The 144179-nt window shown below is 44.0% G+C and overlaps 1 protein-coding gene across 4 annotated transcripts; it reads left to right on the forward strand.

Annotated features, from left to right (window-relative positions):
* The first annotated feature begins 7540 nt into the window (after positions 1–7540).
* On the forward strand, positions 7541–119768 carry Elovl6 (ELOVL fatty acid elongase 6). 4 transcript variants are annotated; one of them, XM_036190433.1, is made up of 5 exons: positions 7541–7596; positions 7983–8103; positions 86745–86876; positions 109176–109327; positions 114367–119768. In XM_036190433.1, exons 2-5 carry the CDS (start codon positions 8015–8017, stop codon positions 114795–114797), a joined length of 804 nt encoding a protein of 267 aa, XP_036046326.1. In that variant the 5' UTR covers positions 7541–7596; positions 7983–8014; the 3' UTR covers positions 114798–119768. The 4 variants fall into 4 exon arrangements, with proteins under 4 accessions (XP_036046326.1, XP_036046325.1, XP_036046324.1 ...); XM_036190432.1 differs by lacking the exon at positions 7541–7596 and adding an exon at positions 7753–7829; XM_036190431.1 differs by lacking the exon at positions 7541–7596 and having other exon boundaries at positions 7836–8103.
* The last annotated feature ends 24411 nt before the right edge of the window (positions 119769–144179 follow it).

A 144179-nucleotide genomic window follows, 5' to 3' on the forward strand; every position in this document is an offset into this window, starting at 1 on the left:
ATAGAAGAGCTTCTCTGGGGGCTGGAGAGATGGGTTGGCAGTAAAGAGCACTTGGTGTTCCTGCAAATGTCCCAGGTTCGGTTCCCAAAGCAATGTGTCAGCTCACAACCATCCATAACTCTGGTTCCAGGGGTCCAACACCCTCTTATGACCTCCCTGGGCACCAGGCACATATGTGGTGCATGTGCACACATGTGATACATATACACACCTACATGAAAAATGTTCACACTTAAAAATGTTTACTCTCATGAAGATGTTATAAAAAAGGTTTAAATAATATGTTTAAAGTCAATGTATAAGGTATATTATATGAGACATATAATAGATATTTATTATTTCTGTTAACATGTATTTTCTTTATCTACTGATTCTCTCATGTGAGATCCTGATTTAGTTTCTTTTCTCTCATTTGTTGGGAAAATACAAATTTCTTTTTCTTTTTTTCTTTTTCTTTTTTTCTTTCTTTCTTTCTTTCTTTTTTTTTTTTTTTTTTTTTTTTGAGACAGGGTTTCTCTGTGTAGCTTTGTGCCTTTCCTGGAACTCACTTGGTAGCCCAGGCTGGCCTCGAACTCATAGAGATCCACCTGGCTCTGCCTCCTGAGTGCTGGGATTAAAGGCGTGTGCCACCACTGCCTGGCCAGAGTGGCTCTAGACCAGCTTTAAATTATCTGTCCTGCACGTCTTTGCCCAACTGTGGAGGTGCAAAGTGAGTTCTAAGACAGCCAGGGCTACACAAAGAAACCCTGTCTCCAAAAGTAAACAAACAAATAAAAACAAACAAACAATAAATAAGAAAGAAAGGAAAAGAAAAAAAGACCCCCATTAAAAAATGTCCTCTTGCCAGGCGGTGGGGGCACATGCCTGTAATCCCAGCACTCGGGAAGCAGAGGCAGGTGGATCTCTGTGAGTTTGAGGCCAGCCTGGTCTACAAACCTAGTCCAGGATAGGCTCCAAAGCTAGAGAAACCCTGTCTCGAACCCACCCCCCCCCCCCCAAAAGTCCTCTTTACCAATGTCCAGTTGGCCAACGGTCTCTGAGACAACAGGAATTGTTCAATGGTCTGAAGTTAGGGGCATTGCCTCTTTGGGGTTCAGCATGGGTGTTCTCTGAACAGGAGAATGGAGAGGGGAGATATGAGCAGGGAGTGTCTGACTTTACACCTGAAGAGTTGAGGGCTCCTAGTAATGCTCAGTAGCCCTGGGTTTCTCTGTTTCACCTACCAGAACGATACTGGAATCATTTCTATGCAGAAATCATATGAAAGGAAGGCCGCTGGGCAGCTGCAACTGTTGGACTGGGTAGTGTCGCTTTACAGGGCCCTCAGACAGAATGTGGCCTTGTTTAACATAAGAGTCACTGCAGATGTAACTACAGTTAGAATGACAGAGGGACAACACGGAGTAAGGCAAGCACTAACCCAACAAGAACCAAATGACAAGGACAGGAGAAAATGGTGTGCAGAGACGGAGACCCGAAAGACCGGAAGATGAGGACAGATGGGGACAGATGGGGACAGATGGGGACTGTAGGGCAAGGAATGCCAGAATGCGGGCAGTCCTCAAACGTCGGGAGTCAGGAATGGGACAGTTCTCCAGCACAGTCTCCAGAGGGAAACTGCCCTCTGACCCTGGAGCTCAGACTTGAAGGTTCCAGAATTTTTTTTTTACCAGGTTTAGCTGCCAAATGTGTGGTGTGAAAGTGGTAGGGAGCAAAATGGAGTCACTTACGTCAAATTCTAACCAAAGTAAAGGAACAGAAGGCGGGTCATGAAACAAGGGAGCCTTCTCACAAACGTCTGTGAATGAGAACCGTCACTGTATTTACCACCTTGCACAAAGGCCATGGCGACCTGATACAAAAAGTGAAAACATCTGCCCAATAAATGCTTATTCAGCCACAAATTGATGTCTCCTCCTTTACTGAGTCCTGTAATCAAAGACAACAGTTTCAAAACACTGTTTGGTGCTCTCTTCACTGACCTATGGAGCCCTTCACTTTCTGAATATACCCATTAAAAGGGGCCTCAGAGTCAGCACAGGACACACCCAGTTCTCAGCACACAGGACATTTGCTACCCCTAGAGTGACTAGGGTGTGTGCATGGGGGTGGGCTGCATCTGGGTGGGGCAAAGACAGCAGCGGGTGTCTCCACAGGAGTGGATTTAAAGGAGAGAAGCAGAAAGTGTGTGCTAGGGTGAGTTGTTAAGTCCTGACCGGGGCTGTTAGTCAACTTGGCCACGTAACACATTTTGATAGTGGGACCTTTGTGTTTTTGTTAATTGGATCTTGGAGTTTTAGTGAGGCGTGAGGAAGAGACCGAATGAGGGAATGGATGGACCTTGGGGGCTAGCTTTAGGAATGTAATCTAATGGTTAAGTAAGGGAGAGGGGAGAGGAGATGGGAGAGGGGAGGGGAGATGGAAGAGGGGAGGGGAGATGGGAGAGGGGAGGGGAGATGGGAAGGGACAGGGGAGAGGAGATGGGAGAGGGGAGGGGAGATGGGAAGGGAGAGGGGAGGGGAGATGGGAGAGGAGAGGGGAGGGGAGAAGGGAGAGGGCGAGACCGGCCAGTGCCGTGTTTGCTACGCTTGGGCCTGCTCTAGAGCTCTTCACCCATGGTTTCCTTTCATACCTCCCACTCTGCAGGCCCTACTTAGATCCACATTAAATTCAATTAAAATTATCTTTGGCTAATTTCTTCCTTTTTTTTTTTTTTTTTTTTTTTTTCAAGACAGCTTTTCTCTGTGTAGCGTTGCACCTTTCCTGGAACTCACTTGGTAGCCCAGGCTGGCCTGGAACTCACAGAGATCCACCTGCCTCTGCCTCCCGAGTGCTGGGATTAAAGGCGTGCGCCACCACCGCCCGGATTTTCTTTCTTTCTTTCTTTCTTTCTTTCTTTCTTTCTTTCTTTAAGATTTATTTTTATTTATTATGTAAACAGTATTCTTTCTGAAAGTCTGCCGTACCAGAAGAGGGCATCAGATCTCACTATAGGTGGTTGTGAGGCACCATGTGGTTGCTGGGAATTGAACTCAGGACCTCTGGAAGATCAGTGCCCTTAACCTCTGAGCCATCTCTCCAGCCCTCTTCGGCTAGTTTCATTCTGCTGTTGTTTAGCTTGGCCATAGAAAACTGTCGTGGCATCTTTAGAAAATATCCAATCAGAAAGTCATTATCTCTAATGTCCTACATGGGACAGGTGAGCTAAGAGCCGTGACAGCTGGTCTCTGGTAAGGAAGAACCATACCAACAAAGTTTTCAAGAGTTTAGGAGACAAAAGGACAGAAAAGGCATTAAGTAGAGGGTACCTCATAGGAACCCACAAAGTGGACTGAATTTACAGGTAGAAGTGGGAGGCGGAGTTGGGAGGGAAGAGGATTCCAAGCAGAGGCTGCCAGGGAAGAAAAGGCACAAAGGAGGCAAAGCTTTTGATGCTCAGAGATGTCAAGTGTTCCAGCTTGGTTTAAAGAAAACAGTCTAAAAAAAAATTTAAGTCACCGCTAGAGTTTCCCCAGAAACAACGTATGTCCATTAAAATGCATTTGTATGCTAGACAAACTCTGAACTAGCATCAATACCATCCATCTAAGAATCTACGATCTGTTGTTCTATGCATAGGAATGGAAATTAAAGAATCCGTTTAATTTTCTCTAAGGTCAAAAAGCCAGGTCTGTAATCGGGATGACACTAAATTCTAAATCCTCTGTGGAACAGTCGTGTGTGTGTGTGTGTGTGTGTGTGTGTGTGTGTGTGTGTGTGTGTGAGAATCTATCTTTCACAACAAGTCCACAGGCTGTCAAGATGGTTCAATCGGTAAAGGCATTCATTATTCAAGCCGGACCACCCAACTTCAGTTCCTGGAACCCAAGTAAAGGGAGAAGGAACTGAGTCCACAAAGCTGACTTCTGACCTCCACACACCTACCACAACAGCACAGCTATGCCCCCCCCACCCTGAACATATGCTCAACAATAACAGCAAAGTTTAGCAATTTTTGTTTGTTTGTGTTTTTTGTTTTTCAAGACAGGGTTTCTCTGTCCTGGAATTCGCTCTGAAGACCAGTCTGGCCTTAAATGCAGAGATCTGCCTGCCTCTACCTCCTACTGGGATCAAAGGCATGCTATACATTTTTTTTTTTTTTTTTTTTGAGACAGGGTTTCTCTGTGTAGCTTTAATGCGTGTCCTGGATCTCATTCAGTAGACTAGGCTGGCCTTGAACTCATGGAGATCCGTCTGGCTCTGCCTCCCAAGTGCTCAGATTAAAGGTATGTGCCACCACCGCCCAGCTTGTTGTTGTTTTTCCAGACAGAGTTTCTCTATGTAGCTCTGGCTGTCCTGCAACTCTCTATGTAGACCAAACTGGCCTTGACGGTGTGTGTCATCACCACCTGGCTAGGAGGATCATAATTTCAAGGCAAGTTTGGGCACTTGAATTATACCAGTCTAAAAACAAAACTTGAAACAATATCAGATCATTTGTTTTAATGTTCTTTAAATGCTAATCTCCAGCCCTACATTGTAGTAAGAATGAGATCTACATGCCTTAGATTACTTTGGTCCCTAAATTGGGACCTCTCAATTCTCTAGTTGTATTTTCTGTAATATAGTCCTTGTGGATAGGCTGAGACTATGACAGTCTCTCCTCTTCAGTCCTGCAAACTCAAACTCATTGTTTGGTTTGGTTGTGTTTTTTGGAAACCAAGTCTCCTTTGTTTCTTACACTGGCTAGCAACAGCTATGTGCAAACTCTTGACTTCAGGGCTTTTGCACTTGACCTCTGTGAGACTGTAATAAATGGGCAGCTGTAAGTTAGTGAAGTCTCAGCTCCAAGTCCTTTTCTCAAGGAGGCCCTCTGGGTTGACACGGGCACTCCCGGTTCTGCACAGTACGCTGCTTAATCTTTGTACTTCCGCTCTAGAAAACCAAAATGGCAGCAGGCAGCAGCTGGAAGCTGAGTTCACATCATCAAACTCAAGCACAACTCCAAGAGAACTTGAAAGGGCACAGAAATCCTTAAACTCTCTAGTGGCACACTTCCCCATCACCTCCTCAAATTCCCTAAACTGCACCACCAACTGGGGACCAAATTAAGTATTCAAATGGCTAAACCTATGGGGACATTGTTGTTCAAACCACTGCATTATGTAAGCCTTGCCGGTCTGACATTCTCCATGTAGCCCACCCAAGCTGGCTCCAACCAGCAGGGATCTTCTTGCCTCTGCCTCCCTGGGGCTGGGATTACAAGGGAACGTTGCCAAGGCTGGCTCCCATTCCTCTCCCTACCTTTCTGGTCCTATCACTTAATCATTCCACACTTGATTGCTCACAGGCCCAGGCATTATGCTAAAGTCTTTCTTTGATTAGCCACTCCCACCTTTCAGCCTAATTTTGCCAAGTGTTTTGGCTCAGGCCTAACTTTCAAAGTCACTGGGATTGACAAGACATAGCACTCCAGAAGGACAATCCCTATCCGAAGAGACAGGCAAAAATCTATACATGGAATCTTTGGGAGTGTCACTTTACATATTCATGCTAATCTCGAGCTAGTCTAACCCTATGATTGATGTAAAGCTCTACTGGATTTCAACGCTTATTTATTTATTTATTTATTTTTTTGGTGGGGGGAGGATAGGGGTAGGGTCTCATATGGCCCAAAACAGCCTGGAGTTTGCAACTTAGCTGATGACGACCTCGAACTCCTGATTCTCCTTCTTCTACTTTCCAAACGTTGGAATTATAGGCATGCAGGCTTTGTTTATTATTATTTTTTTTAATAAAAAAAGTGTGTGTGTATAGGTATGAGCAGGGGCATGTGGAGGCCAGAGGTTGACTCAAGGATGTCATTCTTCAAGACTTCTCCATCATCCTTTTAGAGACAGGTCTTTTACTGATCTTCAAGCTCCCACTTTAAGCTTGGCTGGCTGGACAAGCAAGCACCAGGATTCTCTCTCAGCTTCCAAGGGTAGCCTTGCAGGTACATGCTACCCTGGTCAGCTTTTTGTAGGATCTGGGAATCTGAACTCAGGTCCTTATGTTGAGCCATTTTCCCAACCCCACCTTGCACATTAAAAAAAAATTCACTCTGTATCCCTGACTGACCTGACCTGGAACTCATTATTAGACCAGGCTAGTCTCAAACTCTCAAAGATCCAGTGCCTGACTCCAGAGAGTGTTGGGGAAGAAGGGTATGCAGCACCACACCTAGCTTTTTCCTCCTCCCTTTTTTTTTTGAGATGGGGGAGGGGTGTCACTAGAAGGCAAGGACTGACCTTGAATTGCACCAATCTTCTGGCCTCAGCCTCCAATGTCATGCTGAGATTACTGGCAAGGAGAGACCAACTCTTTTTGCTGTTGTTTTTGAGACAGAATTTCTCCGTGTAGCCCCGGCTGCCCTGGAACTGCTCTGTAGACCAGGCTCGCCTTGAATCCACAGAGATCCTCCTGCCTCTGCCTCGGGTGCTGGGATTAAAGGCATGCACCACTGCCCAGCCTCCCCCCCCCCCCCCAAAAAAAATACCTTCCTTATTTACAGAGATTTTTCTTCCAGTTCCCTTTCAAAGGCTAGAATTTTCTACATTTGGATGAAGAGCCCTCTCTTCCCAGTAGTTGGTAGGTGAGGAAATGCACATCACAGAAGGTATTAATAAACTGTTAGCTGGGCCATAGTGGCACAAGCTTTTAATCCTTGAACTCCTGAGGCAGAGGCAAGCGGATTTCTGAGTTCAAAGCCAGTCTGGACTACTGAGCAAGTTTCAGGACAGCAGGGCCACAAAGAGAAATCCTGTCTCGAAAAACCAAAAACATTAAAAAATTAAACTAATCACTACCTTTTGTTTATGGTTAGATCCAAATATGATATTATTAGGTACCTCATTGTCTCTCACTTCGTTAAATAAGAGGGGTATATGGGAAAGGTAAGATTAAAATGATGTTTCTGTGATGAGTGTTCAGAGGGATGATGCTCATTCCCTCTCCTATATTAATCTGTTCTTCCTAGGTGCTCAAGAATAAAGCAGAACTAAAGCAAAGCATACAGATAAAGTTTTGGCTTTAGACCAGTAGAATAGGCCTAATTCTGTATGCCAAATTCCTTCCCTCCTTTGTTCGCTAATACCGCCCCCCCCCCCCCACCCCCAGGTACCCAAATCCTCCATCTAACTCTTCTTAGCGCTTCCATTTCTGCCTCCTAGTCACCCTTGACTCCCCAGGTCCTCATCTTCAGCATCCCGTCTGCATGTGACCTAAAGGGGCCGTGGGCCACCCGGTCCAGCGGTCAACATGAGAACACGCCCAAGTTGTCCGGTGAAGGTGGTCTCAAAGGGTGCTGCGGGGTCGGGGAGGCGCGCTCGCCAGGAGTGATCCTCACGTTCATTTGCCAGGAGTTCTCATACGAGAGACCTGGCAGGTTTTACTATTTCCCAATTGTTTACTCGTCAAGCTTTCGGGTCCACGAGTCTCCCAGCTGCGCCCTGCACGCTGAACTTCATTCAAAGGCCAGACAGGGCGGCCCACGAGGTTGCGAATGGGCTAGTGGATGACCTCCAGGCTGCTTCCTCCCTCTCGGCGCCCTTCCTCCACTCCTCCAACCACCTTCTGGTAAACAAAACTGTCCCCCAGGGCGAGGGGAGGTCTTGCTCTTCTGTGCCCTCTCGCGCAAAGGGTTAATTTTCCCGATCGCATGAGGGGGAGGAGATTTCCCTGTAGACGAGTAAAAGGCGTGATGGACAAACGTGCGGGCACTAAGACCGCAAGGCATTCACTTCCTCCTACGGTGGATGCGGACGCCGGGAGGAGAGCCCCTGAGCTTGGAGCTGGGAGCCGAGGCGCAGGCAATGCTCAACCCTGGATGTAGCTGAGAGGCCGGGAGAGAGATCCGCCAAGGAGACTGACGGCGGGGCAATACCTAGGGGGGGGGGGGGGGGAAGCAGACAGGAGAGCACTCAAAATAAAAGGCTCTTTACAGATTTTTTTATTTTGTATAGAGAACACGTAGCGACTCCGAAGATCAGCCCCAATGAACATGTCAGTGTTGACTTTACAAGAATATGAATTCGAAAAGCAGTTCAACGAGAATGAAGCCATCCAGTGGATGCAGGAAAACTGGTAGGTGATGCTTTTCTCGTGATACAGTTCCGGGAGTGCATAAATGTCGGTATTCCCGATGAGAGCGTGAGCGGAGTGGTGGATTGCCGGCAGCAGCCAGCCAGCAGATCGAGGAGTACTCGAGTCTCATGTCTGCGGGAGTCTGAGGCTGCATGAAGCTGCATGAAGCGTGCAGTTTGGGGGTGCCCTGTCTGAGCCGCGGCCACGCGGGCATCTTTGTGTAGATTATATAACGTAGACCATAGAATATGTGTGGCTGGAATGGTGTACGGGAGACAAGAGAGACAGACGCATGCTACCATCCAGATACCCCACCTGTGCTCTCTCCCCCGGCTTTCGCCTAGATTTGGGGGTTTTGCTTGGTCTCCGGTAACTGGAGCGTGCAAGGCAGTGGAGGGAGGACCCGGTCTCTGCTGCTTTTAACCCTCTCCAACCCACCTCTCTGGTCCTCTCCTCATCCCTGGTGTCCTTCCTTTCTCCTTGTAGTTCGCTCACTTCACTGCCCTCCCCTGACTGCCGCCCCCAGCTGTAGATGCCTGGGGTCCAGGACCCCTTCCCCACTCCGATTACTTTCCGGTTTCTTAAAGACATCGGGGAAGAGGGGACAATGAAAACCGCAATAAAAATGAATGAACCCGAGCAAGTGGAGCCACGCCATTATTAAGTTTCTGTGTAAAGGAAACGCCTTTTGGACACACTTCTCAGTGATGAGCGGCCGGAGTTTGGGTACTAGGAAGGTCTTGCCAGGTAGTCTTGGGGGTCCTTTCCCAGAACTTGGAATCTGAGAGAACATCTTGTTTACTGTGTTCCCTGTCTTTTGAAAAAAAAAAAAAAATCCCTGAGTGGGAGGCGATCCAGTGTCACCTTGCAATATTTAACAAGGGAGGTCCCTCCTTCCCCGGCAGACGGTGCCGTGTTGGAGACGTTTCCCTCCCGTTTAGTGCCAGCCCTGCGATCCCCCGCTGCGCAGTGGCTGGCCCTCGGGGGGCTTCCGGGCTCGGGGGAGGTTCCGCTGCCGCGTGCGAGCGCGCTCGGGACCTGTCTTCCCTCCCTCCATTCATCAATGGGGAAACCGGAGACGCTGGCGCGCCCGGGACTGGGGCGGGTAGTGGCAGCAGCCGCCGGGGGTGCGGGCGGCGGAGGCCCGGAGATGGGCTTCCTCCTCCCGGTCCACGGTTCGTGGCTCCCGTCCCTTCGCGCCCACCCTTGGCCTTCAGCCTGCGAGTTGGGCCCTTGGGCGGTTTACGGCGGCGGCCGGGCGGAGCCTGGCTCTGGGGCGCGCGACTTGGGCTGCGGCATGGCGGCTGCCCGCGGGAGGCCCGAGCCCCCGAGCTAGCTTGGTGCTGTCGCTGGCGTCCTCCGGGACGCCGAGGCCTAGGGTGCGGGCCTGGATCTGGAGGGTGATTGCACCCGGGGAGTCTCGATCTCCCCTAAGGAGGCGGCTATAGGGAAGCCAGGGCGCAGCAGGAAGCCCAGCCCCTGCGTGCGGGCGTTCCTGGGTCTTAGGGGTGCACTTCCTCCTCCCGCCAGGGGGTTGGGGGGCGGTGGCCCGAGAACAGCTCTGTAGCCTGGGTCTTCTAGCCTAGAGTTCTCTAAGGCCGTAGGTATGTCACCATCCCTTGCCGTTCTGCTCTAGCCTGCCTGCCTCCTCCAGCAGCCCTCTGGTCGCATTTCCCAACGTGTGTTAGCACTCGCTTGCTGCATCCCACTTGGGCCTGCTTTTCAGAAGTCGGCTTTCCCAGCCTTTGCGGGAGCATGGCACACTGTCCGACCTTTCTTGCACCGCCGTGGTGAATACTGTCTCTATTTGTTGATCCCCCCGCCCCCACCTCCAGGCTACTTCCTGTGCCTGCCCCAGGACCATTTCCCGCCTCTTTCTAAGGACACTCTATAAGTGACAGCCACTCTGTCAGAACCAGACAGGTCCTTAGCCCTCTAGGGATTGAAAATGACCCAAATCACCAATTTCTTTTCTCTTGTAAATCTCTGACTGAGGTTTCTTAGCTCTTGAAAAGTCCCTTTTTGCTGTCTTTTTTCTTTTTTAAAGGTGGATATTTACATATGTGCCCGGGGCTTCTAGATCATGGGCTGATAAGGACAAGGTTCTCTCCCCCTACCCCCCCCCCACCCCTGCCCCATTCTACAAAGCACTCAGCAGTGCGCTTTATTCATGGAAGATGCTTGCAAAGTCCTGTGATTAAAATGCTCATGTTGCCACCAATAGTACCTGCCCATATCCATCCCGCCTGGAGCATGCTTGCCTTTTTGGGTTTTGAACCCTGCTCCAGTCACACTATAGAATGTATGTCCTTCCTGCCTTTTGATCTTTGACTTTATATTCTTGGATTGCATATTACAATGGAAGGATCTACCCTTTCTTTGCTGATCCTCATCACTTTCCCTTTCTACCTCACTACTTTTCCTTCAAAGCCTGATTTTAGAAGGTTTTTTTTTTTTCTGATGTCCTGAGAAGAGGGTGCCGACATAAAGGCTTATAGACCCTCTTGAGCGGAGCGTTGGTGGCTTGAAAATCATTAAGGCTCACCTTAACTCAACCTGATCACTTAGAATGCTTTGAAATAGCTTCTGGAGGAAAAACAGGTAGAGGAGATTCTGTCTTTAGAGAACTGATTTGTAGCGGTTTTTAAAAATCTCTTAGACCTAGTCTAAACAAAGCTGGCTAATTGTGCCCGGTATCTCTACTGAGTGAGCTGCAGGAGCATCAGACGACGGGGGGAGAGAACCAGGGAAGAAGCTAGGTATGATTCCTTGCATTGCAGTAGTCTGAATGTACTAACTAGCATCATTTAGGAGGGATTGGTAAAACTCATCCTAGAATGCCTGCTTACCTCAGCATCCATTCCTAGACCGCGGCCCCAGGTTTAGAGTCGTTTGTGTGTGAACTTGAGGGCTAGCTCATGAAGTCACATTGCTGCTTTGAATGTTTAGTCTGATACTTATTGGTCTAGATACAAAATACTGTAGACTTTATTTTGGGGACAGAAAGTTTCATATATGTAAAATAGATTGGATTGGCAATTTCAGTGCAAAGTAGGAAGTGTGTATTCCCTTGGAAAATCACCTCATGTCTTAACTTGAAACTGCTTCCCAGTTAAAAAATATCCTGGGTAATATTATCTGGTGCCCTTTCAAACATGAGGTAGAGAAAAATGCCTGCTTTTTAGCTCCAAATAACAGTTTTAGACTGAAAGGCCCTTGAGTTAACAGCGTTGACGAGACATTTTGTTCTTTTATGAGACGCCTCACCTTTACGTGTTGTGCTCACTAATAGCTGACTCAGTTGGTAAATGGTGCCGGCTAGGGAGCAGAGTCACCCAGCTGCCGTCGTTGTCGGAAAGGCTGGAGAGGAGACATAAACTTCATTGAGAAGGAAAGCAGGCTCTGCCTTCTCCCCGCCTGCAGCCTGCCAGGTTTGTGCTAATGACCGTGGATTCTAGTTGCTCCGCTTGTAATTGTCTGGCCAATGATGATTATCTTCTGATGTCGGCTGACACGGTGTTCACCAATAGGAAAGCAGGAGGCCTGTGCTGACTGCTGGAACATTATGGATGTGGGCTGATGTCATCAAAGGGCTTGCCTAGAAACTCATGAAACCCTCCCCCTCTCCTGGCATCCTCCGCATGACCAGCTTTGAGTGCTCTGTATGTTTTTCTGACTTTCTCCTCTCCTCCTGTGGTGACTTTTTAAAGGCTTTTATTGTCTTCTTACATTTTCTGTTCTGAATTCTAGGGTTATGAGACGAAGTTTTAGAATGAAATGCTATCCAGCAGAGGAAACATTTTTATTTTTACTGAAGGGGGAAAACTGACTTTGCACCTCTATTTTCTTCTGTATATATAGTATATAAAGTAATGAGGCACAGCATGTCAGGGTCCCAGAATGTTATAAACCTGTACTAGCTGTTTACATTTTTTTTTTCAAATGGATAGCTTTGGGCTGTTTTTTCCTGAAGAGAGAACTACTTTGAATTGTTCTAGAATTTTTTCCATGTGACTTGTATATGTCTTAGGAAAGCGCTGGGAAACCATGAGTGATTATTAACACTACAGGAAGTGTGATTTGGGTTGGCTGCCCAGGAAAATACTGTGTCCATATTGCCTTTGTGTCTCTAGCTGCCTCGTATTTTCGAGAATCATAGCTCATGGTAACTGGGGACTCTTAAGGAACTGATAGCCTTTCCAGTGAACTTCAGTGCTCGGGGTGGGGGTGGGTGAGGGGAGTGGGGGTGTTTAGATGTCATATGATAAGAGGGTAAGGCTCTCACTTTTATAAGAGAACCACGGTTCACGTAACACAGGAAGTAGTAATAAAAGGCTGTGTGGGAACTTTGACCTGAACTTTCAAGTAGTCAGGTCTTTCCTTGTTCAGGGTTTCAGGGATGAAAGCCAGCTTAACACAGATAGATTACTTGGTTATTATTCTCTTATCTACCTGTATGTGTTAGTTAGTATGTGGGGATGAAGGGGTTTTTGTTTGTTTGTTTGTTTGTTTTGTTTATTTTTGCATAAGGCTTCTTGTGCTGTTGGTGTTTTGTTTCTGGAAAATTGCTGGTTGCCTTTTCATTGTTGATTCTAAAGGTGTCATGGTACACACTAGAATTGAACCCCAAAGTCAACCCACTCCGTAGCCCACAGTTGCTTTATGTATTTCCTTGAAAGAAGGGTCAACAGGAGAAAAACTACAGGAGGGAAGGAGACCCTCTATCACTGCAGAAGAAATAACCTCTCCCAGTTAGTTATTAGCCAGCAAAGTAAAATGAAGGTGATCTGTGTCAGTGATCTGGAATATGTTAGGTCCACGTACTTTCTGAAATTAGCTTTCCAAAATAGCTTCCTTGGTGATTTATTTAATCTTTCACATATGGATGGGTGAGCTGTGCTACTTTTTATTGATAGGAGTCAGTCAGCAGTCTGTTAAGCTTGCCTCGGCACTTCCCTTTGCTCATCCATGCATTCAGATCTGCCAGTACCCATTTGTTTTCCAGTATCTTTGTTAGGTGAACTCAGACATGTAGACATGTACATAGACAAATTACCCATACTACTGATCATTTTCTTTTCTTTTCTCGAGATGGGGTTTCTTAGTGTAGTACTGGCTGTCCTCGAGCTAGCTCTGTAGACCAGGCTGGCCTGGAACTCAGAGACATCCACCTGCCTCTGCATCCCAAGCGCTGGGATTAAAGGTGTGTGCCACCACCATCTGGCCACTACTCCTGATGTCTGTGTGTGTGTGTGGGGGGGGGCAACACAGCAATAATTGGGGCCTACTATATTTTTTGCTTGTTTAATGGTTAATAATTGTTAAAATCCTCTTTTCTGTCTGGTCAGCCCAGTTGCTTAGCTTTTGTACAGGGATGTTGAATACATGGGAAAGGCTAACTGGAGTGATGGATGACCAGGTGAAGGGTGGTCAGTGGCACTGGATGCTCTGAAGTTGTGATTTCAGACTCCTGTTTTGGGAGGCTTAATGAAAACGGCAAAGAGCTGATGAAAAGCTTTGTCCCCCAAACTTGTTTTAATTCTATTTTGTGACTTCTGTTGAGGCCACTGAATACCGGTACAGGTACAGGGTGACAGGTAACAGTACAGAGAAACTGGGTTAGCTGTCCTTAAGAGGGTGAGAAGGAAGCTCGATGAAAGTACCTTCCACTTCAACTCTATGTGACTTTTTGGTTATAGAAATTAGGAGGTGGGAACGTAGACTAGGTTTCCTTTGATTATTTGGTGGAAGGGTGTTAATAGTGGTTGCTTACTGATTGCAGCATTTCTTTTAAGATCATTGATTAATCCCTGCACCAACCTTGTACTGCTTCTTTACAGAGAAGAAAACAGGTTCTGAGTGTGTGTCCCTATAGAGACAAGTGAAAAAAATAAGCTTCTGGTCTACCTAAGGCTCAGACTGGGGAAGGTGTCACACAGGCCCAATCATCCTATTGTTTAAATATGAATAAGTGTCCAGTCAGTATGACAAGACACACAAAAATTTAGCTACTCTAAAACATAACTGTGGGTTTGTTTTTTTTTTTAAGCGGTGTGTGTGTGTGTGTGTGTGTGTGTGTGTGTGTGTGTTTGAGACAGGGTTTCTCCGTGTAGTTTTTTGGTGCCTGTCCTGGATCTCGCTCTGTAGACCAGGCTGGCCTGGAACTCACAGCAGCACCTACAGCCCAGAGTTAACTACAGAAAGCCCTTGTTCGCTTTCGTTGGTACAGAGTGAATGTAAAGCCATGTAAATACTTTAACCCCCGAAAGCTTGGCTGTCTGTGAACACTGCTTGTCCCCGAGTTTCAGCACCTTTAATGATACTTGAGTAATAAGATATTGGCAGTTTGATTCAAAACACTGGTACAGAGATTTGGATCATTCCTTAGGCTTCGGCATTAAGAGTGCTCTCTATCTTTTTGTGATGTCCACCTCTTGCTCTTTGAATGCTTCCAGACCCCACAGGTGATGCTGGAGGCCACGCTTTCTGGGGAAGGTTTGAAGTTGCTGGTAACAATCACTGGTCAGCAGGTGCACAGGCTGGATATTGTCCTCAGAGGTCAGCTCCACAGCGAGTGCTTAAAAAAACTTCTTTAATTTTGCTTTTGAAACTTTCCCTGGCTCTAAAGCAACAAAAGTGCTTGTTAGAGGAAACATAAATAAACTTACGAAAAACAGCCAGGGGAAAAGCACTTTTAATTCTTAGGTAACCACTGTTCTTTCCATACTTACCTTCAATTCTCTTTCCAAGGCTTTTCTCTCCATTAAGGCATCTGATGTGTGCGCCAGGCATGGCACTGGGTAGTTGGCATTTTCATACTGTCTCTTCACCCCTTTCTATGTTGCTGGTTTTGTCTTTACAGAATAGATGTTTTGTGTGTGTTACTAAAACTTTGACATTAGTGGTTACTTAGTAATACACTTCTGGGGGGATTAGTATGGCCTCTGCTGCACTAATTACATAGTTGAGCAGATTAGAAACCAGTTTAGTGGCTGGATAGTGGCACACCTTTAATCCCAGCACTTGGAGGCAGAGACAGGTAGAGCTCTGAGTTCAAGGCCAGACTGGTCTACATAGTGAGTGAGTTCTAGAAAAGCCAGAGTAACATAGTAAGACCCTGTCTTTAGAGAAAGAGAGAGAGAGAGAGAGAGAGAGAGAGAGACCGACCAGTATAGTGTATGTAGTAAAGATATATTTTGTATCAAATATGTTGAAACATCTGTGCTTGTGGGTTTGATAACCATTGGGCTAGCTGCTTCAGGAAGGGCATTGGCTTCACCCTGTTATAGACAGGTTGTGTGTTTCTTTGGCTTCCTGCCAATTTTGGACCTCCTTACTGCTGTACTTACTTTTCAGGTTTTCACGGGTATGGTAGTGAGCACTTGCTATGGCAGGATAGTGCAGTGGTGAGCGTACAGGCTGTGGATTCCGGGTGGCTGTGTGGTCTCTGCTTTGCTTCTCTCCTCTCCAAGCTGGAGATGCTCTCTTGCTGTTTCCCTTTGGCTTCCGGTTGGCCAAGGTGATGGGAGGAAGTCATTTGTCTGCAGGCTGTGAGGATTAATGAAATAAGACCAACTATGTTCAGTCTCCAGTGCTGTGCTCAGCACATCCACGGTCCTTCACCATGGTCTCTGGGTTCAGGAGAGAAGAGGGAATCTCTGGAATCATAATGCAGTTTCTGAGGTAACTCCAGATGGCTCCGTGTCAGCCCTGCAAACTGACATGCCCATGGGTAGGTCTCGAGGGATTGGAGGGAGTATGGCTTCATCTCCACCTGGAAGAAATCTATAATCCACTTTGAAAGATCTTGACAGGAACATTGTGAGAGGCTGCTTTTTCTGCCATAACACCTAATGAACAGTCTGAAGGACAGACAGCCTAGCAATGGACACTGGTTGCTGATCTGTTTTCTGTAAAGGACCTGGAATTACCTTAGTAATGCATGCAGTCTTTCTACATGTTATACCAATGATAAAGTTGCTTTACCAGTCAATGAAATGAACATTTGGGAACTGTAAAATGCTTTCATGAAATATTTGGTCATTGTTCAAAGAATCTTTGATTTGGTGGCAGAGGCACAGCTGTTTATTAAAATTTGACAATATCCCATATTAGTTTCTTTTGCTGTAGGGGACAAGGGTGTTTTTTGTTTTGTTTTTGTCTGCTTGTTCAGGCAGGGCTTTGCTAGGTGGGCTGCAGTGGAGGCCTCTGGCTTGCCTTGCGGCTAAAGGGGGGCAGAGGTGTAAAGCATGTGTTATCTAATTCTTAGGTTATCAGTGTTATGAATTTGCACTCCTGGGGGATCCCCAGCTGCCTGGGCCAGGTGTCCTACGAGTGCAGGGAACCATGCTGACTTGCTGGGCAGATGGCGTGGCAGTGGGGGGGGGGGCAGTCATTCAAGACCCAGACACTGCATCGTTGTGGAAATGGTTTTTATAATAGAGAGAGAAGATGGAGAGAAGAGAGAGAAAGAGAGAGGAAGGGGAAAGTATTTTAAAGTATTTAGTATTTTAAATCCTTGGGATTTATGATTTTGATACGCAGTGAAGCAATTCTTCGTTCTTTTTACATACACACACACACACACACACACACACACACACACACACACACACACGCCAGGCAAGTGCTCTGCCCCTAAACTTCATGCCCAGCAATGCTTTATTCTTGACTTGATGGTCCAGGTTCAGAAACGGAAAACTTCCTTAAGGTGCTTTCAGTCCTCTCCTCTCTGGGTGGCTCTCATTCATTGCTTGAGGTTCCCTGCACCTAAGGAGTCTTCTCTATATTGATCCAAGCGCTACCATCTTTTAATAGTCTTTCATGGTTTTCTGACTCTGACTATACTTTATTCTTTTGCAAGGCCACCAGTACATATTTTAAAATGCCTATTCTGATCCCTCTCTAAGCCTTTCTTATGCATTCCTCAAATGCTATTTGTAGTCCCCCTGGTAATCTACACAGATACTTTTAAAAATAAACAATTGGGCATCTTTGGGTTAGAATAATTAAATACTTTTTTATTAGGATACTACTAAGAAATTTATTGAAGATTATGAAAATTTGGCACTGATATATTCCAATGAGGGAGCCTGTATTTAGAGCCTGTACGTAGAGAGCTGGAGATCTTCCCCAAATTCCTACTGTATATGAAATTCTAGAAAGTGTGAGCACCCCTCCACACCAGTGAACCACCAGGGTTGTGTTGAGTTGTAGTTGGTGGGGTTTTGTTTTGTTTTTGTTTTTTGTTTTTTTTCCCTCAAGAGCAGGTTTCTCTGTGTAGCCCTGGCTGTCCTGGAAATCGCTCCATAGACCAGGCTGGCCTCCAATTCAGAGATCCATCTGCCTCTGCTTCCTGAGTGCTGAGACTAAAGGTGTGCGCCACCACTGCCTGGCTTGTGTTCATGTTTTCAAAACTACTATCTGGAGCCTGTATTTTGCTATTCCTTCTTGATGATGTGACGGTGTCTCTTTGTTGGTACCTAGTTGTTCTCTAGGTCCCTAAAATTATTGAGGTGTTTTTGTGCTGATTAGAAAGAAGCATAATTTATATTTTCACTCTTTAGTCAGGTATCTGGGCCTTACTTACCTGCATTCTCCCTTACTCCTGTATGCAAATGCAGGCAAACTCTGTGGAGGGTCTCAGACAGGTGGCAAAGCTCTGCTTCCTGTGCCCTGGGGCCGTCCTGGATTTGTTGTTATGCTCAGTGTTTTTGGTAAAGAAAGAAAGTTTCGGTTTATAAGAAGTCTCCATGTATAAATGTGTATAACATCTAGTGCCAGGTGATAGTATGCTTTTATTTAATTATTTAGGTTTTTTTTGAGATAGGGTTTCTCTGTGTAGCTTTGGAGGCTGTCCTGGAACTCACTTAGTAGCCCAGGCTGGCCTCAAACTCACAGAGATCCACCTGCCTCTGCCTCCCGAGTGCTGGGATTACAGGTGTGCGCCACCGCCGCCCGGTGATAGTATGTTTTTAAGTGAATACATTGTAAAGTGCAGAAGCAGTTTGAGAGGACGATGATTGCAGGCTTAATCCCCTTGGACGTGCTTTCTCGGATTAAGGTTAGGAGTTAGGAGCTAGGGTTATGGTGTAGGGGAAACATAGTTGGCAATAAATTATGTAGTCATTTTATATATTTACTTATTTTAGTAGGAAATGTCCGTATTCTTTCAGAGAGAAGGTTAAAAGACATTAATTAACCTTAATATTTTTATGCACAGGCCCAGGAAGGGTCTAGTGGGGCTAGGACTCCCTACGGATGGAATTATCTAATCTAATATAGAGAAGAAAGAGTATATAAACTTCTCTCGAGAGAAGGCATGAATAGCATAATTGGCTGAGGGACCTTGTGGCACCTGGAAACATGCTGCACATATCCCTGGGATACCTCATTAGCAAATATGTCTCACACTGAAGGGCACTTAGGCTAGGTTTAGGAAGGCTAAAAGGATCTTGTTGCTGAAATTAGGGCTGTTACCGGCCAGTGTGTCCCAGGGTGTGGGTCCAGGGAGATAGTGTGTGTGATGTGGGTGGAACAATGTTGTCAGCCTTCTGTCAGGACTGCTTGGTGTGGAGCAGGTTGTTCTAGGCATTGTTTTGGCATCTATCCACATGTAGAACTCCCTCTTAAGGAGAGGTGGAGTGTAACTTCTGCATGTACAGGAAGCTAGGGTGTTTTTGTTTGGTTTTGTTTTCCATCTTCATTATCTTGTGGTAGGCAAGTGAGCCAGCCAGGCTTTAGGAAGTCAACCCTCCTTTTTCCCTGTCTACTTACTGGCCATGCCAAGAAACAAGGTGGATGGAGAGAGATGTCCTTGAAAGCTGTTCTAATTCATCTGGGTAGAGTTTTTAAAAACCTCTATAACAGTCAGTGATACTCAGGGTTCTTTTTTTTTCTTCTGAATTTAGGTGAAATACCATTATTAAATTATATATAGACTGAGTATTTACTTCTGAATGCAAAAACCAAACTGTAGATTTGAAAAATAGCATGCTATTTCAGTATAGATTTGTTATTGAAAATAAATGCTATGAAGAATCAGTATTAAGGCAAATTAGTAAGCCAATGATTCATACACTGGTTGAATTAAAATGATTAATGATTTAGGCATATTAGACTTGGTTTTTTTGGAACAACATTAAAACACTTTCCTCAGAAGATAATTTAACCTACAGTACTTTAATCACTTAATCTGCTCAACATTATGACTCTTTTGTGTTAGGAAAAAAGACAGGATTCTCTTTCAAGTAATTTTTTTTTTTTTTTTTGAGCTGAGGATTGAACCCAGGGCCTTGCGCTTGCTAGCCAAGCGCTCTACCACTGAGCTAAAAATCCCCAACCCTCAAGTAATTTTTAAGGGAAACTTTTCCTTTTTCTCTTTCTTTCTTTCTTTCTTTCTTTCTTTCTTTCCTTCTTCTCTCTCTCTCTCTCTTTCTTTCTTTTTTGGTTTTTTGAGACAGTTTCTCTGTGTAGCTTTGGAACCTGTTCTGGAACTTGCTCTGTATATCAGGCTAGCCTTGAACTCAAAAAGATTCACCTGTCTCTGCCTCCTGAGTGCTGGTGGGGAAACTTTCTTATTGTAGATTTTTCTTTTGGGTTTTTTGACACAGGGTTTCTGTGAGTATCCCTGACTTTCCTAGCACTCACTTTGTAGACCAGCCTGGCCTCGAACTCACAGGGATCTGCCAGCCTCTGCCTCCCAAGTGCTGAGATTAAAGATGTGAGCCACCACCTCCTGGCAGAAGTTCACTAACAATTAGCTACCCCAGAATAAACCATAAAAATTATTCATCACTCAGAGTCACATTTTTATATTCGTCAGTATTAAAACTAGCACTTATTAAATTACAGTGTTCTGACCAGAGCAGTTTCTAAATCCATAGATACAGCTCCCAGTTGGAAAGAAAAGCTATGTGCTCTCTGCATCATACTCTTTAAAGCTTTTCCATCTATAGACTAGGCTGGTCTCTCTCCATGCTTTCTTTAAAATTCATGACCTCTTTTTTCATTGTTACATACGTGTGTGTGTGTGTGTGTGTGTGTGTGTGTGTGTGTGTGTGTGTGTGTTCCTAAATCCATAGAGACAACCTGCTCGGTCTGTGTAATGTTTCTTGTGGGTTTTCAGCACTGACCCTTTGGTATGGGATAACTGATTGGTACGCTCTTCCCCAGCGAAGACCTTTTTCTTCCGCTCTGAACAACACCTCTTCAGTTGCCTCTGGTTCCTCACGTAAAGTTGAGTCTCCTGGAACTTTATTTACAGTTCCCGTATAGAAAGATTAAGCTTATTCCATTTTAAAAATAAACTTCCATATTAATGCTGGGTAAGATGAGTATTGTAATTAAAAATAAACTTCACTACTGACGAAGCTTGTTCTGAATCCAGCAAGTGTGGACGAGAACCTCCAGTTTGGCCGTTACGGTGTGGGTCCTGTGGTCTGGCATTAGAGTTGGGTGTTATTTCCTATGGCAAGCTTAAGGTTTGTTTTTTTTTTCTTAATTTGCATTGCAAGGATGAAATAACACACCCAGGGTGGAAAGCTACACAGATCAAACAAAAGGCTCCACCATGTTTGTAGAATTACTTTGAATAAGGAGTAGGAAGCCCAGACTCAGACCTATGGGTTTATCATCTGACTAAAGCTTTTGTGCGGAGTAGTTATTCTCCACAAGGGACTAGGCGTATATAAGCACCTTTGGCCCCAGCCCTGCTGAGGTAGAAGGACAGAGTCTCGAATGGTATGAATGTATCTTACTGTGTCTCAGTGAGTACACAAGTAGGTGCAAGGCTGGTCGTGCCTGGGGACTAAGTTCAGGCAGTGGCAAGAGGGAGGCCTCTGGTGCGTTTATAGTTTATTATGTCTGGCTGTGCTGTTGCAGATCTTGTGTTTTCTTTAGGTGGTTAACAGTGGACCAACTCCATATATCTTGTTGATGTGCAGTAACTGGGACATTTGGAGTGCCTCTGTTTTCTGAAACAGAGTTATAAGTTAGGTTTTCATTGGTCGCTGGCCAGACCATCAGTAGCTTGCCAGTGGTCTTCCATAGTTACCTTAAATTACTATTTTTTTCCGTCATGTGAAGACGACATACATTATTTATGTTTTTCTGGGAGTTCAGAGGGCTTTAACCACTCAATACATATATACCCAACTTTCTGAAATAAAAACTGCCAAATTTATATATATGTGTATGTAATACTTCCCCTTGTCGATTACATTTTGTGGGATCTAGAACTATGGAGATGGCCACAGCATTTTCATTTCTGTTTCATTGTAGAGGGTACTAGGTTTTAAATTGGTAGAACAAATTGGTATATTGTCTCAGAAAAAAAAAATTGCATTATTTTATTTTATGTGTTTGAGTGTTTTGCCTTGTATGCACGTCTGTGCACCATGTGTGTGTCTGGTGCCCTCTGGCTAGTGAGATCCCTTGGGACTGAAATTACTGATGGTTGGTTGTGAGCCACCGTGTGGGTGCTGGGAATGGAGACCTGGTCCTCTGCAAGAGCAGCCAGTGCTCTTAACCACTGAGCTATCTCGCTGTACCAATTTTAAAAGGAATAAACTATCATTTAATACTTTTGCTTATTATGAATAATCCGGAACAAGAACTTTAATACACTGGGAAAATATAATTAAGCAAAAGAAAAAATGTTCCCTCCAAAATAGTGCTTATATTTTAACCCAAATATTTTATTTATTTATTTTTTTCTTTGTTTTTTTTTTTAAGACAGGGTTTCTCTGTGTAGCTTTGGAGCCTTTCCTGGAAAACTCACTCTGTAGACCAGGCTGGCCTCGAACACCCAGAGATCCGCCTGCCTCTGCCTCCCTAGTGCTGGGATTAAAGGTGTGCGCCACCGCCAGGCACCAAGTATTTTAAAGACATTCAATCCTTTTGTTTTGAGACAGGGTCTCACTATTTAACCTTGGCTGACCTTGTGTTGATGGCTATCTTACCAGCTGCCTCCCAGGGTTGGGATTAATGGCTTGCACCACCAGACCCTTCTTTGTTTTGAAACAAATGTTATCCCAGTAGTCACTATCTTATCTTCTCTAGAACCTTTGTGTTTGTTTGCCTCAGGGTTAGTCTTTTGAGATCGGCATGCTGCATAGCCCTAGTATGAATGGTATTCACTTCACAGACCAGACTGGCCTCCCATTTATGGTAGCCCTGCCTTAGTCTCCCAAATCCTGGGTGTGCACTACAAGAAAATGGAATGGGTGTTTTTACACCAAACAGTAAATGGAAATATTTCTTTAATCTAGTTGACACATCAAAACTTGTGGATACTACTTGTAATCAGTGTTTGTTTGTTTGTTTTTCCCTCTCTTTGTCTTTCTTTAAACAGACAGGAAAAGAAAGAAAACCAGGAGCTTTAAAAAAAGGAAAGTGGAGATTCTGAATGCTAGCATTTCAGTGGTTCTACCTTTGGTCCAGGGGTGTAATTCAGTACAATTACTGCTTCCTTAGTCTGAACAGAGAGCCCTGGGTTCCATCCCTGGGACTATGTAATCAGGTGGTAGAGGCAGGAGGATCAGAAGTTCATCTTCAGCTACCAGCAACTTCAAGGCTGGGTTGCTGTGTGAGACCAAACAAACAGAACAACATTCCCCCACCCCCACTTTTTTAAAACTCTGATCACTGGAGGACAAAATTTTGTCAACAACAGAGCCAGTTACAGCTCCTTGTTGCTGGTTGTGGAGCTATGGGAGTTTTCTTTCAGGACCTCCACTCAGGTGAAGCCAGGATTCTTGACCTTGACACAGAAAAGACTTGGCCACGTTGTAATGTGCTTTGTCTCACTGTGTAGCCTTGGCTGGCCTGGGACTCAGATATGCCAGTCTTAGCCTCCAGTGATGGGATTAAAGGTGGACCACCAACTACGCCCAGCATATTTCAGGTTTTTTTTTTCTTTTTTCTTTTTTTTTGGTGTGTGTGTGGGGGGTGGAGGAGGGAGGGAGGCTGGTTGAGACAGGGTTTCTCTGTGTAGCCCTGACTGCTCTGGAATTTGCTCACTACGTCAGGCTGGCCTTGAACTCTGATCCACCTGCCTCTTGTCTCCTAAGTACTTTTATTAAAGGTGTGTGCCACCACTTCCTGGGTTCAGTGTCTTAATCATACCTATCCATATGATGTTGGTGGCTTCTGAAATTACATTGTTCAAGGTATTTTTAAGGTGTGTGTGTGTGTGTGTGTGTGTGTGTGTGTAGGACAGAGATTATTGGGGTGTGTGTGTGTATGTGTAGGACAGAGATTATTGGTGTGTGTGTGTACGTGTGTGTAATACCATCTTGCCACCGCTTTTTGAATAAATGAGATCCTAGGCTGGTTTTTGAGGTGCACTGGATAGGATTAGAGTTTGAAAAGATAATAAAGATGAAAACAGTCAGAGTCCTTACTATAAGTCACAAGGAAGTTAAGAACCGATTTGTGACTATAATAAACAAAGTTCCCAGCCAAAGATTTTTCAGGAATTTCCAGTTTGTAGCTAGGGAAAGAGTAAGGCTCAAGTTTGTATACACTGAGGCCTTAAACACGCGTGATTCATAGTTACTTTGACATTTTTATTTGAAATATCTTTGTATAAAAACAGGAGTATTATCTCTGTGTAGGCAATGTTCCTCTAAGTTTTCTTAGCTGTCAAAATGTGTGGCTCTCAGCTGTCTTTAACCAGACACCAGGCATGAGGGTCCCGCCCCCTCCCCAAGTCCTTTAATCTTTCTGACCTCTTTCAGCCTCACAGTATTTTTTTTTCCTGTACTCTGTCCTCCTTGGCGATGATTCTTCAGTTTCTTTCAGAATGCCTTTGCTAATCAACGATTCTCAAGTGCTTTGACTAAAAGTAACTGAATTTAAGGCTCAGAACATTAAGAATGTTAATCATTTTACATACTTATAACCTAATTGTTCACAGGAATATCATGCCAAGTTCTGGTTCTTTCTGAATTGGTGCTGTCCTGTGAACTTTAACCTACAGGCAGTTATTTTCTGGGTAGTTACAAGATGGCTGCTGTAACGTCTTGTCAAGCTTCCTACCAGCTTCCAAACTGAATGGAAAGAGTGAGGAAGTGGTTACTTCTGATCCTCTCCCCTGTCAAGGAGGAACTTCACCCCGGCATCTTTTTGTCACATTTGTTTATTTTGTTGGTGTGTATGTATGCACACATGCATGTGGAGGTCAGAGGGCATCTTGTGGGGGTGATTCTCTTCTACCATGTGGGTCCTGGGGGACCAAACTCAGACCATCAAGCTTGCTTGGTGTCAAGCACTTTGGCTGAGCTGTGTCGCCAGCCCCCTTGCATGTTCATATTCAGTTCTACAAGGCTTTGCTCTTAGAACAGAACTGTTGCTGCCAAGCCCAGGTCACAGGTCTCCCTTCTAGACCGTGCGCTGGCAAAGAGACTGGTTTCTTTCCCACTCTTCACAAAGACATTGGCCTTGAGACACTTCATACCAGGAACGTCTTTGTGTTAGCACAGGGAAGCATGTATAAGACAAACTTGCTAGCCCAGAGCATCCACTCTGAGAGAAAAAAAAAAAGACTCAAATAGGTTCTATTCATCTCTCACTTCTTAAAGAATACACTTAGGAACGTTGAAGCATTGTGTTATTAATGATGTTAAATGGGAATTACTCTTTAATCTCTAAAAATAGAGCTGTAAGTAAGTACTGCTTTCCATAATGGAAGTGGGGGAAAGATGCTGAAATGCTGTGAATTCAACTCTTCTGTACTGCTGAAGCCGGTAACATTTCCGCATTCCAAACAATCCGACATGCGTTCCTTTGAGGAAGAGATCGTAAAGTTGGACTTTGTTTTTAACTCCATTGACCATTGGTGCAGGAATTAGACATGAGAAACTGAACCACTTAGAAAAAGCAATTGAAAGTTGTTTTTTTTTTTTAATCTGGGTAAAAAGGTTTTGAAATCTGGAAATTTCCCCTCCCCTTTTCTTTTGTTTAAAGCCATATCAAATATTTCTATTATAGCGTTATTTAATATGTGAATTGTATTGGTACATAGCAGTGTATGATTTTAAAATAAAATGCAAGCAAATGATTACTGTCAAGTCGGAGATGAGGGGCTCAAGGGGACACTGAGATGGATTTGCGGGGGAATGGAGTTTATTGGAAGAGTTATTCATGCTATGGACAGACAGACAGCAGCATTGTGGTGGGGTCTGTGGGGAGAGAGTCCAGGTCTTGTCATCAGATACAGTGTGTCAGGGTCTCTGAGCCTGAGGGGTCTCTTTTTATACCTTTCAGAAGGTGGTGGTGGCCTTACAGCACAAAGCCTGCTGCCTGGCAGGAGGCTTGGCAGGGTCTGAGGGACAGGATGTGTGGCCACCTGTACCGTTTTGATACAAACTCACTAGGCATCTGAGAGGTCCTGGTACCCAGGGACTCACAGACATCTCAGTGGGGTGCTTGTCTAGACCTGTGAAGGGGGAGGTGTTAGTTATTTAGCGCTCTTACCCCACGAGGAACACGTCCCGAACACCACAAATCCACAGAAGAGCTGTTTATTAATATAAAGGGTGGGCCACGCATGCGTACAGGACCGCATGTGGCTACTCCATGCATGCGCGTAGATACATGGCCGCGCGCTTTACGCAACCATGTAAAGCCACGGAGTCCTAGCCATGCGAGATGTTCTGACCTGGAAATGGCTATTTTGAACCGGAAATAACTAGGTGGTCCGCCGGGAAAGCCCAGCCGTGTGGACTTGTGATTTCCTATCAGGAGGGCCACTACAGGTATTGTGACCTGGGCAGCAGCGCGATTCTAGCGTTGTATTCTTAAAATTATGAAAGAAACTTTGCATGTTACATTGGATGAGATGAGAGCCTTAAAACTTGACCCAACATTGACGAGGCATCATTAGGACAGAGACATCAGAAAGAATCTTTGAGCAGTTTTGCTCAGTACATGATCTTACCCTGTTTTCCAAAGCAGTACCGGGTTAGTATGTTTTACATCACAGACCACAGAAAGAGTAAGACTCCAGGTTACACTGACTTCTGACCCTTGGCCAGGCATGATTGGCTTTAAGGCCTCTGAACCTGTGTCCTCATCTCTAAAATGAAGTCGCCTTGACCCAGTAGGGTTGTTGCGCTGGCCCTGGGAGTTGTTACATGTAAAGCATTCAGTAATGCTACATGTAGGCTGCAATTATGTTAATATTGACTTTTAAATGTTTCAGTATTTAAAAGTTTACCAGTAGCTTCACATTCTCATGGGTTCCCTATTGCTACTGTGCAAAGTTTTTGGAACTTTCACCCTGGCGTCCTTCATAGGGAGCACAATTTCTTTTCTTTTCTTTTCTTTTTTTTTTAAATTTATTTATCTTTATTTTATGTGCTTTGGTGTATGCATGTATGTCTGTGGGAGGGTATCATGTAGTTAGAGTTTTCCTGTCTGGCCCACAGTCAGGACAAATCTCTCTTACCCGCCAGGCCCATAGACGCTCAGAGCCAACCAAGTAAGCACACAGAGACTTACATTGTTCACAAACTGTATGGCTGTAGCAGGCTTCTTGTTATCTACTTTTTCTATCTTAAATTAACCCATTTCTATAAATCTATACTTTGCCACGTGACTCGGCTTACCAGTACCTTACATCCTTCTTGTCATGGCAGCGGCTGGCGGTGGCTCTCCTCCAGCTCTCCACTTCCCAGCATTCTCTTCTCTCTTGTCCCGCCTATACTTCCTGCCTGGCCACAGAGCGATATGCACAGCCACATGCTTGTCATGAGTCTGTGTTGCTGGTTTCTAAAGCTAAGCTTCATGTGTCAGGGAATCCAAGGCCAACGGGAAGGTTGGCGAGTCTGGTCTAATTGAGTAAGACAGAGAAAACTCAGTGAAGCTTCTTTTGTTGATTCATGATCAAATGTAGAATTCATTATGAAAACACATTCAAATTGGTTGAATGGCTTTACATCTCCTTAAGTCTGTTTTAGAATCACGCACAGTAAACAGGTGATGATAGCTTACTCTTTTTTTTGTTTTTGTTTTGTTTTTGTTTTTCGAGACAGGGTCTCTCTGTAGCTTTGCGCCTTTCCTGGAACTTGCTCTGTAGCCCAGGCTGGCCTCGAACTCACAGAGATCCACCTGGCTCTGCCTCCCGAGTGCCGGGTTTACAGGCGTGCGCCACTACTCTTACTTACTTACTTCTTTCACATTTTCATACGTCCCACCATGTAGGCCAGGCTGGTCTCAAACTTGTATCTTCCATCTTTTAACCTCCAAATTCCAGGCTTGTGCCATCACACCCAACTCTTTATTCCCCAGCCTCTAAGCATAAGGACCAGCCTGTTAAGAAAGTTTATTTTTATTTCATATTATTATTACTATATTATTATTTATAGTTCAGGAGTTGTTTTGGCAGAAGGCAGCCAGGGCTGAGTGACATGGACTGTTTAATAACAGGGAGATTATATTTATCCATGCCTGCTGTATATCATGAGATCAGGTCAGGAATTAGTCTCATCCTCAGGTCGAATGAAATTTTCCCTGACAGTCTAGAGTCTTTCAGGGTATACCAAACTGAAAGTCTTAGGGTAAGTGATGTGGCTAGCCCTGAGTATTGGCTGTGGGTGCTAGCTGTGGGTGTTGTCAGGGGTATCAATAGGAGTTGAGACAGTTGTTGCTGCCCCGAGACTCACACTCAAAGAAAATTGGTCTGCACACATCACACGGGCTTGCTTCCTTTTATTGCCTGTCTCACGCCTTCACACCCTGCAGTCTGTTCTGTTAGGTGGAGAAGCAGGCCAGCGATATTATTTCAGTACACAGGTATGCAGGTGGACCTTGATCACAAACGTTTGCTCAGCACAGGAGACAATCAACATGTTCCTCAACACATGCACACCCAAGTGCTGTGGCTCTAAGGTCTACTTTTCCCTAAAAACCCACAGGAAAACCAAGTTGGGGAGACCTGGGAGGTATAGTTGACTTTCCTGTCTTGAGCATGAGACTCATAGGCTCCTGCACTTCGGAGAACATAGATGTCTTTTTATCACACTTGTAACAAGCCTCGAAACATTTTTTTTTACGATTTATTTATTTATGTATTTTATGTGTGAGTGCTCTATCTGCACATACACCTGCATGCCAGACAAGGCCCATATGATCCCATGACAGATGGTTGGAGCCACCACGTGGTTGTTCCAGGACCTCTGGAAGAGCAGCCAGTGCTCTTAACCACTGATCCATCCCTCCAGCCCGACTCAAAACTCTTTAAAGTGTCCACAGTGTAACTAAAAGCACCACACATTTATAAGTACTTGAGGCAAATGTGTGCTTAGTTGTTTTATGTCAAGCATACTCTGATTGCGCTTCTCAAGTGTTAAAGCTCTCTAGGCTCTTCGTTCTGTTCACCTCAGGTGGGTAATCACCATCTGCCCTGGAGCCTTACACACACCTATAGGGGGTATAGATGCACAGTGGGCTACAGTGATGCTGGGAACACAGTGAATGCTGAACCATTGCTCTCACGGAAGATACACAGGTAGTTTCTGCAAGTCTCCGGGCCAAGTACTTTTGACCGACTGATCACATATTTTATTTCATGTGTGCTTCTGGCTAAAGTCACCTCACTGCCAATGTGCCATCAGTTCACTGCCACTGAATCCCTCAGGTTGTAAAGCGGGGCATTTCACTCCTTTATTTCTTTGTGAGGCATATCGCATCCTTGTGCTCAGGGTGTTATACAGCACTTTTGTCGTAGGGTCCATTTTCAGTGAAAGGATTATGGCTAAGGAAACCGAAGGAAAGGTATTTGTTTAACATATAGTCTGAGATTCAAGGAAGGCAGACCATCATCTTGCTTGACCTCAGTGGGTATGTGCCATCAAGTCTCAAGAGTATTTCCTGCCTTGAGAATGACTCAAGCGACCATGAGCTTACAAATGCAAAAGAACTATGAGTTTGGAAAAGAATATCCATCATTTATTCTTTGACAACTTCTTCCATGTATACAATGTCTCTTGACCATACCCACCTAGAGCTATGAGATTTTAAATCTCTTGAAAAGGTAAATTCTCGCTGGGTGGTGGTGGCGCAGGCCTGTAATCCATTTGCTGGTCGGTGAGTCAGGTTTTAAACCCAGTCTGGTGGGGTCCCCAGAGAGCTATGCGCTACCTCTTCTCCCTTTGGCTTCCTACTCAGAACATGGTGGAAACCATCTCTTAAGAGGGTGAGGTGGATTTCATTAAAGAAGACTCAGCTCTGTGAAAATACATGAGATACCAATTTTTGAGAAACTCATCTATTTACCTGTAGTCTGTTAATTCATAGCAGTGAAATACACGCGGCCAAATGTAGCCCAGAATGCTGATCCATTCTTGAAGAATGCCAGTGTTTTTCTTTGAATAATTCTTTTTATGTCACTTAAATTCTGGTTGTACTCATAAAGCCGCACCAAAGCAAAAGTTCTCCAAACACATTAATCATAAAAACCAAACACTCCCTAACTAGCCCTTCCAAGCAGCGAATCTAGAGTACCATCCCTAAAACACAGGGGAAACCTTCCTTAAATGGTCAGATACTTAAAGGCCTCAAGGAGTTTTATACAAACCTTCAGGATAACTTTAGATAGAGACATTGGCTCTTTTCCCTTTATTAAAAAAAAAAAAAAAAAAAAAAATTCTACGTGCTTTAAAAAAATGTCCGGGTTGGGGATTTAGCTCAGTGGTAGAGTGCTTGCCTAGCAAGCGCAAGGCCCTGGGTTTGGTCCTCAGCTCAAAAGAAAAAAAAAAAAAGAAAAGAAAATGTCATGAGAGCTATTTTGCATGTTCTAGACAAAAATCAATCTATAGTAAAATAAATGCTCATGGAACTTTTCCCAGTTCCCAGTCTTTCGGTGGATAGACCCTTATGTAACCATTATAATCTTGCTATTGAAGAATGTATTTTGACAGGAAAAGTACATTATAAAATAGGAAAAAGTCTACAGCGAGTGTAATACAAGGTCAACTTACAGAGCACACACATGCATACAATATAAAAACATAGTATAGGCTTAGGATTTATACAGTGTCTACACTTAAACCATATTCTAACTGCCTCATGAGGAGAGGATGACATTTATATGTAGTTAGGGAAATAAGAGTAAATCTCAGTGCAGCAAGTCTTTTTGCTAGTTCAGAGCTTCGGCCCAGAACAGCTTGTATGCTGTTTGACTGGGCAGCTGCTGACCGCATGATTGGAGTCTCCTGTTACTACAGGAGACAGGCAAGACAGGCTCATCGATTTCAACTTAGTTGAGTTCCTGTCGACCCAGGAAGGAAAAATAAACGTGAGTACAAAATACAGCCGATTGTAAAGCAGCAGATCCTCCGGTGCTGGCATGCAGCAGCTACTGGCCGGGCCGAGAGGATAATGCCTGGGTCCTGGGCTGTGGAGCTGACTAGGAGGCAGGGACTTGAGTTTATGGTTGGATTAACAAAGGAGGTGCTGGTGGGGGTACTTGCATGACAGTAACAATGGAATGCTGCCTGCATTAAAGCGCAGGAAGGCTCACACTAAGGTCGGGTGGCAGTGTGCAGAAATAGAACCACAGAACTGAAGAGCATCCTTGTGACCTAGAAAGAGAAGTGATGTCTAGTGACTGTTGGAGGGAGCACATGCTTGCCTAGGCAGTAAGTTAAGGCCACACCGAGGTATTAAACGAAGACTCAGGGGCAAGTTAGAGAGGAAAATGTCAAAGAACATGCAGTCCAGTGGCTAAATTAATATGGGCTTGAGCAACCTGTTAGAAGTTACAGTGCCTGAGGAACAGATTGTGCTTGCAGTATCTGCTCCTAAGATCAGCCCTGGGCTAGGCTATTTTTATTTTATTTATTTATTTATTTATTTGCTGAGCTGTTGTAGGAGCGCTGGGGCTGTTTACTGGGAATCTGGAGAAGCCTAAATCAGTCATCTTGCTTGGAGAAAATAACCTGGCCTCCCCACTTTCCCTGGTAGACCAGGGGTATAAGCAGAGGGTGTGGTGTTGCCATTTTCATGGGTAAATACTCTGTTGTTCAAAGCAGGTGTTGAACCTGGTGGTTTCCACATACCTTATTTCACAAATCCTGATAATCCTGGCAGGAATGCATTATCATTGTTAGCCTATAATCCAGCAGGTAGAGTTCCGAGGAGGTGATTAGCTCACCCCTGCCCTACATGGCATGGGTGACTGAGATCAGAGCTGCCCAGCTCTGGAGACCAGGGCCTGTGCTTCCTACGCCCACGCAGCACCACATGTGTCAATGAGAATGCAGTTAATGTGCAACCGTCTCACGCCTTTGTGAGCTGGAAGAGCTCATTCGTTCTCATTCTGAATTTTTGCAGCATCATTAAAATGCTGGTTTGATAAGCATCAGCAGCTGAGAGAACCAGCCGGACTTGGCTGAGGCCTAGGGGTGTTTATTGGGGAGGATAAAGTTGGGTACCTGAGTGAGTGTAGGAACAGCAGTTTGGAAAGCAGCCTGAGGAACTGAAGACAGATACAGTAGACAGGAAGGAACAGTAGGAGTCAAGTAGGAACAAGATGGTTGACATGCCTTCATCTTCTACCAACCTAATACAGAGAACGATCTATACAAAATCTCGTTTTGGGGCCTATGAAATGGTGGTTCCACTAAAACAGGTTTCCCGGTATTGTTTTCTGTCCACATTTGCTTTTGTGTGAAGGATGATGCAGCAGAAGCTGCTGTCTTGGCCGCTTGCTGTTGCAAGTTTCAAGTACAGAGGCTGTTTGGCTCGTCTAACTAGTTGAAGCCAATTCTCTGTTTTTAAAAGTAGAGGTCAAACAAACCTGCCTCACAGGCTTGTGCATTCGCCACTTTGGGTGGGTATTCTAAAGACTAAATACACAAAAAGTCACACACAGCAACAGCATCGTGTTTAAGCAATCCTTCTGTACTGCTTGCTCTCACTGAGTCTTGCCAGCATGTACGGTTGATGGGGGAAGCTTGAGTTGTGAGAAGGTGTTCATTCAAGCCATACCTGCAACTTTCCTTTCTAAGATGGCCATGGCCTCCTCTTCCCCGCTGAACTTGTTACCACGGAAGCAGTGAGTTAAAGGTATGGGGCTTATGAGTTCTTAAGCGAATCTGTCTTTGATATTAATAGCTCCATGAACTTAAGCGCATGCTTTTCCATTGAGTAGGCCTTTGCATTTCTAAGAGTGAACACTGAGATAATCAAATGGGGCTGCGGTAAGAATTATACAGGTTAAGGTGTGTCGATGACTTACATAGTATCAGACACTTTATCATTATATATACTATTATTATTATTGTCTATAGACAATAGCTCTGCCAAGAGGAATGTCAAACCCTAGTAGCCCTGCCTTGCTTCCAGCATAGCAGTAGAGTTCCCATCAACAGTGCTTTTTAAATTCTTAGGGTAGAGGAAGGCCACGCTGTCACCTTGCCTACGACTCATTGCTGCCAAATTACTTATCATGGTGACACCAGTTTGCCGTCCTGATAGGAAGGACTCCTCAAGTTCTGTCCCCAACTTTTCAGTCCTTTCAGCCTTGAAAGGCAACGCTTCTCTCCCAGCATGCAGCTGAGGACACTGGCCAGCTCACTGCCAGTATACCACCTGCAATGTCACTCACCTTTCCTTCCTTCACCATACTACCACCCTCACAAAGTCTTTTAAGACCTCTGGTAGTTTGGAGCTTTGTGTCTGAACTCCTTACTCTTCAGTTGATGCTGACCTGTTGGACACTGGTAGCTTTTCTCATAATAATCACTTATGATTAGTACTTCATAGGCTATAGCTGTTGCTATACTCCTGAGAAGACTTGGCCGTCATCTGTCTAGCTGCAAAATCCCACTGACTCAATATGGCAGGTGTTTCTGGAAGCATCCTGTTTGCCAGATGCTGTTCCAGGCCCAAGACCCCTGTTGTCATAGATAAGCATGCCGTGGTGTCAAAGCTGTTAAACATGCAGACCATGAATGCTATGTGATGGCCTCCATAGACTCATCATTGAGAAAACCAAGGCAGTGAGCAGGCTGTGGGAGAGGAGGATCCGGAGGAGACAGCAGGCCAGAGGTTTCCTCTCTCTGAGTCATGGTTAACATCAGCTTTCCGTTCTGTTTTTGTTTGTTTGTTTTTCGAGACAGGGTTTCTCTGTGTAGCTTTGCGCCTTTCCTGGATCTCACTCTGTAGACCAGGCTGGCCTCCGACTCACAAAGGTCCACCTGGCTCTGCCTCCTGAGTGCTGAGATTACAGGCGTGAGCCACCACCGCCTGGCCCGTTCTGTTTTATAGCATTGCTCAGATATTGATTGCATGCATAAGTCAGATTTGGAGTTTGTGTATTCTCAGTATTGGTCAGGGCTATTTCTATCTAAATGATTGGCTGTTCTCACAAGATACTACTTTTCCCTTGCATGTTCTGAGACACAGAACATTTAGTTCAAGTCCTTATTCTCCCATTTACCACCTGGATGTAAGTTACACCCCCCCCCCCCAGACTTCCTGTCTTGAATAAAGATCCTATTGACTACTTGATGGGGAAGTGAGACTCATTAAGTGATGGGTATCATGTGCCTGGCATGTGCTATAAGCTCAAAATACAGTAAAACTCCTCATGTGTTTTGTTGTGTTTGTGTACTTCTGTAGACACAAGGGTCTCCCAAAAGTCCATATGGTAAAAGCTGGGTCCCCAACAAGGCACTACTGAGAGATGGTGGGAACTTCATTTTAATGGGCAGTCCACTGAGGATGTGGGCCAGCATCTGGCTTCAGCACTTCTAGAATTGCTCCTTGGTGTGGATGGCCTTGGTGGTCTTACAGATGTTGATAACACTTCATCTTGCTCAGGGGTCCACACTTGCCCACTGGGACAATGTTGCCCATCTGGATGTTCTGAAGCAGGGGAAAGGTGGTACTCAACCCAGCCTTGGGCACAGCATATGGCAAATGATTGGTACATAGCCTAGCTTTTGGGTTTTTGTTTAAAGACGCCGTATTTTTAATAGGTACTATGGATTCACTAATTTTGAATTTTCATGCCTGGGAAGGCTTATTGCAGGCATGTTTCCTCTTTGAGGCACACCACAGCCTTCTTGTGCTACAGTGCCACAGAACAGCCCTTCTCCCCTAAACCCAGGGACATCTGAAGCGGTAAATATAAACATGAAAAGAAACACAAAATGGAAAGACGTGGCATTAAATACAGGTGTGAGCAGGATCCTTGTTTGCAGTACGGCCACTGAGACCAGAGGCCGAGCACTGCTGTCCCTGTTCCACTGCAGCTGGGAAGCGGGGTGGGGGGGTGAGTGGTGGTGGGGGAAATCATAAAAGTCCAATTTTGACTCAGCATGGCTGATAATCACTGTGACAAAGCTATGCTTATTGGTTTTTGTGGGGACAGTGTTAGTGAGCAGGAAAACTTTGCAAATACACAATCAGTGAATGCTGAGGACGATCAAATGTGTGTCGTTTTTGTTTTTCCCCTTTAAAGAACAGGATCATGCAGGATGTGATGTTCCGCAACACCCTGTCTTTACAGAAGGCTGTGTTTTAATTTTTGTTGTTGTTGTTGTTGTTTTGTTTTTGTTTTTCGAGACAGGGTTTCTCTGTGTAGCTTTGTGCCTTTCCTGGAACTCACTCTGTAGCCCAGGCTGGCCCAAACACACAGAGATCCACCTGCCTCTGCCTCCCGAGTGCTGGGATTAAAGGCGAGTGCTATCACCACCTGGCAAGGCTGTGTTTTAAAGGGATTTGATACACACTCATTTCACTGAGGGTAGGAGATTCTATATTCTATTTTGGTTATGCAGGTATATATTCCATTAGATGGGTAATTCTCAATCATTGCAAATAAGTATATCTATCTACATACATACAGCCGTACAGTACAAATATGTGTATTTATAGATATACATAGGTTGTATTGCACTGGAAACATTAACAGATACTGTCAAGCTGCTCTCCCTAATGACTGCATTATATATGCATTCCTACCATGCCTAGAGGAAGGGGTGGCTTTCTTTCAGTAACAACATACATTGCTAATTGTGTGAATAATGACTCGAATTCTGTTTATTATTCCTTTGACCTATCCTGTCAGAGAAACCAGTGACTACACGACTCACCAAATAGAAAAGCAACAGTTCAAACCCCAGACGCATCAGGGACGGTCTTAGTTTCCTGTTTCCATTCACCTGTGGGAAGCCTTTATCCACCATATTGATGCTGCTCACTCCTTCAACAGCAGTTTGACAATTCTTCTCCTAAGCTTTTAACCGAAAAATGGGATGAGCCAGAAACTGGTGCACATTTTAGCAACACACCTGCAAACCCATTGTTTTTTGGGATTGTTATAATAGCCTGGAGGATAGCTCCCAAGGCTGACTGCAGAAGCTTTAGGGCTGTGAAGCTGATGTTAGCAGAGATTGGCCGAGCCTTGTAGTAGATGACTGATCTTTGGTTTCTTTCTTTCTTTCTTTCTTTCTTTCTTTCTTTCTTTCTTCTTTCTTTCTTTTTTTTTTGTTTTTTTTTTTGTTTTTTTTTCGAGACAGGGTTTCTCTGTGTAGCTTTGTGCCTTTCCTGGAACTCACTCTGTAGCCCAGGCTGGCCTCGAACTCACAAAGATCCGCCTGGCTCTGCCTCCTGAGTGCTGGGATTAAAGGCGTGCGCACCACCGCCCAGCTGATCTTTGGTTTCATGGAGCTTTCATTTCAGTAACAGTGTGACTGTTGGTTCCTGTTAGAGGAAAAAGCTACATGGGGATGGGGGAGGGGTGTTGGGAGGGAGATGTGGTTTCTGGGGACAGTTAATATTTGAGTAAAGACAATGGGTAGACATTGTTAAGGGGCCAAGGAACAGGCTGACGTGGAAGAAGCGCATTTGACAAGCGAGCCGGTTGGTAGGAGCAGATGAGTGAGGGTGAAATGAGAGAAGAGCCAGTAGAATTGCAGGGCCAGTTCACTCAGCACTGGGAAAGATCTCATGCTTAAACACTATCAGTGTGTTGGGAGTGTGGCACACCAGGCAGTCTCCTTGGAGTATTATCTGCCCAACTATGCCTTCCCTTACCTATCTGTCTAGAAAGGCATAGGTGTGAGGCAGTTCTTTGCACCACAGTATATTACAGGTAAATCATTAAAAAAAAAAAAAAAGAGAGAGAGAGAGAGAGAGAACTGACATGGGAGTGTGGCATACCAAGCAATGGAATACTATATAACTGTAAAAAGTGATGTCAAGTGCAAGGTACTGTTAAGGAAAGATCCTCAAGACTCACAGTTAAAGTAGAAAAGTCGAGGCACTTCCTATGTGTTTATGCACTGTGTTTCCTGTATAGATGTGTGTGCATGCAGTGATCAATTCCTCCTTAAATATTTTTTAATGACATCAAACTTTGTTTTTCTGTAAGGTACCTATAATATTAGGAGGCTTTAGGGATCCATAGGAAAAAGATAAGTAACTCCGAAGGCCTGAAAAGGAAGATCACATAAAAGAGAATGTTACTTAGTCTTTTTTTTCTAACAGACATAAAGAAGTGCTCAACTACACTCATAACTGAAGATAAAATTGCTGTTATTGTAGGTTTTTAAGACACTAAAATTTCTGAGCAATCTCTGTTTGAGGAAAATGCTGTTGGTGGAAGTGTGAACTCCTTCACTTTTTTCCAAGTGCTTTTTGGGTTTTCTACTTGTTAAAAATACCAGTCTCAAGTGCTGGTAAGAAAGATTTCAGAACATGTCAGAAATATGCCAAGATTCACAGTGATTTATTATGGTTTTGCATCTGAACATGCATCTATTCATATACCCAAGTAATGTGTGAAATTGGAGGTCCGGGATTGAGACTAAAGAAAGTGAGCCTGGACTTTTTATTTTACACTATTACTTTTGTTTTTAAGATATCCACATGGAGTTTTTGTAGTAAGAAATTTAAACCTCCCAATTAAAACTGGAAAGCAAATTTCTCTACATATGATGAGGCCAAGAAGCAAGTCACCTCATTATTTTTATTGTCCCCTCCAGTGTCCTTGACTGATGATCCCTTTGTATTATCAGTTCTCATACTTGTGTGGCCAGTACTTCACCAACTTAAAGTCCATCGCCCTGGCAGCATGGAAGGAGCTGTCCACTATCCCAGTATTCCTACCGTGCTTGTCATACATGTAATAACTTAATTTTACAACTAAAAGAGAGGAGAGTCTCCATAGATCCCCAAGTACTGCAGAAGGTGGTCAAAGGAGACCAAAGAAAGAAAAGTCATGAAGCATCCGCACCAAGCCCATTTGCTTGCATAACTATAAGACAGGCTAGAAGTGTGAGTCACGATGAGTTGTTTGGCTGGGGAATCACCCCAGCTTCCTCTTTGCTTTTGAAGATGGTTGTGACATTTCCCCTGCTTCTTGACCTTGATGGAGTGCTTCTTCACCAAAGATGTCTTCCTATCTCAATAAACTAGAATGTTTGAAGGAAAGTGTAGCTTGATCCTACACTGGCAAAAATACTTTTAGGGTAATGCTTAGTTATTTTGTTGTGTGTATTCAAAATAGTGCCCATTAAATTACAGACCATGCATTTGATGACCCACTGTGGTTATCTGTTTAACTGTGCTGGTAATATTAGTGCTGTGTCAGTAATAATATGGACTGGCGTGGTGGACTAATCCATGATAGAAAGTAGAACAAGGATATATAATATGATTAACTTTTGTAAGTAGCATATTCTAAATGCTCTCAATTGAATCAAAGTGTAAGAAAATTAGAACGGTTTTTTGTTTGTTTGTTTGTTTTGTTTTGTTTTGTTTGCTGAGATTAAAGGTGTGGGCCACCACTACCTGGCAGATTGTGATACATTTAGACATAGTTAACTCATTGGATACTGTTTTGTTTGTTTTTTTTCCAGTGTACTTAATGACAACCCAGGCAACTTATAAAAGAATACATTTAATTTGGGGCTCACTGTTGCAGAAAGTTGAAAAGATCATGCCCAACTTGGCAGGTGGCAGACAAGCATGGTGCTGGAGCTGAGAGTTTGTGTCATGATCCACAGCACCAGGCAGAGAAAAAGCCAACTGAGCATGTATGGCATGTTCTGGCAGTGACACACCTCTTCCAACAAGGCCACACCTCCTTTCCTTCCCAAACAGTTCCACTAGCTGGGGAGCAAGTATTAAAACATGTGAGTCTATGGGGGCCATCCTCATTCAAATACCCACCACTTTATATCCATCAACTTTGTTTTACCTTTGTGTTTAGTATAAAGTAACTGCACATTTTATAGTTGGACTTCTTTGTTTTGGGCTTCCAACCACCAAATAATGACAGGGAGACTTATTATTAATTATGAAAGCTTGGCCTTTAGCTTAGGCTTGTTCCCAAACTAAGTCCCTTAGCTCTCATAACTTAAAGTCCCGCCTAACCTCTCCTACCTAGCTATTGGCTGGTAACCAGTCAGAATAAAACAGCGACACATTTTTATACAGTGTGACCAAAAATTCCACAACAGTATTTAATTACTATTTAAATGTCATTTTTTTTTTTTTTTTTTTTTTTTGAGCTGAGGATCGAACCCAGGGCCTTGTGCTTACTAGGCAAGTACTCTACCACTGAGCTAAATCCCCAACCCTAAATGTCATTTTTTGGTCCTTCCTGTTCCTAGGAAAAGGTTTTCTCCAGTATACTTCCAACTTCTGAAGTTTTTGTCTCCTGCTTCCATTCTGGTAATGATTTACTTAGTATAACGAAATAAAGTATTTCTTCTGTTTCAACCCGAGTAATTCCCTCTGGTCTTTGCGGTCTGCGTCAGGGACTCTCGGTTCCCTGAAGTGGTTGGTGCTCAAAATGGATATACAGTGGCTCTTGTTTGTTGTGCCTGCTGTTGTAGTTTTGTTTTTGCTTTAAAGCAATGATTGGAAACCTGTGTCTTGGATCTCACTCTATAGACCAGGCTGGCCTCGAACTCACGGAGATCCACCTGGCTCTGCCTCCCGAGTGCTGGGACTAAAGGCGTGCGCCACCAGTATCTGGCCATGTCTTCCTTTTTGAGTGCTTCTCTTTCTCTTAACTCTTCGTGCTTAACATCTCTATTAAAATCTCTTAATTAATTCAACCTCTGCATCATATTGGCTCATTCATTCTCAAGTTCCTTTCTGTACCAACATGGAGAAGCCTGGGTCTGCCTGAGTCTGAAATCACCTGGCTGCTGCAGGTGACGGACAGTGAGGGCTGTGCCTTCATCCCTGCTGCAGTGATACTGCAATGGAAATGATATTTTATAGCAAGAGATTCCCTCCCAGAAACCTAGTGTATGTGGAGGTGGAGCCAGGTGGCACAAGAGAATTGAGTCTCAGCTCAGGAAAAGGTACACCTTAGTTAGATGTCCTTGCTATAGGCAAAGGGACTCGGGCGCTTCCCCTACAGGGATGAAGAACTACAGTAGTTGAGGTCATTCCCTTCTGTAGGTGTCTATTCCAGCTCAGTCCCCCTTCGGCACCTGCCTCCCCTACCACCCCCCCACCTCCCAGATAGAAGACTTAGGTGAATCCGATGGTTGTAGGGCTCAGGAGGCCCTTGTGATGTTAGCTAAGCTACTTAAGGTCTGAGACATAGCGTGAATTTTGCTCTGTCCTGGTGTGGCACAATAGGGTTTGAGGAGAAAGAAGCATCCAGATTAACATTATGAAAGAAGTCAGTTGCTGGAAAGACTGGAAACCCCTCCCCACCTCCATGTAACGAGGTCAGCCCCCTCCCTGTGTGGGAGTGGAGAGGGAGCGAGGCAGGCACTTTGGCAAGAGCTTTTGAATTTCAGGCCTGTCCTGGGCCTCGAACTCACTTTCATCCCCAGAAACTCGTGGTTCTTTCTTCAACTGTGTTTCTATTTCTCTTAGTTTAAAAGAACAAACGAACAAAAAATCCCTGCAAAACATAATATCTTGTTATGTGGCAGAAATCAATTAATTCTAGTTTATTGACCAAGGAAATCCCAAATGATTTTTACTTACAAAAAATTCCCCTTAAATGTAATCTGCTAAGTCCTAAAAAAGAAATCTTTGTTCTCTGCCAACAAGCCCTGATTTTCTGTTCATGTCCATGGATAGATAAGAAGGCAGGCAGATCAATCCAGGCGGTGGTGGCGCACGCCTTTAATCCCAGCACTCGGGAGGCAGAGGCAGGTGGATCTCTGTGAGTTCAAGGCCAGCCTGGTTTACAAAGTGAGTTCCATCTAGTACAGCCTCCAAAGCTACAGAGAGAAACAAACAAACAAACAAACAAAACCAAAAAACAACAACAACAAAATAAAAAGAAGGCAAATCCAGGAGGCCCTTAGACACTCAAGTGTAGACATATCCTTGAGAAAGCCCCAAGCTTTAATTCATCATCATACAGCGGTCCTTTGGGGGAAAATCACATACTAATTGTAGACCATATGTTATCTAATCCTTCGCTTCAAAATCTCCTTCCTGTTCCAGAGACACTTTAACTTCATGGATGTTTAGATTTTACCAACCCTGATAGGGTCATTCCGACTGCCAAGGCCTTGTTTGGTCAGGATGGTCATTCCCAAACCTTGCTATCTTTTGTTTTTTTCTCCCTGCCCTTTTGTTTATGTTTTTAGAGAGATTTTTAGTCTGTCTTTCTTGCCTTTGAATAGGCATTCAAAGCAAAGCAGTCATATTTGGAGTTCTGCCTGCTAAGGAACGGTTTTAAGTGAGTGTTCATAAAGTCTTGTACATATTTATTTGTGCACTCCCCCATGTATGTGTGGAGGCCAGAGGACAGCTTGCTGGAGTCAGTTCTCTCTTTTCATCATGGGACTAAACTCAGGTCCACAGGCTTCGGCAGTCTGCATCTTTACCCACTGAGCCATCTTACCAGCCATACAACCTTTGAATGCTAGGTGCTTTATTATTCCTGTGCTCTCTGTGCAGCAACCATCATTTAGGATAGGGGCTCTTCACATGACTTGTGTTTCTCACCTGTAAACTTCCTGGAAGGTTCCCCAGGCACCAAGACCAAAGTCAAGCTCCTAGGGTATGATGAGAACCAGTTATTAAAGAAAATAATAGAAATGAAGGACCTGTTTATCTGCGTATACATTTAAGTGATTGCTTTAAATGTTCTTGCAGTGTGTAGCTGTTCTGGCGTGGCATAGTGAGCTCTCTGTGGATCAGGCTGTGGATATATGAGTCAGATCATTTGGGACTCTAATATCTGGAAAGAACAGAATTATGTTAGAGTAAAAACACAAGCATTGCAACTAAAGTCATTAACATAATTAAACGCTGATATTTGTGATACAAATTGCTAAACTTTAATCTTGTAGCAGACTCAACTTGCAATAGGATAGAGTTGCATTTTGGTAGACTGGGGAGAAAAAAAAACAGCTTTTCTTACTTATACACGATTTAGTATTTGGCTGTAGACTAGGTGAGTTACCATGTTCCCAGCCTCTCGCACTCACTATTCACTGTGGCTCATATAACCTGTAAACCCAACTGTGTGATCCAGTGTGGGAGGGTGCTGAAAGTCTTGGCTAGGATTTCATTCTTAAAAAAAACAAAACAAAACAAAACAAACTTAATAACTGCTTAATAACCTGAAAGTTTTAAGTGAAAGGGAGTTTTGTTTCATTTTTTTCTGTGTAAACATAGTCAGTGTATGCTTCACAATTATATTTTCATGGAATTTTCACATATATTACCAGTTGTAATATTTGCTAAAAAAATTATGTTGGCGTTAAGCAAGAATATGTTAAGGACTTAACATATACTTTAAATATACTAACGTAGTAAATTCAAAGTAATGGTTCAAGAAAGGGATGGTTTCATGGAAAATGGGGGCCTTAGTCACAGGGCTGCCTCTGGGAAGCTTTTCTTATGCTTTCTGTTGCCTCCATGTTTTTGTTTGGCTTTACAGCCAGTGTAGTGTTTCTTTTCTGTGAATGAATGTAAAAGGCATGGAGTCTCCTGCAGGAACGGATGCACCAGACTAGCTTTGTGTCCTAGGAGGAAGCATGTATTTTGGCTTACAGTCGAAGAAGGGAGATGGCAACGGGATCCTGAGAGCTGCTCATGTTGCATCTGCAGTCAGGAAGCAAACAGTGGACAGGAAGTGGGGCGGGCCAGGCTAAGAAGCTTCAAGGCCCACCTCCAGTGGTCCACTTCCGGTAGTGAGGCTTCACCTCCAACCCTGTAAAACAGCCCTTCCAGTGGGAGGGAGTCTGCGGGAGAGCCCCGCGTGCCCAGGTCGCAACGCTTGCGCTGCCCTTTCTGGGAGGACCAGGCTTCTCAGCCTCAGTGGGACACTTGTGACAGGAGTTGACGCAGTTTGAATTTGATGAGAGGTATTTGAGAGCTAGATGTGGGGCGAAAGTTAAATGACCTGTTAAAGTTGGCGTTAAGAAATTACTAGTGATCAACCACAGGCTGGTGCTTTTGGAAATTCCCTGACGTCACAGAATGGAAGAGGATTTGCGTTTTATTGATTTGAGTTAGCCTCATTGTGTAGCCCAGGCTGACCTCACCCGTCATCCCCCTGCCTCAGCTTGCCAAGGGCTGGAATTGCAGGAGTTATTTTTATTAGACAAGAGCTGGGCTTTGGTGGAAAAGTGTGGAGGAAACTCCCATTTCTTTCCCTTGGGGATAAGGTCAAGAACGCTGTTAGGTCAGTGAGGGCAGCTGAGCTTGTGGAAGCCGCTTACATTTGCAGTGAGAAGTTCCACAGTAAGAAAAGCCCATTATTTATCCCATCTGGGAGTTATTTCAGGAATGACATGGAAGGCCTTGGAGAACCTTGCTTTCAACAAAGATCTGTAAACCCTACTTAGCTCTGTGAACCCAGATTTAAATCATAAAAAATGTAAGTTCACAACACTCTAAGTATTAACATTTTTTTAAAAAACATAACTTATTAAATTAAAACTTAAAACTTTTTTAAAGATTATAATAATGTAATTCCTGGGGTTTTTTGTTTGTTTGTTTTTTATTATGTGTTTTAATTTTATACATCAGCCATGGGCTCCCCTGCCCTCCCCCATCCCACCCCTACCCCCACCTTCCCCCCAGCCCCTCCCCTCCATTCCCATGTCCTCCAGGACCAAGACACCCCTGGGGATTCATTTAAATCATTTGAATCTGTAGATTGCTTTTGGTACGATTGCCATTTTTACTATGTTAATCCTGCCTATCCATGAGCATGGGAGATCTTTCCATTTTCTGACATCTTCTTCAATTTCTTATTTCAGGGACTTAAAGTTCTTGTCATAGGTCCTTCACATGCTTAGTTAGAGTAACCCCAAGTTATTTTATAACATTTTTGGCTATTGTAAATGTTGATGTTTCTCTGATTTCCTTCTCAGCCTGTTTGTCAGTTGTATATAGAAGGGCTACTGATTTTTTTGAGTTGATCTTGTATCCTGCTATGTTGCTGAAGGTTTTTATTAGCTGTGTCAGTTCCTTGGTTGAATTTTTGGGGTCACTCATGTATACTATCATATCATCTGCAAATAGGGAAAGCTTGACTTCTTCCTTTCCAATTTGTATCCCCTTAATCTCCTTATGTTGTCTTATAGCTCTGGCTAGAACTTCAAGTACTATATTGAATAAGTATGGGGAGAGGGGACAGCCTTGCCTTGTTCCTGATTTTAGTGGTATTGCTTTGAGTTTCTCTACATTTAATTTGATGTTGGCTGTTGGCTTGCTGTAGATTGCCTTTATTATGTTTAGGTATGTTCCCTGTATTCCTGATCGCTCCAAGACCTTTATCATGAAGGGGTGTTGGAGTTTGTCAAATGCCTTTTCTGTATCTAGTGAGATGATCATGTGGTTTTTTTCTTTGAGTTTGTTTATATGGTGTATTACATTGACTGACTTTTCGTATGTTGAACCACCTTTACATCCCTGGGATGAAGCCTTCTTGATCATGGTGGATAATTGTTTTGATGTGTTCTTGGAGTCTGTTTGCCAGAATTTTATTGAGTATTTTTGCATCAATGTTCATGAGGGAGATCGGTCTGTAGTTCTCTTTCTTTGGTTTAGGAATCAGGCTAATTGTAGCCTCATAGAAGGAGTTTGGTAATATACTTTGTGCTTCTATTGTGTGGAACAATTTAAAGAGTATTGGTGTTAAGTCTTCTTTGAAGATCTGGTAGAATTCTGCAGTGAAACCATCTGGTCCAGGGCTTTTTTTTGGTTGGGAGACTTTTAATGACTGATTCTATTTCCTTAGGGCTTATTGGACTATTTAAATGGTTTATCTGGTCTTGATTTAACTTAGGTATGTGGTACCTATCCAGAAAATTATCCATTTCTTTTAGATTTTCCAGTTTTGTGGAGTAGAGGTTTTTGAAGTATGACCTGATGATTCTCTGGATTTCCTCATTGTCTGTTGTTATGTCCCCCTTTTCATTTCTGATTTTGTTAATTTGGATGCTCTCTCTCTGTCTTTTGGTGTTTTAGATAAGGGCTTGTCTATCTTGTTGATCTTCTCAAAGAACCAACTCTTTGTTTCATTAATCCTTTGTATTCTCTTTATTTCTATTTTATTAATTTCAGCTCTCAATTTGATAATTTCCTGGTGTCTGTTCCTCCTGGGAGACTTTGCTTCTTCTTGTTCAAGGGCTTTCAGGTGTGCTGTCAATTCACTAGCACGAGATTTCTCTAGGTTCTTTATGTGGGCATTCAGTGCTATGAATTTCCCTCTTAGCACTGCTTTCATAGTATCCCATAAGTTTGGGTATGTGGTGTATTCATTTTCATTGATTTCTAGGAAGTCTTTAGTTTCTTTCTTTATTTCTTCCTTAATCCATTGGTGATTCAGTTGAGCATTATTCAGTTTCTATGAGATTGTAGAATTTCTGTAGTTTTTTCTGTTGTTGAAATCTAGCTTTAAACTAAACCATGGTGGTCTGATAGAACACAGGAGGTTATTCCAATTGTTTTGTATCTGTTGAGATTTGCTTTGTGGTCAAGTATGTGGTCGATTTTAGAGAAGGTTCCATGGGGTGCTGAGAAGAAGGTATATTCTTTTTTGTTTGGGTGGAATGTTCTGTAGATATCGATTAAGTCCATTTGAGCCATAACATCAGTTAAGTCCATTATGTCTCTGTTAAGTTTCAATTTGGCCGATCTGTCCAGAGGTGAAAGTGGGGTGTTGAAGTCTCCCACTATTAATGTGTGGGGTTTTATATGTGATTTGAGCTTTAGTAATGTTCCTTTTACATATGTGGGTGCCCTAGTGTTTGGGGCATAAATGTTGAGAATTGAGACTTCATTTTGGTTGATCTTTCCTGCGATGAGTATGGTAATGTCCTTCATCATCTCTTTTGATTGATTTTAGTTTGAAGTCTATTTTGCTGGGTATTAGGATGGCTACACCAGCTTGTTCCTTAAGAAGACCATTTGATTGGAAAGTCTTTTCCCAGCCTTTTATTCTTAGGAGGTGTCTGTCTTTGAGTTTGAGGTGTGTTTCTTGTTTCTGCTTGCAGCAGAAAGATGGGTCCTGTTGTTTTCTTATCCATTCTGTTAGTCTGTGTCTTTTTATAGGTGAATTAAGTCCATTGATATTAAGGGATATTAATGACCAGTGATTGTTCATTCCTGTTGTTATTTTTGGTGGTAGTGTGTGTGTACTTCTCTTCTTTGGGGTTTACTGCTGTGGTGTTATCTATTGCCTGTGTTTTCATGGGTGTATCTGCCTTCCTTAGGTTGCAATTTTCCTTCTAGTGCTTTCTGTAGGGCTGGGTTTGTGGATAAGTATTGTTTAAATCTGGTTTTGTCTTGAAAGGTCTTGTTCACTCCATCTATGATGATTGAAAGTTTTGCTGGGTATATTAGTCTAGGCTGGCATCCATGGTCTCTTAGTGTCTGCATTATATCTGTCCAGGTCCTTCTGGCTTTCAAAGTCTCCATTGAGAAATCGGGTGTTATTCTGATGGGTTTGCCTTTATAAGTCACTTGGCCTTTTTCCTTTGCTGCCCTTAATATTCTTTCTTTATTCTCTAAGTTTAGTTGTTTAATTATTATGTGGTGAGGGGACTTTTTTGGGGGGTCTAGTCTGTTTGGTGTTCTATAGGCTTCTTGTATCTTCATAGGCATTTCCTCCTTTAAGTTGGGAAAGTTTTCTTCTATGATCTTGTTAAATATATTTTCTGTGCCTTTGAGTTGGTATTCTTCTCCTTCCTCTATCCCTATTATTCGTAGGTTTGGTCTTTTCATGGTGTCCCAAATTTCTTGGACATTTTGGGTCATGACTTTGTTGGTTTTAGTGTTTTCTTTGACTGATGAAACTATTTCTTCTACCGTATCTTCAACACCAGAGATCCTCTCTTCCATCTCTTGCATTCTGTTGGTTATACTTGCCTCTGAAGCTCCTGTTTGTTTACTCAGATTTTCTATTTCCCACATTCCTTCTGCTAGTGTCTTCTTCACTTTTTCTATTTCCCTCTTCAGGTCTTGGACTGTCTCCCTTACTTTTTCATGATTTTCTTTCAAGGACTTACTGTTTTCTTCTGCTTTAATTGTCCTTTCCTCTAGTTTTTTATAGCGTTCTTCCCATTTTTCGTTTGTCTGTTCCTCTACTTTATTTTTGATTGCTTCTATATAAGGCTCTAGCCTCTTAATGATGTTACTTATAAGGTTGTTTTCTTCTTCTTCCATTCCGTGATGTTCAGGTCTAGCTGTTGGAGAAGGGCTAGGTTCTGGTGATGCTGTATTGCTTTTTATTTTGTTGTATGTACTTCTGCCTTGACGTCTGCCCATGTCCTCTTGTGTTCGTTCTTGGTCTTATCAGTGTACTTGGTCCAGAGGGAGTTGACAGATTTAGGGAGCCTCTCTCTGGTCCAGATGGAAGCTCTGGGCCAGATGGGAGTGCTGGTCCAGAAGAGAGTGCTGGCCGGATAGGAGCTGGGGGGCTGGACTCTGAGTCTTGGGAAGTCCCTGATGTCTCCTTATTTTGTCCAGATGGGAGCTCCTCTTGTCCAGATGGGAGTTCCTCTCTGGTCTCTGGTCCAGATGGGAGTTCCAGGGCAGGATGGAAGCTGGGGGCTGGTCTCTGAGTCTCAGGAAGTGGCTGGGATCTCTGGCAGATGGGTGTGGGGGCAGGGTGTGGAGACTGCAGGGTCTGCCTGCAGTCTTGGTAAAGGGAAGCCTTCCCTCAGGGCCCGCCGATTGGCTGGAAACTGGGGCCAAGTTCGTCAGGTCCTCCGGGGATGGCCTGTATCCAGTGGTGGGACCCAGGGGCAGTTGCCTCTCTGGCTATAACCCCAGGCACTCACCTCTGTTCTAGATGGGAGTTCGGGGCGGAACTGTAATTCCTGGGATTACAGTTTTTATGGGATGTTTTTTTAAAAAACTACTTTAAGCATGTGATTTACATGAGGATAAAATGTGTCAGTTTTTGTTGTTTTTAATTGAGACAGGGTTTTAATTGAGATAGCCTCTGCCGTGCTGGGATTAAAGACACCAAATGCCACCATGCCAGGCTATAGTTATAAATCTTAGGAGACAGTGTTTATTTACTTAATTGAGATAGGTGTCTCAGGATGTAGCCTACGCTGATCTCGAACATTCTACAAAACCTGCCTCCACCTAAACAGTGCTGGGATTACAACCTCTGTGCCAAGCCAACTGAAAGGAGAGTTTGTTTTTGTTTTTCAAGACAGGGTTTCTCTGTGTAGTTTTGGTTCCTGTCCTGGATCTCACTCAGACCAGGCTGTTCTCAAACTCACAGAGATGTGCCTGCCTCTGCCTCCTGAGTGCTGGGACTAAAAGTGTGCCCCACCGCTGCTCGGCTAAAGGAGAGTTTATTTCACTTTATATTACACAGCATATCTGTCCATCCTTGTTTTTATCAGTGAGTGAATTTCTCATCCTGTGTAACCAGCTAGTTGTCCGGTTACCCCACTGTCAATGGAGGCTTTTTATTCACAGTTCATAACTAGCTATTAAGTGTTCACACTGTCTATTAAAGTTGAAAGCTCTTCAAAAGAGCTGGGCGTGGTGGTGCTTACCTCAGATCCCAGCATTGGAGAGGAAGAAGCCGGGTAGTCACTTAGTTGAGTCTAGCCTGACGTTCCCTGCATTCTGGGACAGCCTGGGCTAGATAGGAGCAAGACTCCAAAACCAAAACAAACTCTCAAAAGAGCTAAGTTAAGAAGTAAATGCTGTTGTCGTAAATACTTTGAGCAAGGAATTAAGTCAGGTATAAGACCTCCTGAGAGATACTATTCACCAGATGTTTATAGGATGCTGTGCTTGCCATGGCCCGTTCTGGCCCTTTATTATTGAACTTGAAAGGTTTCCCATGATGACAGCAAGTTGCCCTGGCCTGCATTCTGCCTGGCTTGTTTTGCTTCCTTCTGCTTGTCAGTGGCTGCTGCTTTCTCGCCAGCAGCTTGGAACTTCACTTCAGAATACGAAAGGTTGACCAGGGCTCATACATCCTCATTTTGAGAGGAAAGAAAAGATTAATTTTGGAAATTTCCAACAAGAAAGTTTTGGGGAGAGCCAAATTTTCCTTTTGAAATAATGTTTCTAGGAGAGAGCAGAGGGACCATTTCTCTTTTGTCATCTAAAGATCTCTGGAACATTTTAAGCTATCTACCATATGAATGTGTGTGTGTGTGTGTGTGTGTGTGTGTGTGTGTGTGTGTGTGAGAGAGAGAGAGAGAGAGAGAGAGAGAGAGAGAGAGAGAGAGAGAGAGCAGGCACACACACACGGAGCCATACTGAGGTGATCCAGTTACCCCAGCTTTCCTCACAGTGGAGAAGCATGATGTGTGTACAGCATTAGCAGTACTGCAGATACTGCATGATCTCAGGCTTAGCCTACTGCCCTCGAATTCTCACTATAATGTGTTATATATAACGGAGTTTTTCCGCCTGAATCTGTCAAATGTTAATGGACTAGACATTTAATGTAATCTTGACTTTGTATATTGTATATACTTATTGGATATGATTTTTCTTGTATTAGTTATAACTTTTTTAAATTTTAGACAAAAACAGGGGAAATGTGGTGGGCATTGTGTTCCCTGAAATATTGTGTGTTCCCCGAAATAAACAAATCTGGGGTCAGAGAACAGACAGCCACTAGAACAAAGCCAAAAATGGTGGCTAGAAAATGGGAAGAGTAAGCTGTAGCAGAAGTTGGGTGGTAGTGGTACACGCCTTTAATCCCAGCACTTGGGAGAAAGAGCTATCGGACCTCTGAGTTCAAGGCCACTTTAGAAACAGCTAAGCATGGTGACCCACGCCTTTAATCCCAGAAACCCAACTTTTAATTCCAGGGAGTGAGGGCAGAAAGAGAAAGGTATATAAGGCTCGAGGACCAGGAAGTAAGGAGAAAAAAGCATGTAGTTAGTTAAGCATTTGGTTGGTTAAGCGTTCAGCCTTTGGAGCCACACAGTTCAGCTGAGAGCCATTGGGATAAGGACTCAGAAACTTCCAGCCTGAGGAAAAAGGATCACCTGAGGAACTAGCAAGGTGAGATAGCTGTGGCTTGTTCTGTGTCTCTGGCCTTCCAGTGTTCACCACAAATAATTGGCCTCGGGTTTGAGTTTCATTAATAAGACTCTATAAGATTCCTACTACAATAATGAGATGCAGCCGAGTGGTGGTGGCGGCAGCGCATGCCTTTAATTCAGGCACCAAACTATACAGAGAAACCCTGTCTTGAAAAACCAAAACCAACCAACCAAACAACAACAACAAAAATAAGATGCACGCTTGCTTCCTCAGGAGGCACAGCCTGGCAGGAAGGTGAGGTGTGACTTATGGTGCTTTCCTGGAATATTCTCTCTCACTGCCTGAGAGAACCCATACTCTTTTTAAAATAGGAGAAACATGTGCCAGAGAAGTAAGGTGTGGATAAATGCAAGTTTTATAGACATGCAGTGCCAGGATGCAAAGTCATAGAATCCTTTATGACAGCTGGGTTTCTCTCTGATAATACATTCAGGGAATTCTCTGTGAAAAAAGGATAGGTAAGGTGGTGATGGAGGGTTGTGAAGGAAGAGGCAAGCAGGTGTTTGGGGAATTGTTCCAGTATTCCCGGCTGCCTTGAACCCAGGGTCTCTCTGACTAATCCTCTTGCATGCTAAGATTACAGGCCTGTGTACCCAGGCTCAGTTGGAAATTGTTTCTTATAGGCTAACCCAGCTACTATTCGCCTTCGAAAACACTTGGAGGGTAGAAGGTAGGAGCTCGGTCTGGAGTCGGTGGCGTCAGCTGTTTCTAGTTGGACGCTTCTCATAGGAGTATTATACCCTGGGGCAGGTGCATCTCCTTCCCTCGCCAAAGAAGTAAAGGTTTAGACATTTAAAAAATAAGCAAGTAGAAGGCAAAATTGGCTCAGGAAGGAAAAAAAACTTATTTAGAAATAAGCATCCATGTTCTTGCAAGTCCGTCCTCTTCTGACACCGAGTACCATCCAGGCTTCCCCGTGGCTGATGGCACTCACTCTTGGTGAGTAAGCATGTAGAACCTTAGCATTACTGCTACAATTAGTTGCAATCCTTTTGGTAATAATTACACACACAGGCTCAACACACCCACACAACATGTATCTATCCTATTGGTCACGCCCCAATGCCGATCTTATTAATGAATGAATCAGTGATACTAGTATACCTCACAGGTATTGGGAACTTAGGTTGTAAAGAGAGGCAGACATTCAGGACTGGGGAGATAGCTTGGTAGGTAAAGTACGTGCTTTTCTAGCACGAGGATCTGAGTTTGACCCCCGAATACCACATAAAAGAAGCCAGGAATGGTGGTGCATGCTTGTGATCCCAGAACTAGGGAGGAGATGGGGTTTCTGGAACTCTTAGATCAGCTAGAGCTTAATCAGGGAGTGGCATGCCAGTGGGAAACTGCCTCCAAAAAACAACACACGCACGCACGCACACGAGAGAGACAGAGAGACAGACAGACAAGACAGAGAATAGGACAGAAATAAACATTCATTTTTTAGAGTTTGAAAGTCTAATCTTAAAGCCATATTTTAATTTTAAAACATCTGTATATGTTATCACCAAATAATACTGCAAAGCTAGTTTAACTCAAAGAGGATCTCAAATGTAAATATTCTGGTTTAAATGGGGTGGGGGGCTGGAGAAGTAGCTCTGGTTAAGAACACTGGCTGCTCTTCTGGAGGACCCAGGTTCAATTGCTAGTCCTCACATGGCAGCTCACACGGTCTATAACTCCACTTCTAGGGGATTGGATGCTATCTCTGGTCTCCTTGGGCACAGGCACACACATGCACACATGCTACACAAGCACACATGGACACTAACAGCCCGCATACATAAAATAATATAAAAACATTTAAGCCCCTTCCGTTTTACAAATATGAACTAGAGGATTAAAAAAACTTTTTTTTTTTTTCATTTCTGAATTGTTTTAAGTCATCACTTCAGAAATGAACTGATGGAGGAGCCATATAAGTTCGAGATTCCTGTTGTAGTACCAGGAATTGTGTGGACTCAGTCATTTAGATGTGGCTGGTGTGTTCAGACATCTGTTGGATTGGAAACTACTTCAAACAAGTCCACGTTGATGAATGGAAGGAACCTCAAACTTGCAAGATGTAGTTCTCGCAGCTTGACTGTTCAGGTCTGGCTGAGCAGGCGACGAGAAGGATGCATGAACCGGAATGAACCGGAGCGGGACAGATTGTGAAGGAAATTATCGTTTGCATCTTCAGGGTCATTTCAAAATAATGGAAGCAAAGCTTCTGTTTAGATTTGTTTCTCAACACCCAGATACACTCTCTGTCCCTCCTTCCTAATGGATTTGCTTTAAAGAAAATGAAAAAGGCTTAGGCAAGCTCCTTAAGCCTGTGTGTAGGATTTGTTCTTTGACAAAGAGTCCATTCATTTGTCTATCAGTGCTTTCTGGCCTGCTTACATCATCCACACAGGCAGTAAGTCTGTCTTAGGAGGAGCAGTGGCAAGAAGAAAATAGTGGCCACTTCAGAATATTTTAAGAAAATTGGGTGTGTTAGCAAGCTTTTTTGTTTGTCACATTTTGATTTCTCTGCATCATATAACCTTCCCATATTTGAGGTACCATCTTGTTGTAGAAATGAAGAAACGGACAAGGCCTCCAAGGCCAGTCACAGAATCTGAGGTCTTGATAGAATTCAAACCCTTACCTGTTTCATTGCTCAAACCACATCCGGTGTTTAATAAGAACATGGTGTTGATCCATCTTTGTGCTGATTTGCTGTTACTTGGAATCAGATAGACTGGCCTACAACTAACTCTTCAAGAGCCAGATTGGATGCCAAACTGCATTTGGGTGGCCCATCCTATGGATTAGAGGTTGAGAGAGAGAGAGTGTGTGTGGCTGGCAAGAGTTGCCCCAGGAGACTTGTTGGGCTGGTTCTCCTTTATTTCTGCCAGTCCTGTTAGCCAGGAGAAGAGTCCTAGTTCACACAGCCCCCGCCCCATACCTCAGTCTGCCTGTCCTGCTCAACAGCATCAGACAGACCATTGCCCTCCGCCCTGGACCATCTAAATCCTTCCCCCAGCTACAGTGCCCGTGGCTGCATGACAGCATGCTGGGTGCCAGCCTTCTCAAGCCCTGCCAGGACCATCACACACTTTGGGAAGCTTGTACTGAGTAAGGCCATTGAGACCAGGGCAGAAGAAGACGGGCGACTGCTTGATAAGAGGACAAGAAGAAAGGCTTTCAGCAGTCCATGACTTCCGTCATTTAAGTGAAATCTCAAATGCTAGACACTTCTCCATCTTCAACCATGTGGTTTTGTTGTTGTTGTTGTTGTTGTTTTGTTGTTGTTGTTTTGGCAGACTGCCTCTTCACAGCGACACAGTTGCTTTTCAAAGGAAGCAGAGTTGGCGATTTTGTTAGTCTGAGTTTCTTTTGCTGTGATGAACAGCTTTATCAAAAACAAGTAGGGAAGAAAGCGTTTATTTGGCTTACACTCTCTCCAATCACAGTCCACCAGGAAGAGAAGCCAGGGCAGGGACTCAAGGCACTAACCTGCAGGAAGGATCTGAAACAGAGACCATGAAGGAACCCTGCTTATTGGCTTACTCCGTCTGACTTGCTGAGCCTGCTTTCTTACACAGCCTAGGACCACCTGACCTGAGGTGGTACCACCCACATTAGACTAGGCCCAGTTACATTAATCACCAGTCAAGAAATTACCCCAGAGACTTGTCTACGGGCCAAGTGGATGGGGGCATTTTTCTCAATTGTGGTTTCTTCTCAGATGTCTCTAGCTTGTGTTCATTGTCTCTTCCATCACATTCTTTTTGCAAAAGCAGTAGTGGTAGAGAGAGGCAAGAGCATTGTTGAGGTAGGTAGGACGGCATGAGTCACCAGCATGCTGGTGGCTAGTTGTGCTCAGGTAGGGAAAGTTGCATTTCCATAAGATGTTCATACTTGTCACAGAATTGGAAAAGGAGGTAGGCACACATGATCTTTATATCACTGTAGTTTACTATATAAGTGTGCTATTAAATATTAAGCCAGATGTACAATAGAAGAGGGCCTTCCTATGTTTAGTATTCATAGCTAATCCCAGTGGGTCTCATTTTGAGAGAACTGACATAAAATTATTGACCTAGTGGAGTCAACATTCAGGCATTTACCTGGTTTTCTAGGTGGTTCCTGCAGAAATAGATGCTGACATGAATTGTTCTTTTTCTACTGGGCCCTGGAAAATGTCCCTGTGTGACAGTCAACATTGTGCCGTTCAAATTGCTTTATTGGTTCCTTGATTTAAATTTTTCCAAGACTCTTACAATATGATATTGTGAAAATGACTCATCGTGTATTCTTGTTACTGAATTTTATTTTTTAAGATGAAAACGTTTTCTAATGCAGTATTGATCAGATTTTAGTATGCATCTAAATATCTTCAGGGAATCCCACAAAATGTTGATTTTTAGGAAGTTTGTAGATAGCACAAATTCTTGCCTTAGATATTGTTGATGGAGCTCTGTTTTCCCTTTTAAAATACATTTTTAGGATGGGTATATTCTACATAAACTAGATTTTTAAGGACATTTCATGAATGCAAATGTATTTAAAAATGAACTAACAAAATAAAAGCTCTGTACTATGCATCAAAAATCTTCAGAGGCGATCTGGGGCTGGAGTTGAGTACTTGCCCAGAATACATAAGCTGCACGTGCTTGTTGTGTATGCCTATCATGCCAGTGCTCAGGAAGGAGAGACAGGAGTAATTAGTTCAAAGCCTGCAATCAGGAGATCAAGGTCATCTTCAGCTATATAGTGAGTTTGAGGCCAAGCTGAGCAACAAGAGACCCTGTCCCACAAAATGGAGGGGAAAAAAAATCTTCAGAAGAGCCATAGTGGGGAAACATACTTTGAGCAAGCGCCTTTGTGATTACATTGATTGGAATTACATTTATTGGAATGTTGGAGAAAACTAAGTGTCATTTGCTTAAGAAGTTTCATGTTGGTAGTCAACTCATTTCCACAGTGAAACACTCCTCAGGTGCAACTAACTGTACAGTTCCCTGTTTTCCACACAAGATAAATAATTTTCTGTTTCATACCTCTCTTGGAGGGGCAATTCATCTACCACCATCCTCCTGGATGAAAGCCGTAACATGGTTGTGAGGCTTTGGACAGTCAGGAAACATACAATATGTTTGAAATTCCCACTATGCCTTGTCAAAATGTTGGATAAAGCTTGGAAGATAGTCCAGAGCCTTCCCCAAACATAGAGGTTTTTATACATATATTCGTGTATCCACCAATTTCTGCAGCAGCGGTAGTTTCTTCCTTATTTAAATAACAGCCTGGCTGTCCTGGAACTCACTCTGTAGACCAGGCTGGCCTCCGAACTCCTAGAGATCTACCTGCTTCTGCCTTCTGAGTGCTGGGATTAAAGGTGTGCAGCACCACACGGCTTCAGTATCATTTTTAAATGTTGCTCATACATATGTAATCTGCATCCGTGCATCCAAGCTGCGGCTTACTAGATCCGGGGACTCGGGATGTCAGTCTGTTGCTTATCATGTTATGTGAACATGTTTTCAACTCTGCACTGTTCCTTTTCTCCCTGGAGAACCAGAGAATCTCACAGAAACACAGCATCTGAAGCATGAAACTGACATACTTCTTAGGAAAGAGTTTACTGTAAAGATAAACAGAAGAAACAGAGGTGAAGGCATTTGCTGTTCTTTCAAAAGACTGGAGTTCAGTTCCCAGAAACTACATGACCACCACACCATCTGTAATTCCATTTCCTGGGATCTGAAGCCCTCTTCTGACTTACACAGGAAGCAGAAAGACACATGTGGTACATACACATATATGCAGGCAAAACACTCATGCACATAAATCTAAAAATAAAATTGTTTTTAAAAAAAGACACAGCAGAAGAACGAACTCTGTATAAAGGTGTTCTAGGGGGTGGGTATTGGAGCTGAGGGACACCGTTAGAACCTAGCAATGTGGAAGAGGTTGTTTTTGTTTTTGTAGGGATGGCTCCTGGTCAAATCCTAATGTTCATGTACTTATCAAAAATTAAACAACAATCATTCCAGCCCTCGTCATTTCCTACATGGTAGAGAGATGTTAGGAGTTTTATTTTAAAGATTTTATTTTTAAGTGAGTGTGTGTGTGTGTGTGTGTGTGTGTTTGTGTACATGTGAGTACAGTCATGTATGTGTGTGTGCATGTGAGTACAGGCCAGGACATTAAATCTTCCTGGAGTTGGAGTCATAGTCGGTTATTAGACGTATACACTTTTAACTGCCCCATCATTCCAGTGTTATTAGCTTATAATATTACTCAAGGCTCTGAGGAACCTGGAAAGAGATGAGTCATTTTGTATACTCTGGAGGAAATTGGTGGGGAATCTATATGGGAAATAGCCAGAAAACTACAATTGAGAGATTTTGTGTTGGCATAATTAATAACTGTTTGAAAAGGTATGCCCATAATTAAAACATGAATTAATTATACTGAAAAGGGGGGGGAGATGGTGACTAGCCAATAAATCTCCCAGCTACTGGGCATTAAATGGTAGAAAAAAGTTATTAGCCTGTACTGAGTAATTATGTCATTTAGTTACTCATTATGAGTGGGCAAATGCCATGGTCTGTCCTGAGGAGGAAGAACCAATTCGATTATCAAGAGAGCAAGAGTTCATTGAACTTCCTGGTTGTTATGTTAATTCACTTATCCAGCTGAATGAATTATGGAACTGCCTTAGACTGGGGAGAGGGGCAGCATCAGTGGTGAGTGGCTAAGCTCAGATCAAGCTAGTCCTGCTAGTTCCTTTGTTCAGTTTTTCAGATTTATTTCTTTAAAATTTATTATTTTTTTATGCATATGAGTGTTCTGTCTACATGTATGTCAGTGTATCTGGTGCCTTCTGAGGCCAGAAGAGGACATCAGATCCCCTGGGACTGGAGTTTCAGACAATTCGAGGCCTTGTGGGAATCGTACCCTGGTCCTCTGGAAGAATAGCCTTAAGCACTGAGCCATCTCTCCAGCTTGTTGATAAGTTCGTTTTTTAAAGCAGTGGTTCTCAACCTGTGGGTCATGACCCCTTTGGGTCAAATAACTCTTTCACAGGGGGTGGGGGTGAGGGGGGGTTGCCTAAAACCATTGGTAAACACAGATGTTTACATTACGACTTAGTAATGTAAATGTAAGAGTAGCAAAATTACAGTTATGTAGCAACAAAAATAGTTTTATGGTTGGGAGTCACCACAACGTGAGCTGTATTAAAGGTCACCACATTAGGAAGGTTGAGAACCACTGTTTTAAAAGAACCTGGGCAAATTTCCCATGACCCCGTGATATTATTACTAAATGTTAGTGAAGGGCAGGATATCCAGGCTGAAGTTGACTGCACCTCAGAAACCCAAGAAACAGAATGGCAGTTGACAGATAAAGGCCAAGGTCAGCTTTGCAGTAAGACATCAGACCTTTTCCTCCTGTGCTCTGAAGTGGAAATGCCAGCCGAGCCACCAAATGGGCAGCACAGTCATCCTTTCAGTGAATGAATGTCATCAGTAAACATGTTTGCTGAGCAACTTGGGTGATATTGATCTTTATCTAAAAAACTTTAGCCTGAAAAAAATTTTTTTTAAGTTAGAAAGAGGAAATAATGTTTGTTTGTTTGTTTGTTTTTTTTAAATTCCAGAGTACAAAATAAAAACACAGGAGTCTCAGAAAATACATGTATGGGTCAGTTCTTTTTGGGATTTGAAACCCTGTCCAATGCTACTAGTAAACACAGATTGGGAAAAATCAGTATGTGTAGCACCTGCAGGTGGCCACGCCCTCACCCGCAGGTTCTGTGCCAGAACCTATAGAAGCTCTAGGCTAGTTTGGAATCAAGGAGGATGTATTTTTATAGCATGCCAAATGAAGTGAAAGCACCTCATTGAAAAGTGAGGTCTTAAAAATAAAATATATGTGAAGGAAATTGCAGATCTGGCACTCACAGTCTGGATGGTTTGCATACCACAAATTATTGTTTCGAGGGAGGATGAAATGCTTTGGAGTCCAGAGACTGTGTCCCGAGGTGGGAGCTACTCCTTGGGGAGAAAGAAGATGCCTACCACCCACTTGGGAGTGCTGTTTCCCACACAACGGCCATAGCAGAAAGGGTACCTCTGTGGGGATGTGGTAACCTTTAAATGTGAGGAAAATACATGAAAAATGTTTAAAAACTCACTTATATTAGAGAGCAATAGCATTTGGAGGAATTCAATCAGGAAACGTCATATTTAGAGAGGAGAGCTACTCATTTTAGAATCAATCATTTCATTATATCAGAATGAACAAAGAGCCATTTCACCCATGAGGAAATTAGGTAGGAAGTAAAGTGCTTCTATAATCTTATCAGGTTTCCTTTCTGGTTGTCAGATTGCCAACCCCACTGGGCTGTGACACAGAGGGCATTAGCATTTGGTCGGCACTCCCAAGAGACTAGTGCCACCGATTAAAAAGTGGGTGGGCAGACTGGCTGACGGTTGTGGTTTATTAAGGGCGCGTCTCCAGACTCCCTGGGTTGGTGCCATTTGAGGGACCACCGAGGGAGCGGGGCTTGGACGGTGTGCACAGAATGAGACAAAAATAGAACCTGCTCATGACAAAGTTAAGACGGGGCAATGCAGAAGTGGTGTGAAGCTCCTCAGTTTGTTACTCTGTTTCTGTGAAAAGGGGTTCGAGGCTTGCAGAGAGATGCTAGCTCCGGCCTTCTTACCCTGAGAAGGAAGGACTGGAAGTCAGCTAGAGAAGAAACACATGCTTCATTACAGCTACGGGTGCTGTGAAGGAGCCCCACTTGATGGCTGCGTTGGCAGCCTTGTGGGGAATGCCAAGTGGACAGGACACAGCCAGCATTGACGATGCAGTGAGCAGCCTAAAGGGTGGGTTGCATAAGGTTTCCTGCCAAGGAAGGGTTAGGATAGGACCCAGCCGCCTAACACATACAGATTGCAAGACAGTTTCAAAGCAAGTAGGGAAATGAGACCGCTTCCAAGGGAGGTGACACAGGTCTGTTGCAGCCTGTCACCTGTTGAACATGTTTAAGGTGGACTGGGGGAAGGAAGGTGAGCAGAGCTGGGTGATCGTCCTGGTGGGGCAGGGGAATCCTAGCCCAGCAAAGCGAATGTGAACCAAGGGCCTGTTACACATCACGAGAACCTGAATTTGGACCCCAGGCCCGGGGAAAGGAGACAGGAGGACCCAGGGCTGTGGAGGCTAGTCAGTCTAGCCAGTCAAGCTCCAGGTTTTCAGAGACCTACTTCCCCAAACTAAGGTAAAGAGGGATTGAGGAAGACCTGGAAGACATGGCCTCTGACCTCAGAATATACATGTGTGCACACAGCATGAATCTGGACCCACGCACAATCCTAAAAAATCTTTAAAAAAAAAATCTTTTGCTAGGGGAAGTGGCATTTTTTATATAACAGGTCTTTTCTTTGCTTGCAAACCCATTCCCGAAGGAAAGAAAAAGAGTGAACGGAGTTGGAGGGAGAAAGTCTGTGTCCAGAGAGCATGAGAAAAAAAAACCATTTCTGATGTGTGTGGTTATTCTCTCAAAAAGTATGCCCAAGCCTTAACAAAAAGGGTCATCTAAACAGACAGAGATGAGAAGGGGGCTGCTCAGGCGGCCATGGCTGTTGACACATGTCTGTCTGTCTGCCTCTAAGGAGTGAAATATTGACAGATGAGATCTCCAAATGGGTTGAAATGCATCTAGTTCTCAAATAAAAATATATTGGGCTCTATTCCAGTGAACATTCTTGGATTTGATTTTCTTCATTGCCTAATTTAAACAGCCATGTGGAAGATAATTTAAGAGTGTAAATTGCCTTGAGATAAAGCTTAGGAACCTCAGTTTCCTTCTGACATGAGAGAGATGCACCTGTGCTAATCAGTGTGTCTGCATCAATAGCTCTGGTTATGTGATTAGCTCATGGTAACCTTGGTTTAAGTGATTGTAGATGTAACCGTCTTGTTAAATAAGAAACACAGAGTTAAAAGCCAAGAGGTCAGAGCAATAGCTGAGAGCTGGAAACATTACCCTTCACTGCTGCTCTGCCTTTCCTCTCTGCATGAGAGCTACTTCCTGTGTCCTGTCTTTTATATAGACTTTCTGTTCTGCCTTCTCATTGGTTATAAACCCAGCCACATGACCTCCTCATCACTGCCTGCCTGTACAGACCTCCAGGTCTTCTATGGTTGGTATTGAGATTAAAGGCGTGTGTCTGCCATGCTGGCTGTGTCCTTGAACACACAGAGATCTACCTAGCTCTGCCTCCCAAGTGCTGGGATTAAAGGCGTGCACCACCACCGCCCAGCTTCTGCTATGGCTTGCCCTGACCCGAAGGCAACTTTATTGATATACAAATAAAATCACATTTCAGTACAAATAAAATTTCACCGTAAGCGATGGCAGTCCTGACATTTCCTCCTTCTGTGTTTAACCTGTGAGAGTGCTGGGTTCACAGTGCAGTTATCCTGGCTATGGCCCTTGGGTCACATGCTTAGGGGGTCGTAGTTTAGCACTCAGGCCCTACAGACTGTCATCATCCCAACCACCAAGGGATGGTTGTTCTCAGCTCCCGATAAAAACCAATTCCGGTTTTTCAGTTTCTCTGAGATGCATTCCCTTCTCTTTGGGCCTCTTCCTTCCATCCAGGCTATGTTCTGTGACATCCGTGTACTTGCCATTTCTTGGGGAAACATTCCCACTCTTTCTGTAAAGCCCACCCACTTACATACATCACGTCTTCCAGAACCCTATGTACTTTGCTGAGTACTTTATTGTGGGCTACTTTACTTGTTCATTGCATAGCACCTGTCTCTCCTCTCCTCATCAGAGCAAGCTCTGTGAGGCTCATGTCAGTGACCATCTTCTTCAGGACTGTACACAGCACCCAGTGCTAGCTGGTAGAAAAAGTTCCCAGAAATATGTGTCGAGTAAGAAGGTAGGCAGAACTTCATTGTCATGATGTCATGAAGAGAGGGACTCTCATTGAGTAGAAAAGTTACAGATGTATCCTCAGTGAAATGATGTCACAGGAAAGTGACGGGACATATAGTAGTTGCTTCATATGCTTTCCTGGCAATGTGACTACACCTGTCCTCATCCGAGCTAGCGCACCAACCAAAAGGCGGTTTTCCTCAAGTCCAACTCAGTGAACCAATTATTTAATTGGGGTTATCTCCAGGAACATGGGTTGTGGGGTTTACTTGAGGAGTATGGGCAACTTAGAGGCTGCTACACCATGGAAGACAACCACCCACCAACACTCCCAGCAACAGTAGCCCCGGGAGTCACGCTGCTAGCGCCGCTGTCTCAGGAACCTTATGTTCCCTGCATGCCACCTCGTGCACCCCGAGAGCCCTTCCTTTCCTTGGTAAGGAAGAGTTAGTGGCCCCATTCTTGGGGAGCTCTCAGTTGCTCTTATATCAAGGTAGCCCATGTCATGCCTGGAAGATGGACATGTTGCACACGTTGTGTTGCTGAACCGAAGCAGCAGAGAGCAGGAACGCCGTATGCATTCCTGTAAATATTGAAGCAGAAGCTGTGGGAAGAATAAAGCACCAGCCTGGCTTTGAACCAGATCTGTAATGAAGTAGGCATTCATTAATGAATCCTTCCATGAATCCCGCTCTTTTCTGTAAAAGGCGGCAAGTTTGTCTTATTAAGGATGATGTGTGTTGGGGTTGGGGGTTTAGTTCAGTGGTAGAGCACTTGCTTAGCAAGCGCAAGGCCCTGGGTTCGGTCCTCAGCTCTGGCAAAAAAAAAAAAAAAAAAAAAGAATGATGTGAGTGATGCACGCGCTTCCATTAAGTCCTGATGTCATGTAAGTCACTGCTCTGTCTTGTCATTCAGGAAGATAACTGTCGGAGTTCTGGATAATTCTGGTAGCAGAACACCAAAAAAATGCTGGCGTGGAATGTGTGTGTTGTTGAGGAAATTCAGTTAGTCAAAGTATGTAGTGAATTATCAAAGTCCACACACATGTGGGTTCTCCTATAACTATTGGTATGTGGTTAAACATTCCACAGATTCTATCAGTAGATAAGAGGAATCTGTTAATACTGACTTGGCTGTCTTGAAAACAGTTACCCTTCTAATTTAGATAGACTGCTGTGAGCATAAGCTCAGCTCACGCGGGCGGGTCTAAGACTTGCAGTAAAGTTAAATGCATTTATAAAGCCAGGGTTGCTGCTCTTCTAGAGTCTGATCGTCTCCTCACTAGGTGAAAGGTCAGGTGGCTCCTTTTCTGAGTGACTTTGACCTTGACTTGTCAGCCTTGCCCTGGAGAATGTTAACCAGGATAATGAACTTAAAGAGGAAGGCATTGTATCTTATAAAACAACAGAACCCTCTTGTCAAGAAAACTTGTGCAATGTTAGTCAGAGGATTTTGTGAATCATGAAAGCATACAGATTTATATATGTACACAGAACACACAAATTTATGTTCTATTACTGTTGTTAGAGGGTTAAGAAAAATCAGTAGTTAAAAACCCCCGCCGACCAGCCAGTAATCCAGGTCATTGCTCATTAGGAAGACTGCTTTATTCCCAACTCCAAGTCAGAATCATTGTTTTCTAGTTCTTTCTAAACTCACAGTTGTTCTCATGAACCCTGATGTCTTAAGTTCTCTTGATTGCTAGTCTTCTAAGGAAATTTAAAAAAAAATTTTTTTTGGTTGACATACATCTGTGTATGGAGAGGTATATATTTACAATTTCCAGAGTTACTAATTTCCTTTCTCAGCTTTGATATGTGAGAAGTATTTAATGTCATGGTGCCCTTTGCCTTCCAGCAGGAGAAGGGGTGGGAGGTAATTCTGCAGTATGTGGCTCCACAGCTCTTTAGTGGACAGTCCCAGAAAACATGGGGAGACTTCAGTGACCAGGTTGCTTTTCAGGCCTCCATTTCTCTGTTCTCTTGGCTCTTGTGTCACAGGGGACATGGTATAGTTGACTGATTTTGTTGTTTAGCCTCACAGAACAGTTTTAAGAAGGAACAAACATTTGAGGCCTTGAAACACAAAGGTGAACTCAGAAAACCTTGGCTGCTCCTGAGCCAGGTGTCCTCAAAGGTCATGCTCCACATGGTCATTGGGTAGAGCCAGAATCATTAGGGGAGTGGCAGTCCTGTAGGAAGCCGTTCAGGGTAAACACAGACAATACTCATTAACCCTGGGTGTCTGTGTCTCCAGATTTACGTCAGCTTTTATGGAAGTGCTGTCTTTTCCCTGACTTAGGTCATTGTATCTGTTGGTAGTCCTGCCTTGGTTAAATAGATTTCCTTTGTTGCTTCTTATGTGTTTCTAAAGCTTTAAATGAGATAATCAACAAGGAATGGACCTTTTATTCAAGACAATCCTAAAATTGTATGGATTCTCCTTAGAAGTGGTTTTGGCGTGGTCTCCTGCACTGTAGGACTGAGCGTAACTGAAACTCGAAGCTTCTTTCTTGGTCCTTTCCGTCGTGTAGAGAGGAGGGACATCAGAGATCGTTGTCACAAAAAAGAAATAAATAAAGGAGAATTTGAGAAACTTTATTGAGAAAACCGAGACCTAATACACACCTAGAATTTCAAGTAGCTAGAAAAAAAAAATAGAGCAAAGAATGCCCTTTTATTGTATATGTGTAAGTTTTTGAGAGAAGGAATCACTATGTGGCTCTATCTTGGAACTGTCTATGTAGCCCAGGCCGGCCTCATATTCACAGAGATCGACCTGCCTCTGCCTCCTGAGTGCTGGGATTGAGAGCGTGTGTCACCACACCCAGCAAAGGGAATCTTTCTGTACAGGCACATCCCAGTGGATCTGTGAGCTGTCTCCATGATGACTTCTTTAGGGGAGCTGCTGTGGTTGTTCGTATCAACCCAGATGTAATCATTAAAGTCCCAGCCACATAGCCAAGTTCAGAAGAGATATTGATTTTCTCTCTGCTGGATTCACACGGAGTCTAGGTCTCGCAGATGGCGGGAGTTGTTTCTTTGTAAACTTCATATTAAATTATGATCGCTCTCCCCTCCTAGTTCTTATGTTGTGTCTTTGTTATCTGCTCTGAACAGCTGAGTTACCAGTGGTACCCAGCACTGGGTCAGACCAGTACTGAGATGAAGAGGGTTTTGTAACTGTCCCTTGGGGAAGCCTTGGACAAGGTTATAAAAAGAGAAGGGAGAGCCAGGGCTGTGGAGTGTTCCCTCCTTTGCCAGCCTTCTTTCCTACAGAGGCCTTTACCTGCCAACATGCATACCTCTGTGTGTGTGTGTGTGTGTGTGTGTGTGTGTGTGTGTGTGTGTCTGTGTGTGTCTGCCTGCGTCTGCCTTGCTTTCCGAGGTGACTCCGTGTTTCCATATAACCATCAGTATTGAGCTTTGTGTCATCCGGCTCTGATCCCATTTGTCAGTTCAGCTATCATTTCTACCCTCCACGTTGCTAACCCAGGCTTTGGAATCACAGACAAGCCAGTTGAAGACCCCCCCAGAATTCCCACTTTTTACTGTTGTGCAAACTTGGGCAAGTGGAGCAGCCTTGCTGCCGGGGATTCTGTCTTCTGGTGGGGATGGTGGACATAGCCAAGCTGGTGAGTAGCTGAGAGGAGAAATGAGCATCATATTCTTAGCATGGCCCTCAGAAGGCTCTCTAAGGTTAAAGACTCTCTTCTGGTAGGTGTCCTTAGTTATCCTTCTGATCTTTTGTTTGTTTTTAAAGGTGGGTCTTATTATGGAACCCTGGCTTGTCTTGAACTCACAGAGATCCCCCTGCTTCTGCCTCCCGAGTGAGTCTGAGCAGGATTAAAGGTATGCTCCACCCATGCCCAGCGGCACACCTTCTTTCTTAGTCCTGTGGCAATTCATCTTCAACTTGTTGTATTTAACAAATAGCCCATGTTCCATGATCCATGTCCGTTACTGATCTATATAGAGAGAAGACTTAGCCTGGAATTCAAGGCCCTTCTGTGTTCTGTTCAAATGGCCTCTCTGTCTTCTTTGACACACCATCCTCTTCAGAGGTCAAGCATGTCAGCTGACCTTCCCAGGACAGACATTTCTTCAGCCCTTGTGTTGTATTTTTCTTCATTCTAGAATATATTTCCCAGCTTCCCTGCTCCAGTCTTGACAAGGTGCTTGTCCCAACAGCATGAAAGACTCCCAATGTTGGCTTAGCTTTTTAATAATTTCTTGTGTATGACCATGTTCTCCCACAGACCACAGTTACTGTTGAGGACTGGAAATGGCTTCTCTCTCCTCCTTTTTCTTTGTTTTGTTTTATTTATTTATTTATTTTTGACACACAGTTTGTCTATGCAGCCCTGACTGTCCTGGAACTCCCTCTGTAGACCAGTCTGGCCTCGAACTTGGAGATCTACCTGCTTCTGCTGGGATTAAAGGCATGCACCACCACATTAGACTCTCCCTAAATGGTGCTTAGCCACTGGTGGAAACTTGGAGGCTCAAGAACCTGGGAGATCAGAACCAGGTATCAACGATGAGGTCAGATATACTGTCTTACTGTTTTAGAATTTGAACTAATATTCAGATAATTCTACTGAACATGTGTCATTCTGTGACCACTCTATGCAATGAAACTTTGCCATTCCCAGCACACCTGCCCTCTTTTTTTTTTTTTTTTTTTTTTTTTTTGTAAATTTTGTGCCTCCAACACTTACCATAATGACATAGCCATGGCGTCTTCAGAATTGTTTGTTCATTTCTGTCTCCCACTAGGATGTTCTATCTCCCAGTAGAGCTCAAGGACTTCCAACCCTTAGCCAAATCTTTAAATATTTGTTGAGCCAATGAATAGATGGATGAAATAATCATAGTCCACTATGTAAAAGTGTTACGGGTGTTCTTAGTTCTATTTTTCTAAAGTATGTAAGCACTTTGAGATCACTGACACTTTGGGTGTTTTTTCCCCTCTTAATTTTTTTTAATTTACGTGTGTGTGTGTGTGTGTACATACTTCGGTCCATGAATGTGGATATGCATGTAGGAGCCTCCAGAAGCCAGAAGAGGGCATTGGATGACGAGCCTCCCCCTCCATTTGGCATTAAAGGTGATTGTGAGCCATCATTTGTGTTCTGGGAATCGAACCCAGGCCCTCTGCAAAAGTAGTAAATGCTCTTAACTGCTGAGCCATCTCTCTAGCCCTGGATGTTTCGAACTTACATGTTGACTAATTTTAAGAGAAACATTTCACTAGTGCTTCACTAAGTACCTCGAGGATGAGCTGGTTTTGTTAATGATATCCGAGCCTACAAAGATGTTGATTTAACTTGGTGAATTTGATGTTTTCCCCTTTACCGTCTTTATTTTCATATGGCACCATGATAGAGTTGATTGGGAAATAATGACTCTCCCTTTCTGTAGTTCGCTCAATCAGGTCTAGGAAGAGTCCTGAGGCCAAGCTCTTGCTCCCCTTACCCCTGTCTTCACCGCTCTCCTCTTTCCTCGTTTGCCCAAGTGCAGCAGCAATAGTCTTTACCTACACATGCAGCTCTCAGTGCCTGGTCATAGTAACACGGTCAAAGAAGCCCCTGCTCACGTTGGCAAGGAACCGTGCTTTCATGGTAGCATGACGTGGCCATTACACTGGGACTCCGCTTCCTGAGACTTGAGTGCTGCCATGTGACGCTAGACACCTGTCTTCTCTGAGTTCATTTTCCGCGAAGCCCTTTGGCTTCTCTGTACCCCCCTTGGCTGTATCTTCACCTCGCCATTGCCTTCCTTTCTGCCTGGTGCTGCTCTTTGCCAGCGACCCACCAAGGAGAAGAAAGAGTCTGAAGGTCAGAGTAGGACTGGGAATCTTGGTGGGCTCCCTGCAGACCAGTGCATACATACTGCACTACAAATTCTTGTCTGTCTTTCTCACTAGCCCAGAAGCAGCTGGTGATCTTTGTGCCCACCATCTGGAAGAGCATAAACCTGTGTCCTCCACAGTGGGCCTCTGGGTCCTCCTGAAGATGTCAGAATCTCTTGGGCCCTTTCCCCACCCCACAGCACTTAGAGCCGTGGTTCTCAACCTTCCTAATGCTGTGACCCTTTAATACAGTACCTCATATTGTGGTGACCCCCAACCAAAAAATTATTTCTGTTACTACGTTATGACTGTAATTTTGCTACTGTCGTGAATTGAAATGTAAATATTTTTGGAGATAGAGGTTTGCCAAAGGGGTCACCACCCACAGGTTGAGAACCACTGACATGGACAGTCAGAATTGCTGTATTTGTTCATAATAGAATCCCCAGAGGTTGTATTTTGTTTTTGTTTTTTTTTCCCCCAGGTTTTCCAGACAGGGTTTCTCTGTGTAGCTTTGGAGCCTGTCCTGGAACTCACTCTGTAGACCAGGCTGGCCTCGAACTCACAAAGATCCGCCAGCTTTTGCCTCTAGAGTGCTGAGATTAAAGGTGTGTGCCACCACTGCCCTGTGTATACCCAGGTTTTAAATATTAGTTTGCTTGGCTTTGGTTCCTATCCTACTAAATGGGTATACAATAAATATGTTAGAATAAATAAGTAAAATCTGCTGGATCCATTTGTCATAGTGTTGTGTTCACATACACTGCAGTAATTTAGATTTGCTGTTAATAATTCTAAAAATACACATCATGTTTATAAAACAGGCAGTTCTCAGAGAAAAGATTGCTTATCTGTCCTAAAGGGAAGTGGAGATTTGGAAATCCCGTGGCCAGTTTTGATTAACATAAACAAACAATTGGAATAGTTCAGGTTAAAAATAATCCACACAAGAATGCCGTTGCCAAGTGTGTTGTCTCACAGTGCTGAGACTCGGCTTCTCTCCACGCACATTAGAATTGGTGCAGAGCCTGGAACAGCCACAGGAACAGTAGCAATGTTGTGGCAGACATTTCCTAAGTGTTTTGTATTTTGTCTTCACTGTCCAAGGTGCAGATGTAAGTGTTAATGAGTTAGGAAGCTCCTATTATATTGAACAAAAACAGTAAGACAAAACTGCAGGCAGAACTTCTGTCCCGAGTGGGAGTTCTTTTGCTAATGATCTTCCTCGTGTGTGGAGCCTGCACAAGGTCACTTCCCACAGAACTGTATACGTAACGCCTATTTACATGCACACAGCACAGGACACAAGCATGCTGCTTTTGATATCTTGGAGAGATTACCTGTTTCATATAAGCCAATCTAAGAATCTTGGAGTCTGACGGGCAGGTTGTGCCGCTGAGTAAATACTTGCAGTGGTTGCTGCCTTCAGCCGGCATGACGAGTTTTATTTCTGCCAGGGTGGGTGATGGCCGAACTGTTGTTGGTTAATTTGAAGGTTACTTAATGCTGTGTTACTTTAATTTCCCTAAGGGTTTTCATGGGCCCTTTTGGCCTCTCCTTTTTTCCTGGGAAGCCACTTCGTGGTGGTGGTGGTGGGGTGAGGGTATCGGAACGACTTAGCAGTCTGAGCTTCTCTTAGTTGATTTTAATATGCTAGTGACTTGACTAATGACAATAAAGGCCAAGATGCCCAGGGAAACATATGGTGAGTTTTGAGATTTGTTTTCTTGCTTTTTCAGATCAATGTCTTTATAGAAGGAGGCTGTATAGATGTCATCATGTAGGGTGTGTCTGTGTCTCTGTCTTCTGTCTGTCTGTCTACTACAGAACTCTTTATATTGTTCATAGCAACAGAATTTAGACAGAATTTTAGTATAATACACTTGAGTTTCAGCGAAGTATTGAGGTTCTGTTGTGCTGGGTGTAACGCACAATCAACAAGCCAAGCCTTGAGGACAAGATGAGGATTTCTTTACTTCACTCACAGGTCCAAAGAACCCAGTGTGGAGCTGAAAGGCTTCTCATTGATGGCATCCATAAAGCTCCTTTGTCTGTCGCTCCGTCCTTCTCACGTGTGTTGACTCACAGTGCAAGGAGCAGGCCTGTGTCAGGTGATGATGGAGGAGCAGAGGCCTAAAACTCCAATAAAAGATGTCTCACCAGTGTCGACAGGATTTCAGACACTTTGAGGGCATGCCTCTTAGTGGCATCGTTGCTACGGCTCCATCCCTTGGCTCTTTCCATTGAGAGGAAGAGCAAAGGGGAGAGGCCTGCTGTGGGGGGAAGTTGAGTCAAGCTGGAGAGTACACAGAGAGCCTGCCCAGGGCCGGTAAGGTTCCCACTGGAAGAGTGTGGCATTTCCTGCAAGACTCGCGGGCTCGCAGACACTATTTAGCTGTCACAGGGAAGAGACTCCCAGCCCCTTAGAAAATACTGAACACAGTACCAGTATTGCTATTCACAAGTATTCATTTTCTCTTCAAGGAGGAAAGCTCCCTCGCTCAACATTTTCAAAATACCATTCAGCTTCAAAAGAAACATTTATAATATTTCCCTTTGAATGGCTCTGTCATACAGTGGAAGATGGCAACTCTTCTGATTGAGGCCTGGGTGGCTTGTCTTGCTCAGTAATCTCATGTTTACTCTTTTCCCATCAGGCCAGCCTCTCTTGGGTCTTCTAAAGCACATCTCCACATGGCTGAGGGCTTTCTGTCTTGTTGGTTGGGAACATGGGTGACAGTTTTCTTAGTCCTGAAGCTGACACCATTGACACAGTGGGTGAAGATGTCTGACCCAGGATTAGACGCCAAGACAAATGAGGAAGTGTCAAGACTCGACTGTGTTCCCAGTGCTCACAGATAAATAAGGTTCAAGCGCGTGTTAACCTTCCGCACTTGCACATCTGTGCAACATTTGACCCACTACTCTGACAGGATTCTCAGCTGGGGTGTGCTGATCTGGGAATGGAACCAAGCTACACGTGGTGTCTGCCTTCCTCATCCTCGGCTTCAGGCACTGCTCTCATACTTAGGCCAGTCCTGTAGGGCTCAATTAGCCACTTGCTTCATCCCCAAGTCCAAACCTGGCTTCATTCACTTAGAACCACCTGTGAGTTCCTACTGCTCAGACTTAAAGGAAAAGTTCATATGTTCCACTGGAGCTGTCTTGGGGCTTCAATTGCTGTAAAGAGACACCATGACCACAGCAACTCTTATAAAGAAAAGCTTTTAACTGGGGCTGGCTAACAGGTCAGAGGTATTAGTCCGTTACTGTCATGGTGAGAAGCGTGGAGGCACTCAGGTAAACACGATGCTGGAGAAGTAGCTTACATTTCTACATCTGGATCCTCAGGCAGCAGGAAGAGAGAGTGACACTGGGCCTGGCTTGAGCATCTGAAACCTCAAAGCCCACCCCCAGTGACACACTTCCTCCAACAAGGCCACACCTCCTAATAGTGCCTCTCCCTATGAGCCTATGAGGCCATTTTCATTCATAGCACCACAGAAGCACTAATATCTCACTTCCACATACTTCTTGGGGCATTTAGCCTTTATCACTCTGTTAACTCTTTGGAATTGAAGGTGAAGCACTCTTTAATATCTTATACTTGTTGGAATGTGCTTTCTCATGCCTCTCTGGCTTTAACAACTATTTTCCTCCTTCTGACTTTCTTTGCCAGGAATAGATAGACTCTTATGATCTAAGAGTTTCTACAGAAAGCCTTCTCAGACCCAATACACTAGATTGCAGAGGTTCCTGCCTCCTAATCACCCATTACCTCAATTTTCCATTTACTTTTCTGTTTTCCTCTCAAAGACATTAAAAGCCCCAGGCCCCGAGGATGTGGCTGGTTAGTTTGTTAACTGTTCTCCATACCCAGCACATAGAAGTATTTGTATTTGTATTTGAAGTATTTGTTGAGTTCTGTAAGAAACAATAGATGAACCTTCCCTATCTGTGGTAAGAGATCATGATTCTGAAAAGATTGTGTAACAAAAACCAAGTCCTTCTAAAATTTGAAGTTAAAAGTAAATAAATACCTTGGCACTGTGTCATTAGACTACATTGTCATCCTCAAAGCAATTCCTGGAAAGCAGTGTATTTCGTCCAATATAGCCGATTATTTGTGAAAAGAAATGTTATTATTGGTTTCAGTTTTCTCAGACAGAAAACAAAACAAAACAAACAAACCAGTAAGAACTCAATGTTTTTGTGAGATTCTTACATGAATGAGAAGATGTTGAATTCTGTAAGACACTGGATCACCTTTGTAGAAGTGGAACCATGGCAGCCACAAAGCCTGTCCTCAGATGGGGTGTGGTCTATGTCATTTTACCATTTCCCCCCCCCCCCCAAAGACTGCTCCTTTTTATTCACAAGTCTTTTGTTTTCATTTTTATTATTCCCTAGTTTTTTGTGCAGATGATGGTTAGAAACGTTTAATTTTGTTATGGGATACAGTTGATTGTGATTTGTGGTACAATGGCGATGTCTTGAAACTAGGGAACGAGAGTCCAAAAGCAGTTGAGATGGTAGTGGCTCAGCCTATGAAGCTTGCTAATCACCATCGTCTTGAACTAGTGGTTTGAGCAAAGTTCGACTCTCCCAAGAGTCCTATTTCACTGCAGAGTTTTCATTTAACTAGAATATAGGTACATTCTTTCTGTCTTCTCTCCCTCCCACCCTCCTCATCCCCCCACCCCACTCCCTGTGGCTTCCTTTTTAGCCATGTTGTTACACATGTAAATGAACAAACATAAATACAACCCGCTGAGTCTGTTCGACATCTGTGTGTTTCTAGGGTTGACCACTCCAGGGGAAGATCCATTCACCCTCTGAGCAGTTGTTAATTGCCTATAGCTCTTTATCTAAGGGTACAACCTTCCCCTGCCCCTCAGGAGATTTCCTCCATCTCCACTGGAGTGTCAGCAGTTAAAATTCAGGAACCCATGGGTGTAGCTTTCCTGTTATAGCTAGAAGGCATGGTCTCACAGCAGACTTCTGACCCTCTGCCTCTGAGATGTTGCCCAAGCCTTGGGTACCCAAGACTTCTTACAGATGTGTCAGCTGAGGCTAGACAGACACCCCGTTCTCTAGACTTGGACTCGTGGCTTAAGTGCAGATCTTTATGGTTTCCTAGGTTCAGAAAGTCTGGGAGCGGGGAATCTGTATTAGTGACATCCAGGGAGGGTTCTTTTGTGAGTAGGCAGTAGGCCATTTTAAGAGGGTGCTTAGAAATTTCTATGTGAGCTCGGGCTGGAGAGACACCTCAGTTGGTAAGTGGGGACCTGAGTTAGATCCTCGGCATTCATGTCAAAAGCCAGAAGTGTCGTGAGTGCTGGTGACTAGTCACTGGAGAAATGGAGACAGATAGTCAGTGTATCCCTGGGACTCACTAGCTAGCTGCCATTAGGCGGGCCCCAGGACCTGGTGAGAGAGAGACACTGTTTTCATTGCAAAGCCACGTGGTTCCCCCCGCCCCCCATTAGAAGTTGGGCTTCATTAAATGGCTGCTTCCAGCGGATTCATTTCTGCTTTACCTCTGGATGTGCACCAGAGCAGGGTACACTGTCAAGTCACCTGTAGACTCTGCTCCCTGCTGACTCACAAAGAAAATTGAAAATCCATTTCCTTGTCCTTGTCAAGAAGTGCGCTTAAATCTTAAATCGTGGACCTAAAAACAGCTTGCTAGTGAAGCAGAATTAATGTTCCTGGAGTCGAGCTCCTGTCTAATTAAGAAATGCTCTTGTCAGCCTTCTTAAAGGGCCAGCCCCCGTTGGGCGGTGCAGGGAGTCTTGTGTGTACATGCCTGCGTGTGGAGTCCAGGCATTGACTTGAGTGTCTTCCTCGGTTGCTCTCTCTACTTGATTTACTGAGGCAGACTCTCCCAGTGGATCTGGAACTCAGCTAGTTTAGCTAGCCAAGCTACCCAGCTTGACCCAAAGGTCGCCTGTTGCTACTTCCTGAGCACTGAGGTTATAGGCCTGCTGCCATGGCCACCCGGCTTTTTTATGTGGAAGCTGGAGATCTGAACTTCACATTTCATGGCAAGGGCTTTGCCCACGGAGCCGTCTTCCAGCTGTGGCCTGCACGCCCTGTTTTAACTCCAGGCATACTGTGGCACTTTAGCTATTTGCTGTTTGCTTCTTTAAAGGAAGTGTCTCCTTATGGAGTCCAGCAGGTGGCCCTGGAGCTTGCTGGTCAGCCCATGTTCCCCCAAACTGCTCACTCCCCAGTAGCCTCGGGAATTATATTCCCAACTGTGTGCAGATAGCTCTGTCTGCATACCGAGTTGATGAAAGAAGATTTGTTGTTCAAATACAGACTTATAGGGACCAGTTCAAATGGTATATTAGGGTGTTCATCTTACCATTGCTGAGAGAACGTAAGAAAAACTATTTTGCTCCTGTTTTCAGAGGTTTCTGTCCATGGTCACTTGTCTCTGTCCTTTCTGGGCCTGTGTTGAGAAAGGACATGCATCCTGGTAGAAGGGCATGGTGGACAAAACTGAGGAGTGGATATGATGGAAGTACATTGTGTACATGTGTGAAACTGCCAAGGCATAGGTCAACAGATTAAACGTAGAAAAGAGAGTCAAGTTGTTTTGGTGTCATTCAGGTAAAACCTTCTAGTCTTATTATCGTTCACAGTTAGGCAAAGATGCCTTTGCATGATGGCCTTGTCCAAGCCAAACGTCATCAGGAATTTTATAGGTGGTCACACCTCAGGGTGGTGCTTGCCAAGAGCTTATGATAAAGGAAGAGATACCTGTAAATGGAGAGAGCTGGGGTCGTGGTGCCAGGGCGCAGCACCAAAAGAAAAAATAAAGAATTAACCTTTTGCCACCCCCCCCCCAAACCTATTCATTCATTCATTCATTCATTCGTGTGTGAGGATGCATATGTACATTCATCATTGCACAGTTACCAGAATGAGCATGAGAAGTCAGATGACAACTTCAGGAGATCGGTTTTTGGGTTTTGTTTTTCCCCCTTTACCAGGTGGGTCCCTGGGATGAAGACCAGGTCTTCAGGCTTGAAGGCAAATAAATGCCTTTCCCCGTTGAGCTGTCTTGCCAGCCCGACAGGCCTTTCTGGGTAAAAAGTTCTCCCTAGTCACCATGTACTCTGACCACTCTGCCCCTTGGCTGGTGGACTCGGGGAGGCCGAAACATTGGGTAGCCACTGTTAATTAATTCTCTGCCCTTCCCAGACCCTTTTATAACTTCACAGTTCCTTTGGATGTGTGACCTGGGGTATCTTGGAAGCTCTGTATGCCCCACCCCCTCACTCCCACCCCTGCCCCGTGTTCCTCTTTCTATATAAGGATCTATGGGCAGAGGCAGACGTTAAAAACCTTAGAGCAGCTGGGCAGTGGTGGCGCACACCTTTAATCCCAGCGCTTGGGAGGCAGAGCCAGGGGAATCTCTGTGAGTTCGAGGTCTGGTCTACAGAGCAAGATCCAGGACAGGTACCAAAACTACACAGAGAAACCCTGTCTCGACCCCCACGCCCACCCCCCAAAAAAAACAAAAAATAAAAAAACCTTCCTGTCAAAAAGCTGGTATTTCTGAGGGTCAGTTGGGTTCACCTCGCAGCAGGAATGTAGATTGGGGGCTGTCTGAAGGCGGTGCCCTGCCTGCATCCCTCTGACTTGATACCCTTTACCCTTTAAACTGGCTGATAGCAAACAGGCAGAGACCAGTGTTAGACACCCATGTTGGCCTTGTGATAAGCCTGCGTTTTTTTCTGTTGTTGACTCCAAGGCAGAACCTTTATAACACTTACAGGTTGTAACACAACACTCCACTCTCATGGCCGACTGGCCAGCCCCAGCCCAGTCACTACTCACTAACTTGCAAGGGCTCAACAGTACTTCTGATTGGTGGTGAAAAGAATGAGCGGTTTGCTGTCTAGGTTTCATGATGCCTAGATGATTACCAGCACATCGCAGCCTTTTACCTCTTCCTCAAATCAACCAAATGGATACACTGATCCTCTTGTACTGACACTCAGTAAGTAAGTAATTAGATGAGTGGACTGGGAACCATTTTTCCCCTTCCACAATAAATAGGTCAGGAAGGAAAAAGCTGGCAATTTCTTTTTCATTTTCTTTCAGAAACACCTGTAGAAGGCTAATAAGAGTCCCTCTATCTCATCCCTTCCTCAGTATAGTGCCTTTAAGTGGCCTAGTACGTACCTTCAACTCAGTTCAAGAATGACCCAGATTAGCTCAGAATCTTATGATGACCTACGTGCTAGATTGGGACTTTTTTTTTTTCCTCCCAATTGTGTATGTCAGGGTGGTGGGCAGAGGCCTCTGTTCCACTGTCTGTGTATGAGTGTGGGATTGTGCGCACCATTGTGTGTGGGGGAGTCAGGACAACTTTTGAGAGTACATACTCTTACACCATGAGTCTGCAACTCCAACTCAGGCCGTCAGCTTGTCCAGGGAGTCCTTTTACCCTGAGTTGTCCCTGTGCCCCCCCCCCCCTGAATTTCTTTGACTGAATATTCCGATTGTTGTGGTACAATATTAAGTCTTTCCATGTTCAGGCTGATCAAAAGAATATGCATCATGGGAAACTCTTGCTTACCAGACTTGTGGGTGATGCTTTGCTTACTTACCTGCCCCTTAAGTTTGGTGGCTGGGGAGGAGGGCCCAGGCAGCAGGAGGGAAGGCGATGGGCCCACAGCACCAATGGCAGTTATCCCTGCCCACCCTGTCTTTGACTTTAGCAGTCACACTAAGAAAATAGTAGGTGGTGCTAGGCCAGCAAGGAGTAGGCCTTTAGATGCTGTTTCCCCACCTTGCTCAGCAGTGGTCCAGGGCAACTGCTGAAGGAGCAGCCTGCTGGGAAAACATGCCAAGCTCTCCTCAGTTAGTAAAAAAAAAAGCCAGTGGTTACAATAACTTTCAGGGTACTGTCTAGACTTAGACTAGTGAGTTTGAAGTACAGACTCATAGCCAACTTTAGCAAGGAATGACTCCTCTTGGTCTCCCAGTAATATATTTTATTTCAGAAACAGTGTCTTACTATGTAGCCATGGTTTGAACTCACTTTGTAGACCAGGCTGGCTTTGAACTCACAGATCCACCTGCCTCTGTGTCCTGAGTTCGAGGATCAGCAACCCAGCTGCATGAGGTTTTTTGTTTTTTTGTTTTTAAATATCCGATATGTGGGGCTGGTGGGATTGCTTAGTGGTTAGGAGCACTGGTTGTTCTTCCAGAGGTCCTGAGTTCAATTCCCAGCAACCACGTGGTGGCTCCCAACCATTTGTAATGAGATCTGGTGCCCTATTCTGGCCTGCAGGAATACATGCAGATAGAACATTGTATACATAATAAATAAACAAATCTTTAAGAAAATAATCCGATATGTGATGTATTCATTGTATAATAAAGAGCCGCTTACGGCCGGCCCCATGCTATAAGGCCCTGGGCATCCAAAATTAAGGAGCACAGCTACATACAGCCCACCAGGATTTTAAAGAGGAGACAAGCATGATGACTTCATGTGACACACATAAAAGGTAACTGCTATGGTATATAATGTTAAGGAGAAATAAAGTACAATGGTGGTGAATTAAAGCCACTAGGGAATAACTTCCCAGAGATCATCAAAATGACAAGTTATATTTAAATAATTAGAACAGTTGGCTAGTGGTGAAGATGATGTTACATTTAGAAATATAAAATTCATAGCCTTGCATAGCTTCCTGTTGATACATCCTTTTATGTGCGTGCTCTAAATCTTTTCTGTACTGGCTTTTGGGACAGCTACAACTACAGAATAAATGGGTGTAAGTGAGAAGACAGACATCTGGTGGCGTACCATTAAGTGTGGTATTTGTGCACATGCACAGGTGTTTGTATGTACGTATTCCTGTGGCATATGCAGATACTCAGGTGTGCTTGTGTCCCTGTGCATGTTTAGAAGTCCAGAGGTCAGTGACAGCTCTCCACTCTGCTTTTTGAGACAGCTCCTCACTGAACTTTGAGCTCACTGAGGCATTCCCATCCATCCACTGCCCCCACTCCCCCTGCACTGAGGTTGCAGCCCAACATGGCGGCAGTTATGTGGATGCCGGGGATCCAAGACCTCGGTGCTCATGCTTGCTTGACAGTCTGTTTACCTACTGAGACTGTCCCCAGCCTCCCAAACATCTTAGAGTAAGTACATCCTGCCACTGAGTGATAAGGAACTCTGGCTGTCAGTACACACGACAAACCTCCGGGGGAGGGAAGCTGTTACTTGTTGACCTCACGCATGTAGAGGCCTGTGAAGGAAAGCTTGTAAGGTGGGACACTAACTACTTTACAGATTTTCTGAAATTTAATTGTCTGATGAACAGGGCTCAAGAAAACATAGTTTCTTAGAGAAAAAGTGGATTCCAGAATCCCAAAGCCAGAAATTGGGGCTGGTGAGATGGGTCACTGTGTAAAGGCGTTTGCTGAGCAACAGGTCCCCTGAGACTGACCCGTGGAACTCGTGTAAAGGTGGGAGGAGAGAACTGACTTCACAAAATCGTCCTCTGATGCTGTTATGATGCAGGTGCATGTTTGGGGTGCTGGTTGAGGTCTGACACATCCTGGCAGTGTGTACTCCCAAAAAGGGCGCCCCTTGGAATGTGACAGGGAATGGAGACTTAAGTTTCTTCATGCTTAGGCATTTTTTCCTTGCTTCTGAGACTGCCTGATGGAAACAGTGCCGTCAGAACTGCCGAGTTTTGAAAATCCTTTCCTTTGAAGCCACGCTGCAGAATCCCAGCTATGCATCAATCATTTCCCGAACAAGTCACCTGACTTGCAAATGAAGAGACTACCCGGCTGTCTCATAAACGAACAAACAGCAAACAGAAACTTAAGGATGAACAGAGTCTTTCTTTCATTGTTCAAAGAAATGGAAACTGTACCATTTATATACTTATTTTCTGGGATATTTTTGACATTTTTCCTGTTAGGAATCCCCCCACCCACCAGGCCTTTGTATCCTTTTTTTTTCCCTTGGCTTTGAAGTTATAAATAAAGGAGGAACACTAAAGTCTTTGTGGAAAATAATATGAGTAGCTATAAAGATGAAAGTCTCCTAATATGAAGATAAAAGGCTCCTGAACTGGCTGGGACACTGTGTGGCAGGTCTTGCTCTGGCTTCCTTGTGGAAGCTGATGAGCAGCGTCTACAGAGCAGCCATGGATGGCTCTCATCATACAGCTATTTGTATCATCGGTGGAGAGTCTACCTCCAACACTGCAGAAATAGAGAGGAGCAAAAGCCCCGAGCAGCTATAAACGGGGCGAGTGATTGGTCCCCCACTTATCAGACCTTGAACTTGTTCATCACAGCCAACACTTTGTAATCTCAGGAAGATGGAGTGATTCCTACTCTTTAAGGAGCATTTATGTCTTAGAAAGCCTTTTATCAGATTGTCTTGTCGTGAGCATGAGCTCACTCCCATGCTGACGATGCAGAAACAAGGGGCGGAGTGGTGGGAAGGCAGCTCCCTCTGGGGTTGAGTTTGGCTTCTCTGCAGTTATCCTGTGATGATCAAGCTAATGGGCCGATAAAAGCAATAGCAAGGAGAGCTGGACCTCCCTCCGCTGCCAGAACTTGAACTCTGGTGTGGGTTGAGGGAGGGCATGCCTAGGCAGTGGTGTCTGCTTCTTTCTGTTCAGCTTAACCTCCTCTCTCCTGTCTGCAGATGCATTTTCAGATGTAGCTTCAGGTGACCTTCAGGGCAGAGATGCACTGCAGCCCTCCAGTTTGTACCGTGGAATCTAGCAGCCGGTAGGGGCTGCTGGACCACTGTTACATGGGAGTGGGACTGGTAGGCAGGTGACATCCAGGACCTCTCTGTTGTGAGGGACAAGAAAACAGGCTCTGCCTAGAGCCACCCAAGAGGAAGCGATCATCTTAACACCCTTGATTTTAGCCACAAGAGACTTAGTTCAAATTATCTCCACACCAAAATATGAGTCTCTTGTCATTATAAGCCACCAATTTTCTTTGAATGAATACAATCCAACTATGTCATTGAATGAGTGCTATTCAAGTTTTGTTTGCTTTTATTGTAAGAGTAAAGGGCTTTTAATTAGTATTGAAAGTGTGGGGACCCATAATGTTAAGTCTATTTTATCTATGTATTTTGTTAGTTTGTGATAATTGCGCGCAATAATGGATTTCATTATGGTGATGAGCATTCAGATTTTGAAAGCACTATGAACATCTGAATAATAAAAAACTTGCTGTTATTTTCAAGAGAAATGAATCCATAGCCTTTTTTTCCTGAGTAATGGGAGGTAATGTCCCTTGAAAACAATGTTTAAGTCATCGTTTTAGTTTGTTAACTTAGCTTGTGCTTTTTCCGTCACTGCTGCATTTTGATCAAGCTTAACTTCCACCGTCAGATAATTTTCATTGCTGTGGAGCTGTTCCTCTCAGCCCTAGAAGCAGTGTTCTGTGGATTTTCTCATGGCATCCCCAGTTTCCTTCTGGATTTGTATATCAATGAGAAAGCTAGTGATGGGTGTATTCCCCCATCCGTTGGTTACCATGAAAGCATGTTCTCCTGCCGCAAGTTCCTAGCTTGTTTTCAACTGTCTGTGAGGCAATAAGATAAGGAAACCCTATAGAACCACACGGTGACAATAACAACAACAGACAGGCCATCTTTCGATACCCAGCCCTTGAGGGTAGAGACGACAGGTATGGATTGGTATACACTGTTTATCTAGTTATCGTTTTGTCTCCGTTTGGATTTAAATCTAGGAAAATTCTGCCCAAATTGACTTTAATCTTGTAAATCATGTTTGTTTTTTGTTTTGTTTAGCAAAACTGGATTTCACAGTTTTGGTTCCATGTCCATAATCATATCCTTTGAATATATTCACTTCCAACTGTGGCCTCTAGCTCTTAGATAAATCTAGGTAGTTTTTTTTTTTTTAAAGATTTTTTTTTATGTGTATGTTTGTATGCCTACATGCATTAATGTGCCCCAATAATGTACAGTTACCCATGGATACCAGGGTCAGATCCACTGGAACTAGAGTTAAAGTGGTTATAAGGTATGCTAGAAACTGAGTCCAGATCTAAGGTTTCTTAACTGCTGAGCCATTTCTCTGTCTTTATATCTTTAAAATCCCAGTAGCCTCTTCATCTTAAGACAAAAAGAAGTAGATGTTTGTATCTTACTTTAAACTAGTATCTGGGAGCTTGTTGTTAACCCAGAGGGAAGATACGTGGTGCCAGACTTGGAGTCTTTATGTGGATTTTTGGGGGAGGGGTGCACAGGCGTGTGCAAATTCATGTGCATGCATACCTGTGTGACTCAGAGGTTAACCTCAGGTATCATTGCTTAGTGGCTCGCCACCTGGTGTTTTGAGTTGTTCTCTCTGCTAGCCTGGAGCTCATCATGTGGGCTAGTCTGGCTGGCCAGAGAGCTCCAGGTGCCAGGATGCACCGCCTTAACTGGGTTTTTACATGGATGCTGGGGCTCTGACCTCATGCTTAGACAAGTTTTGGGGGGGGTAAATTTTGAGAGCATTCTCTTCCCCCCTATAATCTTGTTTTCAATCATAAGAAAAAAAGGTGATGAGTGTGAAACATTGTTCACTGATGTTGACAGGCTTATGCCAGTCAGGTCTTTTCCTAAGATTGCTGGACCCTAATGGGAAGACATGTGCTGTTCAGTCAGTTTCACTAAATGTAATTGTACTTTGGCCTACTTCAAGATAGAAAAACTGAGTCACAAAATCATGGTTTTCTCACCTTTAAAAAGTACATAAGGAAAACCTGTGATCTCCAAATTAGCTCCCGAGAGAAGTAAATGAAGAGGTGTCTGGACCCAAAGTAGCTCAGAAATCACACATTATTTAGGTTCTTCTTGGGTCAAAACATGACAGATGAGAATATCCCCATTTTCTATAGTAGCTTTGCGCCTTTCTCTTTTAAGTAGACCAGTCTGGCTTTGAACTCAAAGAGATCCTCCTGTCTCTGCCTCCTAAGTGCTGGATTAAATGCATGCACCACCACCACGCCCAGCCAGCATAGACCCTTTTTAAGCACTAAGTGTTATCAACTGAACTGGGAGGTATACAGGTCTTTTTTTTAATTCCCTTCTCACAGGTTGGTTTTTCCATTTCCACAGATTTTTTTTTTTTCTTCTTTTTGTACCTTGGACACCCGTGGCTGCCATATACAAGGTCATTTAGACACAACATGAAAAATTGAGGAAGGAACTCAGGCCATCTTTCCAAGGTGCTCATTAAGAGTTTGCCTGTGTTGAAATACCACCCACGTGAAAGTTCTTCCATTGGAAAGTCAAGTTGCTTGACTCTTGGAGGAGGGCCCAGTTGCTGTCAGATTTCAGTGTGAATGCAGGGAGGGAGGTACAGCAAGCTCAGGACTGGTTCAAGAGGCATCCCACAAGCTGTTTTTTTTTTTTTGTTTTGTTTTTTGTTTTTTTAATGCATGAATTTCTACAGGGTGTTCAGTTATTCTAGTGAGGATAAAAACCCACCTCGAGGAGTGATTTTAGGGACAAAGTAGAGCCAGAGAAATCCAGATCTCTAAGTGTATGACTTAACTGTTTTCCTATCAGTTATAAACTAATTTCCACTATTAGTCACTTGCATTATTGATGACAGAAATGTAAGGGACAAAAAGTTTCTGCTTGTTTAAAAAAAAAGTAAAAGTACAACAGAGGGTGTGTGTGTGTGTGTGTGTGTGTGTGTGTGTGTGTGTGTGTGTGTGTGTCTGTCTGCCTGTCTATCTGCTGTATGCACACATGAGCATGCAAGTGTGTGTGCACGTGTCTCCACTGCAGAGGCTAGAGGAGGAGGTGTGTGTCATTCTCCATCTTATGTTTTGTTTGGTTATTTTGGTTTTTTGTTGTTGTTTGTTTTGTGTGTGTTTTGTTTTGTTTTGAGATAGATTTTTCTCACTGAACCTGACGCTCACAGTAGGTTTCCCAGTAGACTGACAGTTCCATCTGGTTCAGACAATGATGGTATGATAGGCACACATGACCATGTGAGGCTTTTTACATTTGGTGCTGGAGATTCAAACTCAAGTCCTCTCTTTTCTTTTGACCTATCTCCTATTTGGTTCAGTGCCTAGTAATCACCTCTGGTTTCTCCATCTTCAAAGGACTTATTAAATACCCGAGAGGAAGGCTTGTGCTGTGTGATGTACATTACAATTTATTAAGCAAGGTAACTCCATGCTACCTAGGGATTACTAATTATCTGATAATAAAACATTGTAGTAGCCACATTATTCCCATCCCTGGATGTCTACAGGAAAATAGAGAATTATTGGATTACCCTTGAAGCATCAGAGCACTCACTAATCCATCCTAAATACCAAGTAGGCCAGTAACCAGTCATTGCTCAACCTGACTATAATTGAACCTTTACCAGAGAGGTACTGGTAGGGAAGCCAATTCTCAATCACTGAAGTAGCTCAGTTTGCCAAACCTTCCAAACAAAGGGAAAGTAATCACACTTTTTGAAGCAGGAGTTAATGCTTCAGTAAATGAGTTTCTTACTGAGGGAGTCTGAAGCTTTTTACCCTGTATTTTCATACATGTATGTATTATGCTTTGAATCACATCCAGCCCATCACCCCTCTGTCTTCCTCCTGCATCCCCTCTTCCCCATCTTCTCCTTCCAGCCTCCTCCTCTTCTTCATTCTTCTGCTTCTCTCTTTCACCTGACTTTCCCACGTGAGAGAAAGCTCATTGTACTTGACCTCTGTATCAGCTCCTTTCCCTTGTTTTCAAACATCCGGTTTTGTCCATTTGCCCTGCATGTGCCAACATTCAGTTCTTTGTGGAAGAACCCCATTTGACTCTAAACTCACCTGAAGCATGGTTTGGATTTCATCACAGTGGATGTCTGTAGTGTATGGTGACCTTGTGGTTTTCTAATCGTACTTAGGCAAACGTCTTTCTCATCATTGACTGTCTGGGACTCACAGAGCCCCTAACAGTTCATTTCTGCCTTCTCAGTATTAGCCACGGACATTTGGGGTGGTCTTGACCAGTGTACACAGTGACCATGGCCCACTAATGTCATCAGCCTCTTTATTCCCTCTCCTGTAGAATGGGGGACTCGACCTCTCCCTGAACTCAGGTTCCTTGTAATTCTCAAGTTCTTGGCCACTGTTTACCCTGTTTGTCCCAGCTGTTTAACAGACTATTTTCTCAGAGGTGGTCTCATATAGCTTTGGCTGGCCTCGAACTTGTTAAGCATATGAGTGAAGCTGGCTCTGAACTCTTGATCCTCCTGCCTCTACTAGATGTTGGGGTTGCTGGTATGTGCCACCATGCCTTAAATTGCAGAAGATTGTTTTAAAGAAACATGTAAAAAAGAAAATTGGATGCCGGGTGGTGGTGGCACATGCCTATAATCCCAGCACTCAGGAGGCAGAGGCAGGCAGATCTTTGTGAGTTTGAGGCCAAGCAAGATCCAGGGAAGGTACAAAGCTACACAGAGAAACCCTGTCTCTTAAAATAACAACAACAACAACAAAACAAAAAAAAGAAAGAAAGAAAATTGAAAATTGGTCTTATAAGGACATTAGCAGTGACTTAGAACTAATCTTCATTCAAGAAGTGGGGAAATTACAGAAATAAATGAATGAATAAAACAAAACAAACACCAGAAGAACAAAAAGGGAAATTTTATTCTTCCTTGCTTCTGGAGGTGCATTTTCGTATGAGTAGAATGATATTACTGTGTAAAGATAGCATTTAACTTGCTTGACACATGTTTACAAGTCATTCAGTTCATGGACCCAAAACCAAGACCTGAATTATATATATATTGCATGACCAAGAAATAATGATAAGAGATTGGGAGCCATGGCTCAGTGGTTAAGAGCACTTGTTCTTACAGAGAGACCAGGTTCAGTTCTCATTACCCACATGGCTGCTCACAACTCTGTTACTCCACTTCCAGGGGATCCAGCGCCCTCTTCTGGCCTCCTCAGACACTAGGCATACACATGGTGCACATACATATATGCAGGCAAACACTCCTATACTAAAAGGAAAAGAAATCATTTTAAAAAGGAAAAGTCCTCCTCAGGGAATGTTTTTAGCATTCTCAAAGAAACAAGGAGAGGGGTGAATGAAAGTTTCACAGATCTGGGAGATCCAACGGTTGGAGCATGATGGTGTGGGGTGGGTGCAGGTACCTTGGGCTTTTCACAGTAAAACTCTTTTCTGTTTAGTTACCAGAGGTCACCAAAGGAACTCTTACATGCTTAGGTGACAGTACATCAAGAACCAACCTCCTCTTCTCCTGTAAATTGACTGAGAAGATGCCTAAGGGCTGCTTAACCTCTAAGGCCATTTCTCCTTCTCTAAAATGGAAGTGATACTGTAGCAGGAATCTTAACAGTACTTATTAATAAAATCAAACCTGAGGCTAGGTATTGGGGTGAATGCTGGAAGATCAGAGACACAGAACAAGGCACAGTTTCCTCACCTTGCCAGTTCCTCAGCTGGTCTTGTTTCCTCACACTGGAAGCTTCTGAGTCCTCATCCAGAACAGAATGAATCTCAGCTGAACTGTGTTGCTCCAAAGCCTAAAAGCTTAGCCAGCCAAATGCTGAACCAGCCAAATATTCTAGTTTCTGGTCTTCATGCCTTATATAATCTTTCTCTTTCTGCCCCCACTCCCTGGGATTAAAGGCGAGTGTCACCAAGCCTAGCTGTTTCCAATGTGGCCTTGAACTCACAGAGATCCGCCTGGTTCTGTCTCCCGAGTGCTGGGATTAAAGGCGTGCGCCACCACTGCCTATCTTCTTGTTTAATATTGTGGCCGTCCTGTTCTCTGACCCAAGATAAGTTTATTTTGGGGAACACACAATATTTCGGGGAACACAATACCACCGTGAGGTGAGGTGATGGGGGTTAAATGATAAGGTCAGCGGGATGTCACCCAGGGGAATTACTGAGTAAATAAGCACTTGATGGTTCCAGTTACCCATCACTTTTATAATTAAGAAGAAAAAAAAAAAGAATTCCACTGTTGAGTGCTTCCATTGCCTGCATTAATGTTGGGTTTTGATTTCTTTTCTTTTTTTAAAGCAAGTCATTGCTCGTGTATGGCTTTTGTATGTCTTATGTATCTTAACTTCATAGGAGTATAGAAAGAGTCGGACTTGTTCTGTGTGATCTGACACCATGACCTGGGCAGATATTAGAGCAAAAATACACTCAAGTGCATGCATTTGTTTATGAAACTATCTCTTGAAAGATTGCCTAGTTATATTTTCCCATAAAATTATCTTTCTTTTTCTTTTATTTGGGGGGGGGGGTGGGGGCTGTTTCAAGACAGGGTTTCTTTGTGTAGCTTTGCCCCTTTCCCAGAACTCACATGGTTGCCCAGGTTGGCCTCGAACTCACAGAGATCCACCCGACTCTTTTTTTAATGCTCTAAAATGAAGTTTGTTGGAGGAGGACAGTGTGCCACAATCCATTTCTGGGTAGTTTGTTTTTCAGTTGTTTTAAATATACTGCTGGGGAAATACCCTTCCTTTCAGTGCCCCCAACTGCCCATTCATGCAGTGTTTACTGAGGAGCTGTGGTGTCAATGTGCTGTTCTCCCCGCTTCAAAAACTTTGAAAGCATGAGATTGTTCTTCAACATGCATCCACCTAGAGCCGACTGTGCCAGGACTGTGTGTCCCAACAAGCACTGGCCATGGTTGCAGGGCTGTGTTTGAACCAATGTACGTGGTGTTTATTTATGGGTTGACTCCTGGGATCATGGCTTTACAAGGTGGGACTCGCCAAGTAGGTCACTGCATGCCTGTAAGCAGCAGTGTGTACTGGATAAATGGTGATATGCCAGCAGCCAGGGAAGTAATATATGAAGCTTTGTGCATGCTACATTCTTTAGCGCATTTTGATTTGCATATTATGTCTTTCAACTTATTCTTCAGCCATTTCTCTGTTGGTCTAGTTGTATAGGGGATATCCTTGCTAAGAGATAGGTTTTTGTCTCGGAAGTATGCTTCAATGTTTAAGTTATTTACACGGCCTATGTGGTCACCCCCACGCTGCCCGCCTCTGCCTCTCTCTCTCATTCTCCCCCCCCCCCACCTGCTTTGGCATCATTAAACTGCATACAGCAGCCAATCAGCAGTTAGCCGGACTTGTATTATCTTGCTGATGTATTTCTGACAGGCTACACCCTGCTCTGAATGAGACCACAGTAACTCCAACATCGAACACCCTCCCATATGGTCCTAATGTAGGTTTCAAACACTTACACACATATTTTCCATCCTTTAGAAATATTTATTATGGAATATTTTATTTTATTTTATTTTTTCAAGACAGGTGTGTAGCTTTGGCACCTTTCCTGGAACTCACTCTGTAACCCAGATCCGCCTGCCTCTGTCTCCCAAGTGCTGGGATTAAAAGCATGGGATTAAAGGCATGACCCGGCATGGAATTTTTTAAAATGGGAAATGTTTTTATGTTTTTCAGTGTGTAAAGAGGTTTCTGTGTGTTTGCAAGAGAGAAGAGGGGTGAGGTGTTGAGCCCCATTCTCCATCATCTCTTGTCTTGCTGGTGTCATTTCCTCACTTGTTTACTTTTGCTTGTTTCCTGGGGTGTTTGAAAACAAGTTTAGGATACACTGTTTTATTCATAAACATATCTCAGTGTTATCCATAATAGATAAATAGCTTTAGTTTTCTACCTAGCATTTGATTTTACTACAACTGCTTTTTACACTAGTTTGTTCAAATGGAAATCCTTTTTTCCTCCCTATTACACACTTGCATGTGACTGCGGTGCCCCTCAAGATGGCTTTAATCTGGTCAGCCCCGATCTTCAATCAGTGCAGCTCACCTCAAGAGATGCCTTCCGTGGTCCTGCAGATGGTTACATCAGAGACACCTTTAAATTCAGTGTGTGTGTGTGTGTGTGTGTGTGTGTGTGTGTGTGTGTGAGAGAGACAATTTAGCCTTTTTAATTAATGGTAATTTCGAAAGTTAATACTTACGTTCTACCAAAACCACAGTTCTACTTTAAATTCACTTACCTAAAAAGAATAGTTAGTCGTCTAGTGAAAAGGCCGCTTTTGTACCTCGGTGCTGTGTTGACATTTTTGATCCCAGGGCCTGAAAAGAACATCTGTCTACACTGAATGGTGCTTACTGTGGCAAGTTGGCAGCCACAGGATGAGTTTGCCAGCAGAGCCCGTCTCCGCATGGATTAATGTTTCATCGAAGTGAGGCATCTACTCAGGAAAACGTCTTTAGGTCAGACAGGGTAGCCGTTGTGAAAAGCGCTTCAAGACTCCTGTCTCACAAGACTTTCTCCATTTATTTCTTCCCAGGAAGAAATCTTTCCTGTTCTCGGCACTGTATGCTGCCTTTATATTTGGTGGTCGGCATCTGATGAACAAGCGAGCCAAGTTTGAACTGCGGAAGCCGCTAGTGCTCTGGTCACTGACTCTTGCAGTCTTCAGGTAGGTTGTATTCCTTCCCTCAAGCCACCCATTTCCTCGGGGACGTTAGGAGAAAGCAGTCCTTTTTTAATTCACTATGAACATAAAGTTATGTACAAGAAATGCTTTGTTTCGGTCACGTTGGCCCTGATGTGCTCAGTTGTCTGTTGGGTGAAGTCTTGGGCCTTGTCTTTTCCTGTCCAAGTTGGTCATTCAGTAATCTCAGTCCTCTGTTAGGACTAGACACCACACACCAATTATGTTGTTCTTGTTGCCAAGTATCAGTGGAAGGCAAAATGCAAAGACACACAAGTATTGTTAAGTCCATTGGCGACCAGGACTCAGTGGACGGTTGTGCTGTTATTAGTACTTAATCTAAAGATGACACCGAGACACAAGGCCAAGAGTGGCCATGAGTCTGTGTCAGCATCACCAGAGCAGAGAGTGTTGTTCTGCTTCTCCCAAAGCCCCCTCCACTTTCATTCCCTGCGCTCTTGGGCATGTGTTTCCGCAGCCAGTTCTTCTGTGTGCCTGACAGAACTCAAAACTCAACACAGAGGCTGTGGAAATGATGCCCAGTGCCTCAAGGGACGTCAGTGCAAGCAGACACATTCCTTTGGAAGCTTTAAGGAACATTTCCAGTTTTTAGTATTTGGTGGCGTAGGCCATCACAAGGCTGTTTGGCACATAGCTGGAGTCCAAGCCAGTGCCAGAGTTCACCTACAGCACTGACAGAGTCACTGACTGGTTCTATTTGTGATTTCCTTTGCAAATCCAGCAAAGTTTATGACTGAGCTGATGGGGCAGAACAGAGGGGACGTGAGACAAAATATATCATCAGCTTACAGCTATCTGTTTATACTTTTTGAATGATAAAATAGCGTTCTAGCACTAAGGAGAGATGAATGGTCTCATTAAAAGCCTCATTAGTCACTGACAGCTTATTAGGATCACTCATGAAGAGGATTTTCCCATGGAGCTCTGAGAGCTGCTGCATACTGCATCCCATTGGCTGCCTGCATGTGAAACCCCAGTTACTACAGACTCCGCTCTGTATTTCGCTGGATTAGGGAGGCGGGGGTTTGAAGAGCTTATGCTTGGGACTGTCACTGAAGTCTCTTCTCCTGCTAACTTGTGATTCTCTAGAAAGAATCTGCTCTTCTGGGTGACTGTGCATGTCCAACCTAAAGAATTTTTGTATTGGGGGAGGGGGTTGCTCCATATTCTAAAGAGGACTTTTAGAAAAATTGGTTTTTCGTTATTCTCCCAAACCTTTCCCCTTTGCTCTTCTGGAACCCATAAAACAAATTATAGTACAGTGATGTTCCATGTACAGTGATGCTCTGTGTACAATGATGCTCCATGTACAGTGATGCTCCAAGTACAGTGATGCTCCATGTTCAGTGATGCTCCATCATGTACAGTGATGCTCCATCATGTACAGTGATGCTCCATGTACAGTGATGCTCCATCATGTACAGTGATGCTCCAAGTGCAGTGATGCTCCAAGTACAGTGATGCTCCATGTTCAGTGATGCTCCATGCACCCAGGACCCTGCTCAATACATACTTAGCTCTCTCTACACCTGACTTTCCCCTTAGCCACAAATAATTTGGAAGTTGTACAGGCTGAAGCAATTCTGTGAGAGCTAAAAGCCCAGGGCTGCTTTCAAAGAAATGAACACAGTACCATTTCCTCACCTGAATTAGTGGTAATTTTTTCTTTGTTAAATCTTCAAATTTTGTTGGGCAGTCATGGTGAACACCTGTGGTCCCAGCACTTGGGAGGCAGAGGCAGGCGGATTTCTGTGAGTTCAAGGTCAGCCTACTGTACAGAGCAAGTTCCGGAACAGCTAAGGCAGTTACACAGAGAAACCCTGTCTGAAAAATACTAAAAAAAGAAGAAAAAAAAAAACTTTAAATTTTTCTAGTTGACTTATAGTTTCCTTTTTATATTTCTTTTATGAAAACCTGGACCAAAATAAGGCCTGTGTATTTTCATTAAACCTCCGGATTTCCTTGCCTTCTCTCCTCCTTCCTCTCCCCATTCAGTGCATCCTTTAAGGAAACCAAACCCTTCACTCTGTAGACTTTGTCCTGTAGAATTTCCCCTAGACTGGATTTTGTTTGATTTCACTCTTTGAAACCCTGAGTGTCTTGTGAGTTGTAGCTCAAAGGTTGATTATATTCATGTTTAATATTTCACAAAACTTTTTATAAGAATTTTACCCTCACAGTGTCTTAGTTAGGGTTTCTATTGCTGTGAAGAGATGCCGTGACCACGGCGGCAACTCTTTTTCATTGGGGCTGACTTAAAGTTCAGAGGGTTAGTTTCATCATTGTCAGTGGTGTGAAGCATGGCAGCAGGCATACAGGCAGACGTGGTGCTGGAGAGACAACTGAGAGTTCTACATCCGGATTGGCAGGAGAGTCTGAGCCACTGGGCCTGGCTTGAGCATCTGAAATCTCAACGTCCACACCCCCAATGACACACCTCCTCCGACAAGGCTACACCTACCCCTACAAGGCCACGGTCTTAAATAGTGCCACTCCTTATGGGCTCTATTTTGGGGCCATTTCCATTCAAACCACCACAACCAGTAATCTGAAGTGCATTCATTTTTCCCATATCTTGAAGTATGTGGTATTGAGGTGTTTAAAAAATATTGTTCAATAATGTACTTACAGAGTTTCTCTATATCATTCATTAATAAATCTAGAAGAAAAGTATGTCTTAGCAAGGGCAAAGGAGACATACTTTTATTTATTCTGTGATGCATTATCTTATTCAGAACAAAGCAGATTTTTTTCCTCACCCTTCATGCCTGAAGCATCAAATAGTCAGGATGAGGGAGCCACATAACCTGACACACACGAGTTATTTCAGAGGTTGAGTCAGGACTGATGCCCTCTGCGTCAAGATAAATAGGAAGTATTTATGTTTCCTAATAGCAAAATGAAGGACCAAGTATAAGAGCTCAATGCCTCCTAGGAGCCAAAAGCCCACTGCCATTGAACAGCGAATTCCTGCATGTCTAGTGCTCCTGGTTCTTCTGGCTTTCTGCCTGCAGGAAGGACACCTGCTGGCATTTTCATAACTGAAGACAACAACATCTTGTCTGAAGGATAATTTGCTTTGTTTTCTTTGAGTCCAAGTAGGTGTTTAATAGTCCTTTTCTAAAATTAGTCAAGGAAATTAAGGACGGCTGTTTACTAACAACTGTTTTACATCCCTTTACAAGGGGATAAGACACACTGAATCCAGAAACAAAGGGGTTTTGAGTATTTCCAGGAAAGTAGTTATTAGATTAATTAAGTAAATTCACAGTGTGGTCTTGTGGTAGGATATCTTATTTTATTTATTTATTTTTTTTAAAGCCTTAGCATGGGAGAGATTTCCCAGCTGCTGGGGGGGGGGGGGTTTCTGAATAGAAGTCAGGAAGACGTCACCTGCTCTGCAGATGGCACATGGGCTCTGATCAGTGTGGACAGGTTGCTGTCTTGTGATGGGCACTGACCTGCAGGTCACTCTCCTGTTGAAGACCCTGATTCACACAAATTGGACAAAGCTACTCAGCTATGTCTTCACGGAGAGCAGCCTCCAATTGTAGCCTCTCTCTTCCAGGTATTACAGGCTTACAACCTTTGCTGGCCTGTCACTGGGAACACTAGCCAGTAGTTGTATTGTAGTTGTTTTTGTTGTTGTTATTACTACTACTACTACTACTACTACTACTAAGTTATCTGGTAGCTTTTTAAAATTTAATTTCTAGTTTTACAAATAGTCTCTGTTCATAGAAAAAAATAATGATTCTTTTGTCACAACTTAACATCTCTGTAATAGAACATTTGATTTGCACAACGACATGACTTCATAACGATACGAGGCAGTGTGACTTCAAGGTGTTTTATGTCTTCCTGAGATGTTCATATGTGAGTCACTCATGCCTTAGGTCTCCTCAAACTGGGCTGAAGAGGAGCATGCATTTTCCAAAGGAGATTACATGCTAGCGTAGTATGGATTTACAACTGTATAATTCGTTAGTGATTGTTTGGAATTAAGTCTGAGCAAGGGATTATGATGCCGTGTTAGTTCATAAATCCATTAAAAAATCCTGTTTGTCAGGGTTTTTTTTTGTACAGTGTGTGTGTGTGTGTGTGTGTGTGTGTGTGTGTGTGTGTGTGTAAGGTGGGTGGGAATTTGAATTTCTTCAGAAGTATCACACCAAAGGGGTAAATTTTTGTATAATTCTGTAATCTGAAATACCAGATGAGACAGACATCTGTTACTAATCCAAAGCAACTATGGTTATCCGTCAGTGGGCAGAGGAAGAAAACATAAAATGCATACCATGGGTGGATGGTAGATGTTCCTATGGAGGAGATTCTTCTTAACAAACAGAAGCAAATGCAGCTCTGAGATGAACCTTCCCTCTCCCAGGAGACCATAAGTGGAATCCTTGGCAACATAGAAACATTGCCGGTTCACACTATGGTCCTCATGTCACATCACTAAAAACCTTCCCGAATACAGTACCTTTCCTGTGTGGAATGATATTTGCAGGCCACGGAGGAGCCCATTCTCAACAGCTCTGTCATGAAAGCTTTCAACTTGTTTTCTCTACATTTCCAAGTAGTCAGCGCTTGACTGGGGTGGTGCTGTGATATCGAGAGGTTCCCGCATCTCACTTGACTTGGCGCTGACCTAGGAAGCAGGAGGTTTTTTCCCTCACAACCAGCAATTCTTTTTGCCGGTCCCACCGTTGGATGGATTTGCTTAGTTAATAGCAAGCTCTCTTAGTTAGAAGTTCATTGTCTTCCATTTGCTGCGGAAAATTTACAAGTGAAAATTGGTGCAGGCTGTCTGATCCCTTCTAATTCTCACTTGTAACTAAATTGCTGTACTTGCCTGAGGCTGTGATGTGTGAACAACCCCCACTGAATTCATTGCTATTGCAGATAGTTCTCATAGATTTCAGAATCTTAAGATTTAGAATCAGGTGTGTATAATTTAAATGATTGGTTTTTTTAAAAAGAATATTTCATTGTGCAAATTGCTAATATAATAAAGCAATGCATTTCTTTTATCCTCTCTTCATTTACAGTGATACAGTGGTGTAGAGCTAAGTTTCCACTCCTTTTCCCCACTAACATCTCGGGGATGTGAGAGCACATCCACGACACAACAGAGGGTGTGCTCAGGAAACGGAAGTAGCCAGGAAGGCTTGTTCACATAGGTCTGGAGTAGAAATTGTCAGTTCATACTAATAATCAGTAATGCTTTGAAGACATTAGAATCGTAAGACATTCAGAGTTATTTTATGTAAGATGCTGTATTTGGCTTCTCTGAAAGCATTTAGCTTCAAATTAATCCTTATACTAGCTTGATTAAATAAGTATTGAGAACAGTGCCTCAGAACTGAGAGAGATGAGCTAAGAAGATACATCTGAAGGGCTAGTGTTTTCCTGGACTTGGATGGCTCTGGGGACTCCACCGGACCCCCTGGCTCTTGCCACCTCACATATTTTTTTATGAGACCAAACCCACTTTTCATCACACCCAGGAGTAAAGGAATCACACTTGAGTGTCTTCTAACCTACCAAGTTGACACCTAATAGTGTATATATAATTTTTTGTTCTTGACGGCATACATAGCTCCTTAAGTTGATAATTTGAGTTCATGCAAAGTCAAGAAGAAAAGCATATCCTCATGACTCTATCTCAGCTTTAAATGTCTTTGTCTGCTCCCTGCCCTCTCTGCCTGACTGGTGGCCATTTCCACCCAACCTTGTAATGCCTTTAACATTCATACAGGTAAGCCAACAGGTCGGGATGTAAAGTCAGCTCAAAATCAGGATGTCAGCTTTCTTCATCCAGTGTGCAGAGGAGCCACCTCCTCTGATCCTGGCTGGAATTACAGCATTGTTCTTTATCCTGCATTTCCAACTGGGCTCCAGCAGAGTGTGATGTTAATAACATCTGGCTTCTGTGCATACCTGGGTGGGCAACGCATCTTGCAGTTATTATATGGCATCCTTAGAGGTAGAATGTGAAGGTGTGGGGCACAGATTACATCTTTTAAAAATGTGTGTGTGATGTCAAGTTCATGTTTGTAATCCCCTTTGCTCTTAAGAGGCTGAGGGTAGATGGTTGAAAGTTCCAGACTATCTTGGGCCACATAGTGAGACACTACTGCCTCAGGGGGAAGAGAAAGAAGGACTTATGCTTAGTGGAAATAGGAATAGAGGATGTCCTGCTTTTGAAAATGTTTTATTACTCCACACAGCCTAACCTCCCTCCCCACCCCACCATGTTATTTATTATCAGTGGGAAAATCTAATCTCAAGAGGTTCAGAAAACTCACAGTAAAATCTAATCAAGATTTCCCAGCACAGTCTGTCACAAGAGCCAGTGGTTTTGTCTTCTATCTAACCCAGTTACTGGCTGCAGGACTAAGGTCCTGCGTGTGTCTTGCTTTGGTTGAGACGGGGTTTTGTATATATTGCCCAGGCTGGCCTTGAACTCAGTCCTCCTGCTCGGCCTCCTGGTGTGAGCTACTCTCGTCCTCATCATCTTTGGCATGGTAGCATTTTTTAACAAATCAGGTTGAATAACTTGGTCTCCTTTAAATAACGTGAATATTCAGTTAATGTCAGCCTATTTACATTGGGCCAACAATAATAGATTGATGACTAGGAGGAGCATGGGCCATATTCATGGCCTTGGATTACAAGCAAGACTCTCCCAGTAATATCTGTAACTTGCTGTCTTGATACTTGAAGAGTGGCTTGCTCTGACAATGGCAGTTGGTCTGTCTGCTCAAAAGTTCTCATTGACCACGGATCTCAGGGTCAACACACATTAGCAGCTATAGGCTTAATTCTCTGCTCACATCTCCAGAAAGCCACAGGCTCTGGGGTAAGTCTCAAGTAGAGACTTTAGAAGTTTGACGTTAGCCTCCTTCTGAAACTGGCCGTCAAATGAAATGTCTGTTTCCACATCTTCCCGTCCTATAGTCCTTCATGTGCAGGCTGAGCTGGTTTTCACCATTAACTTTTCCTCTTAAAATATTTTATCCTAAATTGAGTATAAGAAATAACTACCCATGGAAGTTTGCTAGAAAAGAGGGGAAAGTGACTAGCATAATAAAACAGATTAGCAAGGGTATTTTCACAGGGAAAAAAATAATTGGCAAAAGTTCTAGCTAACAAATTGTGGGGTATCTCTGCAAGAATTTCCCAGTGTTTTCTCACAGTTGTTGCAGTCAGCTTTTTGATTAATTTTGACTCCCACAAAATACATAAGCTGCTGCATCCTAATGAGTACCCAACGTTGGCTTTGGATTAAGGAAATTCCATAGCAGTTCCGTTGGACCCTTTGATGGAAAGTGCTGTAAGAACCTCGAAGTTTCCAGACTGAAGATGGTCAGGGTCACCTTTGCTCCAAAGGTCAGGGGTCTGATAACAACCAAATTGCCTCTAATTACTGAACATAAAATGAGCAATCTTTAGGGGGTGCAAAGGCTCAGCAGTTAAGAGCACTTACTGCTTTGCTGAGGACCCAGGTTCAGTTCCCACCCCTACCCCCAAGGGATCTGACGCCCTCTTCTGGCTCCTGTGGGCACTGTATGCATCGGTTGCACATAGATCCACTCAGGTTCAAATGCACATAAATAAAACTAATACATCTCAGAAAAGAGATGTTTTTCAAGCTATCTTAACAAAACAAAGGCACTAGAAATCTTTTTCGATTAGAACTATTTTGTAGTGAAAACCACATAAATTTTTTTTAAATTATTTTTTAAAAGTAGTCAAATTATTTTGCAAATTAATTCTTTTAAAAAATTTTTCAAAAATTGTTTCTTTCTTCATCCTACCTACCAAAAGTTGGAAAGTATTGTTTTTTTCATGCACACCCATAGCCATGAGTCAAGAGTAGTGGCCCATGCCTATCCCTCCAACACTAGCAGACAGGCAGGGCAATGGAGGGTTCTGCATCTCCTTGGGCAACACAGGAGGACCCTGTCTCAAAAACTCCTAAAATGAAACAAAAATGTAGAAATGGTTCAGGAACTGTCTGAGCACAGTGAGTGCCCTTGCTGTGCCCTTAGTGACAGGTGCCCACTAAGAAACCCGTTCAGATCTGTTTTTGCAAACGGGGAGTGTTGTCAGCAGCTGTCTTGGGAATGCTCCCGGAGCCCTTTATTGTTTCCTGTTTTGGATCAAGTCCAAAAGTGAAAATAATTACTTTGGCACTGCCAAGTTTTCAGGCTGTTTGGATGACTCTAGTCATTCCTGGAGGGCTTGGGGAGGCCGTGGACCTGAGTCAAGGTACACACACAACGAACACACTTCACCCAGCCTTTCTACAGGAGCCTTTTCTCCAGCTGGGTCTGGCTGCTGCGGTGATCCGGAAGCGCAACACGGCCCCGGCTGCTCAGAGTCCACCCGACCCAAAAGCACAGAGGACAAAGGCAGAGTGAGCCACCGTGGCCGTGCAGGAGCTGCGGGAGGAATACGCCCTCCATATTCAGTGGGAGATGTTTGCTGTTCCGAAGTCTGTTTTACCCGATTTTAAAGGAGCAGCTTCCCTCTGTTGAAAAATTCCAGGTTTTCCTCAAAGTCCTTCACAACCAGTTTTTACAATGTATGTCACACCATCCTACAACGAACCTTGAATGTACTAGGTTTGCAACCTTTAGTTATGACAGGCACGTTCTTTCAGTATGTCAGAACAGTCAAGTATTTCCGAACGCTTCCAGCTCAAGATTAATCTCCCCTTAGGAATAAAAGTCGGACAGAGCTGGGCAGTAGTGGTGCACGCCTTTAATCCCAGCACTTGGGAGGCAGAGCCAGGCGGATCTCGCGCAAAACTACACAGAGAAACTCTGTCTCGAACACCCCCCCCCAAAAAAAGTCGGACAGAGATGGTCAGACCCCGTACATCCATGTAAGTTTGTGTTTCAAAGCATAATTTGAAACTCGGCAAATACATGCCAACAGCAGTTTTCCATATAAAGGGCTGCTTTATTTGAAAGTGTGGCCCTCCGTGATGGTGATTTAGGGAGCGTTGCTGTGGGTCCCCAACTGTGACTCTTACAGTAGGCCAGCATACTAACATAGCTGGTGCCAGGGCTTGAGAGGTGCAGGCCGGAGGAGTGCAAGTTTGAGAATGGCCTGGGCTAAACACCAAGCCAGGCTGGCAGTGTGGCTCAGTTCACTAGAACACTTGCATAGCCCGCCAAGGCCCAGGGTTCCACCCCTATCCCTGTCACCGCCCAGATTACACTGAACGCTTGATGACTTGCCCAGTGAACAGAGTTGCTAGGGTGACATGAGTGACAGGGAGAAATTCCAAGCGCTGCTACTTTGTAGCTACAGCTCAGTTTGGACACTAGAACTTAACAGAATGGGAAGAAATGTCACTATGGACATGTACACAGACGGCAGGGTCTGACTTGAAAGTGCCATTTGTTCTGTTCCACGTTCTTTACGGAATTGGAGGTTTAAAGAGGGCTAAACCCGAGAGACTAAGTCAGTTAAAGTAGACGATTGAGCTGGGGATGCAGCTCACTGCTAGACTACTGTGCAAAGGAACTAAGTGAGGAAGACAGTGAGGAGAGGGTTTCTCAAGCCCTGACTTGGGGGCCGTTTACTTAAAAGCATCTGAATCTTAATTAAAAATGGTGTTTTCTGGATCCTCCCCTCAAGCGGTTGCGTTGGAGCCTCTGGTGGCAGAGTCCAAAAGTCTGCATTGATTATAACCACCATGGTTTACTGTAAGTCACAAGTCCATGTAATTTTAGGGACTAACACGACCCACTTCTCACCCTAGATAGACCTTCTTCCAACAGCCAGGGGCTGCAGGACATGTGGAGACAAGCCCAGTGTGGCCTGCTGCTCTAGAAACATCTGACTGGAACTCTGGCCCACTTGGCATGCTTGTCTGTGTTTATTAGCCTCCTATCCTGAGCTGACCTCTCTACAGCCATTTTCCCCATCTGTGGACTGTTAACTAGATGCCTTCACCTGAGATAACAACACTGTTCTGGTAAACTTTTACCCAGGGAGTGGCTTTTTTCGGTCTGCTTCCCAGTTGGCCTAGCGCCATCTTGGCAAAGCGAGGAGAGAGAGGTGACTCCGGAGCATATCTGTCCCTCTGATTTCCTGAGAGGGAAACATCTCGGAGTCTGGCTCCTCCCACTTTAAAAAAAATTGTGTGTAAACTGACGAATCCTCTGGGTCCCTGCTTCCTGTCCGTCTACCTTTTCTTTTCATTGGTAGTCTGTCTTGTCTCAAACTCATTGCTCTGTAGAGCAGCTTTATAAAAAATGTTGTTAGTCAACTACCAATTCCTCCCTACAGTCCATCAGTAGGAAGTAAGTTAATGATTGAGTTCCTTCCTCTTTATCTCAAGAACTTCGTCACTATCCACACTGCTGCTTAGGCTGGTCAGCTTTAGTCCGTTTTTCCTTGCTGCACCACACCCTTGACAGTTTCAGAGGTCGTTGAAAAACATGACTAATTTGTCTTTCTTTCATGTTGTGACCATTCCAGCTACCCGCATACCTCGGGAATGAGAGAGCTAGCCCCTTCTAAATAGTTACCTAAATGTTCTTTATTAAAAACCTGTAATTGTGATGTGAATATGGAGGTTATTATATCTCATGTTGTGATCTTTCTCCACATGACAGCCTAAAGTATAAAACATATCATATCCCTGCCCTGCTTAAAGCCAGTCAGTGCCTCTACAGTGCTCTTGATTTTTATTGTTACTAATTATTGTGTCTTATAAAATCCTCCAAGGCTCTACAGACTATGGTCACATGTGTCCCACCCCAGCACAGCCAGCCTTCCTGGCCTTGGACTCTCAAGTCCGACTGCTGTGATCCTTGGCTGCCCAGGGTGTTCATATCAAGTCTATGACAGGGCAGGCTCCTGCTCCTGAATCCATTATCAGCTCACCTGTCACCTCTCTGGTTTCCTATCTCAGTTGATTACCCTGCCCTCTCTCACTAATCACCACCATTTCATCATCAGTACTGAGATACTTAACCACTACATGAAATCATTAAGTTCCTTCTCTGTGTGTGCTAGATGACCCAGCAGAACCTAGACTTGGTAAAAACCGATTTCATGTCTTTTTCAGTTTTTTTAAATCCGGGGATACCAAAGAGAACCTAGCATGTAGTAAGTGTAGAGTAAGTTTGTCTAAGAATCAACCCAGGTGGAAACAGTTTAATTAAAGCAGTTTTATAGGTGGTTATCTGTGTGTGCTCTCTAGCTTTGTTTGGGTGGGTGCTAATTATTTTGTGACCATTCAGTTAAGACTAACTAGTTTCGGTATTTATAGGTAACTGCTTGAAAAAAAAAAAAGAGAGCTTCATTAGTTTGAGATTTTGTTGTTGTTGCTGTTAAAGGGCTTGTGGGTAATGGCTGAGTATGTTCCTCCTGTAAACTTGATCCTGCTATCCTAACAATTTATGTTATGGAGACAGTTTTATCCTTAGCCATTCCCATCTCATGACATCCACACCGGTGTTACTCTTCATTAGCACCTGTCTTGAATTCTTCACTTTTTTTTTTTTTTCCCATACGCTGATCTGATTTGTAGATTGAAGTACAGAGTCATTATCCCGCGATTTCTTCCAAGATCCCCCTTGCAAGAGACTGGCTGTGATGTGGTGCTCAGTTTCTCTAGTCTGCTTGCTGTGTGCTGTCAATCACCCTGTGCCTGAAACAGCCTCCATCAACTTACCTTTCCTTCTTTTATTTCTTCATTGTTGAAACTTTTGATTAATTCAAAGAAGCCACTTTAGCATTTTTATCAAAAGCACATGCTACTTAATTGTGTCAGGGTGTGGGAAGGTGGGTGATGCTTGGACAAGGTCTTGCTACACAGCACAGGCTGGCCACTGCTTTTAGCTTGCGTGTGTGTGTGTGTGTGTGTGTGTGTGTGTGTGTGTGTGTGTACACACCTTGTGTTTTTTCCCTTGGCATCTTAAATGTTAAAAGCCACTTAACTTGGCCTTATGAAAGTAAGACCTCAAAGCATAGGAATTTAGACTTGGAGATATTTAAAGATCCCTTTCCAGAACTGCTGCTTTTGGGGGGATTTAAGGGGGTGGAGAAATTTACTGTTTACTCTCTCAACCATTTTTTTTAATGTGTATCAAGTGTGTTCAAATTGTTGTGCAAACAGATTTAGGACTTTTTTATCTTGCCAATTGAAAGATAACTGTCCATCTCTACGTCTCTTGTCCCCAGCAGTGGTCACTGCCCTTTGTTTTGTCTGTACATGTTTGGAGTCACTCAGTATTTGTCTTCTCCTGGCCGGCTTATTCCATGTAACATAGTGGAATTAATGCCAGAATTTCTTTTTGCGGCTCATTAATCCGTCATCTAAATAGTCCACATTTTGTTTAGCCATCCATCTGTTGACAGATGCGTGAGTTACTCCTACCTCTCAGCTGTCACGAACACTGTTGCCGGACCACGTGTGTTAAAATAACATCTTAGGGTTTTATTTTTAGTTCTTGTGGATAAGCTGTGTGCACTGGGGTGAGACTGCTGAATTATGTGGACATGTGTTTTCAACCTTTAGGAGGACTGCCATACTGTCTGCTTAGCATCTCCGTTCATTTCACATCCCCTCCGTCAGCACCCAAGGGGTCTGGACTCCCTCCCTTCTATCCAGTACTACTTGTTTTCTGATAGTAACTTCCATGACCATCAAACCAAGATGACCTTGAAGGAGGCAACGCCTCTGGGATCGGTGATGCTGAGCCAGGGTGCAGTCTGAGGCACCAACAGTCAGGCAGAAGTAGGTCTCCTCGCTACAGAGGTAGTGTCCATTGATGCCTCTAGGAAAGGTACCCAAGTTGTCATTCACTTGTGTCTAGACCCTGGGAGCTGTCTGTGGAGGAGTCTGTGACAGAAAAAGCACATTATTATTTATGTTCTCAAGTCAATGAATATTTTACAGATCATGCACCCAGGAAGAATAATTAAATACGGGGAGGGGAGGGGGAGAAGGCAAAACTGAGCTCTTTTCAATGAAGAGTACAGCCTATCACCCAGAACGCATTTATACTTCATATTTGTGGAATAAGATGGTCATCTATTAACTTCACCTTCTTGGATACTAATGTCTTGTGATACTAATGATTCAATTACGTGATGACAGTGACAGTTTCTGAAGGAATTAATGGACTGTTTTAAAGGGTGACCAAGATCTGATGGGCCGGTAGATTAATGTGCCCACAGGAAGAAATCAGTTACATGAAGGAGTAGAAACGTAACAATTTGTGATCCCTCCCTTTCTTCAGAGCTGTAGTATGAGCTCATGGGAGAGTAGCTAGAGCTGGGCTCCTGGAGGACATCCCCAGCCTATTCATTTGAAGGCTGTGAGAAACCGAGGACCATGGTGACCTTAATTCACTCCCTCTTCCTCTTCCTCCTTCTAGAGTTAGCTGAATTAGGTCGCAGGGAGAGACTACACACAGAATGTTCTCTGGCATGCTTCAGGAACTCTCCCCCGTAAGATTGTCAGGAATCATCCCTCGGATGAGTTTGGTGTACTCCGGCGCCTGTGTAAGCCAGCAAAGCCTCTAAAGGCGTGTTGATGGAGCAAGGCACTGGACTTACTGTTCTAATAATCTGCTCATATTCCAAACACACACAGTTTTCCTGGAGAAACGATGACTAGCCATTTTTGTGGTGCTCATGAAGGTTGGTGTTTTTTGTTTTTGTTTTTGTTTTTGTTTTTGTTTTTGTTTTTTTTTGCTTCCATGTAGCCTCATTTCTTTCTGGTTCATGTATCTTTAGGGTTTCCCGATCCTGTCACTAATGTTCTGTGTCTTGTTGTGTGGTTCTCTTAAGTCCAGACACCTGTATGTTGCTCTTCCCATATGAAATTGAAAATGCCTCTTAGGCCTGGGCAAGCCTTCTCAGGAAAGCTTTATGTGGTACTGCATTAGTGGTTGAGTGGAGAATTTCACTCAGGAAGAAAGCACACCCACCACAAGACACGACCTTTGAAAGGTCAGAAGAACTCTCAGACTTCAAAGTCAAGGAGAAGGGTCTGACTTGGCTCATAGATGGGCGACTCCTTCCATTAGTTCCTGACATAGCTGCACGCACAGATTTATGGGGCAGGACAGGCAAGGTGGCATCTTGAAGGGGAACGTCTGCAGAATGTTCTTAGCCAGTAGTTGCTCCCAAGACTAAGGGCTAGACTCCTTGGTGTGAATTGTCCCAGGCATTGAAACCATTTTAGGGCTCAAAGATTTACTCATCAGACACACCAATAGCCACTCTCCTAACTGACAGCCTGGTGAGTTTTCAGAAGCATCTCCGAGCTAAGCTGAAGTGGCTGCTGCGTGGGAACTCAAAGTCCTTAGGCTAGCCCAAAAGCTAGGGTGTTGCATCATCTAGGGGCTCAATGAAATTCCTCAAATGTGAGACATTCTGAGATGTTTGCTGAGTCAAGTTTGAGCCAGCCAGAACTGAACCTGGCACCGTTAGGTCTGAAACGGAGAGTGAGGTTGGCACAGGCACTTTTCCTTATTGCTCCTGAGGGAACTGAAGCCAGCCAGCCCTTGTGGAATATACCTCGCAGTGAAGTGTAACAGCAACTCCAGTAACGTAAGATCCTGCTGCACTATGAACACGTGGGCTCGATCCTGAACTAAGGTGTCAGTTCTACAGCCTCAGGTCCCGTTTGCTCCCTGTGGATCTGCTGATGGATACCCATCGTGGTACTACTGCTGCTCACAGCGACTTCCATTTCTCTTTGCTTCTTTCTTCCCCACTCGGCAAAAAGCTAGTTTATATCAAGTTAGTCATTCAAACTTGGCCCCAGAGTGTCAATACCTTGCCAGGTTCTTGGAACAAGTGGGTCATTTCCAAGTTGTACACTCTGATGTAAGGACTACGCTCAGCTCTGTTTAACATGTCAGGTCATTGGGAGATAAGGAGGTATTATTTAAGCAACATTCTGAACCTTAAGGCTTTCTTTCTTTTTTTTTTTAAATTGCTTTTATTTATAAGTTAAGGAAACCAAATTCATCAGAAGATTAATGAGAGCCAGCCCATCCTATAAAACATAATCAGAACAACTGTTTGAGGCCGGAGTTCCCTGGCTTACCAAGGGGGTATTGTGAATGGAGACAGCTGTGCCCTGCATACCCACCATAGTGCATGTCTCCTGGGGCCCATTCTGAGCACTTACAAAGCTTCCCTCCAGGACACTTTCCACCAACTGTGTCCTGCATGAAGCCTTCAGGACTAGTGGACTCCATACCACAGCGTGTATCATTTTCTTAGCTCAACCTTGAATTGTGCTCTGAGCTTAGGGTCACTATTCAATGTCATTACAGTGAAAATGACCTCGAAGCTGCTCCATGATTCCAGTGCTCCATGTTGGGTTTTCCTCCTTATTTTAAACGAGGCTCACTGTTTACACCTGATAGTCTTTGTTAACATCTCTCTTCAATTCTAATCATTCATTTCCATTCTTTCCTGTGATTGTTGTACTTAAAGAAGGAAGTAGGGTCCGAGGAACATTAGAACTTCAAAGGTATCTTTTCTTAATAAAAACTGAAAAAGAATCCCAAGGATTAAATATGAAGCAAACATTATAAACATTAGAAATGAGAGTTTAATCATACAGAGAAATCTATTATTTTGTATGTTACTTAAAATAATAATAAAAAAAACTTTTATTTTTCTTTTTTGTTTGTTTGTTTGTTTGTTTTCTAGACAGAGTTTCTCTGTGTAGTTTTGGTGCCTGTCCTGGATCTCTCTCTGTTGTCCAGGCTGGCCTTGAACTCACAGAGTTCCGACTGGCTCTGCCTCCTGAGTGCTGGGATTAAAGGTGAGCGCCACCACCACTACCTGGCAGAAACTAATTTTAAAATGAAAGAAACAAGTGAGAGTTTAAAATTAGTTTTCTAGTAACTTCTAGGGGGAAGAAGAGGGTTCTGCTCTTGTTCTCCAAGTAGAATACAAACACTGTGTCATGTCAGTTAGTGATTCACATAATGGACAGTTTTACCCTTTTGAGTCACCATATTTGGGGAGATTTTCCAAGTTTTCAAATGAAGTGTCTGGTTTAATATTTTCAAAGTGAAAATAGATGAATCGAGAGGCTGGAGAGACTGCTTAGTGGTGATAATCACTGTCTCATTCACAGGACCCCGTCTCATTCACAGGACCCCATCACATTCACAGGACCCCATCACATTCCCAGCATCCACATGGTGGTTCAGTCCCAGGGGAATCCCAACACCTTCTTCTGGCTTCCATGGGCACTGCAGGCCAGGAGTAGACATACCCAGCCACATACAATCATAAGATAAAAATTTAAATTAATACATAAAACCTGTAGAAACACTTCTCACTAGTGAAAGCTAAAGAAAAATTATATAATTGTACACTTTGCCTTGTGGAGGGACAGAGTAAGGGCCAGATATCTCAGGTTAGCTGCTGACAAAAGCAGTCCGTACTTTGGCTTGCTGCGTTGTTGAAAAACAGTTTCTCCAAGGCTCAATAACAGTCCCTTAAGTATGACATTTTCTACTAAGGATGCAGTCTTCCAGTGTGGAAGGGCTCAGACTTGGGCTGCGTGTCATCAGTAGAGACGATAGGGGCATGGATGTCCTGATTCTGTACCACATCTGTAGTCTGCATCCTGTCCTAAGTGTAAATGCATTACAGCAGATGCTAGGTGATGCAGCTGGTTTTTGCCTTTGTGTTTGTTTGTTTGTTTTATTTGTTTTATCCTGTCTGCGATCATTGGGCATTTGCCCCGCTCTAGGTATTGTCTGAGTCTAAGAACGATGTCAGCTAGGATTTTGTTTCCAGAATCTCTTCTCTCGGGGCCTCTCCTGTGTTCATAAAGGGTTGCTACTGCTGGGTCAGCATTTGTGATGCTGTGACTGCTGACAAAATCTCAGACATGATGTTATGATAGAAGTCTCCTAAAACAGTTCCATTACCCCATCCTGGAAGTAATTGAACCTTTGGTGCAGACCTTGCGGGTAGCTGGTGTTTCACTAAGAGCCTTAGGGATCATGTTGAATTCCAAATGCCATACAGATTTGCCCAGAACAACAAGGAAATGCTGTGAAAGAGACTTTGGAAATGGAACTCACTGAAAGGGCTCATTGCACAAGACCCTTCTTAAGACAGGTCTGAAATTCTTAACCATTCCTCAGTATCCATTCCTTTTTGATATTTGGATGATAAGAGAGTTTAGAGACACCTAAGTCAGTCTCAAGTAGAGAGAGGAGCAGAACTTGGGTCAAAGCATGAGGTAAAGACCATTAGCGGTATCTGTTAGACTTCTTTTAATGAATTAAAAGTTTAATTCTGAACCATTTCCATAAGCGTATTTCTTGAAGCGGTGTATACAGCAGGTCACAACAACTGTGGGATAAAAGGCAGCTGGTAAAACAAGGATCAGGTAACACCAGTTACTATTTACCTACTGCACGGGTCCCTGGTAGAGCTTCTGTTCAAAAGCACGCGCTAGATCCACCTCCTGATTTTAAACATATTAGAAAGGAAACTAAGTGGACCATTTCTGTCTGTTTACACAGAAGACTACACACGTTATACTTCCTTTTAAAGGATCCCAGTATTTATCGCTAACACAACCTAAAGGCAAAATTTTTCTAAATTTTTAAGTGTTCTATCTGCAGAGGAGTCCTGGCCATATACATAATCACTCCATACTACATTTTCTGGTGTGTGTGTGTGTGTGTGTGTGTGTGTGTGTGTGTGTGTGTGTGTGTGTGTGTTTTACGTGTCTCTGTGACCCACAGTATGTGAAGGAGGTTCTCTGTCTTTCCTGTGAGTACTGCAATATCTGACACTGGTGTTAGTTAAATGGTTGTTGGTTCAGTGAATGAATCAGGCTTTTCTCCAACGAAAAGTGCCGGTTTGTTTGTTTTTATTTTTACATTTTGACTGCAGTCCCCCCCACACACATACACACCAGTTTGTTATTAAACACATGGTGATCACTGTTCCGCCTCTTCTTCACACTGAACAGTCAGTCTTAAGCCTTGTTGCTAGCACCTCTGTTACTGCTTATTCAGGGTGTCTGTGGTCACCTGCTACCCATCTGAGTACAGTTGTTAAAAATACCAGTCTAATATATGCTTATTGAAAAATAAGCAATACTGAATGTATATACTCGGAGTACAGAGAACATGGATCCCTCGATAACCTGTGGACTGTTCCCTTCACAATTTAGTGTCTACTACCTATTCCTGGCGTCTGCCGTGGAAATTTAAAGCACCCTACCTTACAAGGAGGCCCGGAGGTAACCCCTTAGCCACGCAGGGCTCTTCACTGACCTCCTTGCTGCATTTTGCCTAGCGTTGGTGAGGGGAGCGCAGAGACATTTACTCTTTCCTCCCCGAGACTGCTTTCCATCACTGTTAAAAATAAAGCCAAGCATAGGCCTTCAGAACTGATAAGTAGCTAAGTGTGTGAGTGGGACACTCGAACAGAAAAGGAAATGCCGTGGTGGTCCTCTGCCCACATTAAGCACTATTGCCCAGACTCCGCCTTCTGCCCTCGCAATCGTCTGTCAGCTGACTGAAGATTCCCTGCACCGGAATTAGTCGCCTTTCCATGCCAACAGCCTCTCTTCCAAGATGTTTGTTGGAATTACGAACTTGCTAACTGACATGGATGGCAAAAAGCTGGCACACACAGAGTTTGCAATCTGGGTAGGAGAGCAGAGAGCCTGTGCCAACTAGGTATCGGGGTGTCCGGCTCCAGCTATCAGCTGCTCCTCTGTAGGTTCAGAAGACGTGAACTCCAGCAGTGGGTGTGGGTAGAGTGTTTCTTTATAAAAAGTGTTTCTTTATAAAAGTGATGCGGCGTCCCAGAGAAGAGTGGTCGCAGAACCAAAGCTGTGCTTTCTCAGCTCGCTCACACTGTCTCTACAAGTAACGCAACTTGTAGGCGCAGAGAGGCCTCACCTTAAGGTATATTTTAGTCATGTATCTTAGCATGATGCTGTTATAGGAGCCAACTGATCCAAGACACACATGGCTGAGGTGTGGCCGAGGCAGAGCTAGTGACTTCCCACAGATGATTGTCACCTCACTGGCTGAGCAGCTCTAGGGTGCTCCCCAGCCACCGGGGAGTGTTGTCATAGCCCAACAAAGCGCCTTTGCCCATGAACACACGGGCCCAATGGCTGGCACTGACATGGACCCTCAAAAGTGCCACTGTCCTCAGTTTTGATCACCCTTATTGTCCAGAGCTGAAGGAATGAGGCTTATGCCCAGCTCTGAGACAATACTGTGTGTCTTGTGGGTCCTCATGACGTCGGAAGTTCTCCGCCGTGATTTCCCAGGCTCTAACACTCCACCCTGTGGCTAGCGGTTTACCCCCAGCTCTAATGCCCCCAAAGTGTCTGCTGCATTTTCAGACGATACAGACTAGGAGCAACGGGAGCATTCCCAACCCAAAGCAGCCCTCACTGCATGACTAGAGTTGGTCACATGTCTGCCGTATCCATGAAGTCTCCCCAAACCATTGTGTTGTTAAATATTTAACAACTGAGGAAGTAAGGTTAATTATTAACAATTAGAAATTACGAATAAGATACAGGTATGTCCAAAGTTAGAAAGATTGTTTGGGTCTGCTCTGACAACTTGCAGTCAGTCTGACGACAGACACAAGTAGAGAGACATCTCAGGGCCACGTGGGTGATGGGCTGGGTATGACGGGACGACTATGCTTTATAAAACATTCTTTTACAGAAAAGCTCTAGATCTAGCCAGTGTGTTTTGAAGGGCTTCAGATGTTTGCTTGCTTTAGACGTAAGAAAAGTCATTGATAGCTCCCGCTATTAGTTACGATGAGAGGTAACGGATAGAATATGTACTGTACCACTGGCGACCACTTGCACGTTTGAGCCCCAAAGGTGATTTCTGTACAGAATGTTTAAAAAAAAAAGCCAATTGCAAAACAGATCCATGTGTTGTATCTACTTAGGGCTTTGGGCTACAGGTAATAGGAAGAAAACTTCCAAATGACTTACACAATACAGATTTATTTCTCAAATGCAGGAAGTCTATTCCAGGGTAATTGAAACACGGTTTCGTTCACCAGCTCAGCCACATCTGGAGTTTCTGTTTTGCTATCCTGGGTTGGTTTTGTCCTCATGGCTGCACAATGTCTGCCACATTTTCAAATAATTCCGTATTAGCAAAGACACTTTTCTCAAGCTGAAGCAGGCCTCTCACATCACATTGGCTAGAATTGGCCGTATGTGTTCCCTAGGCAATCTCTGCCAAGAGAAACGGGGGTGCTAAAAACTGAGTTAAACAGCCAAGGTTGCTCTTGAACTGCAGATAAGGTATTTGATTTTCTTAGAGTTAGGTATTGGAACAACTTGAAGAAAAAGGACTCTTTCTAGGGAGGAGGGAAGTCCTTGACTTTTCATCAGCTAGCCCACCATTGGATGACACATCCAAGCTGCTGCTACCTTCAAAGCAGCCGAGTGTCTAAGGTATAAAACCTTAATTTGGAGAAGTTGGAACCTTTCATACTAAAGTTCAGCTACCCCCTAGTGAACTAAGGAAGGGTAAAGGGAATCCAGTTAAGAATGAAAATCTCCATTATCCAACTTGACTGATGAAATTCAAATCACTGCCTCTAAATTGGGGCTATTAATATTGACTGTAAACATGGAGGCATCCCTCTCAGGAGATGATGCCTCATTGAGATTTGAAAGGAACAAGGATCCAGCCTTGGGAGGAACACAGACAAGCTAGCTCCCAGAGGGAGGAGTACACAGAGGGTCCTGAAGAGAGAGAGCAGGCGGTACCCAGCAGAGCTGTCAAGAACATCAGTAAGTGGAGATAAGCAGTAAAGAAGCTCTGGGGTTGGGGATTAGCTCAGTGGTACAGCGCTTGCCTAGCAAGCCCAAGGCCCTGGGTTCGGTCCTAGGTTCTCTCGGGGGGTGGGAGGTGGGGGGGGGGCAAAATAACAAAAGAAGCCCCACAGAGCCACGTGATTCTTGGTGAGGACCAGGGAGGGTTTCTAGGTGCAGAGAGCCTCTGAAGGAGGAAATTGGATGAGTAATCCAAAAGTGACAATATGTATTGAAAGGAGGGGTACCACACTCAGAGACACTGCTTACAGTCTCAGCGTAGATGGACACACACATGAGGGATCACTTACTCCTTGTTCCAGCTGCCAAGGCCTTTCATGTTCCCAGTTACATTATTAAATAAGCATGTTCCAAAATGCTCCTGTTTCCTTATCGGATTCGAGTTGAAAGGGCATTGTGTTTGTTTTGTGTTTATATTATCAAGAACTTTTCCCCTTCCGCCATCTTTGTGTGGCATCTATGAACATGTGGAGGCCAGCACATCGAGCAGTGTTGGTAGTTTGCGTGTGCAGTTGGGTGAACACTTAACTCTTCTAGGGTGGATGGAATTCCTAGAAGGGTTAGTAATAGACTTAAGCCTAGAAGGCACTCCTGGTGTGATGAGGAGGTCAGGATCCTGCTGTAGGAGTCCAGACGTGAAGGGGGAGTTAGCTTAGAGACTCTAGAAGACTTTCAGGGATGAGAGCCAATGGAACTCGGAATGACTGACTACAGATAGAACTGAGGTAATGCCAAGGACATACAGCTCTTCTGCTTTCCTCTTCATGAAATAGTTCCCAAGCACAAACCAAACCATTCCTCATAAGATGCTGGTGTGGACTGAGTCTTCTTTTCCATGACCTCATTCTGGAACACTGATGAGTACCAAGAGTTGTGTTAGCTCCTTTACGGGGCACTTGAAAATACATCCGGGTAACTGTGTACTAGGCGTCTTCTCTGCCGGCTTTGGCCAGTGGCCAACCTGTCTTCTAAGTATGGTTGTATCAGTTACTTTTCTCATTGCTGTGAAAAGGAAGAAGGAACAAGGGGGGTGGATTTATTTTGACTTACACGTTAAGGAGGGATGCGGTTCGTCTTTGGAGGAGGGGAGTATGGCAGGAGGAACATTTGGTAACTGGTAATACTCCATCACAGTCAAGTGGCAGACAGGCAACGGGAAATTTGGCCAGGCTAAACAACTTCAAGGCCAACCCCAGTGATGTACTCCCTCTGTGAAAAGGCTTTAACCTCATAAAGGTTCCAGAGCCTTCCAGAACAGGCCACCCCCTGGGGACCAGGTATTCTAGCAGATGAGCTATGGTGGCCTTTTCCACTCACTCAGCCATAGCAAGGTTGATGTCCTAAGTGAAATCGCTCCCTAACTAACTGTTGTCTCTTTTATCTTTTCCTAATGGAAGTATATTCGGTGCTCTTCGAACTGGTGCTTACATGGTGTACATTTTGATGACCAAAGGCCTGAAGCAGTCAGTTTGTGACCAGAGTTTTTACAATGGACCTGTCAGCAAATTCTGGGCTTATGCATTTGTGCTCAGCAAAGCACCTGAACTAGGTGAGTGTCTTTTCCCTTCCCTGCTTCCCCCCATTATGTATGCAGCTTCACATACCCAGTAAGAATGAACAAAGAAACACTCAGTGTCTGGGTCTGTCTTCGCTGGTGCTAAAAAGCTAGAATGCAGGAACTGAAAGATTTGGACTGAGTCTCCCACCCCTCTGCTCCCTCCTTTTTAAGTAAATATACATTCTGTCTATTGACAGAAAACGAGTTTTCAAATGCCAATTTCCTAGTGCTCCTAAAAATAAGCCACTCTTAGGGATTTAAAAAATAACACATGATCTCCTCTCTAAGGCCCATTAACAGCTGAACTATTATTAAAATAGGAGAAAAACGAACAACCCAGCAATTTCCAAGTCATGGAGATTAGCAGACTCTCATCTCTGGAGTTAGAGTTCAGGTTGGGAAATTAAGCTTCACTTCTGGGGTTCATGTTCTCCTTAACAAATGCTAACTGTGGAATCCTGCTGATTTTCTTCATCCGAGTCTGGCCCTGGGGAAAGTGGATGTAGGGCACCACTTTTTTGTTTTATCTCCCTTAAAAAGAAGTGACAGAGCCTGGCAGTGGTGTCACACGCCTTTAATCCCAGCACTCAGGAGGCAGATCTCTGTGAGTTCGAGGCCAGCCTGGTTGGTCTACAGAGTGAGTTTTAGGACAGCCAGGGATACACAGAGAAACCCTGTCTTAAAAAAAGTGGGGGGGGGGGTGGGGACGGGGACAAATGACAGGTTGTCATTCACATAAGACTTCTACAGTCTGTGCTGGCTGTGTTTTGTTAAGTTCTCACAGTTCGAGCTCACTCATGACCATGAGTTCTCACCAGTGTGTTGGGGAGCAGCTGAGCCATTTGCTACAATGTGCTGTTAAGTCTGCTGCCTGCAAGTAGCTGGTGGTTGGATTGATGTTGTCTCCCAAGATCAAAGACTAAGAAAGAGTAACAAAGGTCTAACAGCCTTTCCTATGAAGATCAGAATTTGAATACAGGTACACAATCCAGAATGAGTGGTGTGTGTACATGTGGCAGGCACATGTACATATACACATAGCCCTATGAACACAAACTGGAAATAAAATGCATTAATATAGATTCAGTCAGTCAGTGAATTTATATCAGCACCCATTATTAGAATGCAAAGCTACTTGACATAGAATTTTACAATATGAAGACTGCAGACCAGGCCCCAGGAAATTTTGTGTGAGTGTGGATGTGTGTATGTACACATTTGGGTGTTTGAACGCAGGTATGTACATGCCATGATGTGCATTTGGAGGCTGGAGGACAACCTTGGGTGTTGAGCCCTTCCCATTTGATAGAGGGTCTCTTAATTGTTGTTTTTCTAGTGTATACACCATGCTAGTTGCCCACCCCTCAAGCTTGTTTCCACCTCCTTCTTTAGATGCTCGTACTAAACATCCAGCTTTTTTTTTTTTTTTTTTTTTTAATTAGTTCTAAGGATTCAAACTTAGGTCCCACACATTTCTTGTTGAATAAGCTCACATTGACTAATGTATAGAAAGTCTTCCCTAATGAATACTGCCAGCTCTGTAATGGTGACACATTCTTCATACAGTCCCAAGTCCTTCGTAGAAGTATTTTAAAATCTGACAACACGTTCTTAATTTGGAAATAGGAAACAATGGCCTCCAAACACTCTACAGCTTGTGTACCAGTGTCCTTGGGGGGAGGGCAGCTGCTGAATGTCACAGGTCTAAAAAATCCAAACAGGTATCCCCCAAACCAGCCTTAGCACTTACTGACAGTGTCTCTGCCTGTGCGCTTTGAAGGTTATATTAACTCCTAGTCTTTTGCAATTACCAAGTCTTGTCATTATCATTTGATTAAGAAAGATTTATCCATTAGAATTATTTAGAGGTTATCTTTAGATCCATCCTACTTTCTATATTCTGAGATTTATGGGATCCTTTATGAGTACCAAAGAGAAAGATCATGAGGGAATGTGTGTGTGTGCACTCACACTCACAGACACACACACACACACACACCATACAGTACAACACTGAAACTAGTTGCAGTTCCCCTAAAAGCATATACCTATACATTTCACCACTCCTTTCGTTTCCCCTGGGGGTTAATTAGGCATAATATTCACATTGTGGTGTAGCCACCATACCATCATTTCTGGAACTTTCTATCTCCCCTAGCTGAAACTGTACTCACACCACTGACTCTGCTTCCCTAAACCCTTAATGATAGCAATAAGGGTTTTAGCGGAAATGGTGAACTCAATGTATTTAAAGGACTCCACTCTACTAGAACAAGCAAGAGCAGGAGAGCTGTCCCTCTATTTTGTGTGCCAGATTGCCAGTGCCTATGGTTGGAATTCTATTAAAACCTGCTGAGATTTGCTTTTGTTAAGACTTGGAAACATCTGCTCTGCGTCTAGGCCCTTACTCAGTTGAGCTTGCCATTGTTTTGAAGCTCTGATTCAGCAGCACTCCAGCTAACTCTGCTAAGAGGAGCTCAGCCATCTGTGACAAGCCACACACACACACAGTTGGCTCAACATGTCTTTTGGTGGCTCTGATTGCCCTGGAAAGAGAAGAACTAATTGACTTCTCCATAGGCACACAAAGATCTTGGGTACAAGAAACACCATGTCTTGTCTGCTAGCTATCTCCTGGTTAAAAATAGCTGGTCCAAGGGTTATAGGGGTCACCATAAAGAGAAACATGAGTCTAACAAAAGCGTTGAAAAAGCAGACACATTCAAAAGCAAGTTCTCTCACTTATACGTGGCTAGCACCAGTTCCATAAATGCTAAGGGATGTTTGCTCAAGAAGACCGGCTGGCTAACATGGAGTCCATCGTAGTCCTTGGGGTAGCATACATTTCTGAGTTCCTCTATAGCTTCTGCTACACCTATAAGTTCTGTGATTTGGCATGACTTGGGGAAATGGGAAACAATGGTGATGGACAAAAGAACTGTGTTTGCATCAGAAAGCATGGCAGTAACGAAGGCCATGAAGATCGAGGTTGGCCCTTCTGGAACCCAACCATAGTATTTTATGGGAAACCACCGTTTCTGGGGACAATTGGTATGGCTTTGAGTAGGGCTGCTCAGAACCACCTTCCCCTTCCCTTCTACCACTCTGAACATGAGTTCTGAAAAAGATTTAATGTAAATTCAGGTGGATTTTGTTTGCAAGATTTCGTGACGGATTCATCTCCCTCGCTCACCTTCCCCACACCCCCCTCAAGTAGCTAGGCCTACTGAGACACTCGAACATACCACCACCACCCATTCAGAGGGGGAAAGCACTTCAGTACCACAAGTCTTCATGTAAGAGTGATGATAGGATGAAGTGCTTGTTTCTTTATAGCAAATTGCTCTCAATATGGCTGGGTATTGTATCACATTGATATTTTTTTGGAACATGAAATTCCTTACACTTTCCCCTTCTTTCCACTACTAACAAAGGTAGGCTAGAATTGTTGTCTATGTCATAGTCCAAAGAGGGGAGGAAGAAACAGAGCAGCAATTATACAGTAGTGGGGACTCTGACAGGCATGCCAAAATAGTATAGTTTAATATGAAGTAGAACTTGACCCTTACAGTATACACATGAGAGTGACCATCGCCATCCGTCATTTCAGCCTGCCTGACATTTATAGGCATAATAAAAGCCAGTGTCTCACAAGACAGCACAGGATTTCAATGGAAATTTCATAATAGGTTTGGGAATGTAGCCACTGGCAACTTTGCTTTCTCTTCTAAACAAATATGAAGTAATTAGGCTTAATAATTCCGCAGGGAAATAAAGTAATAGCTCCTGGTAAATGTAACAGGACACTACCTGTAGTGAGTAGTGCAGCTGCAGCCATCAGAACCTGGAGGTTTTCCAAGGCCCAGCACTCCTCCTTGACCTTGTCTGTACCAGGAACTCTAGGCCATCCACCAAGTACATGAGGGGTAAGACGGTGTGGACTTGTTCCATTTGTCTGTAATCAAATCTCAGAATAGATCAAATTTCTAGTCCTTACTGGTGTTAAAAAAGTAGTCCTAATTGTGAAAGAGGTTTTAAGTGTGTTTTGCATGTGCACATTCATGTTGATGTATGAGTGTGTGCCTGTGGACACCTTCAGGTGTCTTTCTCAACCACTCTCCACTCTATGTTGTGAGGCAGGGTCTCCTGCTGACCGTGGGCGCTTACCGACTCCTTAGGCCTGCCTATAACTCTTCATATCATAGAGAGTTATGGGAGAAGTTGACATTCTGGAGAGCTTTTTTTGTTTTTTGAAAGATTGATTTATTTATTATATACACAGGAGAGTGCACCAGATCTCATTATAGATGGTTGTGAGCCACCATGCAGTTGCTGGGAATTGAACTCAGGACCTCTGGAAGAACAGTCGCTGCCCCTAACCTCTGAGCCATCCTGGAGAGCTTTTTAATACTCATGTCATATAAATAATTGGTTGCTATTATTCTCATCAGTATTTAGACGGTGTCTTCTGTTTCTACCTGACTCTGCCTTTGTCTCTGTTTAATTTGGGTTTTCTTCTTCTAGTTTCTGTTTTGGTTGGTTTTCACTTCTTGGAGGGACTGAAGATCAGACCCAGGGCCTTGCCAGTGTTAGGCTAGCCCTCTGCCACCACAGAGCTACATCTCCTGTCCTGAATCATGTCTTTCTCATTTACAAGGACTCCGTGTTTTACAGAGAGCTCACAAGATACATGTTTGTGAGCTATATATTTTTTTAACTACCTAAGGGTAATTATGGTTTTACTATCCAGATGCCTAAGAGCATTTTGCCGGGCACTTGAGTTTGCGTGTCAGTCTGCCTCCAGGTCATACTTGCCCTGAGACCAGGCACCTGTCTTCTTCCAGTCATGTTTCCACTTGTCTATGGTTGAGTGTGGTTGATAATGTCCATTTCAGATCAGAAATCAGTAAGGTTTTTCTGTTGAGTGTCTAGAAATGTAGCCTGTCTTGCTGATTGAAGATTTCTATCCAACTCCTTCCAGAGCCAGCTGTGGGCCTCATACACTTTCGTTTGCTCTCTTTGTCTTCCAGGAGATACGATATTCATCATCCTGCGGAAACAGAAGCTCATCTTCCTACACTGGTACCACCACATCACTGTGCTGCTGTACTCTTGGTACTCCTACAAAGACATGGTGGCTGGGGGTGGTTGGTTCATGACTATGAACTATGGCGTGCATGCCGTCATGTACTCTTACTATGCCTTGCGGGCCGCGGGTTTCCGGGTCTCCCGGAAGTTTGCCATGTTCATCACCTTGTCTCAGATCACTCAGATGCTGATGGGCTGTGTCATTAACTACCTGGTCTTCAACTGGATGCAACATGACAACGACCAGTGTTACTCCCACTTTCAGAACATCTTCTGGTCCTCACTCATGTACCTCAGCTACCTTGTGCTCTTCTGCCATTTCTTCTTCGAGGCCTACATCGGCAAAATGAAGAAGACAACGAAGGCTGAATAGTGTCAGAACTGAGGAGGAAGACATAGCTCAGGGTCATCACGAAAAATAACAGACAAAAGAAAATGGCACAAGGAATCCTATGGTGCAGCTAAAACAAAACAAAACAAACGTACGAGCAGACACAGCCCGAGGCAGCTTGGGAGCAATGATTAGTTTGACTTAACCCAGTAAGTTTATGATCCTTTTTGGGTGAGGACTCACTGAGCGCTTCTCCATCTCAAAGTACTGCTGCTGAGGGACCCCTTCCCTCTCCCCTGTCAACTCTAGAACACACTTGATCCAAAGGGAGCCACGGGCAGGGAGATTAGTGGAAAACAAGCAAAACACTACAGGAAGAGGGGAAATATCAGTTCAGAGTTATTTTTCTGTAAGGATAAAGGAGTTCCCCTTTTCAAACTGTGTGTACATACACACACACACACAATCTTCTATCTTTTCAACATGAAACCAGAGCTGGTAGAAAAAGATAAACATGGAAGAGACACAGGGTTTATTTCTAGAACAGGAATGCTTTTACAAAAATCAAGGCCTTTTAAAGAAAGGCTAGCTTGTAGCCCCTGGACAAAGATGTCTTAATTATTTTTACTGCAGCTGAAATGAAAAAAATAGATATCCTCCCCCGTCACTGCAGAGCCTCAGGCTACTGAGTCTCTACAACCAGAGGACCATGCTTCCTCGTGATCCTTTATTTCTAGGAGAATAGAAATCATGCAGCCCAAATCCCAAGAAGGTGTCCCATGACAGACCCTGCAGTTGACGCGTCCTACGGACAACTGTTATTTCTGCCCTTCGGTGAGCTGTGAAGCATCCTTTGTTCAGCTGCCCCAGACTTTAGGCCGGAAGGAAAGTTGCAGAATTGAAAAAACAGAAGCTCAACCAGTTGACTTGAAGATGGAATCTTGTACTATCTGTAACAAAACTCAGCCAATTGCCACTGAGCTGGCAAAGGGGGAAGGACCATGGGAAGAGACCAGAGATTCATCCAGGAGACAGACAGTATCTTGGCCTCTCCTCCCTCCCTGTTTGACTTCACGCATACTCCTGGCTTTCCAAGTAGGCCCCAGTCCATGTTTTCTATATTTTTGTGACTTTCAAAAAACAGATCTGCGGGGCTCTGCCTGATTTGGGGTAAACACTGTGTTTCTGCATCTTCTGCATTTGCTCCCTGAGCAATGCAGAGGCATATGAAGTGCCCTCTGCTGGCCGAGTGAGAAACTTCAACAAACACCCTTCATAATAGGTTGAAAATAGTTGACCACAAAGGGCCTGCTTAGATTTATCCCTAAGTTTTAAGTGCTGTCAAATTTGACCAAATTAGAACAGAACCTCTCTGCTTCAAGTAAGCTCATAAATTTTTAAAGTGACTTTCACTTGGGAACTCAGAAAGTCAATGTATTAAGAGCCATATTCTTAAAAAAAAAAAGGAAAGAAAGAAAAAGAGAAAGCTAGACAATGTTATTATCTGTAATATTTCAGTCCTCTACAAGCCAAATAAATGTGTTCCTAATATTTCAAAGACGCAATTATGTAAAGTTGTTCAATGTGATATACTAGTATTCTAATTGGTTAAGTAGCTTAATGACTAGGCAAACTAGATGAACCAGTTAGAGGCTACTGCAGTGCGTAGATTATCCACTCATAACCACGTCCACACACAAGTGTGCGGCACACGGAGCTGCAAAGCCCACGTGAATAGTAACACAATTTTTGGCTAGCAGAAACTATCACTTATCTTCCTTTACTTGAGAGTGTACAGCAAAAGGGATTTTTTCCAAATTATTTTTATATTATTTTAGCTTTAATTATGCTGTCATTCGTGAAACAGCTGCGCAGCCTTTCTGCGAGATGGCATGGGGGTTTTCAGCAGCTTGTCGACATGTGGAATTAGAAAAGAATAAAATTTGATTCCATTCTGTGTGAATGGGCTACAGAGTGAACAAAGAATCCATGCAGGTACAGCCATGACTGAAGGACCCGGAGCCAAGCCAGGCTGGGGGCAGCTGTTGCAGCCATGTTAACATTGTGTGTGGTGGTGTCCTGCTGGCTGACAGATGAGACGTGATCGGAAGGATGTGTTGTTATTAGGGCAGAAGTTGACTCGAGCCGAAAGTATAGAGCCACTAGAGCCAAGTGGAGTCTTAGGATGTAATTGTTGGAGCCTCATAAATGCACAGTAGTGTACAATGATAAGCCTTTTCCTTGCCTTACAGAAGAAAGTGAGCAAAATAGCAAAGAAGAAATCACCTGTCGGCTGACTTGAATCTAATCAGGGCCAGCCTGAGGCTCATCTGGTTGATTCAGTTTCGTTCAGATATTTATCACAGAATACAGGCTATGATATGAAAATAAGCATAGAGTTTTAAAAAGACTAAGCTATGCTTCCAAAGCACCTTAATCTTGATGCTTGCTTCATGCTGTGTTCACTTGTAAAATAACTTAGACTTTTCGTTTGCAGGATGAATATCTAATACATAGTGTCTAAACCAGCTAACTATATCTAAAGGCGTCTCCAGTGTTCATCATGGGAAGAAAAAGCCACATTTTTTTTTAAAAACACAATTCTGATATAGGCTCAGCACACAGTTTTTTACATGTCAGCTTAGCTGCTCTAATTATATCAAGATACGAGGCTAGACCACTGGCCTATGACACATCTGAAACCCGCCAGAGAATCGACTGCCACCTAGATAATGCTGCTGTCGGTTAACATTCCGGGCAAGCGAGTGTTTTAGCTGCCCCACAATGCTGCAATAGGTTAGCTTCCTATTGAAGATTTCTCACTGCATTCTCAGTGTGGTAAAAACCTTATTCCTGGATTAAATGAAAACAAATCCTTGGTTTCATATAAATGTGGTTTTGTTCACTAGGTCTGAGCATCAACTCCAATGAGTGAGTTTGCAATGAAATTCTAGTGAGAAACACTCCATTCACACAATAGGAGATTTTATCTGGACCATCTAGTGTCACTATGAGAAATGAACAACTGTTACTATTATTTATTTATCGTATTTATACAATGCCAGGCCAAAGGATTGAATTAAAAGTCACAGTTCTCAAGGTTATTATTTCAGGCAGTCCCGTGTCATTCCCACCCCCCCCCCCTGAAGTTTTCTATTCCTACTTCACCCTAGGAACTTGAGACTGGAGGGGAAGTGCATACGCATTGCTTCAGGAGAAAGCAGGTTCGTTATGTCCATGCTGTGTCCCCAGCAGTCTTCACTTATATGTCGAGACCAACTGACCCACTAGCTCATTCAGAAGCTTCATTGTGGGTTCAAAGTCTCCAGGAGCCTAGAAGAACTCTTCCAGGGAAAACACCTACAGATTGTTTTGTTGTTTGTTTTAGGTCCATTAGATCTTTGTGATGGGATAAATCCTGTCACATTAGAGTAAAAAGCACTATTACACTGGCGTGGGACATTCCAGAAGTCTGGTTGTATTCCCAAACTGCTCAATTACCTGGGAATATCCGGTTAGCATCTTGTTCTGATAGAAAGATCTCTTACTCTGAGACTGCCAGACACAGATGAGCGTAGGCCCTAGCACATGCTGAGAGCCTTTTCCAGGCAGATGGAATGGTCTTTGGACTACTATTGGACTGCACAAATGTCAAGGGAGTCCTAGGAGAATGGAGAAGACCACTTTAGACTCCATCCCAGAGTCCGAGCTTTGAGTTGCGCGTGCAGGATCGTTGTGTCGGGGCATTTCCCTGCGAAGGTGTCGACCCTGGAGAGCAGTTGGGTGAGAATAGCTTGGTGGTAGTCCAGAGCTTAGCCTTCAAGTGCGTCTTTTTCCAGTCTTTGTTTTGATAATGAATATTTTGCTGTTGGTTTGGGACAATTGTTAGAGCCTGTGGTCATGTGAATCATTGTCTTATACAGCTTAATGTTATTCCGTCCCTGTTCTTAGGTGTAGCACCCCATTTCCTGGTGCCTGAGCTCTCTGGCATCAGAAAGTGATTTGGGTGAGAATTCACAACATGTGATCTGTCACTTCTGTTCATTAAAGTGACATCTAATAAAGCAAGGATGCAATGTTCTGTTTTGGAAGCTTTGCATCCTAGTTGGCCATTGAGCCAACGTCCTCTGTACCTGATAGTGACACAAAATAGATGCTGGTGCTTGTCCAGAATTCTCAGTGCCTGTTGTGACAGACTGCACTTAGAAACACGTATGAGCCATAGGTGAGGCCACAGCTGGAAAGGCCATTTAAAAATATACCCACTTGGAGCATCACAGAACACCCTGAAAGCCTCTCTTATAACCCAGTACTTCCTTCATCCTCGGACTTTTGGAAGAGTCAGGGTTCTCGGAAGGAGTGCTAGATACCCTAGGCTTCCATTTTTCCTGCAAACATTTCCTAAAGTTGTGATGGATGCAGAGGGGGCCATCTGGGTATTTTGGGGAAGTCTTGGAAACTGCTTTGATTGCAGGTCAAACAGCCAAATTCAGATGTTTCTGTGTCCACACCTCCCCAGGTATCCTCACCTACCCACAAAATAATTGCGTTGTAGTCAAGTTCTGCAGCAGCTTGTTGGTTGGTCCCTCAGATCAAGAGAAAACCATATTTACGGCCCAGCTGGGACACATCAGAGCAGGCCTTTGACTCACTGGCATCTAAACAGCATTTTCCCAACACGTGGCACTTGAGGTTTGTTTGTTTATTTTTCCCTCTTGGTGACAGAGATCACGATGTAGCCCGACAGTGCCTCCTACTGGCGTGGATGTGTTGTTTCAGTTATGTCTGGGTCTGAGTGTGATCGGGCTGGACTTTGCCCACTGCTACCCTGGAAACGACTTTCTGCTTCCTAGGCCCTAAACCCATATTCAGAGGGAAACTCACTATCAAGCCTCACAGCAAATCACAGCAGTGTTGGAATTCTTATTTTCAAGTGCTTATTTCACAACATTTAAAAACTATTTTTGGTGTATTAAGATTTAAAATAAAGTCATCATAACTTTTGATTTAAAACTGCGTCGAGTTTTTTTTGTTGTGTTTAATCTCTGGTCTGAAACAGTTCAAAGAGGACATCTAAGACACTGTTGCGAAGTCATTCCTATATCCATGTGCTGATAGGATACCAGAATGGCTGAAGATACCCTGTGTTCCCTGACAGCCGGAAGGCCTTTTGTGGTTACATCCTACAGATGGCGTGGTTCCCATGCCTCTTGGGTCTTCATATAGTTTTAGTGAGACAGGAGGAAATGGGCTCCAGAACCACCTTTGTGGAGGTGGGAATGAATTTATAATCCCCCTAAAGACTTCAGTTTTGCTATAACCATTCATTCATTTGGAAAGAAGTGGAATGTAGATGAATAAAAGCTCCAGTACTCTGCGCTGAACTCAGTCATGCCCTGAGGCAAAGTGTTTGAGGGCAAAGGGAGAAAACGTGTAGAATGGGTGGCGTGTCCTTAGTCACGCCTCAGTGTCACTCACATGCCAACTATCGGTGGGACGGTCAGGTCAGCCACTCTCGACCCTAAGATACTCTGACCTGGGAGATCCAGTGGTCAAGCCACTGCGTGGGTTGAGGTTCGGTGGTTCGTGTCATTCTTAATGGCTCTTTGGAGCCTTGCTGTGAGGCATGTATGTTTAAAACCGAAGGACCTGGTGTTTGCGGAGCTTTTCCACAGCCAGGTGATGCCCCTTCTCCTTATCTCTGAATATATCACTGAGATAGACCTTTTAAAGTCCTGGTACCTTAATTCAGGGTTGGTGGAGGAGAAACCCATACTATATGAAGTATGAGTATCAAAGAGGGAATGAGTAGGAAACCTAATATAAACTTCTTAGACTTTCTGTCCTGGTGTCTTAAGGAATAGGTTTCAGAAATGAATCCCAAGCTAAAAAGTGTACAGGCTCACACTAGCACTACCTACCTATAAACACTCCAGTGGCTTTAAGACAGTGGCTTCCTATGGAATAGAGAGATCACAACACCAGTGTTACCATAGCTTGGGTAGGTTCTGGTTTTATTTCAGAACTTTAGTTTGGTATCTTAAGCCAGTGGTCACAGTGGATGTCCTATATTAATGATCAGTTAAAGTAACCAGAATTGCCCCCCAGGGGCCTGTTGTGTTTGGTATCCTCAGGCTTCGTAGATATGTTCTGGAGCTCTAGAGATTTCTGGAAGTCTCTGACACCAAATTGGCAGACCCAGCTAAGCAGAGGCGTATGTGTCTTTGTGTCTGTCTATGTGTTTACAATCCACAAAACCCAACAGAACACACAGGATTATCAACCTTGCTTCTCAGTCTGGAGTTGAATCTGGGCAACATGAGAAGTTGCTGATCTGAAGACTAAGCTAATCATCCCATTCTGATTCCCAGCTATCTCCTGAATCTTGAATGTTCCCCAAAGTCCATCTATTAAAGCAGGTCCCCAGAGTGGAGTTTTTGGAGGTGGGCCTTTAAAAGGTAGGTGGTCTTAGGCCTGTGAGGTCTGCCCACTTCCTCTCTCATTATCTGCCTCTGGTTTATGAGGTGACTGGTTTGGATTGGATTGACTGTAAGTCTCTGCTGCCTCACCCTAAGGCAGGGGGCCACCCAGTCACAAATTACAATCTGCACAATTGCCAGACTAAACCTTTCCTCTAAATTGTTCAGCTCAGGTGTCTCTTAATACAGCAGAACTCTGACTGGGCCCTTTTACGTTTTTTAATAGCCTGTTTTCTGCTTTTCACTGTTGTTCATCTAATTGTTGAAGGTAGGCACCTCTGGGATTTTTCTCATGATTTACTGAATCCAGGTTTTGACGGAAGGGCTCATAATGTGACACGTCATGTGAGGGTTAAATCCATGTGGCCGCCTTCTGACTCAGGCCTGCCGTCTCACCCCAGGATTCTGTAATCTCTGGGATCTTCAGCCTCCCCGGGTGGAAGCCCTGGGCTGCAGACTGGGGCTTCATACACAGCTCCCTTTCTTATGATTACACTAATTCCTTTCATACTGGAGGGAGAACTGCATCCCCTCCTCCCCCGCGCTCGGCTATGTTTTATTTATGAAAACTCCAGTGGGTATTTGAGGCAGCCAGTATCTGTGAGGAGAGAGAAAACTGCCTGCAGCCTCTGTGGCTCATGGTTACACATGAGTTGCTGGGAAAGATCAGCATTTTTGCAAAATGAGCACTTGGTGTCCACTGTAAGAAGCAATTCTGATTACAACTGAGTTTTCAAATAACATCAACAGAACATAAATAAGCTGACTTTCCACACTGACTTAACAGCCTTGCCACATCTGTCCGTCTGTATGTAACCTGACTAGGAGCCACCAGACTCTGAGGGACATTCTTTTTTTCTGGACTGTGGTCCCACAGATACCCTCTGACATCTGCCAAGTCTCTTGCATCTAACGAGGAGGTAAGAGGACTAGCAGTCTTGAAGCTGACCAGGTGTCTCCCTCTAGTCCTTACCAAACCCATTATTGCATTCCCCTCACGGCCCTTGAGATCTCTATAGGGCCTGGGTCAGTGGCCCCCAGGCAGCGGCGCTGTGCCTTTCCTTCCGTGGCTCCCATCTTCCTTGGGTCCAAGATGCAGCTTCCCCCATGGTTAGATGGTCTGTGTGAGGAAGCTCCTCCTCTACTCAGGAGCCAAACAAGGGTCCAGAAACCAGCAGATTGAGTGGAGTTCTCTGTTCGCTCTGCTGCGTGGATCAAAGTTTCTCCTGGGTAGAGCTCATGGACCTCACTTTCTCTTCCCTGCGAGGATGAATGTCCTTAGCGCCATCCTGAGTGGACCCTTAAGGTCATTATTTCCACTCCCTAAATATGCCCAGATGTAGCTGAGACCCATGGATATGGACTCCTCTCTAGACGCCCCAGTTCTCTTCCGTCACCGTTACAGTAGGTACAGACAGATCTGAGGTTGACTGAAATCACCCAGACTATCAGTCGAAAGAAAGAAAAATAAATAAACACACACACACACACACACACACACACACACACACACACACATCAGAGTGACAACATACTTTGTCTCATACATGTCCAGCCTTTGCAGTGGGGATTGGTTTTGTTTGGTTGGTTGGTTTTGTTTTCTTAATTAAAAGAGCAAGCGGATTGGGGATTTAGCTCAGTGGTAGAGTGCTTGCCTAGCAAGCACAAGACCTTGGATTTGATCCTCAGCTAAAAAAACAAAACAAAAACAAACAAACAACAAACAAACAAACAAAAGAGCAAGCAAGCCCAACTGCGGAGAATGTATGTGTCCCTGACTTGCGGCTTCCACATGTGCCCCTTCTGCTGTCTGGAGCGTGCAGAGTAGGCTGCCCTCACAAGTGCTCTCCTATGCCATGGCCCTATCACTGCAGGAAACGTGATTGGTTCAAGAGTATCATTCCACCCCAGATTTCTAGAGACTGGTAGAGAACTACCTACCTATTCACTGGGATAACAGAGGGCTGTGAGTATGTGGTTATTCCTATAATGCCACAGCAGAGCTCTAATATCTTCCCACCAAAGCTCAGAAGGAGCTTTGTGTTTTCCCATCGAATGCATCCATTGGCTCATTCCTTCTTTGTGTCTGTGTAGAGTGGATGGAAGCTTAGGGTCACTGTCGCCTCCTCACAAGTGGTCCACCCCCTACTTTTTGAACCAAGCTGCCTCACAGATGCCTTGGGCTGGCTGATTGGACTAGACTGGCTGGCCAGTGAGCCCCAGGGATCCACCCCACCCAGCTTAATGAACGTGAGTACTAGGGGTCAGTCAGGCTCATGTCCTCCCACTTGTGCAGAAAGTGCTCCCCGATCAGAGCCATGTCCCCAGGCCTGCAGTGTTCACTTCTGACCAGCAGAGCAGGCTTCTGAACCTTTGGATAGGAGCATTTTTTTTAATCCCACTGGGAACGTTGTCATTTCCTGTGGTGCACTGTCTGGGATGAACAAGCATCTTCTTTCAGGCTTGACAGCATAAGTCACAGGTCATAGAGCTGGGGATAGTTCTTGAGCATTCTAGGCCTCGGTTTCCTCGTGTATACAAAGGAGATGATGATGTTGATGGTACTGACCAGGCAGATGTTAGGGAGACTGATGTAGATAGGACTTAGAAAGTCCTTAGTGTAGTTGCTGACACATGGTAACCGCTGGATGAACATTAGTCCACACTGTTGCATCTCCTGTCATTTCTTCCTCTTCTCCAGCTGGTCCAGCTTCCAGACAATGACACTCCAAGCATCTGTCAATAAGGCTTTCTACCCATTCTTCGTCAAAATACAAACTATAATGAGAACATCGAAACTTAGGATGAGATGTAGGAGTCAATAAACAAATACATTTCAAGAAATATGCCATATTTCAGTTTGGCTGGTGAAATGTTTGGTCTGACATCCGTGTTTCAGTTTGGTTCTGTGGATTCATTCATGAAAAATAAGCCAAGACCTTTGAGAGAGAGAGAGAGAGAAAAAAAAAAAAAGGCTTCTCCTGAACGTCTACTGCTGACTGACGTCATTCATTCGAACCTTCCCTAAGACATTATTTTTATTTGTTTGTTTGCTTGTTTTTAACCACAGGCTCACCTGTCACATTAATATTGTGAGAAAAAAGAGTTTTTAAGGCAATGGAGGGGACTTCTGTACTGTGGAGCCTAAGTATCAGCACTTCTGTATAAAACAGTTGATAATCGCCAGGTTGTTACACAAATGTAATCACCTGAATTTAAAGAGGAATGGCCTTCCTCTGTTGTGGTGTTGATGGACAAATTGGTCAAGAACATGTATCTGAGCAGTGCTTGGAGTCAAGGTTCAGGACTGCCCAGAGTTGAAAGCTAGACAAGGCTACCAATGAGCAACCTAGACGACAGAGTGAGGTGTTTTCTCAAAAAGGCAAAAACTAGAATAGAGGAAACAAGTATGTGCGTCATCCCACCCAGGTTTTCTGCTGAAAGGAACTTCACTCCAGGAACGTAGCCAACTCCCTGACAATTACTATGTTCAAGCCCTCCCAGCCTGGATTTCTCATATAAAATTCTAAGCTAACTAAAGAGGCATTTGTCACCCAAGTCCATTTGTGCATTTTACTCACTTAGAAGTATCATCACGTACACATTATTCACTTAGCCTCAGTTTTTAAGTGTCCGTAAGAAGCCATGGAAAGAAAGCTGTCCCGACCACCAGCTGAGGAATCACATTCGCTTATCTAGAGAGCTTTCTCTAGGCAGTTTGTGTGGGAGTTACATCAAGCTCGGCTCTATTAGATGTACGCTTCCTCTGGGGTAGCCACACACTTTCTCCATTATTTTACCACTAGATTACAGTGACTGCATGTCAATCATAATAGCTGCCCTTTGGCAACTACTCAGGGGAGGCCGGCCTTCATTAGTGCCCAGCCCTCAGCCCACAGTCCAGTATTCACTGCAAACAGAACATTATGGGCTATCTCCTTCTCTCTTTTTTCTTTTAGTACGTAAAGTTTGCTTATCAAGAAAACTGTATCTTCCACCCGCAAATTATTTCAGGTCTTACTGAAATGGCTCACAGTAAAAACTGCATGTGCGTTTTTAAAAAGCAATGTGGCGTAGTTACTGCATTCCCAACTGTTCCTGACGGTTTGACCAGTAAGTCACTTTGTCATGTCAACCACCATGAAACCTTTCATACGAGAGTTTGAGAAGACAAAAGGGTAACGACTGTGGTGAGAGTGGTGCACAAAGTGCTGAGACCCCGGCGCCTAACTTCCTTTTAACCATGTTTATTTTGAAGCCAGGCTCGGGCATGACATTTCACCTGTAAGCACTTCAAAAGCACTTTTTCAAAAAGTCATTTTCTTCTTCTTATATAACCACGCTATTGGTGTTATAAAATTTGAAAACTTAATGGTAGTTTTTATGTTGTAATATCCTAGTTATGTTTTACAAATCTATAGTTGGGCTGGAGATATGGGCCATTGGGCAAAGCCACTTGCCAGCAAACCTTACATCCTGAGTTCGATCCCCAGGACAGACACATTGTGGTAGGAGAAAATTCTCAAAAGTTATCCTCTGCTCTCCACTCATGAGCTACACACACACACACACACACACACACACACACACACACACACACACACAAACTTTAAAATAAGAATGGTTATCCCCAAGATACCTGTTTGCTTGAGACAGAATTTCCTCTCTATGTAGCCCAGGCTGGCCTTGAACTTGTGATCTTCTTGTCTCAGCCTCCTCACGGCTGGAATGACAGTTGTGCACACCACATCCAGCTCCAAGAGGCTGCAGATTGTCCCTTTTTCTCCATGTACAGAGATTTATTTAAAAAAAAAAAAAAAAAAAAAAAAAAAAAGGCCTGTTCCTACAAGCTGTCCACATTCTGGGTTTTTCTGGCTGTTAGCTCACCGCATTATTAAGTTAATTTCTCTGTTCCCTGATATTGGCTATGAAGGAGAATTGGGTAGGATACATGCATAGGACTTCTATAAGAACACTGGAGGGGGTCTGGGCTGCACCTTCTAGGTGCCCATCCTGGAAGGCCAGTGCCCACAGATGAGTAGGAATAATTCTCTTCTCATAAACTTCACCTTCCCATCATCAGTTCCTCCTGGGTGTCTTCCCTAACATCTTAGTGTCTATTTTGACGAGTTGTCTCAATTGCTGATTTCTTCAAAAGATAAAACACAAGTGTAGTATTCTGCTATTTCTTTCATATGTATCAACTAGAGTTCTTTTGCGTTAAAAATTTTTAAAAAATTCTTACCCTAAACCATTGGTTCTTCACCTTCCTAATGCTGCAGCGGCCCTTTAATACAGGTGACCCTCAATCATAAAACTATTTCATTGCTACTCCATAACTGTAATTTTGTTACTGTTTTGAACTATAATGTAAATATCTGATACACAGGATATCCAATATGTCACCTCCTGTGAGGGTCTTGACCCACAGGTTGAGAACCCCTGCCCTAAGGCAATCTGAACTGCATGTATATAGACAGGATAGGCAAGTGTCTGATTCTTTGCTTAAATAATCAGCTTACAGTTTCACACACAGCCAGCATAAATGCTCATAAGTCCTGAAATTTTTCACACTTTCATTGTCTTTATGAGTGCATAGATTTTTCTATATTCAATATATTTGACCCAATGGAGTCCTTGATAACTTTCAACTTCTCAGACTCTCCCATCTGTAAGCATGCTTCCACAGTTTCTTGTCATGGCCTCAGTAGCTTTGGGCAATTTCTGTTTTTCTGCATAACTTCGTAGGACGTCCTGTGTTTCACAGAACCAAACTCAGAGCCAACTGTTTCCCTAAAGACTCAAAGTTTTTTTCAGGGGCAAAAACATGAACATTTTCCTACAACTCTAAGTTACTCATATTTGGACACTCCCTGAGTTGAACTTCATTGTCAGGTTGAAAACAGACAAAGCCCCAGGACCTAAAGCCCGTGCATGCGCATTTGCTGACATCATTTCAGTCAACAGAAGCACCAGATGGACACTGCAAGACTACCCAAGAGAGCCGAGTGCCCCCCCCCCTTCTGCAATATTCCTGTTAAATTCCTACACGACCTTTTTATCCCCAGCTAACACAGTGAGCTGAGTAGAAGAGCGGGAATCTAATTGTACAGTCGGGTGGGGTGCATGCAAACCTCAAGGCACCAAGTGTGCTCTCTCTCCGCTATGAAAGCAGGTCAGGCTTTGAAGAAACTTCACAAAGCCCGCCCCACAGCATCCTACAAATGATAAGACAGTTGCTTAATTGCGTTTCAGTTAAATAATTTAGAAGAAGTGTTCTGACCACAACTTTAATATTTCATTCCACATAAAGCAGAACAACCAGAGGCCTGGTGTCTCAGCAAGGGCAAACATGTATTTATTCAGTCAATAAATATTTATGTGCCTGGAAATCTATGGAACCCATTCTTAGTTCTTATAGCTGTGATATTTAAAATTAATTTCTAAAATAGGCACTTGGGAGTTGGAGAGGTGACTCAGGAACTAAGAGCTCTCTTGCTGTGCAATCCTGAGGGTCAGGATTTGGATTCTAGTGCCCACGAAATAGATCAGTAACCTGCAACCTGCAAATGCCTGTCACTCTAACTTCAAGGGATCTGATGGCCTCTTCTGGTCTACACGCGCGCACACACACACACACACACACACACACACACACACACACATCTGATGGCCTCTTCTGGCCTACACATACACACATACACAGACACACACACACATACACAAATATTCACAGACACTTACATATACACATACACACACAATTTTTCAAGTTAAAGAAAAAGTAATTAATTTAAAGTTTTAAATGAATAAAATATCATGCATGCTCAAGCTGGACATGGTGGTGCATATCTACTGAAGTACCTGGGAGATGGAGACAAGAGGCTCAGAGATGGAGAAAAGAGATCATCTTCCTCAATAGGAGGAGTTTGAGGCAAGCATGGGCTATGTGGAACTGTCTCCAGAAAGGGCAAGCTTGAGGGGGAAGGGACTGAAATGCAAATCAATTACAACCAGGCTATTTCCACACTGTCAAGGCTATAATGATGGTATCATGCCGTCTACAAGCAACATAGAGAGAAGGAATTGCCAATTTCCCAGACAACAAAGCCCCAAGTCCTCGGCCCTCTGTCAGTGATAGTCCCTTGCTCTTCGCTGTGCTGTGGGTTCAGCTTTCAGGCCATAAATCTGTCTCGTGTTCTTTAGGCTGCCAGCCTGTCACCGTTACTCTCCACACAGCTCCTGCCACCTCGCTGTCCGACATGTCCTGCAGCAGGGTGAACGTGAGCCAGCTGTGTTTTCTTCCTCCAGACGACTCAGATGCCGGAAGACCCTGGAGCCTTCCAGAAGGGAGACCTCTTCCCATTTGACCTTGCCTCTTTGTCCACGAACACCTTGTCACCAGAGCTGTGACTTTCCACTGCTGTTTTTTATTTATTATTTTTTTTCAAGCGTCCCCTGTAAACCCACTTCTTCGACTTAAAAGGCATCTGTGGCTTTAAAGAACCCTGTTCGGGCCAATGTGAGTCCTCTGTTCCCTTTAAAGCCCTCTCTGACCATTTTGTGTGTTTCCAACCAAGTCCCTCACCTTCTGTCTGTCACATTCCTCATCTCCAGATGACCTGTGAGGGGAACAATGGCCCCAGTCCTTTCTCCCAGTGGGGGCTGCATCTGTCTTTTCTATTAATCTGCACTGGCCGAGACTCGCTGAGGTCAAGTTCAGCCAACTTACGTGTACTTTGGTCCTGTTCAGCTGGCAGAGGCTCAAATAAAATCAAGCCAAGAATTTAGAAATGTTAGGGTGAGAAACAGTAATGGAGGACTTGGAAACTGCCAGCTCCATCTTGACTTTTACCCAACAAAGACAAGCTCTAAAACAGAACGGATGGAATCCATCAGAAATGGATTTAGCTCTTCCTCTAAACTTGCCTACAGATTCCTTCTGTTCCTGCTCACACCCTTGAAACCGTGTAGCAAAACGTCAAACAAGCATGTGCCCCGGGTTCAAAGTTTCTCCATCCGAAGTCTACCACCAATAAGCTTTGTGACCGTGGTAAGCCGCCAATCTTCTTGCTGTCTCTATTTCCTTGTCCACCAAATGTGGAGGCAATACCATCTTATTCATAAATAAACAAAAGGACTCAGCATTTGGTATGTTTTAGTCCTCAGTGAGTGTTCCTTAGTTTGAGCCTTACCAAGCCAGTGCTCCTGCGTGGAATCTAGGAAATTTGATTTGCCTTTGGTGTACCTCCACCCTCCCTCCTCCATCACTCACCTCCAGAAGTGCGGGAGCCACTACATATTTTACTCCTCACAGAGCACCCGGAGGGGCAGTGAACTCTCCAGTGCAATTCAGAAGAGAGCATAACCTCCAAATATCTCTCAAACACGTTCTTCACATGAATACCTGTGAAGCCGCAAATCAGTCAAACCCAGGCTGGTCATCCGCGTCTCTCCAGAGCTCCTTCAGTCACACATTCCTTTGGCAGGAAAACCACCACTCTTGTGGATTTTTTCCCCCAGGAAGGGCACAGTTATTTGTGGTTTTAGAAATACAGATGAATGCTGATGTATGGGCCATTCCTTTTAACAGGATACTGTAGCCCACTACCCCTAGACCACAGACCTCTTGTCTCTGAGGTTTCCATTTAACAATGGTCATAGCTGATTGCCAAATGCTTCCTGTCCTTATGTTTGTAGCAATCATTATAATATTTTCATAAAAATTTATAAATGGGCCTCACTAAATGCAAAATTTTCCCCAAATCCCTTCACGTATACGAAATGCGGGAAGGAGTCAGAGTTACCTCCCAAAAGTACTTTCATTTTTTGCTGTGAGAACTAGCCAGAGAAGTCGAAACCTATAAAAACATGTCTGAGGCTTATTTTCTTGTAAATTATAATTAGATCCACATTTATAGTTCAATAGATCATGCTGGAAATTTCCCAGAAGCTTTTGGGGGAAAAATTAGGTGATAACATTAAATGATTGAAGCAAAATAGACTTTTCTAAAGCAGGCATTAATTAATTCCAGTTCCCATGTTAAAGCATGCATTTTGTGAACATATGATATGGAACCATATCCTTCCTGGCTACTTATTAATGATAAATGGTAGATTCATTCATCAACTTGGCAACTCTTGTCTGGGTTACAGTAGAGCAAATAATAAAAGTTATTGCTTTAGAAGCCAATGGAGTTCTTAGGAGAGCAGTGTGTGTGTGTGTGTGTGTGTGTGTGGTATGTGTGTGTGTGTGGTGTGTGTGTGTAACCTTTTGGAAAGTGAGACAAAACTGCTACAAACCTATTACCATCTGCTTGATGAAATTTTTTAGCATCTATCTTTCCATTTGACAAGCTTTTGCCCTCAGATACTACAGTTTTATGTTACAGAAAGAATGATTTTCCTCCTTTTATTTCACTTTTTCTTGGTGTGTGTGCTGTGGATGCGTGTGGCTATCAGTGTTTGCACGTATATAGGCTCATGCAGTGGTGGTGGTGGGTACAAATGTTCATTAGTATGTCAGTAGATATCTTCCTTGATTACACTCCACGTTGTTATCTTTGAGGCAGGGTCTCTCCCTAAGCAGGGAGCACACCAGTTAGTCTAACAGCCAGCTTACTCTAGGACCTACTTACTGTCTTTGCTTCCAAAATGCTGTGTTCACAGACAGCTGCTGTGTTTGATGATTTCTACGTGGGTACTGGGGATTCAAACTCTGGTCCTCCTTGTAAGTGTAGCCCCAGTTGATAGCCACTGAATATAACCATCATTCCTGTTGTCACTGGGGGGGGGGGGCAGGTTGGACTTTTGTAACCTGAGAAATTTTCTTTTTCATAGTGGCTGGGAAACATGGAATTTCATCTGTAATATGTTATTCTGAGGCTGGGGTCAAAGCACTGAATTCAACGGAACACAGCTCAGTCTCCAAATCTCACTAGAAGTCTCAGCCTTCTCCATTCAATCCAGTCTTCTTTCAGCTCCTCCAAGGAGGCAGAGATTCTCTTCCTCCCATTCCACCCTCTCTGTCAGGGCCTTGTAGCACGAATCTTAATTATTCTTATTGGGGTGAATGCTGGAAGATCAGAGAAGCAGAACAAGCCACAGCTTCCTCGCCTCTCCAATTCCTCAGCTGATCCTGTTTCCTCAGACTGGAAGCCTCTGAGTCCTCATCCAGAATGAATCTCAGTTGAACTGCTGCTTGAAGGCCTAAATGCTTAACCAGCTCTGGTTCCTGGTTTTCACGCCTTATATACCTTTCTGCAATCACTTCCTGGGATTAAAGGCATGAGTCACCATGCCTGGCTGTTTCCAGTGTGGCTTTGAACTCACAGAGATCCAGATGGATCCCTGCCTCTGGCATGCTAGGATTAAAGGCGTGTGCTACCACTGCCTAACCTCTATGTTTAATATTATGGCTGTTCTGTTCTCTGACCCCCAGATAAGTTTATTGGGGTGCATAATATGTCAACCACAGGGCCTTCACACTTTCCACAGCTCCCCAGCTCCTCATCCAACTCCTCTTTCTCCTGCTATCAGCCTTTACTTCATGTCTTCAGAGCAGTATGCTTATCCTTGTAGACAAGGTTAGCCCCACTGTCTCACACTGGCTTGTCTTTGTAGTTATCACCAGGGTAGCAGAGATTTGTTCCACAGATAGACTACAAGCTGAGGAGACACGTTTTTGTTTTTGTTTTTCCAAGACAGGGTTTCTCTGTATATCCTTGGCTATCCTGTAACTCAATCTGTAGACCAGGCTGGCCTCGAACTCATGGAGATCTGCCTGCCCCTGCCTCCCGAGTGCTGGAATCATAGGTATGCACCACCATTGCCCGACCGAGCAGAGAACTTTTAGAACAGTGCTTTACCCAGCCCCTGTGACAAATGTTGATATAGCTTTGGATTTTTAGATTTCTTAATTTAATTTGGAGTGAGTATCTATAGAGGTCACAAGCAAGAAAGAAGTGGAGCTTGGGAGTTAAAGGCGGTGAAGCCTTAAGGGTAAGGACAGTATAATATGTGTGATATATAATATATAATATGTGTGATACAAAAGTAAAGAGGAGAAAGTATAGGCATAGGAAGGCTTAAACAGGAATAGGGTATAGGAGTAGGGGAAGAATGGGGAGTGGTTAACCAAAACTAAAGTTGTGGGAAGAGGCTAAGTGAAACCACTACTTTCTAAGCCAACTAAAGTATATAATTAAGAAAAAAGATAATTTGAATGGAAATATGCCACACAAGTGGATAATGCTGCCCCCAGATGTCACAGTATCAGTATGGAGATACCTTCCGATGAGTTGTTGGCTAGGGAGGCTCAGGAGACTCCCAAAATAAGACAAGCTGTTGCCAGGGCTCTTGGTTGCCTGCCAGAACTCAATGGTAAGATCCTATTGCTGAAGACCCTGGTTACAAAACACAGAAATCAGCCTAGACCTGAGCTGGAAGCCCCCTCCTTGCAAACTAGCATTCACGGAGCTGAGAGGTACCGTGCAGGCTGCCAAGGGAGAGAAATGACAATGGTCTTATCTGCCTGTGGAGCCTGCACATGTTAGTTACTTTTTACAGCACTGTGATCAAAATTCCGGACAGACATAACTTAGTGGAAAAGCGGTCATTTGGCCCGGGGTTTCAGAAGGCTCATTAATTGTGGAGAGGAAGACATGCATGGCAGCTTAGTTCATGGTGATGAAAGCTTACAGTGGAGGTTGCTCACACAGCACACCAAGAAGCAGGAACCAGGGGTGGAAAATAACCTTCAATGTCCACCACCCCACCACCCCGCTGACCTTCCTACTCCAATTAGGGCCACACTTCCAAAATTCCTCCCAAAATCGTATCACAACTAGGAATAAGCATTTAAAACACTAGCCTGTCAGAGCACTTTGGATTTAAAGTTTAACAGTCAGAACGTCTTGATCAGCCATCACAGGTCAATACAACTGTCTTTTATGCACAACTACACACCTGTATCTTCTCCGTGCCCCCAACTCCACTGAGCCTACTCATTCCTTAGCAGCACTCTGTTGTCTTACCGCTAGTTTGAGTTCCATGGGGTCCACCTTAGTAGAATTAGAATGACTGCTACCATCGAAGAGCCCTTGGGTCCCTGCTTAGCAGTGCTTAAGGCAGCAACTCTAACCCCCCAGTGATTAACCCAGTGACACCTGTCAGGCATTCTCCATTCATCATTCAATAGCATGCACAATCCTTTGAGCCTCAACTTGCTCATTAGAAGTAATTGCTCTTTGATGCACGTGAGACGTTAACAGGAACAGGTGCAAATACCCAGCTTTGCAATAGGAAGGCATATTTATTGATACTGTGATTAGGAAGTCACTAAATATAGATGTGGTAATCTTAGTTCCAGCACAGCCAGATGATGGAAAGGCACCTTTTCCAGAAGGCCAGGCCGAGTGAAGTCATATGATTCCATCATGCTCACAGGGGTCTAGGCAGGGATATACGGTGGGATCTTCATGAAAGGCCTTACCAAAGAGTATTGAGAGCCAGGGGCAGAGGTTCTGGAGATGCCAGTGGCAACAATTAAGAGGAAGGGGAAACGGCAGATCTCTTACAGCCTATTTGACTAAGAAATGGTGCCTTCTTATCATCGCTTGGCTGGAAATAAGCCCAAGATTACCACATCTCTATTTGCAGTACCAGAGCAACAGCTGGGAAAGATTGCTGCTGTAGTCACGCCCACAGCCCACTTGTAATTCCCACTTCTTGAGACCCCGAGCAAGACCACCACAGAGCCGATATCTGATGCAAGCACAAAGGGGTTTATTGATAGCAAACCAAGCCCGGGCTTGGTCTATGTCCAACACCCCGACATAGAGGGTGAAGGGGGATGGCCCTGAGCTCCCAGAATGAGGAGTTTTTAAAGGGAAAAACCGCAAGCAGGGTGGTATAAGCCTTTGTGTCATATGATTGGGTGAGGGTGTGTAACCTTTGAATTTATTATTTGGGAGTTACAGTTATCATTCTTGGGCAAGCCTGGACAAGTCCCAGGCTTTGTTCTTGAGCTGCCATGGAGGCTGGCTGGCCTCGCACATTCACATTGACCCATGCACGTAGCTCTAAGTTGGTGAGGGGTCCCAGACAGTAAACAACTGACTGAACCTTGAGCAGTCAGAGTCCATGCAGAAATGGAGCTACTGCAAGGACTGTGTCTTTGTTCATGGCCCTCCCAGAAACTGCTTGCTCAAGTCTCAGGAAACTCAAATTGAGGCCTGAGCTCTGAGAGAAGACTGGCAGCCTGTTATGGCGTCTGCGTGGTCCTTTCACACTCAGTTCCATCCCCATGGAATCCAGTCCCCACAATGCCTCTCAATAAACTGACAGGCATTGTTTCTCTCTGAACCAATCTCTGTTAGATTATTAAACAAGTCTGTTCTGGCAGTGTCTCCCTACAGCCGATAGAAACCACCCACAGAAGTTTCAGCAGGGAGACATTTACATTAACACAGCAATGATGATGCTGTCTGTCTCTCTCTGTGTTCTTCTGCTGTGAGAAACACCACGACCAAAAGCAACTTGAGGAGGTAACAGTCCATTACTGAGGGAAGCCCAGGCTGGAACTCACGCGGAGGCAGGAAGTGGAGCAGAAACCATGGAGGAGTACTGCTTCCTGATTTGCTCTCCACAGCTTGCTCAGTTATTTTTCTTATGAACCCCAGGCCCATCCGCCCACAGTAGGCGGGCCCTCCTACATTAAGAACATGCCTCACAGACATGCTCACAGGTCAGTCTGATGGAAGCAGTTCTTCAATTGAGTTTCCCACTTCTGGAGTGACGTGACTTGAATTTATATCAGATTAAAGTACTTCTCTGGAGTTGCAGCTATAAATGACAGGTTCCAAAGTTAAATTTGTTTAAGAGGGGCTGAGGGGGAGGTAAATAAGTCCAGAACCAGGAAGGTCAAATCAATACAGCTGGAGCCAGTTGGGAAATGAGGTCTGTGGTGGTCTGAATAAAAATGGACCCCAAAGGCCCACAGGGAGGTGTGGCACTATTAGAAGTGGCCTTGTTAGACTGGGTGTGGCCTTGTTGGAGAAGTATGTCACAGGGGGGTGGGCTTTGAGGTTTTAGGTGTTCAAGCCAGTCCCAGAGTTACTCTGTCTTCCTGCTGCCTTCAGATCTGTATGTAGAACTCTCAGCCACTTTCACCAGCACCAGGTCTGCCTGCATGCCGCCATGCTTCCTGCTGTGATGATAATGGACTAAATCTCTGAACTGTAAGCCCACTCCAGTGAAATGCTTTCCTTTATAAGAGTTGCTGTGGTCGTGGTGTCTCTTCACAGCCGTAGAAACCCTAACTAAGACGAGGTCAGTAGACATCTTTCTCCTCTCTCTGCAATTCTCTCAGTGGGATCCAGTCTCAGGTGGGCTCTCTGGAGGATAGATAGAAGCAGAATCATTCTGTCTTATCAGCTTAGCCATTGTAGCAGGAAGGAGCTGCTGCTTCTCACTAGCACCAGCAGGAATCTCAGGCTTGAGCATTGTTATTCTGGCTGAGATTGGGTGCTATAGTGATATTTTATTTGTATTGAAATGTGATTTTATTTGTATGTCAATAAAGTTGCCTTGAGGTCAGAGCAAGCCAGAGCAGAAGCCGAGCAGTAGTGGGGCACGCCTTTAATCCCAGCACTTGGGAGGCAGAGCTAGGCGGATCTCTGTGTGTTCAAGGACACAGCCAGCATGGCAGACACACGCTTTTAATCTCAATACCAACCATAGACGACCTGGAGGTCTGTACAAACAGGCAGTGACAAGGAGGTCATGTGGCTGGGTTTACAACCAATGAGAAAACAGAACAGAAAGTCTTTAAATAGACAGGACACACAGAAGTAGGTCTCTTGCGGAGAGGAAGAACTGCAGAAGCAGTGAAGGGTAAGGTTTTCCGCTTTTGCTCTGACCTCTTGGTTTTTAACTCTGCAATCGGTTCTGTGTTTCTTATTTAACAAGCCGGATACATCTACAGGGTGCCCATCTCTGAGCTAATCCATGGGAATGGAGGGATGGGAAATGTTACCTGGCCAAACCTAGATCACAGAGCCAAGAAACAGGGCCAGCCCCACACTGAGAGTTAGGAAGTGTTAAGAGCCCCGAAGAAAGGCCAGTTGCTCTGCTGCAAGAGCAGGGAGTGAATCCCAACACAACTTGCCTAGTCCAGAATCAGCCAGTCTCTTTGCTTTCTGGAGCTAGTCAGTCTCCTGTCTCATACATCAGGTAATACGCTGGTGCTAACTGGTTACCACAGAACAACAGTAATAGCAACCCAGCCCTTGGACGGTGATTTCTGTGTGCTGTCTACATGTTTTCACTCAGCGCCCCTCGGAACTCCACAGGTAGGTGATGTTACAATCAACTCCACAGGTAAAGAAACTGAAGCTGTGGGGAGCAGCTTGCAAGCTCGAATAACCAGTAAGTGGTGGACACAGACCCAACCCAGAAGTGTTGCTTGATTTTGTTGTGGACTATCTCTGGATTACCAGCTCCCAAATAAGACATGGAGACTTAGTAATTATGAATGCTTGGCCTTTAGCTGAGACTTCTCCAATTAGCTCTTGTAACTTAGTTAACCCATTTTTTAATCTATGTTCTGCCACATGGCTCAGTTACCTCTCCTCTGTACCATATGTCTGGCCTGGTCCAAGTCTCACTGGCATCTCTTAGCCTCTCTTCTTCCCAGAGTTCTCTCTCTCCCCAGAATTCCCACCCAGTCTCTCCTGCCTAGCTATTGGCCATTCAGCTCTTTATTAAACCAATCACAGGGACACATCTTCACAAGGTGTAAGCAAACATTCCACAACACAGTAGGCTAACCCCACATGCAAATGAGTCACCTTCTAGCTATCCTTGTCTTTTGTTTTGGTTTTTATACAACTAGACAGTTTAAAGCATGGCCTCCAAAGTACCAGTGATGACTGAGAAGGATTTCCCCTGCTTTACATATGTTAAGTAGAAGTTGTTAAGGGGCCACTGACTTGGGCAAGGTTTGTATCCTGGACCAAGAGAGTAAAGTCAGCTGCAGAGCTTTAGCAAATCACGAGAGGCTCAATACCCAATTAGTCCATAGCAATCACACCAGCTTGGGGCTTTACCTCCCTCTTTCTGTAAATTCCGGCAGTCAATGTTTTTCAGAGCCTCATCTGCTTCTGGAAGCTTCCTGATGCACAGGTCATTTTAAATTGGCTTTGTTTTGTTTTTCTGAGTTTGTAGCGGCTCTATTTGATATTAGTGCTCCAGTGAATTTTCCTGTTTAACACACAGAATCCTGCCTAATCTCAAAGCTCAATGACTCTGTGCTGAATAACAGTGAACTTCTGAAATACTGATGCTGATTTGTTTTAAAAACTTCATCAAAGCTGGGTGGTGGTGGTGCACGCCTATAATCCCAGCACTTGGGAGGCAGAGGCAGGCGGATCTCTGTGAGTTCAAGGCCAGCCTGGTCTACAGAGCTAGTCCAGGACAGGCTCCAAAGCTACAGAGAAACACTGTCTTGAAAAACCAAAAACAAAAAACCCAAAACTTGATCAAAACCACCACGGAGAAGTGGGAAGATGGCTGTGGGTAAAGTGCCTACCATGCAAACATGAAGACTAGGTTCAAATCCCAAGCACCCAGGTAGACCTTGCTTGAGAAAATAGGGTGGAAAGCAATAGAAAAAGACACCCAAAGTGGGTTTCTGGCCACACACATATTACACACACACACACACACACACACACACACACCAGTAGGCAGGGGATGTGGAAATGGGAAATGTCTGAAAAATGACCTCCTTGGTAAAAGCATTTCTCAATGCAGGACTCTTCCACAAATGTTGTCATACCTGTGTACTACCCTGGTTGTTATTACCTGGTCTTTTCTTTGGAGCCAAGGATTAGTCTCTAGCTAACCATGCTAAGCATTCACTCTATCACTGACATATACCCACTCCCCAATATTTTAATTTAATTTTATATTTAATTGATTCAACTTCTACCTGACTCCACATCCATAGATTTGATGTTTTACTGATATTGTCCCTAAGCAATATTAAAAACAAGACACCTAGCAGCCACATGTAGTGGTGAATATCTTGTACCTTGGTGGTAGAGACAGAAGGGTCAGAACTCCAAAGTCGTCCACCACTACAAAATGAGTTCAAGGCCCTGTCTCGAAATGAACAAACAAAACCACCTGGGAAATGCAAATAAGCCACTGTGGACTACCAGGACTTTGCCAGAACATGGAAAGCTGTGAAGACCGACTACAGAACAACTCAATCCCCCTGTGTTATTGGCAGCATTAGAACTGATACAGCATGTGAAGAACAGTTCTGAATGAGCCTTTTAATTTTTTTTTTTGAGACAGGGTTTCTCTGTGTAGCTTTGTGCCCTTCCTGGAACTCACTCTGTAGTCCAGGCTGGCCTCGAATTCACAGAGATCTGCCTGTCTCTGCCTCCCAAGTGCTGGGATTAAAGGCCTGTGCCACCACTGCCCGGCCTGTATGAGCCTTTTAAAAATTTAAAATCCATCTATTCCATGAACAATCCTACTCTAAGAATGAATTTTTTTTAATTAAGGATTTAGATGAGAACGTTTACAGTAATTTTATTCACAATAGCCAAAGAAACTGGGGGAAAATTAAAAAATAGGTTATAAAAACCATGATCTGGTTGTACAACGGGATGTCATCCAGCCACAAAATAGAATGAATTGCTGGTGTACAGAGATGGGGTACGGAAAAGAAGGTAGGAAAGCATCAGAGCTGACCACTCCAGGATTTCTGTGGGCACTGCTGTGAAAAGCCTTGCCAGGGATGCTGTCCAGTCCAGCAAGAATGGCTCCATTGGAGTTTGCAGTATTTGCCTCTAACGAGAATTCAAATCAATAGTAATCTGGACCCAAATGTTTTTTCTGACAAATCAATGACTGCCATTCACAAAATTTAAATAATCCATAATGAGAGCAAACAGGAATCTGAAAACAGCAAAGCAAGCGATAGGGAAACAAATTAGACTAGGAGACGTGGAGCACCGGCCAAATAAACAAAATAGAAAGATGAAATAGCAGTAGCAATTACTGTGTTGGCCAAAAACCCAAAATGTCCTAAAGACGAAACTCAGCAGTCAGACTTGGAATAGCTATTTGAGTCAGTGAAGTCTGTCCTTGCTGTGGCATCCAAATTTTCAGTGCCTGAGAATGCAGAAATCCTTCTAATGAGGCAGACAGAACGTCTGTTTATCAGGATTCTTCACTGTATGCAAGCACCCTTCTAGAAACCACAGCATTAAAACTATTAAATTGCTAGTAGAAAACACAGGCTGGGGAGATGGCTCAGTGGGCAAGAGCATTTGTTGTACAAGCATAAAGACTTGAGTTCAAGTCCCAGAACCCATGTAAAAAGCCAAGTGGGGTCACATAAACCTGTAACCAGTGCTGGGGTGTGTGTGTGTGTGTGTGTGTGTGTGTGTGTGTGTGTGTGTGTAGGAGGAGACAGTAGGAGTGCATGTATTGTTTGTGTTGAGGGTTGGGGAGATCCCTGGGACTTGCTGGCCAGCAGCCTAGCTCCAGTTTAGTGAAAGACCCTGTCTCAGAGGAATAAGGTGGGAAGCCATAGAGAAATATATATACCCAGTCTTTCTCTAGCTATTACACAAAGGCACACACATGTATGCTTACACTATACACTCACACCACAAGAACACACACATTCTATGTTCCATGATACTGTTAGTTATCTACTCCTACATGTAAGCTAATGGAGAGTACAAATTACATCTTGGGCTTTTCTTCTCTCTTTTTTAATGGCAACTACATCAATGTTATTTTTATTAACTACCTGGGGATTGGCTTTTAGAAAGACTGGTGATGAGTTTATTTGAAGGTTTTTTTTTTTTGTTTTTTTTGTTTTTGAAATGACAGCAATACAAAATGAAAAATTATCAAGCTAATGTTAAGGCTAGGGAAATGTCATTATACCTGTAAAGTTGCCCCCTAAGGAAATAGAGCAAATCTCCATGGTTATTCCAAAGATAAATGACAGATAGCTAAAAAGAAGGAGGGGGAAGTCAGAGAGGCATTGCCAAGGGGATTAGAGTAAGGAAGTCCTTGGGCTTTGTTTTGTATCACTGGCAAAACTGGAAAGTCCCTGTGACATACTGCGGTGAATAGACTCACCACAAGCATGGCATGGGTCCACACAATTCAGCCCTCAGATGCTCATGGCTGCTAACCACACTTCACTTATTCTTCACGGGCTTTGAAAGCTGAGTTCTAAAGTGGTCCTATGTGAGCATCTTTTTGGTCCAGCAAGTCTCTGGGAGTACTCTGATCTCCTTTGCTTCCAGATTCCTATCAGTTGCGGTTCTGCCTCTTAATTGACAAAATGAAGACATGGAAACAAGCTAAGTTTCTGATTAAATTAATGTACCAGAACTCTGAATTATGGAAGACCTCTTGCAAACCTCAAATGGATCAGATGACTTTCCCAGTACTAAAGATTTTAAGAAATCAATGCACAATAGGCCCTACTCCAATGATCCAAGGTTGAAATAAATTATGATGGGATTTCTTCTAAGCCCCCAAGCTAGAATCATTTCTTTATTTTCCCCCAGACACACGCCAGAGAAGGTTCTCGATATCCCGCCTCATCCATCCCTGTCCCCTCCTCTGTGCTGCTCACTCCTTCAAGTGCTTCCATCCTCAGAAACTGCCTGTGCACTTGAAAGTGAGTGGACACTGGAGCCCACTGGAAAAGGAAGGGCACTGAGATGAAGTAAAATTTAAACGCTGCCATCAATCCCAGGGCCCTTAAACCGAGGAAGTGGGCATCCTATCTGGAAGGCACAGGGAAGGTGAGAGCAGAGTCTGAGGGAGCAGGTCCCGTGCCTTAGGCTCCTCCCAGGTCCCGTGCCTTAGGCTCCTCCCGAAGGTCCCATAGGCCGGAGTTTTTCGGTTTACCTCTTGCATAGATGCCTGGTAAGCTGTGACAATTTTACAGTCTACTTCTTTGGAACAGCTAGACCTAGTGGGCTTTGGTGCTAATGTCTGTTTTGTTGTTGTTTGTTTTTCTTTCTGTTTGTCTTTATTTTATTTTATTTTTGGTTTTTGTTTGTTTGTTTGTTTTTTCAAGACAAGGTTTTTCTGTTTAACAGCCCTGGCTTGTTCTGGAACTCACTTTGTAGACTAAGCTGACAGATCACAGAGCTCCACCAGCCTCTGCCTCCCAAGTGCTGAGATTAAAGGTTCGAGCCTGCCTGCTAATCTCTATTTTAACGTAAGGGAGGAATACATGTCCTCATCTAGGATTTGGGCCATCTTTGGAGTCTAGTGCTCAGCTTGGTTATCTCTCTTTAGGGATGTTTCTATACTGGGGCCAGGCCTCCAGAGCAGCCACCATCTAAGCCTGACTCTGTGTCTAAGTGGTCTGAAAACATCATCAACAGAGCACCTTGGGACGAGATTGTGAGATACCAAGTCCTGAAACAAGAGATGGTATTTTAGATATTCAGTGACCCTGGAGATGCCACAGATGGTTGCTATGGCCCTCTGTGAGGGTGTGCTCCCTAACAATTGCAACAGCCTCATAGTTCCTTCAAAACACCACACTCTCTAAATCAGTTTTCTCCAACGTCAGCCAACTCCAGGGCGGGGCCCCATGCCCAGGAGTAGCTGGGCAACACAAAATGAACTCCATGTTTTATGTGTGTGTGCTTTTTGTTTTGTTTTTGTTGTTTGGTTGGTTAGTGGTTTTTTTGTTGTTGTTGCTTTTATTTGTTGTATTTTTAAGCTTATTTTGATTTTTCTTTTCTTTTTTCTTTTCCTTCCTTCCTTCCTTTCTTTTTTTTCCCCCTGAGACAGGGTTTCTCTGTCTCTGTATAGTTTGGTGCCTGCCCTGGATCTCACTCTGTAGACCAGGCTGGCCTTCAGCTCACAGAGATCCAGCTGACTCTGCCTCCCGAGTGCTGGGATCAAAGGCGTGCGCCACCACTGCCCGGTGATTTTCATTTTCTTAGAGAGAGAGAGAGAAAGAACATGACGTTTGGTGGGTAGGGAGGTGAGAAGGATCTGGGAGGAATTGGGGGAGGGGAAGAATATGATTAAAATGTATGAAAAGTTTTAATGAAAAAAAATTTAATTTAAAAAATACCACATTTCCTGCATCTGGCATGAATGAGTCAGAAGGGGAAGCCCAGGATTCTCCTCAAAGGTGCATGTGGGGTGAACTCCATGGAGTAGAACGAGATGGCCACTGGTGTCAGCATTCAGGCATCTGTACTGGCTGCCCTTAGGGTTCTGACTGGATAGACCTCAGCTGCAGCCACTAAGAGCACCCACTGTGCGCATTAGTGTTGCCCACCTCTTTCTGTTCCTTCTCGTGCCCAGGGACGGTCTCTGCCCCTGCCCTCCTTTCCCTCAATAAACCTCCGGCGTGGCCCTCTTGTATGGTGTGACTCCTTCCAGCCGTTTTTAAGATACAACACTCCACACAGTCGGCTTCTCTCAGATGAAACAGTTTCAAGGGCAGGATCTGGAGGCTTCTCTCTGATCATGAGTAATTGCTGAAGACCACGTTTTTGTATTCACCTTATTTTCCAAGAGCCCTGCCAAATTTTGACAGTTTTTGATTAACTGATAAATGGCAACACCTTTATGAAAATAAAATGTCCTGTGGGTGCCCCAAGACACATTAGACGAACTTAGACTTCGAGATGAGGAAGAAACAATGCTGGTCTTCAGAGTTCTAATCTGGTAGAGGATATTAAAAAGTTGTAATATGAGAGAACCTTAAAACTGGGTGGTTACGGCTCCTGCTCCCTACCGTTTGTGATTTTCATTATTTTTAAATTTTTAACTCCTTAAATATTTATCCCTGTCCATTACGTCATGAACATAGGATGTACAGACAGTTATTGTATCATTGGCAGCTTGGGACAAACAGATGTATTGAAGCCGCTTCATAGTGAACACAGAACAGTCTACACACAGATTGGAGAAATAGCGTTAAAGCTGAAATGATGGTTGTTGGCGGTCCACTTCAGTGAGCGAGGAAAACAGCAAACGGAAGAGGGAGCAAGCCCAGATGCTGGTGTCTGCTCCTTCCCTCCTTCTTCTGAACTCCGGCTTCTCTTCCACAGGGAGATCATTTCTCCTGACAGCCCTTCCTGGGGCCTCTTCCGAAGACCTCCTATGATCTTACTAGCTTTGTTACCCCTGTCTGTAACAGAAGTGGTCCCAGACATGGGGAACCATATTTCAGGCTCAGGACAGACTGCTAACTGCAGGGGAAATTCCTGCTCAGACGCCGGTTATAATCCAGCCTTGCGTGCTCCATGGCTGGGGGCATCAGTGCCTCAGCAAACCCAGCCCCAGAGAATGCAAGGAACGTGAGCAATTCTGCTTGGGAGGCCTGATATACTCAACTGAATCAAAAACAATTTCCTTTGTGTTCCTTTTGAAATTGGGAAAAAAAAGGACAGTAAACTGAAAAGACCAGGCAGATGCCATAACAGGCTGTTCAGTCTTCTCTCAGAGACCAGGCCTCAATTTCAGTTTCCTGAGACTTGAACAAGCAGTTTCTGGGAGGGCCATGAACAAAAGACACAGTCCTTGCAGTAGCTCCCTCTCTGCACATACTCTGCTCAAGGTTCAGCCAGGTGTTTACTGTCTGGAACCCCTCACCAACTTAGAGCTAAGTGCGTAAGTCAAGGACAGAGCCTGGGCCACTGAGTCAGCCCCCACAGTCAGGACATGCTAGGCCAGCCAGCTCCCATGGCAGCTCAAGGACAGAGCCTGGGACTTGTCCAGGTCTGCCCAAAAATGATAACTGTAACCCCCAACCAGTAAATTCAAAGGTTACACACCCTCACCCAATCATATGCCACAAAGGCTTGTACCACCCTGCTTGCGGTTTTTCCTTTAAAAACCCTTCACCCTAAAAAACAAAAAA

Source organism: Onychomys torridus, chromosome 6 (assembly GCF_903995425.1).
Source record: "Onychomys torridus chromosome 6, mOncTor1.1, whole genome shotgun sequence".
In the NCBI taxonomy this organism is placed as follows: Eukaryota; Metazoa; Chordata; class Mammalia; order Rodentia; family Cricetidae; genus Onychomys; species Onychomys torridus.

Excerpts from the sequence above, each read along its gene's own strand:
- Elovl6 (XM_036190433.1), top strand. The coding sequence starts at position 8,015 with ATGAACATGTCAGTGTTGACTTTACAAGAATATGAATTCGAAAAGCAG. Across the intron at positions 8,104-86,744 it reads CAGTGGATGCAGGAAAACTG|GAAGAAATCTTTCCTGTTCT; the intron begins GTAGGTGATGCT and ends ATTTCTTCCCAG. Across the intron at positions 86,877-109,175 it reads CTGACTCTTGCAGTCTTCAG|TATATTCGGTGCTCTTCGAA; the intron begins GTAGGTTGTATT and ends TCCTAATGGAAG.